The sequence below is a fragment of the Phocoena phocoena genome, chromosome 13 (genome assembly GCF_963924675.1).
Source record: "Phocoena phocoena chromosome 13, mPhoPho1.1, whole genome shotgun sequence".
In the NCBI taxonomy this organism is placed as follows: domain Eukaryota; kingdom Metazoa; phylum Chordata; class Mammalia; order Artiodactyla; family Phocoenidae; genus Phocoena; species Phocoena phocoena.
The window spans coordinates 47,902,241-48,024,136 of NC_089231.1; the positions used below are offsets into that span (position 1 = coordinate 47,902,241).

Consider the following 121,896-nt stretch of genomic DNA (forward strand, 5'->3'; position numbering starts at 1 on the left):
GTGGACTCTCAACCACTGCGCCACCAGAGAAGCCCACAAAATATATTTTTAAAATTTGTCCCAGGCATTTAAAAATAAAAAAACGTAGCCCATGGCCATATAAAACAGACATAAAAAAAGACAGTGGGCTGGGTTTGGCACATGGGCTATAGTTAGCTGATCTCTGCTCTAAGCCAAAAGTGGTAAGAACAATCGTTGTAGTAATAACCATAGTAATAAATCACATCCTCAACCGCAGAAAACAAAGGCCTGTTCCCAGCCACTGTTTCTCCTGCAGTGTTGGTTATCATAGTGTGCCTTGTCCTTACTAAAATGTAGATCTGATTAAATGATTAAGGTGCCAGGTTCATTCCGGAATCACTGCTCATTGAGACCTGTGGCCACAGGGCACCCCAGGGTCCTTCCTTTCCAGAAGCAAGCCCTGCCCACCCCTAGCTGTTTCCCCTCATCTCTATCCACCAACCTTGCTTTGTTTTTGCTTGTTGCAATGAATACAATTGACACCTGACAGTACATTATATATTCACGTGTTTCTTGTTCATCTCCCCCACCAGAAAGAGGGCAGAACTCTGCCTGCCCTATTCGCTGTTGATTCCCAGAACCTAGAACAGGCTTGGCATATGGTGGGTGCTCAGTACTAATTTGTTGACTGAATGAATCACCTCTCCTCGCAAGTCACCCACTTGGCATTGGCCAGGTGGAGCCGGAACTCTTGTAAACACAGAAAGTCTTGCTATAAATGGAACTTATCTGAGAATCATTGAGGACCAAGTTACTGTTGGCAGGTATCTCCAGACAGCCGGATAGAGGAGGAGAGGGAAAAATGGTGGCAGCTCACATTTTCTTTATTGTCCTACACTTCCTCCGTGACTCAAAGGATAGACAACACTCCTCACCTTGTCCAGAGACCTAAGCACCAATGATGAAATAGTTCAGAAATGGCCAAACTAGAGCCTGAGAACAAGAGGTAGGCAACTAAGTGCTTTGTTTTGACTCTTAAGCTTGAAGGAGAAAACCAAAGCAATTTCTCTGGTTGGGCCCCTGCTTAGCTTTTCTCCTTTCAGTTTAATAGTGAAAAACAAAGCACTTCGGTGCCTACCTATTGTGCTCAGGCTCTGGTTTGGCAATTTCTGGACTATTTCATCATTACTGAATGTTTTCACATGATAATAAAGAACTGGAATATGAAGTTTCTTTTGTCTTGCTCACCTATTTTTTTAATTGAAGTATAGTTGATTTACAATGTTGTGTTAGTTTCAGGTGTACAGCAAAGTGATTCAGTATATATATACACACACACATTATATTCAGTATATAATATATATATTCATTTTTCAGATTCTTTTCTATTACAGGTTATTACAAGATATTAGAGTTCCCTGTGCTATACAGTAGGTCCTTGTTGTTTATCTATTTAATATATAGTAGCGTGTATATGTTAATCCTAAACTCCTAATTTATCCTTCTCTCCCCTAGTCTCCTTTGGTAACCATAAGTTTGTTTTTTTGTAAATAAGTTCATTTGTATCATTGGGAATATGAAATTTTGATGATGGGAAATAACTTCTGGGTTTTGCATGTAATTTATGGGAAAATCTCTTTTCCAAAATATTTCTATATAATATTTATATCTTAAGTGGAGCACAACTAAATTTGAAGAAGAAAATTAAGCTTCCTAGAGGAAGCAGTACAGAAAACCCTAAGTAAACTTTATGTAAATCAGGTTGGACACCCCAGACAACAGTTATTGAAGACAAATGTACAGTTTGGTTTTCTCTATAGTCATTTGCAAAACAGTTGTCCAATTTAATTAGTTCCTAAGTTCATGCCAAAAAATAAAACAATTACCTATCACCAAATAGCTTGTGATTGCCAAGTGTGTAAGACATTTTTGGAGACTAACTGGGAGTAAATATAGGTGAGGTCCAGGGCAGATACAAGAGTAATGTTTGATGATGTCTTTGCCTACAGGGTGACTATAGCCAAGTGGAGACTGTAGAGCATAAACCTAGGCAAGGGGCTTTTTGGCCTTGTAGTCACATTGTCACACTGAGCCTTATCCATACCCACTGTGAAATTTGGTGGTGGGGAGGGGAGTAGATTGTTAATCATTAAAGTAATTTCCAACTCTAGGGACTTCCCTGGTGGCTCAGTGGTTAAGAATCTGCCTGCCAATGCAGAGGACACGGGTTCGAGCCCTGGTCCGCGATCCCCACATGCCATGGAGGAACTAAGCCTGTGCCCCACAGCTACTGAGCCTGTGCTCTAGAGCCTGTGATCCACAACTACCAAGCCCGCATGCCTGGAGCCTATGCTCCACAACAAAGAGAAGCTACCGCAATGAGAAGCCTGCACATCGCAACAAAGAGTAGCCCCCGCTCGCCGCAACTAGAGAAAGCCTGCGCACAGCAACGAAGACGCAACGCAGCCAAAAACTAAAATAAATAAATAAATTCATATTTTAAAAAAAGTAATTTCCAACTCTAAAACCTTTTATAAATTTAAATGCCACCCTAGCATATTCAGGCCTTTGGATGCTTTTTTTGTGTGTGTGTGTGATGGCATGAAAAATCATACTGTAAAAAAATTAACTTCCTTTCTACTATATTTCTACTATAGGTATTTAAAAAATCCAATAGTACATTTAGAGCACCTACAGTGTGCATAGCTCGGTGCTGGAGGTACAATGGAATAAGACAAATAAGGAGTTTGTGGTCTAGTATGTTTCTTATTTCCTATTTCTTTGTCTTCCATATGTATTCAGTATTTGGTGGAGTAAAAAAAAAAAAGCAAGTAAGAACAGATCCTGTGGGAGCTATAGGGGACACATAAAATAGCCTGGCTTTGTTGAAAGGCATTCTTATTTCCTATGCAATTGGCATGTGGTAATTATATTTGCTTTCTAATTCCTAATAAGCACTTCTTGAGTAATTGGCACCCTGTTCATGCTCCCCAGAACTAAGAATTACACTGGATAACCTCCACGGAAGTGGTGTGTGTGTAATTTGATGAACTGGAAGGGTAAGGCATCCACTGTAACTGAAATCAGTTTCCCTGTTGCATTTAATATTGGCATACTAAGAAGGGGAAGAGAAGTCATGTATAATTATGATTAAAAGGGAATTTGTCAGTCATTTCAAGGGCTCCTTCATACAGTGACCTAAGGAAGAAATGGGTGAAGTCTTGCTATTTGCATGGCATAGAGGCCAGAAGTCTGCAGTGGAGAATCTACTGAATCAGTTCAATTAAGTTCAACAAACGTAGTCGAACACCAAATACATGGCATGCACTTTGCTAGATTCAAATTAAAAAAAAAATTGGGAATTCCCTGGTAGTCCAGTGGTTTGGACTTTCACTGCTGGGGCCCAGGTTCGACCTCTGGTCAGGGAACTAAGATCCCGCAAGCTGCATGGTGCAGCCCCCTCCCCCAAAATTAATAAGATGCAGCTTCAGAAGTTCTTCGTGGGGGGGGGGAGGGATAAATTAGGAAGCTGGGATTAACATATACACACTACTATATATAGAATAGATAACCAAAAAGGACCTACTGTATAGCACAGGGAACTATACTCAATATTTTGTAATAACTTATGAGGGAAAAGAATCTGAAAAGAAAAACACACACACACACACACACACACACGTATAACTGAATCACTGTGCTGTACACCTGAAACTAACACAATAGTAAATCAACTATACTTCATTAAAAAAATAAAAATAAAGCAACAACCAACAAAAAAAGTTCTTTGTGATTCTTCAAAGAGTTTACTGTCTACCTGGGAAGACAGGACATAAGAAAAACTGGTGACAATAGTTCAGTTCCTTGGTAGAGTTTTTGTTTTGTTTTGTTTTCGTTTTTGTTTGTTTTGTTTTTTGGCTGCACTATGCCAGATCTTAGTTCCCCAACCAGGGATCTAATCTGTGCCCCATGCAGTGGAAGCCTGGAGCCCTAACCACGGGACCACCAGGGAATTCTCAATAGAGTTTTAATTTTAGTGTAACTATGCTTCATTAAAGCCAGTTCAGGTCTTTTATAAACAACATGATGCTATCAAAGTTTGTCCAAGTGATCTATGGAAGAGGAAAAATGCATCATTATTTATAGAAGAGCTTTGCTGTTATTGCTTATTAGGAAGCAAAGTAGACATAAATAGGAGAAGCTGTGGTGAGCACAGTGATGGCATGGAAATAATAATCTTGACTGACATCTTTCCAAATCCTTATATTCTTTCTAACACAATTCAAATCACATACACAATTGTACTTACGGGCAGTTAGAGTTAAGAGATGATAATGAATTTATCTGAAAGAAACAACTGCATTCAAAAGAGCCCAGTTCAAGATGGCAGGCCAAGTATTTATCTCTGCTACCTCTCCGAGCCCCATGAAATAATAAAAAAGATATCCTAAGGGCTTCCCTGGTGGCGGAGTGGTTGAGAGTCCGCCTGCCGATGCAGGGGACGCGGGTTCGTGCTCGGTCTGGGAGGATCCCACATGCCACATGCCACTGAGCGGCTAGGCCTGTGAACCATGGCCATTGAGCCTGCGCGTCCGGAGCCTGTGCTCCGCAACGGGAGAGGCCACAACAGTGAGAGGCCCACGTACCGCAAAAAAAAAAAAAAAAGATATCCCAAAAAGAATTGGTTTTTAACAACTCTAACAACAAGATAGGTGTTATTAACAGATAAAAAGTCCCATTTAATTTCTGGATGCCAAAAGCAGAGTACAGGAGAAATGGAAACCATTAAAGCCCAGATATAAACATCATAGACCTTGACAGCAATGCTGTAGGTGAGAGACATTTGAAGGAGTGGAGGGGGAGGAAAGTACAGATGCTCTAACATCTGCCAAGCACCAGCAGAATACCAGTACTTGCTGTCTAAGGTTCAAGCAGCAAGACAGAATTTTAAGGAGTTTATATAAGGCAATCAATATAACCACTAAAATAACTAAACACAAGGACAGAAAGAAAATCAGGAGGTGGAAGGGGGAATGAGATGGAGTGAAAGCACTAAGTTCCTCAACTTTCTTATCAAGGAGTTGATAGATACTATCTGATGTTGAGAAATCAAGAAGTAATTTGGAGTTGTTGGGATAACCACCAGAAGTAGTAAAACTAAGCACAGTTACAAGTGTTTGCCTCTGAGGTATGGAATGGCCAAAAGGATAAAGACAGTTTTACTTTACATTTTATGCCTCCTGAACTGTGTGACTTTTCAAGCAAGTATACTGAACATTTTTATAATGAACAAATAAGGAGATAAATACCTGAACAAAGAAATAGTCTGAGTTTAAAAATAAACAAGAATGAGATATTTTATATATTAGGTAGAAAAAAAGCAATACACAGAACAATACCTGAAATATAACCCTGTTGTGTTTCTTAAAATATGTTTGTTGTTATATTAAATATATGTTTATAAATGCAAAGAAAAATCTTTAACAGTGGTTTTCACTGGAGGAATGGAGTGGGATCGATGAGAAGACATGAAAGGAGAATCATTTTTTCCTCTTAATATACTTCTGAATTATTTAAAATGGTTATCAGGGGCCTCTGTAACTCTTGAAAGCTCAAAAACAATTTATTAAAATGAATACATTAATCAAGAAAATGGCAAAAATACATTAAAATCTTAATATAGGTCTACACACGTATGTATCCATTCGTCCACTTAACAAATCGTATACTGAATTCCTACCGTGGGCTATGCATTGTACTAACCACAGGTGAAAGGGCAATGAACAATACAATCTCTTGCCTTCAAGGAATTCATAGTCAAATGGCTCAAAGGACAACAAACACACAATTGCAATATGGCGATAAGTGCTTTGATGTAGGTAGAATGCTCAGGAAGGGTATAAAAGGGATATCTACCCTAAAGATAGATGGGGGGAGAGGGGGGAGGGGCAGTGTTAGTAAGGCTTCCTGAAAGTGAGGATGTCCGAAGGGAGGACAGGTGTATGAGAGTCAAGGCACACATGGAGGGTGCACTTCTGTAGCTATTTTATGCGTTAGTATTTTTATGAAGAAAAGCAAGCAAGCCATGCCAACAGCAGGGTGATTCCATATATTGCCACGGCTGACATTAGAGCCTCAACGCTTTGCTCTGTTTTAGGAGCTCCAATGACCCCAAAATAGGTGTGTTCAGTGAGGCTTTGGGGAGGGTCTAAGGGAGAGAAGATAAATTCTCAAATTTCCAAGTGCTCCAAACTCCCTGAGAAATTTGGGGCCCACGAGGAGGTAGGACCAGCACAGCCTAAAAAACGAACAAATGTTTTCTTAATGGTTGAGTCTTCCCTTTGAAGATCCTAAAGCACTTTTACAAATAAAGACTCTCCTCTTACAGATGGTGAGCCTGAGGCTAAAAAATCCATTTCCCCAAGTCACAACAGACGGGCACTTGGAGGAACAAAACAGACCACACCGCTTCCGGCTTCCCTCTGGTGTTGAGATCAGGCCCCTCCCTCCGCCACTGAAGACACGGAGAGGAAAGTAACAAGTGGTCCTGCTCAGGGGGGTGGTCACAGAATTTGGTGTTAACAAGTGTTTCCTGAACCCTGATCGCACGCACACCTAGTTCTTCAGGACACGGCGCGTGTGGTTTCCGAGGAAGGCAGGCCTTGGCAAAGCACTTAGTGTTTCAAGTCTGCGCACGCATCCAAGTCGCCACAATCGGCAAGGCTTTTCCGGCAGGTTAGTTATGCCCTGCAGTACTTTCGGTTGGCTTTTCTGATCTTTAAAGCCACCAAGAAAGTCATTGGGCCTGGAATTCAAAGTTCTGAAACATTTGACTCTGTTGCTGAGATTTCAGTGTTCACACCTGTTTCTTTTTGCAACAGGAGTCTCGGCGTTTAAGACAAGATAAACGTGATAAGACAATGGCAGAGGAAATTGTGCGTTTATGTCTCCAGGTGGGCTAATTTCCAAATTACACTAGGGAAAATTGCTCAGGATAATTTCACAGGTTTCCTCCATGGCTCGCGGTGGCAGGATTGTTGGACCTGCAAAATTTAATTACAGGTTTATTTATTTTTTTCCGCAGCAAAGATATCACTTTAATTGGGAGTTGCTTGCCTTAGCTGAACTTGTTTCCTGTAGGGCCCAGGAGAAATAGTTTTATCCTGGGAATGAAGAAGTGATGACGTGAGGCTGTCTGGCATAATTAATCTGCAGATTTCAGGTTAGTTCGTTTTATCTGCAATGAAATCACTGGCAGAATACCTGCATGAAGAGTTTTGATCTTCATCACAACTGACCCATGTTTGTCTTCACTGACTGTAAGATGATGATGTACTTGAAAGTGAATCGTACATTAAAGTTCCCTCTATCTGGAGGAATTGAAGCTAGGGTGTTTTGATTAATTTCATATTGGTAGTGACTATAAATATCTTACCTGGGCAAATTCTAATCATTTTCATAAATATTTATTGAGTGCCTTCTGGGTTCAAGGCTACATGGGAGGCACTGTGAGAAACAAGAAAATGGAGAAGGCCTGACTGCAGGGCATTTGCATTCTTGAGAATTATGATTTTTTTTTTTAAGTGAAGAGACAACAGTAAAAGTTTGTGTTAACTCAGACCCATTTTGAATTTGAGTTAATCTTCCTTAAATGACTGGAGGTACTTCAGGTCACTGCACTTGCCCAAAGGCCAGTGGTGAGGAGTCCCTTGGCAACGTGCACCAAGAATTAATTTTTAGAACCAATATCTGATATTGGCTTGTTGGTCATCTTTTATAAAAGTAGAAAGGAGAGTGTTTATTTAAGATTCTCTATTATTTGGTTTTCAGCTAATTGGGCAATGCTCTTAAAAGCCATTTTATTACTTATGATCGATAAGAGAAAAGAGAATTAAGAGCTCCAAGAAGGAGGAAATCATAGTGGAATGAGACAACATCAGTGAGAGCATGACTGGGTCTGGGGCACAAAGGATGGTCAGCATTTGTCAGTGGCTGTCCAGAAGAGGCATGATGAAATTTGGGGGGACTTTCGGTTGTCACAATGACTGTACGGCACTACTGGTATTTGGTGAACGGGCCAGGGATGGGAGATGTCCTGCAGTTCTAGGAACAGTCTCAAACCACAAAGACTTATCCTGTGTCCTTCACAACCCAATATGTAAGTGAAAAATCTGCTCATAATTATCCAAGGATCCAACTTGTTTTACATATAAACACAATGTATCTTTGCATGATTCTAAATATGCTGAATATACCCAAAATGCAATTCCCACATACATCGAGAGAAAATTGTGCTTTGTTTTGTAAACTTCCCGAGAGTCCTTCACCACTTGGTAAATGCCATCCTCAGCGTCACTGCTCTGGAAACGCACATATCAGACCGAACCTGTACCACTCACACCATGATGATTCCATGGATAGCCAGCTTCTAACCAACTCCTTATGTTTTCTAACATAGTTGTGGCCAGGCATTAACTTTTTGTTATTTGTATAATTTCAAAATGAATTACTTTCCCTTTATTTCTCTTGTACATTACAAGTAGGTCAACATAATGATATTTTTTTAAATTGTGGTAAAAGACATTTACCATCTTAGCTACGTTTAAGTATACAGTTCAGTGATATTAAATACGCTTACATTATTGTGCAACCATTACCACCATCCATCCATAAAACTCCTTTCGCTTGCAAAACTGAAACTCTATACCCATTAAATAACTCTCCTTTCCCTCCTTCCCCTACCCCTCTGGCAACTACCATTCTACTTTCTGGCTCTATGAATTTGACTACTCTAGTACTCACAGTATAATTTTTTGGAGTCTGTGTGTAGATAAGTTATAGTATCTATGACTTGTGTTGCATCAGGACAGTAAGGAGGAGGTACAAGATATTTGTTACAGAAAGGAGGCATTGAGTCTGATAGGGTTAGAACTACCAGTATCTATGAATCAGCTAACAGTACATTTGCATGGTCCATATCTTAGAAAATCAACCTTTAACTTAGTAACACGTTTAAGATAAAATAAAATCATTTCCTCCAAACCTAAGCTGTTTTGAGGAGGGCCTTTGTTTACTTGAGCTTTTCCAATATTGTTTCAATTCCTACACTAGCTTGATATGATCTGAAATGACAACCATCTTGAAATTGAATTTAATCAGCAAACATGGGAACTCCTGCCTAGACTGTGGTCTACTTTATTTAGTACCTCGGGGTTCTCCAGCATACTGAGCCGTTCCTGAATAAACAATTGCAGTGTGGTTGACTGAAAGATATTTTAAAGAGAAGAAAACTGGAGTGCTTGGCAGCCCTAACCCAAAAGGCTCATCAGTATCAATCCATATCCCACTTCGCAGTTCCCGCCTTCCTTGTGTTGTGACCCCGCATGCGGTTCCCAGACCAGGGATCAAACCCACGCCCCTTGCAATGGGAGTGCTGAGTCTTGACCACTGGACCTCCAGGGAAGTCCCCTGATCAGTTTTAATAGGAGCACCATACTGCCTCAGTCATCCTGATGTGACATCCCTCAGGCCCTCTGTTAACTCTGGCTCTAACAAATTACCACCCAGAACCAATAAAAAGAACTTGGTATAATCTGACTCACGCACTGGTTTGTACCATGCCTGTGACTTCACTCTCTTTGAATTACCTGAGATAATTTTCTCACACAGAGAGAAATCTCATTTGTCATTCTTTAATGGCGCCAGCTAAGAATAAAAAACCTTACCACTAGCATGAGGTTTGCTTTTTTTAAATGGTTGCAGAAGTAAGTACCATCTATTTTGCATTCAGTGTAAACTCACTCAGTGAGTTAATTTGTTCTTCTTGGCAACTACATCAAACATTTCATGCCCTTATAAAAAAAAAAACAATATGGAACATTATATATGTAGGTATGTTTTAGCAAAGCTTACATTTGCTATCCTGTGATTTTTTTTTTTTTTTGGCGGTACGCGGGCCTCTCACTGTTGTGGCCTCTCCCGTCGCGGAGCACAGGCTCCAGACGCGCAGGCTCAGCGGCCATGGCTCACGGGCCCAGCCGCTCCGTGGCATGTGGGATCTTCCCGGACCGGGGCACGAACCCGTGTCCCCTGCATTGGCAGGTGGACTCAACCACTGCGCCACCAGGGAAGCCCCTATCCTGTGATTTTTTTTCTGGGTTATATTATGACTGCCAGTTAATACGCATGATTACCATAAATGATTCCAGAATACCAATATGTATAACGTTAACTTTTTCATTCAGATGTGGGCATTTTTAAAAACTGCAACACGGGGAGTGTTCTTGATTGTGTCTCCTCTTTTTGTTAAGGTTATGCCAGTTTTCCCAAAGTTTGGAATATCAGATCTCTGTCACTCATTTATTTATTCCTCCCTTCAACAACATTCATTCCTGTTACTGCACAAATGAATGGGACTCAGTCCCTGCCCACCAACCAGTGAGAGAAAGAATTTTTGTTTTCATATTCAGTGGTTACTTGAAAATTTACTGTTGAGCCCTTACATTCTGTAAAGGAAAGCCAGGGAATTTTAGATGCAATGGATATTCAACAGTAAAAATAGTTTATGATTAGTAGCAATAGAAGCAAAGAATTTGGAAATTTCATCTGGCAAAAATATCCTTTGAACCATGGTAGTGCCTGGAGCCCACTCAGAGCGTAATGGACTTATACCCAGAGTATGACTGGACATCTTCTCAGGTAATGGAGTTACTCAGAGGATGATTAAGACATCCTGACAGAGGAAGGAGCTACCAGTGACTGGGCCATCCCCACAGAGTAATGGAACGATATGCTCAGAGCCTACAGGCTCTAACAAATTACCACCCAAATTACCATACCCTACAGGGTATCCTCAGAATGTAATTGAGAGTTATAATCTTAGTAAGACTAGAACATTCTTAGACAGACTGGAGTTATACAGTCCCCTTGATGAGAAGCTTTTTTTCGAATTTCCTCATTTCAGTCAAGTGAAGCACCATTTTCCCTGTCTGCAAGGTGTGAATCACCAGAATCATAGAATTCTTTCTTGTTAGAGAAAGAAGGCAACTTAGTCATTTTCAGATGAAGTCCAGAAAGGCTTGATTATTTGCCCGAAGTCAGAGGTCACATCATAAATAGGGAGAAGCGCTCATGCTAGAGCCCAGCTCCCCTGACGAAGATGTCCTCACTGGATTCCTTCTAATCAATCGTCTGTTCTAGAAGCTGCTCCTTGCAATCTTCCTCAGATTTTGCCCTTCCTCATCTCTGCTTCTCCTAAGCATCTTTCTCCTCCAAATTTCTCTGCACATTCCTACAAAATTAATACTCCCGGAACACAGCTTTCTTTGTGTCACTCCCTAGTATGAAATCTACAGTGACCTTAGCAAACACTTCCTGGAAGAGTAACACAAAGCCCTCCCCGCCTCCATGAAGCCCTCCCGGGTTATTCAAAAGTGTATTTAGTTCACCCTATTTGGAACTGAGTTGCTTTGCTACCTAGCATGTGAGTACAGCCTGATTGGTACTGTGGGTCAGTGATTTTACTAATATGTCTTTTCTCAGTATTGTTGTCAAGGATCTTTGGTTTCAGAGAAGTTAAATTCTCACTACACAGGGACTTCCCTGGTGGTCCAGTGGTTAAGACTTCGCCTTCCAATGCAGGGGGTGTGGGTTCAATCCCTGGTTGGGGAGCTACGATCCCACATGCCTTGCGGCCAAAAACCAAAACATGAAACAGAAGCAATATTGTAACAAATTCAATAAAGACTTTTAAAAAATGGTCCGCATCAAAAAAAATCTTGAAAAAAAAAATTCTCACTGCACATGGATTGTCTGTTCTGACTCATGGGCCCTTGGCTTCTCCCATAATTTTAACTTGCATGTGACTTTGGTTGACCTTGGTGCCAAATCTCCATGATCTTTTCCTTAATTGACTGCTAATATCTAATGAATTTAGTTTCTCAGTCAATATATTACTCAGTTATTTGTGAGTGAATAACTTTATAAGCTATGTGTCTTTCTGTCCAAAACGAAGTTCCAATCGGTGATTTCAGGTCTGAGCCAGGAGAGGGTTGAGATCCAGTTAGAGGAATTATTTCATAACCAGAGGTGAGTCGGGAATTTTCTGTTCTTTGTGAATAATCTGTGTCCTTACTTCCCCCTCAACAATGAATGCAAGTTTAGTTGCCATTGCCATGGGAATCAAGGCAAAGTGCCCCCTCCTCCCTGATTGGAGTCCCAAATGCTTTGCAAGAAGAATCTGACAGCCTAAATTGAAGAGAAGACTGCTGTCGGGGGCGGGAGAAAGGCGAGAGGGGTAGGAAGTGTTCCTTCTCCCTGACATTTGAGCTGTGAATTGTCAAGAAGAAAGAGATCTTGAGTGGGTTTTATCACTGAGTGAAGCTCTGCTCAAAGCACTAAGCTTATTTCTCAGAGCCCACGGGATGCTGTAATTTTTTTAGGTGGTAGCTGTAGTAGTGAAGGAATACAGGATTTGGGATCGAAGTACTGGGGCCACTGCATCTTAATACCTGGGTTAAATAATTTGGGGGCAAACTATTTAAATGCTCTCTGCCTCCGTTTTCTTCTATGTCAAGTGGGGAATAACAACAGCACTCCTTGGGATTTCCCTGGCGGTCCAGTGGTTGGAACTCTGTGCTTCCACTGCAGGGGGCACGGGTTCGATCCCTGGTCAGGAAACTAAGATCCCACATGCCCCGGGGCATGGCCCCCCAAAAAACCAAAAAACTAAAAAAAAAAAAAAAAAAAAGCACTCCATTCTTTGTTGTGAAGTTGAGATGAGGAAAAACATATGAAAGTGCTTTGTAAACTCTAACACATCAGACAAAGATCAATGACACATTATTAAAGGTGCCTCAGCTCTGTCTAGTCCATATGATAAAATGCTGTTTATACAATGGAGGTGGGATCAATGAACAGGCTAATTGCCTTTTTTAAATGTTAAACAGTAATTCCTCTCCCTTCCCCCCAACCCAAAGCAAATTTTTATGTCGAAAAGAAAAATAACACTTGTATTTTCACAAAGAAGATACATTTGGAATGCAACTTTTGGTTTTTCAACAGTACCAACAAAGGCCCCTTTAGCACAAGAAGATATCAGGGCCGTTTGCTGGGCTCCCAGGGTTCAGCGTCCATTCTATTGAGCTCAGTCTCAAAAGTATATCAGTGGCAGCAAATTAGTTACAAATTAATAGGGAGCAAACCCAGTGTTGGCCTTGGTTAAACTCTCAATGGATCCTGTTAATTACTCTATTTTTTACTTGTATTATTCTATGGTGTAATGGTTTTAGATGGAATGAGTATACAAATGGACTGCCTTTACACCCTACCTACCTACCTCCTTTTTTTTTTTACTTTGAAGGAAAAAAATCATTTAAAAACGCATGAGCTGGTTCATTTATATTGTTAACTTCTCTACTCTTTCCCCCTTGATAATTCTACTTATATTACTTCTGCTGTCTTTGGGGTTTCATTTAGCACCACCTTTTGGAATCTGTTAATCATGCCTTATTAAGTAGAGAGGAAACAGGTACAGAATGAATTTTCAGGTGGTCAGAGAAGAAAACGATCTAAAATATCCTAACTTAAAATCCTACAAATGTTTAAGAAAGTAAGGCCTTGGTTATCTCGATTTTGATTTCATAAACAATATGTTTCTGAAAAGATATCACTTCATTGTTGGTTTTCTTCTCATGGGGTCGTAACACACACACACACACACACACACACACACACATAGACAACTGCTCTTTTACATAGATTAGACGAAATCTTAATCATTATCTTCAACATGTGTATTCAATTCCTATTTGCTATGATTTAAAAAAAATTATAATTGACACACAATACTATATTAGTTCCAGGTGTACAATATAGTGATTTGGTATTTTCATACATTACAGAATGATCACCATAAGAAGTCTAGTTACCATCTGTCACCATACAAAGTTATGACAACATTATTGACTCTACTCCTTATGCTATACATTACATCCCCGTGACTTATTTATTTTATAACTGGAAGTTTGTACCCCTTCTGCTATGTTGCCCGATATGATGGGTATTTTAAACGGAGAAGTACTAGATCTGTGTCTCTAAAACAACAGCAGTTCCCTCTCATCACCCCTAAGACAAGTCTTCCTTTGGCATTATGACAATGCCTCTGCCCCCTTACTCTCAAGAGAGCACGCTGGAATTGCAAATAGATTCCAGGGTTGTAGTTATGTAACTTGTATGTAAACAAATTTCCAATGTTCACATTTTAGAATTAGTAACTCATTTCTTGAAACAATGAGGAATGCCTGGACATTTCTCATCCTTACACAGGGATGAGCAGAAACCATCCAATTCTAGAGACACTGATGTTTGGATACATCTTTTGTAAAAATAGCTTGTGGACTACTAGGCAACTGGTGTCAAGGGAAACCTCAACAGCATTTGAACTCCACTGGGAGACAGTGGGTTTGCAGGAGACCCTCTGAGTCATTCCCCTTCTTCCCTGGCTCCCAGAGGGCCTCCTGCAGCAGGGAAAACGTTCCCTTGATCTTTTGCCTCAGGAAGTGGCCCTTTGTGGCACCAACCTCTAAGCTGTTGCCTGACCAGCCCGAGGACACAGGGGCACAGATTCCTGGGCGGAAAGGAACAGATGGCTTCGTCACAACCCTACCATCTCCCCTTCAAAATCTTGCTTCCAAAACAGCACTTGGGGATTATTGTCTAAGATTCTGCAAGCCACCACGGGCAATGGCAGCTGTGCGGGCTGTGACTTTGGAAGCAGACCACAGAGCCTGCAGAGTCCAGGTGAACCCCCCCCCCCCCCCCCCCCCCGGTGCCAGCCTTGTGCATCTCGGCACAGAGGCTGCTCCAGCAGAATGTTCCTGCAGACGCTCCACGAACAAGCTCCCTCCCCCAAATGCAAATTCAGACCTCCCCAGCAGATTCGTCGAATTGGAAATCTCTACATATACCCACTGTCACCCTCTGTAGGCAGGAGCAATTTCAGAGCTGTCTTTCTCAGTGAATTGTTAACCAACTCAGAGTCCGGCAGTGCACCCGCAGCGGCAAGCTTTTGTTGGTTTGTTTTGGAACAGCCAGAAGGAGCTCGGTGGAACTGGTCTGGTGCCTCTGTAGTGCAGGTGTGGACCTGGATGGGCGGGGAGGGGGATTGGAAGTGCAGCCAGGGAGAAAACTCAGGGCAAGGAGACTGGGCAGATGCAGCTGTCCTCGTGGAATCCGGCTTCCTAGTTCCCTACCCAGGCCATAGATATAGCGCTGGGATCCTTGGACAGACTATGCAAGCTTGAAAATTGGAATTTCAGGAAGAAAAATAGTTTAAAATGCCAAACTTCTGAGTTGACTTAATGGAAGAGGAAACAACATTTAATTACAGCTATTTGATCACATTTCAAAATGGCAAGTCATTCAGATTCAATTCAGTTCAACCAGTGGTTGTAGGTCCCTACTATGTGCTTGGTTTTATGTTAGGCACTGGGTAGGAAATGAAGAAACAGACTGTATCCCATAGGGTTCATACACTACTAAGATAAAAAGCTATTTTGGGTACAAAATGCAAAGAATACTTGTGAAAGAAACATATTTTTCCTAAATAGAACTTAAGATGTCAGAAATCGGGAGAGGAAATTATTCAGTAATAAAATACTCTTTAAATGGCAAATTCCCACAATAATAACAAAAACAGCAATGACATGTACACTTAGTGCAGATCTAATTTTGCCTTTCATCTAATGATTTCAAAGGGTTTAGCCACCACTGCTGAGTTAATCCTCAGTGCTAAACCTGACTCTTCCATTTTCTTTTGAAAAAAAAAAAAAAAAATTGGCACTAACACTTAACATCCCACAGGGAAGAAGTTCTGGAAACAAAGAACGCTCACCCCCACAAAAGCATCAAGCAGCGAATTAAAGATAGTCTAATTTATTCAAAAAAGTAAGCTGGGACTCAGAAGAATCAAACCAATGCCCACAAAATGAAAGTCACTGGAAAAAGGAGTGCAAATTGTTCCTGCAGATGGAAATGACCAACTTTAATGTACTTTTAGACATTCTTGTTGGGCTTTCTGGATTTCTCAGGGACCTAAGGTCCTGAGTATATTCTGAGAAGTCTTGCTCCATATTCAGAGAGGGAACTGCTTCCTCCCGTTTTAAAAACAGAATGGAAGATAAAGATTTCATTTCCATAACATAATATATAGAGGCAACATGATTCAACATGATCTCCGAGTGCTTTGATGGGTCCCCTTAGAACCATGTTCATATGAAGGGAAAGGTTATGAATGAAAGAGTTCAATTGTCTGCAGAAATAAAGTGAGAGTCTGCCAGAGATGGAGGTGATCTGGAACAGATCTGATGGCTAATTACATAGTAAACCAATACTTAGCACCCTCACCTGGCCGTCTTTATCTTCAAAGGATCGGACCAATATTAATGAATTCTTCACCTCCTTTCCTCTTATCTACTCCCAAAATAGCTACTCTTTCAAGAAAATTGGTCTAACTTTTTTAGCAGACCTGACTCTCATTAGCATATCATTCTAGGATACAGTTTCAAGTATCTCTTTTTCCTTTTGATGTTCTGTGATGTTGCCTTTTGGCTTGTTTTGAATAGATATTATATAGTCTATGACGGTGTTAAGACTGTTCTTAAAAAATACACACACATATAGGCACACTGGAGCCTCTCCGTGGAGATATTATTCTGACAATAAAATAATATGCAAGTATCAGCATAGAACAGAGGTCAGAGATGGCTTCATAAAAGCCTCTAAGACATGAGTTGGGTCAGATAAGTACAGATCAGTGGGAACGTGTCAAGTATGAGGGAAAGGCATCCTAGGCAGAGCGGAGTTGCACAAAGACCCGGAGCTAGGCACAATGCACTGAGCTAGAGCCCAGGCTGTGGATGTGGGTAACGTTCATTGGAATGAGACTGGAAAAGTGAGTTGTTCAAGGTTACACAGCTCGGAAGTGACGCAGCCATGATTTAAAGTGGGCTGTCTAGCTCTGAGTCCACGCTTACTCTAACCTATGCCTCACCGCCCCTCCTTATTCAAAGGGTAAAATGGGTGCAGGGAGCTCACAGACTAATGGGTGATGCAGCCAAGTAAATTCATATTAAGTAAAATTCATTATAATACATGCAACAGACACCTATTGAATATCTTCTATGTGCCATAACTATGCCAAGCAAAGTGAGTTAAAAATAAAAGAATCAAGCTCCTTTCTTTTAATGAAGGCAAGGAGTCTGATTAAGGAGAGAATAGCAATCATAATACATGCAACTGCTAAACCACAGGTCTGTCCAAAATACCAGGAAGCGTAGGGAGTCAGAGAAGGTGCCTGGGAGGACTTGAGTTGGGACTGGAAGGCTCGCCATTCAGTAGACGGGGCCATAGGTCCTGCGCAGGGTCACCATCAACGCTCACATTTATTAAGCACTTACAGTGTACCAGCCACTGTTCTGAGCACTTTGCCCATATAAACTCATTTAAATGTCACAACAACCCTCCACTCTGCAAACAAAGACACAGGCATGGAACGGTGAAGAATTTTGCCCAAGATCACATAACAGGTAAGCAGCAGAGCCAGAATCTGATCCGAGTCGTTTGGCACCAGAGCCCAAGCACTTCACACCCACACTACACCCTCTTGATACGGAGAAAGAAAACCCAAGCCTGCTGAGTCACGGCAGGCTTCCAAGAGGGGGCAGCATGTGAAATCATTACCAAAAGATCTCTGGGAGTTCAGCCACTGGGGGAGGGGATGAAAGAGACGTGAGGCCAAGGGAGGAGGAGCTAAGGTATGCGGGAGAAGAGACAAGCGTGTGTTCAAAAACTTACTTCCTGGGCTTCCCTGGTGGCGCAGTGGTTGAGAGTCCACCTGCCGATGCAGGGGACACGGGTTCGTGCCCCGGTCCGGGAAGATCCCACATGCCGCGGAGCGGCTGTGCCCGTGAGCCATGGCCGCTGAGCCTGCGCGTCTGGAGCCTGTGCTCCGCAATGGGAGAGGCCACAACAGTGAGAGGCCCGCGTACCGCAAAAAAAAAAAAAAAAAAATTACTTCCTGGTAGGTGGAGGGTGGAGGCAGGTATTGGGGAATGGGGGGCCACTCACATTTCTTGGTTTTCAAGGAAGAGAAGCTTACACAAATAAGCCAAGTTAAAGGATATAAAGGTATCCCGTGGACATCTATGGACAAGGCACTAATCCCAGCCTGGACTCCAGTGAAGGCTGCTCCCTCTTCCGTGGTTGGCACTGCCTCAGTCTTGGCTCCTACTCTGTTCCCTAAATCACAGAACTGTGGAGGAGATGCCTGGTTTAGGATGAAGGCATTGGAACTGCAGAGCACGGGCTGAATGAGACGGATAACACGAGGGAACAGTGATGGTGATCGCTAGGTTCCTAGCTTGGGTGCACTGCAGAGACAAGAAATATAAGGAAGAGCAGGTTTGGAAGGTATTATGGACTGAATTGTGTGCCCCCAAAGCCATATGTTGAAGCCCTAATTCCCAGTGTGGCTGTATTTGGAGATAGGGGCTTTAAGGAGGTAGTTAAGTTACATGAGGTCATAAGGGTGGAGCCCTAATCCAATAGGACTGATGTCCCTATAAGAAGAGGGAGAGAGACACCAGAGATTTCCATCTCTCTCTCTCTCCACACATGCACAGAGAAGCAGCCAGCTGAGGACGCAGCGAGAAGGCGGCAGTCTACAAGCCTGGAGGAGAGGTCTCACCAGAAACCAACCCTGATGGCACCTTGATCTTGGACTTCTAGCCTCCAGGACTGTGAGGAAATAAATTTCTGTTGTTTAATCCACACTTGGTCTGTGGTATTTTGTTATGGCAGCCTGAACTGACTGATATAGAGGGAAAGACAATTAATCCACACTTGGATGAAGATGGATTTAAAGCAAATGGTGACTTAGAATTAGCAGGTCTTGGTGCTTCGCCGGAAGTGGAGAGTGAGACAGAGCACAAAGGAGGAAGAGAGGGAAGGGATGTGGTCTAGGTGGCAATCTTGGGTAGGATGAATTGTGGTGACTTTCTGAGTCTGAGGTTTGGGAGCTGGACCTGGGCAGAGGATGAAGGTGTAGATAGGATTTCTTGGTTGTAAGCACGAGAAATTAAGTCAGGGGTGATGAACTGTAGGGATGTAGTGTGCTTGTAATGGAAATGGAAGTTCATTGAAACCCAAGGTCAGGATTCCAGTAGGGTCACCCTCCTGGAGTCTGGAGAAAGAGCAGCTCCGGGCTCTCAGCAGATGCTCACTCCACGACCAGGACTGGGCTGCCTCAATGGTCTGTCTTCTCCCTGCTGGCTGACTTACTCTCATCATAATTCCTAGAGAGATAGAGAGATAGTTTGGCTCAGGAGTTTCAATGCTGGCTTCTAGGTAGCTTAGGGATTGGTTGTATAGGGACCTATCCTTGATCCAATCTGTTAAGGCTGTTGGTCACGTGACAGAATGAATACTTGGCTTGACAAATCTGTCCCTTCATCCGTGGCTGTGAGCAAAGCAGCATCCTTTAGAAAGGTCTGGGGTATGCCAAGCAGTGTCACTGAAACACCTAGAATGTGGGGGGGGGGGGGCGGTGGGTAGTAAGATCATTATTTTGGTTTCAGGCTTGTCAGGTAAATGTGCATATATCATTTGAGTTCAGTTTTTGCAACAAATGAACTCATACTTTACATTAATGTTCTTTACTTGTTTAAGAAAACGTCTTGGAGATTCTTCCACTCAGAACCTACAAATCTATGGAGACATAAGTTTTTTTATTCGCCATCCACCTCTAGAGTTAGATTGTATCTGATGAGTCTTTATTACAAACAATGCTTCAAGAACATCCTTGTGCATTTTTCTTTGTGTGTAGCCTAGATTCCTAGAAATGAATTGCTAGGTTGAAAGGGATGTGCATTTTGCATGCTGATAACTACTGCCAAATTGTCCTCAAAAGACACTGTACCAGTTTATACTTCTAGCAACACAGCATGCATGTGCTTATTTCTCCACATCCATATGAACGTTTCTTCAACTATTTTGAATCATAAACCCCTTTAGATTCTGCTGAAAGCTATGAATCCTTGTTGTAGGAAAATACACAGATGTCCCTATACAGAACATTTTGCATACAATTTCTGTGAGTTCACAGACCACCTGAAGACCACCCAGGAATCCCAAGACTGCATATTAAGGGCCTCCGAATGGACATGTATGAATGGGTCTCCCAGTCTAGGTCAGTGAGTCTCAATCTTAACTGCACATTTGAATCACTTGGAAAGCTTTTTTTTTTTTTTTTTTTATGCGTTACGCGGGCCTCTCACTGTTGTGGCCTCTCCCGTTGCGGAGGACAGGCTCCGGACGCGCAGGCTCAGCGGCCATGGCTCACGGGCCCAGCCGCTCCGCGGCATGTGGGATCTTCCCAGACCGGGGCACGAACCCGTGTCCCCTGCATCGGCAGGCGGACTCTCAACCACTGCGCCACCAGGGAAGCCCCACTTGGAAAGCTTTGAAAATTCCCCATGCCCAGGCCACTTCCCAGACCAAGGCAATCAGATTCTCTAGAAAAAGATCTAGGTACTAGTAAAATTTTTTGCCAGTTTTCTAGGTGATTCTAACACACGCTTAATGGCAAGAACCACCTCCGTTTAGGAGAGGCCTAAAGAAGGATAAAAAGAAGTCGTTTGAAGACAGAAAACCAGAGTCTACAAGGGGCTCTAGGGACCTCAGACCTGACTGCAGGTGTTTTTATTTTCATGGGTCGGTGTGGGGGGCAGGAGGGACGAGGACCTGGCATTGATGCATATGTTTTCACTGAGAAAATGTTCCACGTACACAAAAGTAGAGAACCTGAACACCCACATGACCTAAATTGGACACTTATTAGAATTTTGCACATTTGCTCTGTTCTTGGGAGGGCGGCGGTGGGTGAGGGCTGACCCTTCTCCCTCAAATAATTCAGTGGTGTTGTTACTTTTTAAAAGCTGCCCCTGGTGACTCTAAGGTGTAGCCAACGTTGATAATCACTGTGCATTGTGAAGCCTCCCAAAGAGAAGAAACCCCAAGAAATGAGAGTAGAAGGAAGAAAAGCTAAATGCCACCCTGAGAACTTGCGACTCAGAGCCAACGAGCAGAGCAATACCCGTGTGGGTGGCACTGACAAAAGGGCTCAGCCAGGAGCGTCAAAAGCACGGACAGCTGGCTTCAAGCTGCAAGGGTGAAAGAAGGCTTCATGGGGAAGGAGGATCTGGAGGTGGCCCTTAAAGAATCCAGACAAGTTAGATCAGCAGAGGGGATGAGGAGTTTCCCAGTCGGAAAGGAAGCTAGTAATTAGGGCTGGTTCAAGCCTCCTAACTTGTTTCTCCCATTATAGGCTCAATCATAGGAGTCATACGAGAGGTTCCCTCCCCCCGATCCTGCCCAATCAGCTCAGGGATGCTCACCACGTTCCACGCCTTCAACCTCTAACCCCATCTTTCCTCCCTTCCTGCACCGATTCTTCCCTTTAGAAATGTTGGTCTACCTTCTCCTAGGACGGTGGTTCTCAAAGTGGGGTCCGGGAACCAGCGCATCTGCGCACCCGGGAGCACATTTCTGGGTCCCAGCCTTGACGTGCTCCATCAGACACACGGGAAGGATGGGGGGCGGGGTCAGAAATCTGTCTTGACGAGCCCTCCGGGGGGTTCGGATGCACACTCAACTTTGAGGATCAGTGTCTTGGGGACTCCCAGCCACATCTCCAGCACTGTTCTCTCTGGAGTCCTCCCCAACAGAGGGCTGGACTCACCGTAGGGAGACGCAAGGAAGAACGTTGGGAAATTAGCCTGGGGCAAGACTATGGGGCATTTGGACTTGAAACTAACCTAAGGAAGGAGCCATGAAGACTTTTGACCAGGGGAGGAAAAGTACTCAGATGGTGCTGGAGACCACGCAACAGCGTTTTCTGAATGCAGGTGGCCCCCACCCCCCCGAAATGGTAGGCAGAACTCAGTGTGAATGTGCATCTTCTGAGGAAGAGACTTCCATTCAATTTTCAAATGAATTATGGCCCCCAAATGATTTAGTAATCATTGCTATAGAGAGGAAATTATTTTATTGCTTGCTAAATTATATTAGCTTTTGAGGCCGTGTTTCTCAAAGCATGGTCAGATTAGTATTAGAATTATCTGAGCTGTGTGTTAAAAATATACCTTCTTGGGCTGTATCCTGGACCTAGTAAATCAGAATCTCTGCAGTTGGCACCAAGAATCTGCATTTTAAAAAAAGTTCCCTAGGTGATTCTGGGTGATTCTGATGCATTCTGAGGTTCATGAACTGCTTTAAATTCAAAAGCCAAATACTTCTAGGAAAGCTAAATTAATAATGAGTTTGGAAAGCATGTGAGCCATTAAAGCATGGTGCTAAGGCACAAAAAGTCTTACAGTGCCCACAGTCCCACAGAACTGGGAACAGTAGCCAGAGCAAAGATTTTCCTGGGCTGTTCAGTGATCATTTAAAGCTAGGTTCTATTGGGAGTTTGGGAATGACATATACACACTACTATATTTAAAATAGATAACCAACAAGGACCTACTGTATAGCAAAGGGAACTCTGCTCAATATTCTGTAATAACCTAAATGAAAAAAGAATTTGAAAAAGGATAGATACATGTATATCTATAACTGAATCACTTTGCTGTACACCTGAAACTAACACAACATGGTTAATCAACTATACCCCAATATAAAATAAAAATTTTTAAATAAATAAATTTGAAATAAAAAATACATAAAAATAAAATAAAGCTAGGCTCTATGTGTATTACTATATGGATGGCAAAAAAAGATCTGAAGTGAGATTCTGAGTCCAACTCAACTTCCCACTGTTGGATAAAGAATAAGTTAACGTGTTTTCGGGACTTCCCTGGTGGCGCAGTGGTTAAGAATCCGCCTGCCAATGCAGGGGACAGGGGTTAGAGCCCTGGTCCGGGAAGATCCCACATGCCGTGGAGCAACTAAGCCCATGCTCCACAGCTACTGAGCCTGCGCTCTAGAACCCGCGAGCCACAACTACTGAAGCCCGCGTGCCTAGAGCCTGTGCTCCGCCACAAGAGAAGCCACCGCAATGAGAAGCCCACGCACCGCAATGAAGAGCAGCCCCCGCTCTCTGCAACTAGAGAAAGTCCACACGCAGCAAGGAAGGCCCAATGCAGCCAAAAATGAAAGGGAAGAAAGAAAGAAGTGTTTTTTCTGTGGCAGATAGAAATAAGGCAGAAGGAAAACTCTTGACCACCGGGACCTACTGAAGGTTCACCCCTCCCTGCAGTCAGGCCAGTCGTGTTCCCGGAGGGAATCTTCTGCTTATCCTGCCTTGTAGCATGTACTTGGCAGTTTGCCAAAAACCCACTGATTACGTATTTTGGATTATAGATTTTGAAATATGTAGTACTTAGACAGAAAACCACATAAGATCAAATTCATGGAAATATACTCGAGTAAAAAGAGTGTTTTTTTCTGGGCAATGGAAAACAGAACTGAAGGACCTGTTCTGGTGGATTAAGAAAGTGTGTGTGCTCAAGTCTGACCCTCATAAGCTGTGTGATGTTGGGCAAGTTATTGAAAGTCTCTGGGTTTCTACTCATCTGGAAATTGGGAACAATGCTCACACATATTCATGAGAATGACTTGAGAGTGTTAATATAAAAAACCAGACCTGCAGCGAGCACTGTCTAAACCTCAACAAGAACGAAATAGGGTGCATATACATTTTTCCAGATTTCTAGACTTTCTGAACCTGAAGACCCACTGCTTTTACAATCAGGAAAGAATGATAAACCACAGTTTTGCTGTGTTGTTGTTGTTGTTTACTTGAAAGTAACAATGAGCCGTAAAGAGAGAAAGGATAGTGAAACAAACAGATGCTATCACAGTCAGAGGAGTCTGTTTTTGTTTGGAGTAGTGACAACATGTAACCCCCGGGGTATCCTAATCTAAGCACAGATTGTAGGAAGAGTAAACACCAAGAATGATGAGTTCTGTACTGGTATCTCCCATGCCCTGGCTCTACAAATTTAGATCCCAAAATAGAGGGGTAAAGTCACAATGTTTCCTGTTTCCCCACCCCTCTCCAAGGCAGTCTTCTAACATCAGGTTCAAAGCCTGGATTTCCAGCATCAAATTAAAGAACTAGAACAAACCCATCCCAGGGCTTCTTTAAATATTCAGATAAACCCATGTGCCCCTATCGGTTAAATTAAGCTTTCCTAAGAAAAAGTAAGTCAATTAGTTCAAAATGTGGGTTAGTGCTTCTGGGTATTTAAAAGGGGATTTTTTTTTTTTTTCTTTTTTAGTTCATTTAGAAACAGCCACGGGGCAGGTACATACCTACTCCTCAGCACGTCCTGTGAATTGCCATGACATACCTAGATACTAATTTCTGATATCTAGAGCTTTAAAATCTGGTCCTTAAACTTTCTCCAAGTCATGAAGATACTGAAATATGAGCTTTAAAAATGTATCTTGCTTTGCCCTTTTAGTTCATATACTTTATCTTCACCTTCATTACTGTTATTTGTCAAAGGGTGCTTGGCATTGCTATAGAGCATGAGAAGACAAGATTCTACCCTTGTTGAACTTCTTCCTTCCTTCATTCAACAAATATTCTGTTGAATATTTGTTGTTCATTCAACAAATATTCTAAATGTCTATAAACAAAGGTCAGTGCCCAAGACACAATGAAATGTAGCTCTAGAGCACACTTTATGACGTATACTGCAAAACTCATTTGTCCGAGTGGTCCAGATGCAATAAACCAAACTTTACCAAAACACAATTACATATTTCTTAAGATGAATTTCCAGAAGCAATTTCTGGGTCATAGAATATGAACGTTTTTGTGGCTTTTGAGAGGTTGCCTACTTGCTTTCTTAAAAGGCTATCTTAACTGATACTGACAATAAAAATATATAAGAATAACATTTTCATATCAACATTTGGGGGTAGAGTGACGTTTGACATTTTTGTTGTTTGTTTTGTTTTGCTTCTACAAATTTAATAGGTTACTTTTTTGGCATGTAGCTAATAGTTTCAGGAATATTTTATCTTCTGAGAGAACTGTAAATAGCTCTTCCATTATGTAAAATACATGTATTAGTTACATGACATTAACACATATCTTTATCTCCTTTTCCACCTTAATTAGTATTGTAATGGCATTGAAATAAATGTTATTTAATACTAGGACTAACATCCACTTCAGTCCTACATGGTCTTTAAATATATATGACTAGAAGATAAAGAAAGAAATGACTATCATTATTAATTTTATGTTTGACTTAACTTTGACAGCCTTTAGGTTTGACTTCTTTATGAGCCAAGAGGAGTTTCATTGTCAGAATATTATAACAAAGAGAAATAACAACACACTTTTAAGCTCTACAAAAACACGATTCTCTTATGCAAAGCTGCATTCTTCTCATACGTTATTCGTTTTACAAACAGCGTAGGAGACTGGTAGGTGATTATTAGGTGGAAAGATCAAGAATTATAGTTACCAGGTGGCAATTAGAAACTAAAAATTCTACTCCTGCCAATCTGTGTGGTAAGTTCACTCTGACCTGTTTTCTGACAAAACATCAAAGATAAAAATAGGTAAAGCCCTCCTTACCCCCAGGAGATTTATGCAGGACAGCCCAGGGTGTTTCAACAGAAAACACCTAATTCTAGTCTGATTGAGTTTGTGGGCGTTCCTTTTGCCTCTAAAATCTTCACCATCATTTCTTCTAAGACACAAATGGGTCTCTACCTCCAATAGCCCAGAAAAATAATCCCAGTTTTTTTGGTGCCAAATGACAAAGGTGACAGCGTCTTAGGCTATTTCTGCTGTACTCACAGTCCAAGGATGTGGCTTGGTACTGTTCTAGCTTTCCAAGATTCCCAAATCAAATGACACACAGAAGTATTTTAATGGTAGGAAACTGTTCCCTTGAAGATTTTTATTTTTATTTTTTTTCATCCTTTGGTTTCTAGAAACTGAATGTGGTCCGCTAAGCTTGGGCTACAGAGCCAAACTTCCCTGCCCTAAGGAGGCCTGGGAGACCTTGGGGAAGTGGCTTAACTTTTGTGAGCCTTTCTGGCCTTGGTTTTCTTGTCTTTAATCAAGCCTGGAAAATACTAGAGTCTTAATAACTAAGAGCTAATGGTTGAATGTTTACGATGTTCCAGACACTGTATTATGTTTATTCATATTAACCCATTTAATTCTCACAACAACCCTGTGAGTTAGGGGTCACTATTATTATAATTCAAGATAATAAAATAATGAGGGCAGCTGGTAAGGCCAAATTAGGATTCAAACTCAAAGATGCAATTTTTAAGCACTCTGCTCCGTGACCTTTTGTGGTGGTTAGCTCTCTCCCCACACATAAATATTTGTATGTTTATTGAGTGTCTACTATGTACCTGCCACTCTGCTAAAATATGTGAACGAACTGTACTGGAAATGAACCAGAGTTGAAGTGATAAATAAGACACAGTTTCTGCTCTTATGGAGTTTTCTTCCACCTTGTGGAGTTAGATTACATGGGTTCTATTTTCATCTGAGTTCAAAAAAAAACATTACTCAAGACGATCTTCGATTAAATTCAACAGAATTTAGTAGTAATACTCTGAAACAGACATGTCAAAACAGCCTCAATTTGAATTCATATTTAACCTCCAAAGTTCTTTATGAATCTTTTAGTAATCAAATCAAGAAAGCATGACTTAAAAGTGACGAACTAAAAACAGTGATGAACTAAATCATGACTTAGACGAGGAACTATATGCTTTTTCTGGCCTCTGCCCTCAAGAGCCCACAAAATTTCTTGAATTTATCCATCTAAATCCTCCCCAACTCTCATCTCTTGATACATAGCTACCTCCCTTCCCTGGTCCCTTGCTCCTCCAATAACTGCCTATAATGTGGTCCTCTAGAGAGGGAACTAATGGCAGGAAAATATTAAAGCAGGCATTACATTCATTTTAACTTGTAAACATTATTGCAAACAGTAATGTTGCCTTATGGTTACTTTTCATCCTACGAAATTTTTTTAATATAGAAGTTCAGATGCTTGATATTTCTGATTTTTCCCCTACATGTTTCTTCCTTAAAATAGGGGTTAACTAAACACAGATCCTGTTCACACATTCATTCATGAAAAACAACTGGAGTGTTCACCACGTCCCCGGGCCAGCCTAAACTACACAGGTATATCGGTTTAGGAGAGGAAACATCAAAAGCAACTACATCAATTATGTAACAGATGAGGTCAGAAGGCTGCAATCAAAGAGGAGGAAGAGCTGAATCTGCTTCTTTATGGCGTAACCTTTCATAAAGTGTGAACTGAATGGGAGTAAGTAGGGGGGGTTATAAAATGAGGAAAAAACATTTGGAGTTTTTCCTTCCAGAATAACCATGTCACTACTTTCAAGTAATCTTAGAAATGGAGAAGCACGGATGGTACTTTATAATGATAATGAAAGAGACAAAAAATGTGGAGCATATTGTTGAAGCTGTAAACCTCTCAGAGTTGCTTACAGTAAAGAGTTCTGACAGTTACATCATTGCAATCAGTGTGCCATACAGTACTGGGATCATTTTTATATAAAGAAGATATGTGTTTTATATGTGCAGAAGCTATTCTACACAAGAAATAACTGTCCTTGCAAAGGAGTGAGGGACAGCTGTCAGTTTCAAGTGGTGAGCTAAAGGGACTTCATGATAGGCAAAATCAAAGTGGAGGAATCAGGCTGGGCTGATAGGCAGAAGATAACCAATATTGCCTGTCTACCAAAATAATTAGAAGAAAGCTCTTTTGATTCTGTCAGTTTAGAATTGAGTGCGTGGAACCACAGGATGTTTTTTTTTTTTTTTTTTTTTTTGCCGTACACGGGCCTCTCGCTGTTGTGGCCTCTCCCATTGCTGAGCACAGGCTCCGGACGCGCAGGCTCAGCGGCCATGGCTCACAGGGACGCGCAGGCTCAGCGGCCATGGCTCACAGGCCCAGCCGCTCCACGGCATGTGGGATCCTCCCGGACTGGGGCACGAACCCGTCTCCCCTGCATCGGCAGGTGGACTCTCAACCACTGCGCCACCAGGGAAGCCCCCCACAGGATGTTTTTAAGGAACCATTTATTAAAGCTGGAATTGAACTCCTGTATGAACTCAACTGTAATTCTGTGTTATTGGGTTTTTAAAATTAAGCAACATTTGGGTGGGGAGCGTTGGTGTGTGTGTGTGTGTTTGGGGGGGAGGTGAACAGGTTTATAATTGCTTGGTTTCCCTGGGTGTTCTTCCTGGTAAATATTGTAGGTACTAACTTGAAGAGGTCTTTTCCAATATTTGATGAAGTATCATTACGGGGAAAGAACTCTGGTAGCGTTTCAGGAGCTGGTGCCACGAAGCAGATTCACAGTCGCCCGATAATCAGTCAAGGCGTACTTCCCAAGGTGCGTTTTTTCGTCTCGAACATTAGCGGGGGTCCTGCCCGTTGTTTGCAAAATATCCAGGCAGCATCTGAAGCTGCTGTTTTTCCAACTCCGTTAAAAAGTTATTTGTGCTTGGGGTATTTTGGTTCTGCTTTTCCCCAATCCCGCCCCCTGGCTTTTGCCAGTAGAGACCTGCCCTGAGGGGGAAGGGGGGGAGGTTTGTCCTGGGAGCACAAAACCATTTTCTTTCCTGGAAATAAGTTGACGTCAACTGGGAGCTGTTTTTGGTTGCTTTGTTTCCCGGAGCGTCCAACCCAGCACACTGCCTTCGGCAAATTGCAAGCAATTCAAAGCAGCTCGCCCAGCAGGGAGGGGAATCGGGGAGGAGGGAGCGGGGGACCCCCGCCGCCTGCAGAAGTGGGGAGACCTGGGAAGCGGCTTCGCTCCTGGACTGGAATGTGGGTCCGAGTCCCCAGGCCGAGCCGGGAGCGCAGCCCTGAGCCAACGAGGCCCCTAGGTTCACTGCGTCGGCGGTGAGGGCCGCCGGGGAGCAGCCCCTGGTAGGTAGCTTGCCGGGCGCCCACCTGAATTCTCAGAACCGCTGAAATGCCCCGCCAGAGAGTTCCGGCGGCCCAAAAACCTGGGAAGATCCCGGGACAAAGAGGCTTCCGGAAGTAGCCGGTGCTACTGGTGTGTGCCAACTCGTGTGCGCGGGCCCGCGTATGCGACTAACTTAGCTGCCTACTGCCTTGGGCTCCTTTCTACACATTTCCGGGGGACAATGTATTTTGAACAAAGCGGGCCGCACCTCCGGGACGATTCCCGAGGAATGCCACCTCCGGATTCCTCGCGTCCCGAGACTGTTCTCTGCGGAGAGGAGGACGGATGAGAGCGTGTGTGTGTGTGTGTGTGTGTGTGTGTGTGTGTGTGTGTGTGTGTGTCTTTCCCCGAAGAGCGGGAGAGGGCCCGCGAGGCAGGGACTTGCTCTAACTTGTTCACACCTAGCACGGTTTCCCCAAAGCTCGGCAACGTCCAGGGTTGAGGAGGAACACGGAGAGCGAGGACTCATCGCTGTGGAGACAGTCAACTCCCACTTAGACGCCCATGCGGCCCAGAGACCTAGTCTTCCTCCCTCCCTTCCTCCCTTCCTCCCTCCCTCCCTTCCTCCCTTCCTTCCTTCCTTCCCTCCTTCCTTCCTTCCTTCCTCCCTCCCTCCCTCCCTTCCTTCCTTCCTCCCTTCCTTCTTACAAATGGACAGATGGGTTACTTTTGATGCGCAAAATTATAAACTGCCCTGAAAGCAAGACAGAGGGCCCCGGGGAGAGGGGGTCCTCGGGGGACCGGCAATTGACAAGACTCTCACAGCGGAACGGCTGAGAACTCGGACTCGGAAGGAAATCCGAGGACGCCCTCGAGGAGCTGGCGAGGCAGCCGCACAGGCTGGCCGGCTTGGGCCGCGCGCTGCTGGTACCTGACTCCGTAGGTTCCCCTAGCCCCTGGGACTCGGAGTTGACTAGCGCGCCGGGGGGACACTCAGGCTGCCCGAGGAGGAGAAAGTTAGAATACAGGGCGAAATCCGTAGGTGGCCGTGGCTGTACGTCCAAAGAAATCAGTCGAGGCCTCCGGAGGCTCTGGGGGCGCTGCCCCTGGGAGACCTGGAGGCGGTGACGAGGACGTGCCCGGAGCCTGGGCGCGCCGGGGGCGGGCCTTTGGCTGGAAGTGGGACAGTGTCTCCGATGGGAAAGCGGGACCCGGGCGAGCTCTTTGGCCGCCTTTCCAGTTTCGGAGGTGCCCGCCCCCGCGCGCCGAAGGCAGCGCAGCCCTGAGGGCAAACGAACGGCAGCTGGCAAACTTGGAACTAGAGCACGCTCGGGATCCCAATTGCCGGAATTGTGGCGGCGGCGGGGGCGGCCGAGACCCAAGTTCACTTTTTCCGCCCTCCTGCCCGACGGATCTTAGGGACCGGCATTGCTCGCTCCAACTAGGTGGAGCGCCTCGCCGGAGGGAGTTGTGTCAGTTTGCTCCGAGGCAGGAGGGCGGTGGCCTGGACGAGTGGGGAGGGGTCCCTGGGGTCCCCAGCGCCTCTTCCCGCGTCTCCCCTCCCACCCGCCCCTCTCAGTCTTTCTTCCTCGCTCCTTCCCCAGGCTGACTGGACCGGCGCGGACTTGCCCCAGACCTACGGGGAGCGCCCCCGGTCTTTAATGACAGCTTAAAAGTGGCTGTTGGAAAAGTCGAAAGGGATGAGGCTGACGTGGGGCGTGTTTCGCTCCTTTGCAAGAGTCAGAAAGGGAGCTGGGAGCCTTGCGGCTGGCCGCAGGCCCCCGCGCCTCGCCCGCAGCAAGTAGGTGGGGGAGTCGCCGCTGCCGGCAGCCCCATCCCGCTCCCAAGCCTCGCCCGCTGCGCCCTGGCCGCGGGCGCAGAGAGGGTGCGGGGCCCCGCCGTGCCTCCTCCACCCTACTCATTAACCTGCCTGCTCCGCTCCGCTCCGGGCGGCCCCAGACACAGGCTTCTCGAAGTAGCATCCGCGGCCCACCGGGTGCTGCCGCCTCCCGGAACCCCCGGCTCCGGGGGGCAATGAGGGGGCGGTGGAAGGGGCACTGCTCCTCGGGCATTACTTAGAGAAGCGGCCGCCCCTCCCTCCCGCCGGCCCTCCCTCTCTCTCTCGCCCGGGCCCGCGCGCCACTCAGCCAGAGGGTAAGTTGGGAGTGTTTCACCCCCACCGACAGCTCTCCCTCCCCTTCCTTTTTTTCCCTTCAAAGTTTTCTTCGGAGTGGGGAGAGAGGTGGGGGAGGAAGAGGGTCCAGCCAGCCTCGGTCCTTACGCTCTCCCTGTCTAATTTACCCCCCGCCTCCCTACCCCTCCATCCCCTGCGCGCCGCTGCCCCTCCGGAGCAGCGCTCCGAACTGACAATTGGAGCGCGGCTCCTTTAAGAGCCCGGCTTTGCCTCCCGGTAGCTGAAGGTCATTAAACACAAAAGCTCTCAGCGCTGCGGTCCAATATAGCGCATGCGCCCTGCCCGAGGACTGGCAGAGAGACGGCAATATGGCGAGAATGCCTGGCAGCGGGGACTGTAACACCAGCGCGGGCGGCAGCGCCAGCGCCGCCGCCGCCGCCGCCGAGAACAATGGGGAGCGGGGCGAGGGCGAGCGCGGTGCGGGGGGCCGAGGCCGCCGCCACGGCCGCCCGCACTACTGCAGCGCGGGCGAGGAGGAGGAGGAAGAGGAGGAGGAGGACGAGATCCAGGAGGTGCAGATAACGGGGGACGAGGAGGAGGACGGAGGTGGGGGGCTGGAGGAGGAGGAGGAGGAGGAAGAGGAGGAGGAAGAGATGGGTCTGGACTGGGACGAGCCCCTGGAGCCCGAGGACTCGGCCGGGGAGGAGCTGGAGCCGGAGCCGGTCCATATGATCAATATGGACCAGAGCGCCGCGCTGGAGCCCGAGGCGCCGCCGCGGCTTCTGGCGCCCCGGGCCCGCGGCGGGCCGCCTGGGGACGGCGCCGAGCTGGACCCCGACGTGCTGCAGCGCCCCGAGCGGGCCCGGCTGAGCGAGAACACCCGGCTGGCCACCCGCTACGCCGTGCGCATCTTCCGGGAGTACCTGAGCGAGAAGGCGCAGAGCCCGGACTTCGAGACCATGGACAAGGGGGCGCTGTGCCGCGTGCTGCGCTCCTTCTACGCCGAGGCCCGCTCCAAGAGCGGCCAGCTCTACAGCAAGTCGTCGCTCATAAGCATCCGCAGCTCCCTCAACCGCTACCTCAACGAGCCCCCGTACTGCCGCACGCTCGACCTCACCAAGGACCCGGAGCTGCGCAGCGCTAACCTGACGCTGGCCGCGGTCATCCGCAAGCTTGAGGAGCAGGGCGCCGGGCCGGTGGTGCAGAAGCAAGCCATCACGCGCGCCGACCTGCGCAAGCTCTACACCTCCAGCGTCTTCAGCACCAACACGCCCTTCGGGCTGCTCAACAAGGTCTGGTTCGAGACGTGCATGTACTTCTGCACGCGCGGCCGCGAGAACCAGCGCGAGCTGGAGGAGGACTCCTTCGGGCTGGCCATGGACGAGGACGGCCGCAAGTTCGTCTATTTCAAGTCCCTCGGGCCCTACCACAAGTCGCGCTCGTCGTCGTGGAGCAAGAAGCGCGCCGAGAGCAGCGACGAGGAGAACTTGCCGCGCATGTACGAGACGGGCACTGAGTTCTGCCCCTACGCCAGCTTCGTCAAGTACCTGTCGAAGCGCAACCCCCTCTGCAAGGCGTTCTTCCAGCGGCCCCGGGACCACTGCAGCGAGGGCGATGTGACCTGGTACGAGAACAAAGCCATCGGCAAGAACTTGCTGGGCACCAGGATGCAGATGCTGTCCAAGGCGGCCAAGCTCTCCAAGACCTACACCAACCACTGCATCGGCGCCGTCTCCATCGCCACGCTCAACAGCATCGCGGGCATCGGCACCAAACTGGGCTCGCCCGCCCCGCAGGGCTGCTACGCCGAGGCTCTGAACGGGGCGGCTCGCCACCACTCCCCCCATCCCCCCACCCATCCCTCTCACCACCACCGCCCCCAGCCGCCCTCGCTGGGGAACACCTATATCCTCCCCAGAGACAGCCAGGTCGGGCCCGACGTGAAATCGGAGGCTGCGCCCAAGCGCGCCCTGTACGAGTCCGTGTTCGGGTCGGGGGAAATCTGCGGCCCCTCTTCCCCTAAAAGACTTTGTATCCGCCCCTCCTCGGAGCCTGTGGATGCGGTGGTGGTGGTTTCCGTGAAACACGACCCCCTGCCTCTTCTTCCAGAAGCCAATGGGCACAGAAGCACCAATTCTCCCACAGTAGTTTCACCTGCTATTGTTTCCCCCACCCAGGTAACCAAACCAAACTCTATGCATGAAATGTTTCTCTGGTACCACTTCGAGACTAACTTGTGCTAACTCAGGTCTGGGTTGGGGGGAAGTTTTTCAAAGTAGCAAATATGCTGAGTCGGATTTGATTTCACCCTTAGAAGCTTAACTCTCTTGATGCTTTTCAGGACAGTTTACACCTAACCTTAAAGGCTGTGAGAGGGCAAGCTACCTAACAATCCCTGCTGCGCAGTAACGCTGAAAACGTCAAAGTTCTCAGAACAAAAGGGTCAGCTCAACCCTCGCAGCCTCTCTCCACTGAATGCCTGAGTTTATAAGGCAAAGAGTGCAGGAATACTGTGCATATAAATGAAGCAGTTACTTAAAATATCTTTGAATAAAGTAACCATTAAAATACTGTATTACGTATTCGCCCTAACTTATGCAGGTAGAAAAAGTTATAAATTATTTAAAAAGAAAACATGCCAATCCTACTTACTGTAAAGGGGTGGGTTTTGGAGAGACTGGCGGTTGAGTGCCAGTTTATACCATAAGGTGTAGTTGAACGTAAAGCAACATTTGGGATGTAGTTTTCATAAACGAAAGTCACTTGTTAAAGTTATGGAAAGGTAGTATCTCCACTGCCAGCCAGGCTCCCAACTGGAGTGTGCCCCATGGTGCCCAGCAGAGTGGGCACTGAAACATTGCTGTCTTTCCTGGCACCATGGAGCTCTCTGTCTAGGGGGCAGATAAGTGGTGGGAAGATAGACTACTGAGATAACAACACAATAGAGTGGAAAGTACATCAAAGTAAGAGTGCTAGCCCAGAAGCTGAGCCACCTTGGGCAAGTCAGTTCACCTCTCTGGACTTCAGTATCCTCAACAAAGATAAGGAAACTGTTTTCACACAAAAATTATTTATTTCTAAGCACTTAGAATTCTGGGTGGAGATTGGGGATTCGATTGGATGCTTGTCTTATTATTTTTCCTGGAGGAATATATTCATATTATTAAAACTGTATTCATCTTTTGGGTACTGTGCTGTAGGAGCCAGAAAGCAGAGGTCCTTGGGGACTCTGCTCTATTTTCCAGGCAGGAGTAGCCACAGGGGGTTTTACAGCTTTGCCCTCCCTGCCATCAAGCAGAAGTAGGAATTTCAGCTCTAAGTTTGGAGGTGTAGTGCAGGTCTTTCAAGGAACAGATGTCAGGTACCTCTGTGCTTTTTCCAAAGTGGAAATTCCAGTTCTGGACACACTGACCCTTTCAAACGTTTACTTGCTAATCAGCAAGCCTCAAGGCCAACCGAGAAAGGGGCTGTGAAAGGTACTATAAACACCAAAGTTCTCTGAAATACACGAGACCAGAGGCTTACGTGTCTTTCTGCCCTTGTAGTGTGCACAGTAGTTTCTGACAGACCAGGAGGTGGTTGTAGGGCGTTGTAAGGATGGACAGGAGAGTTCTTTCTCCTCTTTGGAGAATTTGGGTTTGCTTTTTCTTTGAAAGCAGAAGTAAACGATCACATTCTTCTGATAAAGTAAAAACCCTTAAAATGCCCTGGTTTCAAGTAGCACCTGATTAATTTAAGAGTTAAAAGCCTAAGAGAGTTTATTAAAGTATCTATCTGCTTGAATTTAACAATGAAGCAGTTTGTCCCCTGGCATTTGTCTACTGGTTTCTTGACACCAGTGTCACACAGAATAATGACATGAGATCCATGAAAGATTAGGGGGGTTTGTTTAGTTGGTTTGGTTTTGTTCTAAGAATTGCAGTCACTCTGTCACAGTCTTTCATTTTAACTGAGTGAGATCAATCATTTCTGTAAACCTGAACACTGATTCTTTTATTCTTGAGTGATTGTCAGGTAACTCCCAGGTTAAATGTAGATTTGAGGGTCCATATGTTGGTTATGTTATCATTATGCCTCTCAAACAGTATCTTAGCTAAGTCTCTTGCAGTTAAAACACTACAAAAAGTTGCCCTCTTTGCTTTCATTAATGTTAGAGTGAACATTTTTTTTATCAGCCTTAAGAAGTTTAAGGGAACTCTTTAGTAACTCCTGTAGAACTCACTTTATGAAGTCTGAGCATTCTAAGTATGAAACAGGTGTTTAATTTAAGTACAAAGCTGATATTAAACTTTTTCCTCCTGTATTTACTAAAATGACTGTTGAGGTTCAGGGCATTTCCTGGGGATTAAGGACTGGCTGGGGTTACTGGCCGGAGGCTTTGCTTTAGGTCGGCAACTCCTTTGGCTGGTCATTAATCCCCAGGAAATGCCCTGTGTACCTCGAACTTCGGTCATTATCACTGAATTATAAACATAGGCTGTCTAACTTTAATACAGGCTAGACCCTCATCAAGTGGAGTGGCGCTGAATTCCACTAAGGACCACTTGATGCCACAGTCCCCCCCTGATGTTTGATTCTTTTGTAACATTGCAAGTTTCTCAAAAAAATGAAGAACCTGTTACTATCAATGCATTTACTGTTTTTGCTTCTTGAGGGTGTTCATAAGTGTATCACTTATGGGACTGGTTGAAAAATGAATGCACTCAAGGATTAATGAAGATTATGGAATTTGAGATGTTTTCACTCATGTGAAGTGCCTGGTTTTAGTTGGTTTTGGAGTGGGTGGAGGGCTTGGTGGTTGTGTTGGTTACCTTAACTGGTTCATTCATGAATTCTCTTGAAGGTCTGTATTCAAAGTAAGGGATGGTTTTAGTTCCCTCCCCTCCCCACCCAAGGCTGTTGTGATTTAAGATGATCCAGTTACTAGTACTACATCTAGCTCCCAGGTGGAGATAACGTGGTATTTAAAGGCTTAGCGCGTCCCATATCCTACCTGTTCATAGCTGTTCTCTTTGCATGAAAATGCAGCATTTTTCCTGCCTCAGTCAACAGTACTTCAGCCTAGGTGGGATGATAGAGATCTGTAACTTTAGTCTTTATCATTTACAGAAAAAAGAACACTAGTAGGAGTTTAGATTCTAAATATCATAGTTTTGTTGCTAAAGCTTTTATGGACTGTACCTTTCTTGGTACCAAACGAAAATGTGAAAATTAGCTCCCTAAAATATACTTGGCAGCATTTGTAAGCTTGTGACAAAGGTGCCTTCAGTTGGAGCTACTTGACCCTAACCCAGATTACTTCCAGAAATACTTTTAAGGAATTCTGTAAGTAGGAAATCTATTAGTGGAGAGATTCTGGGGTTGGTGGCGCACGTCCAGTGTTTCTGTTTCATCGACTTCACTAGGGGCCAGAGTCTGTCCTTAGAGTCTCCAAGATGAAAATTAGAGCAGCTTCCCTGTGAGGCACGCCCAGTGGTTCATGACCTTGCCTTTGAAGAAGCCGGATACTAATAGCACTTGGGAAACCAGTCTTCATTCAGGTGCTGCCATGTGGGAAGGGAGAAGGAATATTCATTCTGTCTACTTACTAGAAAAAACATGCATTTTCTGTATTATTGAAATTATCACCAAAATCTTATTTTGAATTTGGAGACTAGGCGGGAGGGATACACTTTTTTTTTTTTTTTCTTAAAGATGGAATCAAACTTCTGTAAACGTGACAGAAGAGTGTGTTTAACAGCTATGGCAATTATGGGTTATCTGGAGCAATTAGGATTAACCACCTTGTTTAAAATGGGTATTTTCCTGATTTTTAATAATATTTTGTGGCTGTATTATTTTTTCTGATGCAGGAATGTTTGCTCTCCTTTACAGAAAGTTCAAATTGGTGAAGAAACTAAATGGCATTAACATAAGTGTGGAACTTTTTTCATTCATTCAGGAAACAATTACTGAGCACCTACTATTTTGGTTTGGGTACCAGGAATCTTTATAAACTAAATCATTTTCCACTTGGCAAGTAGTCTCATTGGCAAGATTTTGGCCTCATTAAATATTAAAACGAGATTAAAATAAAGAAGGTTAAAAGGTGACAAAAGAAATCTGTAGTTTTACTCTTGCATATTCCTATTGCAGTGAGTACTCAGGTGTATTATTTTAAATTGATATGAACCTACCTATATGGCAGCTCACTATCTATCATATCTGATCCAGGAAATAGAAAGAGAAGTATTTGCCACCAAAGGAGAAAGTGGATGCCATTCATCTCGAACGTAAACCCTGATTTAAAATCTGGTTCCCCTAACAAATGTCACCTATAAGGGCATCCTCTCGTCATTGTAGATGGATTTCAAGCAAGAAGAGCCCCTTCTTCAAATAGGACTGTGAGTTGTGTGTGAGACCTCTTAGGTTTTCACCTTGATTTAGGCCAAAGCTCCACTTCAGTGATTTAATAAAAAGTTCACTTTCAGGTTATCTTTTGGCATCTCCACTGCTACTTCAGAAGCAGAATCGGTATAGGAGTTGCTTTGTGGTTACGTATGTTGAAAATCTTAGGACCAGACATAAACTAGTAATCTAGAACTTTTATTTCTAGAACCTATTTTACTTCTCATCATTCACTGCATTGTACCAATTAGTCAGGATGCTATTTGAAAGACTTCTTTGGAGGATTTAGATAGGGGATAGGTAGTGGGAATTAATTCGTCCAAAAAGGGAGATTGATTGACTTTGATAAATGAAAATGAAAGAAAATGGAGCTTTAGAATTTGAAATCTTGGGCTGATAAACATTTTTATTTAACACTAGTAATATTCTAAAGAAGCTGAATTTAGCTCAACCATTGTTTTTTGTTGCTGTTTTTCTTGGCCCCACTGCGGGGCATGCAGGATCTTAGTTCCCTGACCAGGGATGGAACCGTGCCCCCTGCAGTGGGAGCAAGGAGTCTTAACCACTGGACTGCCAGGGAAGTCCCTCAGCTCAACCATTGTTACCTGAACCTCTTGCTACCTGCTAAGTAGTGCCAAGAGGAACAGGATTCAGTTTTTGCCCTCGGTCAGGGTTTGCAGAGGACAGGCTTCCAAGCTTGAAGTGATTCTCTGTTTGATGCGTGAACATCACAAGGGAAACAGATGAACTTGTCAAGTTTTAGGCCCTTTGGGTTTCCGGATCTGTGAAAGTTTCTCTTTGCCTTCTCTTTCAAGAGAGGATGGTCTCTGAATGGTGTCAAGTCTTTATAACAGAGATTGAGCTTCTATATGGTCTAGAAATAAATGGGCATTTAAGCCATTCAGGATATCTCGCTAATATCCCCTATGGGCTGAGATTGAACCTGCATGTGAGGGGCTATTACCTAGTGCCCATGGCTGTGAACTAGACACTGGACCCCAGCACATCCTGTCAGACTACAGGAGGCCCAACCTAATTAGATGTGTTTTAGGTTTTCAGTAATTCTGTTCAACACTTTTTTTTTTTACTGTCAGACTTTCTTCCTTTCAGCTTTTGCTATAACAATCTGACGGAGCCTTTTTTTCCTTAAAAAAAAAAAGATCCATTTATATCTGACAGCAAACTTTCCTTTGTGACTGAATTTTTTTTTTTTTTATTCATATCCTATCCTAAATTTGTCCACATCTTGGGTCACAGAATTTTCAAAACAAATGGAAGTGGGAACCATCTTCCAGTATTGGAAGGCCAGAGTGTCTGAGCTTTAATTGTAGTTTTTGTCACAGCAGTTTGCTCTCGGGCAGCTTTGCAAACCCCAGTGGGAACTTCCTTTTTCTGGAAACCCACTACTTTCTGAGATTTGTGATTTGTGTTTAGCAACTGGAAACAGTTCAGCTCTTGTGGGCCCTCCAGGTAGTTAGTTCGATTGTTTTTAATATGAGGGGAGGGGAGCGAAGGGGGAGGGGAGTGGGGGGGGGAGAGGGTGCGGTGGGGGGGAGTACAGGGAAGTCCCACAGGCGTGAAGGAGCGGGGATGGGGGGGGCGGTAAGGGTCTCCTGTGTCGAGTCCATTTCTGGAACCCTGGGAAACTGCGGGAACCTGGGGAGGCCTTGGAGGGAAGCCCCGGGCACCATCCAGGGCCACTCAGTTCTTCCCCCATCACCAGCCCCATCTCCACCTGAGTATAGACATTTGAAACTCATCTTTGTAATGCAAGCCTTTCCTGGGAGTGTCTAGACTCCTTCACACCCTGAATTACTGCTTTCCCCTGATCACCTGGCAGTGAACCCTGGCAGATGAGCGGTTTGATCCGGTCTGTAAGGAAGGAGGCAAAAATGTGCTACCTACAAAGGGCTGACAGATTTAAGAGAGGTTAGGCTGTAGGCTTCTGGGAAGAAAGAGGAATTTGGAAAGGAATGCTGGAGAATGACAGAGATAAGTGTTGCTTCCTTTGTGATAATTGGGTTACCGAATGTCAAGACTAGTTTGGAAGCTTGTAATTATCAATTTCTAGTTTTAACTACATGTCCCCAGTCCAGGGTAACTCACCCGGTTCAGTCCGCGGTCTCACCACTCAGTCCCCATCCTTCCTCTCTTAACACAAGACAAAGGGAACTGTTATTTTTAGCACCGGGTCCCATAAGGGCTCTTTCCACCACGTTTCTTAAGCTCGTGGATTAGTTTTGATACCTGAACTTGCTGTGGCTTTTGCCATGTAGTTTTTGGTTTGGGGGTTTTTTGGCTGCGGCGTGTCAGGCAAGATCTTAGTTCCCCAACCAGGGATCGAACCCGCACCCCCTGCATTGGAAGCGTGGTCTTAACCACTGGACTGCCCGGGAAGGCCCTGCCATGTGGTTGTTAGGGAACTTACACAGGTGAACTGTTTCACCATCCTGGCTTCTTCACTGTTCTGGGTCAGGGAATGGACATTTGGACCAGATCCACGCAGGAGTGAAGGGAGGGATTGTGTGGCCCCGAGGCTTCCACTTTACTGGGCTGCAGTCCAGAGACAAACGTGATTCCCTCCCTGAAGAGTCTGATGTCAACTGTCCCAGCCTCTAACTGACTCTGTAGTTAGGAAGTAGAATGTCATCATGAATAATAGCCAAGACGAACAGAGGGCTTTAAAGTGGTCCCCCGACCGGCAGCCTCTGCATCGCTCAGGAGCAGTGGGCTACTTGGTCTCCTTTAATCCTCACACAGTCCTTCAAGGAGTTACGGTTATTATTTCCATTTTACAAAGGAGGAGTCTGTTAATAGATGTTGACTTAATTTACTGAAGGTCCAACAACTGGTTAGTGACTATGCTGGGATTTGAGTCCAGAACTGTCAGATTTCAGAGTCTGCTTTTAAATCCATGGTCTGTTGATTCCAAACTTCTTAGCTGTTCAAATAAAAGAATCCATTAAAGAGAAGATGATATAACATTAGATTCATATCACTGCCTGAGGTGCTTTCCTGGAGCAACTTAAGAAGAGCGAACTTGTTAAAATACAGCAAAAAAAAAAAAAAAAAAAAATTGGGAACACAGAAGAATATTTTCAGTGCTTACATGCTTCCATTTTGCTGTGTGTGGTCCCAGCCTCTGACGAGTCTGGGGACAGTATCAGCCTCTTTTGAGAAGCCCCATCACATAGAACATGTTAAGAGTAGACTCCAGGGCCTGACTGCCGGGGCCAAAGCTCAGCTCTGCCCAGAACCAACCTGGTCTTCAGTTTCCTCCTGGGTCAGATGGGGACAGTGGTCATACTCACCTCCTAGGGTCATCAGCATTAAATGAATTACTGTTTAAGAAGTGCTTAAAACAGGTGTGCTCGATGAACATTTTCTATCATTTTATTATCTTAGCACAGAACGTTTGACGTATGAAAAACGGCTGATGGTGCTCATAAAGTCCCAGTCTCCGTCTTCAGTGTTTCTCTTGCGAATAGGTCGTCCAGGTGCTGCGCAGGGGCCTTTCTGCCGTGTCTCCTTCTGGGGCGTCTGTTGCCTTGGGCCAGTAGCACCCCCTCTGGGCTCCTAGGAGATGGGCAGTCTCAGGAGGCCTCTGGCAGTGTGGCTCACCCAGGCCCCCTCCCTCTCACTGTCACTTCAGACAGCCCATCCAGGTGGATGCTTTACACCAAAGCTGGTTTTTCTCCCCTCTACTTTCCTTTGATACTCAGCTCCACAGCTTCTCCTAAGTTTGTTCTGCAGACCCTTCCCATTGCTAGAGGAGGTAGGAGGTACTCTCTGAGGGGCATAATTGCTGCCCAAACTCCAGGGGATTCACAAAAGTTGGCTTACAAGGAGACTGACAGCTTTTCACAAGAGTAAATTTTATTTGGAATGGTTTGGGATTAGGGGAGTACTCATAATACTGGGGTTCTTAAAACATCATGAAGGTCATCATGGCAGTGACTTTAAATTTTTTTGGGGGGTGTAATTCAGATTGTACTGCTTACTATGTCATTCCATACAACTTTAAGTAAACAGACGTTGAGAAAATATACTGGAAGTATTAAACAGGTGATGGCAATATCGATGAGAATGTTCAAGTGTTCTACATAAGGTAGTAAGAGGCACCGCTGCCACTGTCACCCCCCCTCCGAAATTTGTACATTTCGTATAAAAAGAGTAAAAATAGTTCAATGGCATTTAACTAGCATTATTCTTTGTAATGACTTTCGTAAATTTTAATTCCAGTATTCTAGAAGTAGGGCCTGTATTTGGCTAGATCTTCTGGTATATTGTTTGCATTTCCCTAATGCATAATGGATTATAATTTTCTAATTCTTGACTTCTGTCTTGGAGACTATATAAAATCAGTAGAAGTTTTACTTGAAGTTGATGTGTACTAATATATGCTTTGAATAGGCTGCAGAATCAGGGTAACTGGATGGTGTTCTGATGCAGCATTGCTGACCAGTTAGTGACCTCTTCTGACTTGTTCTTAGTTTGACAAAGCGAGCACTCGTATAAAATAGAAACGATTGCTGTGATGATGCAGGGATCTGTCACCTCTAATTTAGTTTGCTTTTCAAATAATCACAGGATTCAGCCACCACATCCCCAGTAGTATAAGTTTGTGGGTTTGAGAATTATATTAAATAAACTAATAATAGCTTTAATTAATAATTCTATTAATTTCATTAAGCCAGCTCATCTGGAATGTTGGTTTCTATTTTGTGCCATTTTTTTCTGACAAAGTTATATATAAATAGATTTTAGATACTTTCTTTCCATCTTGAACAAATATCTCATTGTTTTTTTTTTTTTTTGGTACGCGGGCCTCTCACTGTTGTGGCCTCTCCCATTGCGGAGCACAGGCTCCGGATGCGCAGGCTCAGCGGCCGTGGCTCATGGACCCAGCTGCTCCGCAGCATGTGGGATCTTCCCCGGACCGGGGCACGAACCCGTGTCCCCTGCATCGGCAGGCGGACTCTCAACCACTGCGCCACCAGGGAAGCCCTATCTCATTGTTTTTTACTCCAGAAAAAAAGAGACTGGCAGAAAATTTATTTTACAGTGGAAAGCATGTTGCTGTAGAAACACACAGACCTAAATAATAGTGTAACAAGAATATTAGAAAACGGATTATGCTAGCTTCATTCTCTTTTCTTCTCAATGCGGTGTTCATTCACACGTTGAATTTTTATAATTAACAGTAGGATATTCATAATGCTGGTGATTTCACTATTTTCAGGATTATTTTACGGGTGGGGTGGTAAAGTTCAAGGTATGTTTCTCAGGTTTATGTTTTTAAACTTAGGAAGAGGGCTTCCCTGGTGGCGCAGTGGTTGAGAGTCCGCCTGCCTATGCAGGGGATGTGGGTTCGTGCCCGGGTCCGGGAAGATCCCACATGCGCAGAGCGGCTGGGCCCGTGAGCCATGGCCGCTGAGCCTGCGCGTCTGGAGCCAGTGCTCCGCAACGGGAGAGGCCACAGCAGTGAGAGGCCCGTGTACCGCAAAAAAAAAAAGAAGAGGATCGTGGAATCCTAGATCCTATTCATAGCATTTAACTACTATCTCAAGTGATGTATTTTAGAGCCACCTCTCGGGATGTGAGTGGTGATCTGAGAAAAGTCAAGATGAAGGAGACTGCTGCTATACAGAAAAACTCTGAAAATAGGATTCATTTATTGAGCACTTACTGTGTGCAAGGGCAGGAATTTGGAGGTAAAGAATAACTTAGAAATAGTTAAGAGAAGATGCTGGAGAAACGACAGTGGCAATACCTGGGGCAAGTCAGAAGGAGGACCCAGTGGAGGGGATGAGGGTCTTGTACCATCTAATGACTGTTCACAAGTAAAGCCTGGGTAGTAAACAGTGTGTATTACTTTCTAAGAAATGGGACCGAAGGTGGCCCGACCAAACTGAAAGGCTAAACATTTAAGCCTTAAAAGTGTGTGAAGAGAAAATGTAAAAACTCAGAAGAAATAAAATCTTGCCTTGTCAAAATGTAAGCCTTTTCCTTGCTGTGACATTGATCTCTCTTGGGAAGGCCTTAGTATACTATTTTAGATGTCCCAGCATGACGTAGGCTGCCACATCTCTCTCCATATCAGCCCCTCTAAATGTTCACCCTGTGTTAATCCACGTGTTTTAAGACTGAGTATTTATGCAATAACCCAAAGAAATTCAGAACTGGTACTGTGTCCTAGTTTACATTTCAGTTCCAGCTCTTTGAATTACTAAAGCCTGGCTCCTTTGGTACCCGGCAGTATTTCTTTCACATCTTGAGTCCGGGACCATACAGTGAGTAATCAATTACTAAGGTACATGAGAATAGTGCTCAACGATTTGCAAATGGCTTTCTTGTATGTGACTTCATTCTAAGGAAGCTTTGCAGGGCCCTTTGTAGTGTCAGGTACTGGGTTAGGTAGATGGTGCTGACATAGATAAACTCCTTGTCCTTGGAGGACTCAGTCTCGTGGAGGGGGCAGACAAGTAACCTGAAAGATAAACTCCGATGTGTGATAACTCCTGTGATACTCTGTACACACAGTATAAGCAAGCTGAAGGGGGAGGGGAGGCACTGTGATTATACCCATCCTAGGTGAGAAAAACTGACCCTCAGAGAGGTTAGGCAGTTTCTCAAGTTCACCTCACCACTGAGGAGTGAATTTCCAAGTCCAGGTCCAGCTACTTTGGGGGCTGTCATTTATAGCTGAAGTTTTGTTTTGTTGGTTCTTTTGGCTGCACTGTGGGGCTTGTGGGATCCTAGTTCCCCAACCAGGGATTGAACCCGCACCCTCGGCAGTGAGGGCACAGAGCCCTAACCACTGGACCGCCAGGGAATTCCCTAGCTGAAGTTATAAAAGCAGTGCAGTTAGGCATTAAAGAAAGAAAGAAAGAAAAAAAAAGGACCCTGAAGCCCAAGCATGTAGATGGATGTGTCTTTTAAAAACTAAAAGAGGCTTAATGTGATTTTCATGCTTTTGGTATTTTAGGAAAATCCAAGGGAACATTCTGGATTAGGGTGAAATAGAACGGCCCAGCACAGGCTCCAGACGTCAGTGGCTGACTGCTCTAGCCAGACTGACTGGGGGATCTTTCCTTACAGTGAAGCCCAAGCTCCTGGAACCCTTTCTGCAGTGGTTGAGGGCTGGCCCCCACGGGGAGCTGCGCGGTTCCGTCTGAACCCTGACTGGTTGGCAGTTGGAAGACCAGCTCCCCAAGGCCTTCAGTCTTTCCCACTTCAGCCAGAGCACTTAATGAAAACAAAAAGTGGACACAGCTCTGATGCAGGTATAGCTAGTAAAAAGAACCAATAAAAATGACAGTGAAGTGCCCGCCAAATGGAAGATGTTAATGATACTAAGGCGCTTCATGGGGCAAGTCTGTACCTCTTGGCACAGGACGACAGGCTGCCCACGGAGGCTATTCCTCACAGCGGCCCTTGGCCGCCAGCTCCCACCCAGACTGCACAGGCGAGCTGCCCGGGCTCTGCCGGCCTGGGGCCACCCGACTTCTCCCTGCAGGAACATTGCTGGGAAGTGACCACCACTGACATGTAGCCCCTTTCGCTGGTGACAGCAGATAACACAAGGTTTCAAGGATACTTTTGTGACACGGGAGCAAAAAGGAGACAGGGAAAAGGCACAGGATCAGAAAAGTAAAGGGGAGGGAAGTAGCCAAGGTACCTCCAAGCTTACTGGACATTTGGAGCAAACTCAGCATTCTCATCAGTTCTAATTAGACTTACCAAAGGGTAGACCAAGTTAAAGCTAAGAGAATAATAACTTTGAATTACCCTTGGGCAAGTTACTTAGTTTCCCAGCTGTTAGATGGGAAGAATGGGAATCCATTTGTTCCTCGGTATCCTTGGAGAATTGGTTCCAGGACCCCTGCAGATGTTCAAGTCCCGCATGTAAAATGCTGTAGTATTTGCATATAACCTGCACACACCCTCCCTTATACATTAAATCATCTCTGGGTTACTTATAATACATAATACCACGTAAATGCCATGTAAGTAGTTGTAAATACAATGTATTGTTATAGTTATAAACACAAATACTATTATAAATACAGTGTAAATGTTATGTAAATAATTGCTGGTGCATGGCAAATTCAAGTTTTGCCTTTTGGAAGTTTCTGGAATGATTTTCCAGTATTTTCGATCTGCGGTTTGTTGAAACTGGATGTAGAACCCATGGATATGGAGGGCTGACTGCCCTCCAGTTGTGAGTGGAAAAAGCCCATAGTAAGTGCTCAATAACTGAGAGCTTTAAAAAATTTCAGTTGGTTAGAGATTGCTGACAGGCTAGAGGAAAAGCAGAGGGATTGTATACAATTTCCAGCTGATCCTCAATATTCTCTTTTAAAGCTAAGACAGTGGATCCAAAAAAAAAAACCCCACAAAATATTTATAAACACAGGTGAAAGAATGGAAATATGCAAAGAAACCAGCTGGAGGACCCACATCTATGATAAGAACAAAATAACAATAACCAAAAGGCAAATAATAAAAGAGAAAAATGCGTATTAAATTCTAGGTATCCCTGTTTGAGCCAGTGTATAACTCACTGAAGTATAAAAATAAAATTAAATCTGCAAGCTTTTATTCTCTCCTTTATACCATGAAGAGGTTAATTTAAATATATATAAAATGTTTAACAGATTAATTTTGGACTACCTTTTATAGATCTTAGAAAAAAGTTGAAATGACTTACAAGTATTGACAATATGTCTAGAGTGTTCAATAAAATTATCCATCTCATTAAAAAATACACAATTTGATTTCTTTTAATTATAAGCAGTAAATTTATAGAAATTGATCTCTTTTTATTTATAATTTTCATTAGAGTGTCGTGATTCCAGTAAAGTATATTCAAAATTGATTTGAATAAACAAAATACCTTAATCGTATAGAATATGCAACTGAGATCTTTTAAACTTTTATCATTAAAAACAATACATGTGACCAGATGATAAATTGCAGGTTTTGTTTTTTGGTTTTTTTTAATAATAGTTTTAAAAACATTCTCATGGCCACTTTACAACCAGAAAATATCTCATCCAGATACAATAAAGAATATGAAACTTTCTGGCAAGTATTAAATAGAACAGTGGCACTCTTTGTGTCAAAGTGCTAATTTGAGAGAGATTATGTCATGCTTTTAACTCTCTTTTCCGATGTGGCAATAAAGTACTTGCTCAACTGACATAAATCATCAAATATTTCACATTTTAGTCTTAATTTAGTTTATACCAACATGTTTAGAAATGAAGTCAATAAATATTATTTGCACCATGAAGTACGAATTATAATTAGAAGATTAGCCTTCAATGCATTGCCTTTACTAAAGATACACATCTCATTCCTGAAGAATTCATCCCCATGATCCATTCAGGAGCTAACACATATGTGTGGAACTTGTTACCGTACATACTCAGCATACATGATTCGATCCAATCGCATAACAATCTTGTACCCTAGAAAGATTAAGTAGCTTGCCCCAGGAAGTTCAGTTAGTAAATGGCAAAGTCAGGGCATATCCCAGGGCTCTCACTTGACCATTTATTCAACAAATATTAATTTTTTTTTTTTGACTGCGCCACGCAGCTTGTGGGATCTTAGTTCCCCGACCAGGGATTGGACCCGGGCCCTCAGCAGCGAAAGCGCAGAATCCTAACCACTGGACTGGCAGGGGATTCCCATCAACAAATATTGAGTACCTACTATGTGCTAGTCACAGACGACCCAGTAAAGAACAAGACAGGTCTCATTTCTCATAGACTTGACATTCAAGTGGGAGAGACAGACATTAAAACCAACAAAACTATCATCGAAATAGACTGAAGTGACTGAATCAGTTGGGTCCCACCCACAGAGGAGTGGGCCACACACACTGAGCACAGGGGCTCTCCTAATCCCAGAGGAGGCTCTGCACGAGCCCAGAGCAGATGGACCCGTGACTGGTCTTGTCCACTCTTCCAGGTACAGGTGGGCACTTTTAAATCAGACTTACAGTTTCCCGAACTAAAATATTGGGTTGGCCAACACGTGCGTTCGGGTTTTTCCCGAACGCACGTGTTGGCCAACCCAATGTTAGGGGAAGGACGGTAACCTGTATAGAACAGGTCTTAGTGTCGTTTCTTAAGAGCTCAGGGTGGACAGCACATCTGAGCACCTCAGCTTGTTAGGCGGGGAGAGGATACGGAAGGCCAGAGAGATGGGTAGCAGAATCTGATCCAGAGTCAGGAAGCGCTCCTTATTCATAGGCTCAGAATCTTCTTCCTGGTCAACAAAGCCCCCTCTTCTCACTTGCTAGGTTGTGTGTAACCCTTACGACGTGACAGTTTCAGACTTTACTCAGTTGATTCCCATCCCGGGCAAGGTCCTCCCATGCCTTCAAAGGACTGGGGTCTTTCTCTCAGGGACATACTTCCCCACACTGCCTCACTGAGGATATCTGTCAGAAAAATCTGTGCTTTTCTCCCCACTTCTATACTAGAAAGCAGCCAAGGTATTATTGATGGAATCAAAAGAAAATATCAACGTGGGTGGGCACTTGTTTGTCCATATTTGTGATGCTGAAGGATCGTGGGATTAGCATTTGAGAGTGAGATCACCTGGCATGGCTGCTGGTTACTGCTGTCACCTCACTGGGTCTTAGTCTAACTTACCTAAACCAATTTATGAGAAGTCCTTCTTGATGAGACAGGCATTACCGGAATACCTGGTCAGGTGATCTTGAGAATCCCTTCTGCCCTAAGAACCTATGATTCCATCGTGGCAAAAAATGTCTGCAAATCAAAATTTTACAAATCAGATGTTTGTAAATTAGATCGCAGTTGAAAGACACTGAGTGAATTCTTTTTTGGAGCCCTCATTTGTCCTCGATGTGAATTCCGTTATTGGGTCAGGCTGTTTAACCTTAACCATACCTTGGTATACTTTCTAGTGTCTGTTGCCATTTCTGGTTGGGATTTATGTTTCAAGGATGTATGTCTTTTTCTACAATATTCAACTCAATGTGATGTATAAAGTAGTGTATCTGATTTAATGTATCTCAACCTGCGGTTGAAATTTTCTTACTGATTTAGGGTTGTTTTCTCTTTTATTTGCTGTATGCAGAGTAGCCTCTCAAAAACTAATGGTTGAATATTTTTAAAAGTGAGAGTTAACATTTTCATGATTTTTATTCATTGGACCCTTTGCATAAGGACCATTCCTGGGATGTTGCTTCCTTTTCTCACTGCTCTATTCTCAGTGCCTGGCACAGTGGTTGGCACATTTTAGGTGCTCAAAAGTATTTGTAGAAATGAATAAAAATATTTTGTAATAACAATAAAGGTGAGTTTATAATCTTTGCCCTCCTAGCCTTGAGCAGAACGGGTCTAGATATTTTACTCTCATTTGAAAAAATGAAAACTGATTCTTCAGCTGTGAAGGTTAGAAATAAAAAGCTCCTCCAATGGCACATAAGGAAAAAAAGTTTCCTTAAATATGTGTGGCACACCTACTGTGTGCCTGGCACTGTGCTCTGCTCTGAAGGTCAGACGATTAAGACAGTGCCCTGAAGGTTAAGTCGAGTTCTGTCCTGCCTATATTGTAGAAGCAGTTTGTTCCCTTCTGTTGATTTCTTAGCACACGACAGGGATCACATACAGCCAAATAAATCAGCAGCTGGGTTAAATGCGGTAGTGGTAGCTGTGCTGTCCTCGTAGAGGTGCAGGTCTGGTTGGTGAGTTGTGTCCTCCGGGGATGACGGTGGGGCGAGACGAAGATGGACTTGCCCCGAGGTCACCACAGCTGGACTTCAGCCCCTTCTGTGCTTTAGGTCTGGACTAGTGTTCACCTCTCCACCTCAGGCCTACTCAGGTTTTCTTTTCTTTCTTTTTTTTTTTCCCCCAGAGCCCTCATTTCTCCTCTGCCTTTCCCTGGCCCAACCTCCAACCCCGTAACAACTGAGAGAAACCCTTTTACAAAGGAATCCGTTTGATCCAGTAGAATCATCCAGTGTGTAGTATTTGCTCAAATTATAGAGTTGACAGTGCACAACTGCGAAATTCTTAGGGGACTCCAACTTTAGGGGGTCAATGTTGTAATTTGGATTTAGGGAAAAGAGTTCTTTTTGCTTGTCTGTCTGTCCAGTTGTCTACGTTGGGCTTTTGTGGTTATTCTGCCTCTTCTTGCTCTCCTATGTTAATTCTATCAATATTAGGGTGTATCATATACTGTATTAGGAAATATCAATGACTATTGTCACTAATACCATTTTTCTTTTTTTTTTAAATTTTATTTTTGGCTGCGTTGGGTCTTCATTGCTGTGTGCGGGCTTCTCATTGCAGTGGCATCTCTTGTTGCAGAGCATGGGCTTTAGAGTGCACAGACTTCAGTAGTTGCAGCGTGTGTGCTCAGTAGTTGCGGCACGTGGACCCTAGAGCGCAGGGGCTTCAGTAGTTGCGGCACGTGGGCTCAGTAGTTGTGGTGTGTTGGCTCAGTAGTTGTGGCACATGGGCCCCAGTAGTTGCGGCATATGGGCTTAGTAGTTGTGGCACGTGGGCTCAGTAGTTGCGGCACATGGGCCCTAGAGCACAGGGATTTCAGTAGTTGTGGTGCGTGGGCTCAATAGTTGTGGCTCGAGGGCTCTAGAGTGCAGGCTCAGTAGTTGAGGCACATGGGCTTAGCTGCTCTGCGGCGTGTGGGATCTTCCTGGACTGGGGATCGAACCCGAGTCCCCTGGATTGGCAGGTGGATTCTTTTTTTTTTTTTTGCGGTACACGGGCCTCTCACTGTTGCGGCCTCTCCCGTTGCAGAGCACAGGCTCCAGACGCGCAGGCTCAGCGACCATGGCTCACAGGCCCAGCCGCTCCACGGCATGTGGGATCTTCTCGGGCCGGGGCACGAACCTGTGTCCCCTGCATCGGCAGGCGGACTCTCAACCACAGCGCCACCAGGGAAGCCCCAGCAGGCGAATTCTTAACCACTGTGCCACCAGGGAAGTCCCATTTATCGTTTATGAGATTTGATCGTGGACTCCAGATACCTTTTGATTGATCATAGTTACAGAAAATAAAATCAGTGCCCTCACAGTTATTTAATTCCGTTTGAGAACTTATATCTGTTCTGGTTTAGGCACAACCTCCTTGGGTTACGTTTTCTTTTAAACTTAAAGAATACTGTCTGAGAGGGCAAAGTACAGTTAATAAAGGGATATAAACCAAACTGTCTGTTTTTCCTTCTTGGTGCTTTTTTTCAACTTACCTATTTCTCTTGGTTCTTATTCTCCCTTGGGCTTTACTCTGTTTTCACTTCAAGGGGGTGTAGAGAGAACAGAGAAGGGAAGAAGGAGTTTGATCTGAGCGACGTGGTAGACACAGGGAGGTGTGTGAGCAAACACCCCTGATGGGAAAGAGCATGGTTCATTCCAGAATATTCCAGAACAGAAAGGAAGTCTGTGGGCTTTGTGCATAGAGTGATGGGGAAGGGGTGAAAGAGAAAGCTGAAGGGTTCGGCTCCAGCGCTGTGACATCTAGACTGTGTTAAAGGTTTCAAACCTCATCTGTGGTCTGGGCAGTTGTGGAAGGGCTGTAAGCAGTTGTGGAAGGGCTATAAGCAGGACAGGATTCAACTTATTTGCCTTGTTGAGAATAAAAGAGAGCCCTAAGAAACTTGAATATTGGGTAGAAGGGGCTTGCTGGCATAAAGCCAGGGGGGCGGAGGGCACTGGGGGGTTGTAGTGTATTGGGACCAGAGGGAGTAGTGGGCTTTGTTAATGCGGCTAAGATTGCCGGTAAGACGAGACCACGGCTCTGGCTTCTCTGCAGAGCAGTTCTGTGAGGTGGTGGGCAGTGGGCAGAGGCCATATGGAGGGGCCCGAGGGAGGGAAGAGAGGTGAGGAAAGGGGAACAGCTGGGCTGTTTTCAGGTTTGACTGTCCAGGAGAGGGGTCAGGAGAGCGGGAGCTGGAGGGAGCGAGTTTGTGGGGGATTTTATATATTTTTAACATGGGAGACACATGAGCATGTTTACATGCTGATGGGGAGGAGAGTCGATAGCAGGAAGGAGGGGGCGGGGGGGTCCCCGAGGACAGATGAGGTGGCTGGTTTGGGGTGGTCTTGTTAATATTTTATGTACTTTTCTAAAATCACAGAAGGAAAACACTGACCCAGGTTAGACGCAGATGACACTGCGACCTCAGCTCCCCTGCCGGCCCTCAAAGCCCCTCCTCCTTCATCTGGCCCAGCGTGCTCCCCAGGGAGTCTGGGATCCGGGTCGTAAAAGATCCTGGCTCCCACTTCAAGGGCGTTCCTCATTCAACCGGAGAACATCCTTTGTGTTTTAATTGAGTCAGTGACAAAGTGGAGGATCACATTCAAGGTAGGGGCCCATTTTATCGAAAGGAAAGCTAGATAAAATAGGAACACTCGGGCTTCCCCGTTGGCGCAGTGGTTGAGAGTCTGCCTGCCGATGCAGGGGACACGGGTTCGTGCCCCGGTCCGGGAAGATCCCACATGCCACGGAGCGGCTGGGCCCGTGAGCCATGGCCGCTGTGCCTGCACGTCCGGAGCCTGTGCTCCGCAACGGGAGAGGCCACAGCAGTGAGAGGCCCGCGTACCGCAAAAAAACAAAAAAGGAACACTCTCCGAAAATGTGTCTCAGCCAGGGAGGGAACAAACAAGTTGCACGGGAATGAACATGCTGGGTCTCAAGTTTCATAGCATGAAGATGGGCGCTTTTTGGCATCACTTGAACTGATGTCGAGTATTGTGTCTGTGCAGAGAGACTTTCTAGATTTCAGGCTTCCATTCGCTGGCTTTTTTCTGGGGGAAAAATTACTGTGACTTGCAGCAAGTGTAATTTTTTAAATTTGTTTTTTTTAATTGATAAACTTTATTTTTTAGAGCAGTTTTAGTTGCCCAAGGAAACAGAGCAGAAAATTCAGAGAGTGCCCATGGATACCATGTCCCACACAGTACAGCCTGCCCCACTATTGATGGTACGTTGTTATAATTGCCCTCCACTGGCACCTCCTGAGCACCCAAACTCCATAGTGTACATTAGGGCTCATTCCTGGTGTTGTACATTTTATGGGATTTGGCAAATGTCCAATGACATGTATCCACCAGGGAGTATCACACAGAGTAGTTTCACTGCCCTAAAAATCCTCTGTGTTCTGCCTGTTCATCCCACCCTCCCCTCTATTTATTTCCATGTGTGTTTGGCTTGTTTGCAGCCTTCTTCCGTGTAAGCATAGCAATTAGATTTTCAGTCTCTCCTTCTGAAGATCTTGATAGAACCTTAATAACAGCTTTGTTTGGGTTTTGAGTACTTTTGTACCTAAAAGAAAAATTCAGTCCTTGACCTGGAATTATGATTTTAAAGCAATGACATCTAATTCCGGCTTTATTCTCCTCTCTGCAAGTATTCCCTGCCCTACTTTTTAAGCTCTCTGTAGTTAACATTTCAAGGAGACTTTTTTTCCCCCTGTTTCTTTGCGGGGTGGCCAGGAGGGCAGAGAGATTCGCCCTTGACCCTCCCAAACCACCACAGGGCAGCCAGCTGAGGAAGTGTTGTGGGCCTCTCCTGAGTCTTGCAGAGTAGATTTCTGTTCCTAAAGGGCCAGAGGAGAAGCAGAGAAGCAGCACTTCTTAAAGGTACTGGCAACAATGTTGGCAGCAGGGGCCTTAAGAAATGGAGAAAGGTAGTTTGGGGATTAGGGAGTTAAAGCATTAGCATTCAGCGTCCTGCTTTCTACTCATTGCTACTTTGTGCAGAAAATATGTTGCTTTAAAGCCTAGGGAAACTGGTCATTGTAAATTAAGCGGTTTGAAAACTGTTGGGAAAAAAAATCCCAAAATGTGCAGGGAGAATTGGACTGAAAATACCAATGCTTCAGAGAAGAGCCCCCTGGGCGTTAAGCTTCTTGATCCTCGCATTGTGTTTCCATTACCAAGGCTTTACCCAGGTCACCTCAGTTTCCAACATCCCTCTGGATGCCTTGGAGGAGACGGGGTGGGGCTGTAAAGTGGGGATGGCTTCTCCGACGTCGCAATGCAAGGACGTTGTGACTTTTGATGTTTCTCGTTTCGCCAGTGTTCATGTTTACCTGGCATTTTCTCTTGACTATCTCACACTCATCCCAAGTGACAGTAGCCATGAAATCACAGGTTTGATGTGCGAGCTGTGTATTCTAATACTCACTAAAACACCCAGAACTATTTAGAAGCAAGAAGATGCACGGTGCCCTGTTCGGGAACACCGGTGTCGACCACAGCCTCATAGAGCTGGAAGGTCCCCCCCCGGATTTCCTGAAGCCCACGAATCGAGGCCCCCCCGGAGGTTCATCGTGCACGTGAGGCACGGTCCCCCTTGTCCAGTCACTCCCCGGTGCCCATAAGTGTCAAGGAAGGGCTGCTTCCTTGCTGGTCTCTCCTCACGTTTGGCTAACTCGCAATTATGTGCATTCTTGGATTTTTTTTCTTCCCACCCAGAGGAAAATGCTCTCAAAGACTGGTCTCCAGCATCCAGGATTGTGTAAACGGAGGGCCCCACCCTGGGGGGGGGTGGAGGTTAGAGATACCTAAATTGTTTGCATATTTCTCAACTACACTTAAACACCTATCCGCAGGTGCTGCGTGGGCCCTGGAAAGGACAACTGTCCGTCAGACTGACAAGGACGCTGCCTCTCCTGAGCTTATATAGTCTAGGGGGTGAGACAGACAAAAAGGGGAAATAGGTAACAACAAGAAAATGGGATATAGTAGCAATATAGTAGCATATAGTCGGATATGTTCTACAGAACATGAAACCCTGGGGACATGACAGGTGGTTATAGGCACGTGGGCCTACTTAGATGGGGCACAAAGAGACCCACCCTGGGAAGAGTGTTTCAGGCAGAGGGAACAGCGTGCGCAAAAGTTTTGGAAAATCTTTGGGAAGTGCAGGTTAGTTTAGTTTAATTCTGGGTTGCCAAGAAGGGAATGAGGTGGACAGTAGGTTGGGCCTTACTGGAGGCAGTGGGGAGATAGGGGCACCGGCTTATACGGGGTAATCATGTCCCAGAATTTAGCACGGGACGAAGCAGATTGCAAAGCGGACCAGCGCACGTGCGTTGGTGCAGTGTCTGCGGCCTGAAGCAGGTTATTGACCTCTAAACTGCGTGTGATCTGTCCGGGATGCTTACTAGCAGCGCTGCCTCATGCAGGGGTGTCTGTACCCCGCTTGGCACAAGGCCTGGCACACTGAAGTACCCAGCTGCAAAGGTTTTGCTAGCCCAATCTTCCTCTCAACCCCGAGGCCTTGTGGAAAGTCCTTATGGGTAGAAAGAGATGCCTGGTGAGAAATAAGCCAAGATTTAAAAGTTGTTTGGGTAATTCTGCTCTTTGCCAGCCTCATCAAAGGAAGGCTCTGGAGAAGCGTGGCTGGTATTGGCTGGGTCTTATAGGAGAGGGATTTTTTTTAGGGAAATGAACTCTTTTGATATTCAGCATTCTTTCCAGAGGACCTTTCTGGGCAGAGTTTATCCAGGCAGTACGTATAAACAGTGAGATCAAGGCATTTTGTTTGGGGAAGAGTAAAAGCCGTGGCTCTAACAAATAAGTCTGGAAGGGCATATGTGGTTTTGTGTCTTTAGATTCTTTTCTTAATTTAAAGAATGTTTTATAGTTTAACACATGCGCATATTAAATTTTTTAAATATGCCATGGAAAATGGCCGTGCCTCCTACTCCTGACTTCCGGTTCCCCACTTTCCTCCCTAGAGGCAGCCACTGTTACATTTTCTTACAAATTCTTACGATTCAGCCATTTGATATGCATATTCCAATATATTGCATGCATCATCCCATATGTGTTTTGAAAGGTAGTGCTTTCTTAAACGTTTGGGTGCATGGCAGCTACTTAAAGGTTTGGGGAAAAATCAGACGACATAGAAAGAAGATGGAATAATGTCATTGGGATATTGATTCCTGAGCATGAGTGAATTGGGGGGTTCACATAAGTAATACAAATCATTGCTAAGGGAAAAAATTAAAATCATATGTACAGTACAATGGAGCTCATTCTATCTGTAGAGACAGATTGTTCTGGAAAGAAAACAGAACCTTGAATATTCTGGTTATGTATACTCTTGGGGAGTCTTTTGGAGTCTTTTGTTCTCTCTCTCACCAAAACCTGAAAGTGTTTGAGCTGCTTGTGAGTGCCTTCTTGTTAGCGCCTATAGCAGGCAAATGTGGTCCACGAGAAAGTGGAGGGGTGGGCCTGGGAGCTGTCCTCAGGCCCCCTGCTGGAAAGCAGGCAGTCTATGCAGGTGAGGACCAGCGTCCTCATACAGGTGTTAGGGTGAGCGCCTCATCTCCTGGTAGCCCCTAGGGGCATTAGAAGCCACCAGGGTAACAGCTGGGAAGCTCGTGAGTTAATGCCTCCCTGCCCCCCAGCGTTGTGTCCAGTGCAGCTCCTGAAGCTCTCAAATCCTGTTCGGCCGAGGTGTTCCAGGACTGCAGCTTCCACTCTGTTCCCCGCTTGGAACTACCCTGCTACAGCTGGGTTCCAGTGAGAGTGGGCAGACCCCAGAGCCCGGCAGTGGTTCTGAATGGGGCCAGCCACAGTTCCATCACCTAAACCTTTATCCTTCTTCCACAAATGGCCTTTGCCAGTCTGCCGGCAGCTTTTCTTAAATTAGCAAAGAAGAATCAGCAGTAGGTAAAGGAAGATCTCCCCGCCACGTTTTTTCCAAACTCAAAATCTGGGTTAAATGCAGGTAAGTAAGATTTTTCACAAAACCACTCAAGGCTTGCCTTAAGTTTATGATTTTTCAGATTTTAATGTCCTTGCATGTATATTATATAATTTGACCCCGACAACAACCCGTTGTGACCGTAAAACATTATTATCCTCCTTTGATAGATGGAAAAATCGAGTCTTGTAATAGCCAAATCCCATAGCAAGTTCGAACAAAAGTAAGACATTGTACACAGTGGACTTTCCCCAGAGGAAATGAAGGGAAACACTGGTTCTACAATAGGTTCCTAAAAAGTAAGGTTTCCAGGTCAGGTGCGTTTGGGGGAACATTGCCATCATCTTGAAACCCTATGTAAGGACACCTATTTAATTCAGTGTTTTCTGGATTTATTTGAATTAACTCGTCATCTTCGCCCACCTGGGATAACTAGCACTACTACTTTTTATAACATTTTGGGAAACACAAGTCTACGTCACCAGGGAAGATATAATTTTTTTGCAACTTAAAAAAAATGCATCTCTGTAAATTTATTTGTACTATTTAAAATAATTTTAACTTTAACAATTTAGAAACTGCAAAAGATACCCACATGGCTATCAGCCACCACTAGTATTTTCTGATTCAAGGAGCAGTGGACAAGCTGTGGGAGATGCTTGAAATCTCCTTTAGTTCTCAGCCACTTACTGGCTTTGTGACTTGGCCAAATTACTGAACTTGTCTAAACCTCAGTTTCTCTGTCCGAAAATGGTGTTATATTAATTCTTACTTTAGGGTCATTGCAGAGATTCAATGAGTTGACTCACGTAGAGCACGTGGCATATAGTAAGTGCTCAGAAAACACTAACCTTTATTATTCCTGAGATCCACACAGATTGCTGTTCAGCAGAGTCTGGTAGACTCTTGTCGGGGATAGATGCCATCAAGATTTGATTAAGCTTGAGAAAATTACAGTTGAGTTTCCTAGGGCTGTCCTAGCAAAGTACCATAAACTAAATGACTTAAACAGCAGAAATATATTATCTCACAGTTCTGGAGGCCAGAAGTCCGAGATAAGGTGGGTATCGGCAGGTCTGGTTCCTTCTGAGGGCTACTGGCTTCTGGTGGTTTGTTGGCAATCTTTGGTGTTCCTTGGCTGTATAGTCACATCACCCCGATCTCTGCTTTCGTGTTCTCATGGGGTTCTCCCTGTGTGCTTGCCTGTGTCCAAGTTTCCCCTTTTTCTAAGGATACCAGTCATACTGGATTAGGGCCCACCCCACTGCAGTTTGACCTCATCTAAACTCATTACACCTTCAATGACCCTATTTCCAAATAAGGTCACCTTCTGAGGCACCATTCTGAAGTTAGGCCTTCAACATATGAATATTTGGGGGACACAATTCAACCCTCAACACCAACATAGTAGGTCAGTCCCACTGAGAACGTGCAAGAGGAGAGAGATCTGGTTAAATATTTGGTTGTGAAATTTTGTACTTGCTCTCTTTTTTTCTTGGAACGACTTTTTTTCAATCACCTTCATTTTTTTTGTCTTTATTGAATTTGTTACAATATTTCTTCTGTTTTTTGTTTTGGTTTTTTGGCCACTGAGGCATGTGGGATCTTAGCTCCCCAACCAGGGATCGAACCTGCACCCCCTGCATTGGAAGGCGAAGTCTTAATCACTGGACCACCAGGGAAGTCCCTCAATCACCTTTATTAAGGTGGGATTACATACAACAACATGCATCCAGTTTAAGTTCAGTGAGTTTTGACAAGCGTATACACCTATGTAACCACCACCCCGGTCAAGATATAGATCATTTCCAACATCCTAGAAAGGTTCCTCTGGTCCCTCCCCAGTCAGCCCCCTGCCATAGCCCAGCCCCTAGGCAATTGATCCCTGGTCTGCTTCCTGCCACTGTGGATTAGTTATAGTTGTATCTTTTCTAGTCTTTCACATAAATGAAATTTTACAGTATATATATTCTTCTGTGCTGGCTTTTTTGCTTATGTCTGCTTTTGAAGTGAACCATTAATCCACAGGAATCTAGTGTAGAAGTTTTTAATAACTATAAATCCAGCCCTTAGAATTCTGTAGCTAGATGGAGCACAATTTTGATAGATCTTTTTAAAAAAACATTATTTCCTTACTATGCCTGTGGTTCTTTATTAGAGACCTTATACGCTCATTAAATCCTTAGATCAGTCTTGTGAGGTAAGTATTCCTTTCTTCATTTATAAAAGAGGTAGTTTCTTGGTGCTTTTCTTTTTGTCTTTGATTACTGCTACCTGGAAAATGTGTTTAGTTGAGGGAAGTCGAACGTCAGAATATTGGAATATGGCTGTCATGGCATTTTAATTAATTTATTATTTTTTTTACAAGGAGAATTTTTTTTAATCTTATTTATTTATTTTTGGCTACGTTGGGTCTTCGTTTCTGTGCGAGGGCTTTCTCTAGTTGCGGCGACGGGGGGGCCACTCTTCATTGCGGTGCACAGGCCTCTCACTGTCGCGGCCTCTCTTGTTGTGGAGCACAAGCTCCAGACGCGCAGGCTCAGCAGTTGTGGCTCACGGGCCTACTTGCTCCGTGGCACGTGGGATCCTCTCAGACCAGGGCTCAAACCCGTGTCCCCTGCATTGGCAGGCAGACTGTCAACCACTGCGCCACCAGGGAAGCCCTGTCATGGCAATTTTAGTGAAATGTCACAAGGTCATTATAAAGATTAAGTGAGATAGTACGTGTCACGTGTTGGGTATAGTGCTTGGCACACAGTGAGGGTCCCCAAGCGCTGCTTGTCGCTATGGTTATTAGTGGGCTCAGGGGCTGTCACAGCTGGAGCCCCTCTATGATAATCCAGGCCCAAGCTTTTTACCCTTCAGGGCCCAGGGAGGGGTTGGGCCTGGTGGACACAAGGTGGTCCTGTGCCCCTCCCTCTCCCCCCTCCCCCAGCAGCACTGCCTTTTTCTGCTTTTCAACTGCAACTCAATTGTAAGCTCTCTTCTGAAAAGTAAAGGTTCCACGTGAACAAATGTGGGTGCTCCCCTGAAGTTCAGCCTCCTCATTTTACGGCAGGAGCACTTGAACTGAGCTCTCCAAACTTCCAGCCTTTAGGAAATTAAAACAGGGGCAATGCCAACCCAACACTGAGATTGTAACATTGTGCCACTTCAAAACGAGGACTGTTCTTACCCATGTCAGCATTTCCCGTGCCAGCCAGGCTGGAGTAAACATTGATAGGCATACATATTGAAGTTACTCACCTCACAGTTTCTTGTTTGGCACGTATTAAACATTTTAGAGCTAAAATATGGAACTGGCTGGGGCTTCCCTGGTGGCGCAGTGGTTGAGAGTCCGCTTGCCAATGCAGGGGACCCGGGTTCGTGCCCCGGTCCGGGAGGATCCCACATGCCGCGGAGCGGCTGGGTCTGTAAGCCATGGCTGCTGAGCCTGCGCGTCTGGAGTCTGTGCTCTGCAACGGGAGAGACCAAGGCAGTGAGAGGCCCGCGTACCACCAAAAAGAAAAAAAAATATATGGAACTGGCTGACACCATCTTTTTAGCAGTCATTTTCATTTTGTTTTTTTAGTTCTAATTTGTCATATTTTCCTCACCCCTTACCCTTCGTATCACTTTTGAAATACGTGTGAACTAAGGTCAATTAGCATGTGTGTTGACACCCACCTCCAACTAAATCTCCGAATTATCTTCGTATCCATCTTGAAGAGGTGGTAATTTCAGCTTAAGTGGCAATTAAAAAGCAAAGAATTACACTTAATAACCTCCGCGGGGGTACCGGAGGTCTTCTGTTGTGGCGTCTCAACAAATGCTATTGGTCATCGATAATTTAGGCGGGATAGCCTGTGACTTCCACGTAGTTTTACAAAGTTACCAAGGGTGCCACTTCTCTCTGGGGAGATGGCAGAGAGAAAAGAGCCGTGTTGAAGCCCTGCTCATCAGATGCTTCTTAGCTGTGGGCCTGGAGCAAGTCTCCAAGTGTCCCTGAGCCTCAGTTTCCCTTTTTGGGGAAAACAATCACATACCAGCTCTTTTCCAGCCCTGAGGTCATTTACTATTTATTATCAAAGTAGTAATGTACAAATTCTGTTTTAGAGCTGCTACCTCAAATATGATCCCATGTTATGAGATTAACAGTAATTTAGTTAAGCGTACTGTCAGAGTTGACAGTGAGGATATAGTCATGCTAATTAGAACAGGTACAGTGAATAGGATCTTGCTAGAGCTGTCTCATTAAGAGAGAGAATTGAATTGATTTTTATGCTTTTTTACAGATTTTTAAATTAACAGTAACAAATGACAGCTCCAAGTATATAGACTTTTATCTAGAACAGCCATAGTCCCTCTCCACAACGGTTATTTTTTTTACATTTCAAGGATGCTAATTTCTTACCTCCTATCTCCTTTTTTATCATCCAACTAAATTTATTATTATTTATCTAGAGAGAGACGTGGTAGTCACTGCTTAATTTAACGTTTTAATTTCCGTAGTCCAACTACATGCGACAGATATATCAAGTACATTATAAGCAGATAAAATAATTCCACTGATGAAATTTATTTTGAGTATTATTTTATATAAATGGTTGAGTGAATATTAATACTGAGATCATCTTCCCCATTATTACTAACTTCCTTTGGTTACCTTTTAGTTTGGGATTTCCATTAGAAGGCCAGCACGTCTTTAAATGTAAAGATTTAGAATATTTATTTGTTTCAACATAACACTTTCCCGTACAATACTGGACTGACTTACGAACAAGTAATTACTATTTTAGCATCACTCTCATACCAGACTCTCATCTTTCGCTTGTTTGTCATACATACAAGCTGCAGAAGGAGGCATGTTATCTATGTTTGAGGGCACTTAATTCACATGGGAATTCTTTAGGTCGTGGCTAACTAAGCCCCTCATCAGAGTGAGGAGTTTCTGAAGACATGTGAAAAGCAATCTTGTGGGATTTAAATAACATAATTGTGAAAGTCGGGCAAGTTTTCATTAACCAAGTGTCTTCGTTGAGCTAGAAGTTGTACTTAAACAGATTTGAGAATAAAGTAATAAAAGTGATAAAGTAATGAAAAATAAACTAAAAGCAGGAAAAAAATGAATTTTTACTGCTTACTATTCTTGTCAGTTAATAATATCAGAAGTTCATCAATATACACTATGTGTAATCAGAGTATATTCACTTTTCTTATCAGAAAAGATAATACTTGTAAAGTTTAAGTTTCTGGGTATTTGGATAGTACTGCATACTATACAGTATAATGTAAGCTGGGACCTCACAGCAAGTTCAGAACCACTAAGCAGAGGGAATGAGAAAGGTTGTATGAGCGACATATGTGTAGACAGGTATTTTGTAAGAATCTCTTAAAATAATCATTAAATCCTTTAGAAATAACATCATTTGTAAAATCTTTAAAACCATCATAAAAAATAATAGCTTACTTGTGGACTTCCCTGGCGGTCCGGTGGTTAGGACTCCACGCTTCCACTGCAGGGGACACAGGTTTGAACTGTGGTCAGGGAACTAAGATCCCACAAGCTGCAAGGTGCTGCCACAAAAAGAAAAAAAAAAAAAGCTTACTTTTGTTAAAGGTTATATTCCAGGCACTAGGTAAGTGCTTTTCATAACTGTCTACTCTTATACATGAATTATTGATTTTTCACAATAATCATAAAAAGCATTATTATTGCCTTGTTAAAGATGGCGAAACTGAGGCAAGAGTGGTTAAATCGCACAGCAGGCACGTGATGGAACTAGGATGGAAGCCCAGCGCTCTGGCCCTGGAGCCCTCCATTCCATTCTGCCTCTGTGCACCATTGCTGATGTGTTAGTAATATTTTTCTAAATAGAATTTAGAAAGAATAGCTGTCAATTCATAAGATTATACTGTAAAATATTTTACTTCATTTGAAAATGTTATTCTATTACCGAATAAACGTTCACCTAAGTTATTCGTAACATTTCTCATAGTGTCTGTGTTTAAATAACGTGCGGCTCTATGTTGCTCTATTATGTTGCTTGAAGCGTTCTGCCTGTTCCAGCCCCAGGTTCATTTTTTGTTTCTCCTTCTGCCTCTATTCTCTATACTAAAGTGGTTTCCAGTCCCTTCAATGGTTAGTGCAGCCACGGTGCTCCCACATTTCCCAGCCCCTCCTGGAATTCAGTATTAAATTATTCATCAAATGGTTATTAGTGCCTGGTAAATGCCGGGCTGTGTGCTGGAGACTGTCAACAAAACACTGTTCCGGTCCCCACGGAACCTGTAGCCTGGTTGATTTCCAGGGGTGACTTTGAGTACATCTCATTTGTGAAACGCTTCACCCTGGACTGGGAATTGGTGGCGTTTGACTCTCCACTCTTGTCCAGCCTTACCCCACCGACCCTAAGTCTGTACGTCGGAGCTGCAGGAACCCAGAATCACCCCCACAGAGCTGGCCACCTTGTCATTTTATGTAAACCTCAGCAAAACCAAGACTCCTCATGCCCTGCTTCTCCGAATGTGGACTGCTAACCCCCGAGGTTCCTCCCGGCGCCGGTGTTTTTATTGTGCAGTATGGCAGCATCGAGCTTCTGTCTTGGGAAGTATGCGTTTATTTTATTTCCACAAAATCCCTATCGCCTCATTAGTGTTTAATTTTTCCTTAATTGACATTTATGCCTATTAACACCATGGGATGGTGGGTTTTGTCTTTTCTTTTTTATTTGATGAATGGGATGGGTAAATAACAAATCCAAAAGTGTTTGGGGCCCCGGCCCAAAGGGAGAAATCACTGAGGTCATTTACCGGAAGGCGAGCAGAGCCCTCAATTATGGAGCCTTATAGACTTGCTTTATCATCATCAGTACTGTTTATTCATTTTCTACTGTGTGCAAAAATAAAAAAGTATTTCATTAAGTACTGTGGGGGGTTGGTAGGAAAAGTAACTGGGCAGTGCTTACCACCCTCATTTCGCTCTTATTCTGGCTGTAAGCTTTCGTTTGATGCCTGTGGTCTTCCATCCTGCGGGCTGGAGCCGTTGATCTGCAAGCTTATATATGGGGCCAGCTTTCCATCAGGGTCAAGGATCTATCTGCTTGGTTCTCTAAAAATTAGGCTTCATCTCCACAATCTTCATTAGGAAGCAGTACATAGTGGGATCATTCAGACTGGTTAGGAAAGAGACCAATGCAAACTGTAGGACCTAGAGAACGCTTCAAACCCTCCCCGCAAACCTCTCTCGCTGCTCCCCACTTAGAGGGATCAAGTAAGATCTGTGGAATAAATAAGAGGACCTGTGGGCCAGCAGCCGGGCGTTAGAAACTGACCTCCTGAATAGAAAAGTGAACAGGTGGTTGGCAAATGAGGAGGTGAAACTAGTCCGATTCACCCCACTCTCCAAACACACACACTTTTCTTCCTGTCTCTATGGCATTTCCCTTTTCATCAATTTCTCTTCCCGCCTCCCTCCCACGTCACTGGCCTTTTCTCCCTTCCCGCCCCTCCTCCATCCTTGTCTCCTCATTTCTTCTTGGCTTCTGCTCTTGGGCTATTTTCTGTTCTTTTCCTGCGGCCCTAATGGCGACCGCTTTTCCCCTTCGACGACATTTCGTTACCCACCTCCTCACTCCGCCACCCCCTCCGTTGCCGTGGCATTATATAGCATCTTGTGGTTAAATAACCATCTAATATACAAAATTAAACCGGGGCTTTTAAGACTACCAAAGGCACTCTGCTGTACGTTGCAGTTCCTTAAGTGGAAATGCTCCAGTGCAGTGCTCTCTGCTGCTTGCAGGCAAACGAGGGCAAGAAAGGATGGAGGAGGGGCAGGAAGGGAGAGAAGGCCAGTGACGTGGGAGGGAGACGGGAAGAGAAATTGATGAAAAGGGAAATGCCACAGAGACAGGAAGAAGAGTGTGTGTGTTCGGAGAGTGGGGTGAGTCGGACTAGTTTCATCTCCTCATTTCCCAACCACCTGAGTCTGATCCAAGTCCTAGTGGGTCAGGAGCTACCAGATTGCCCCAGACCGAGGCAGCACATTTGAGAGGGGAAAATGCAAGCTTAGATGCTGGAATGTTTTGCTTCTGACTTTTTAATCAACTAACTCTTTATGACCTCGGGCAACCATTGGGCCATCTGAATATTCCTGCTTCAGTTTCTCTTCTTTGCAAAAGACAGTATCGGCTTTCCTTCCTTCCTCTCTGGACCTTTTGGAAGGCTTATGGGTTGTGATTGTTCATAAGGTCTTTGGAATTCTGAGATCTCATAAGTTAACTGCTTCATGGGCATAAGGCATTATGTAAATTCCAGGTATGATTTTTTTTTCTAATGCATTTCCATTTTTGTACCATACTTTTCTTGCCAATCAGGTTGATCTTTAAAAAGTTAGTTTTTTTTTACTCTTGTTGGTATTTATTTTAAGATACTTCTCCAAGAACACAGACGTCTCCTCCTTTATCGTGTGAAAACTGTAAGGAATAGCTTGTTGCAATAAAATCCGGAGGAGGGTGGCTGCCTTGCTGCTGCCTTTACTGCTCATTCGCTTTCTTCTTAGTCTGTGCTTTCGGTGCTATCTCCTCATCCATCTGCTCCTAAGCAGGAGGTTTCATCAATGTCCTCTCTAAAATTTCCCGAGAAACAACTCTCATACCAGGACCAGCAGTTCAGCTGCAGGCACTGCTGTGCCTCCCAGGGTGACTGGCCACAGCTGGCTGCTGCCAGATCCGGCTTCAACCACGTCATCAGGGGCAGAGCCAGAGCATCCAGAGTCACCTCCACTCTTAACTTCATACCAGGGACTCATGGAACTAAGAATCAGGATGACCCAAACAGCCAGAATCCGTCTCCATCTTCTGAGGACAAATATTCCACCTGGCACGAGATGTCACCTGGGAGAAGCATTTTTGGCAAGCCACTCGCCCTCTGGCGTGCCTGTCAATATGACACGCCACCCATTGGTTCTAGTGTGGAAACATCGAGACTGTTACTCTCAATTGCCCCGATTTTTAAAAATTATTCAGTATGGCTTTTTGAAAAGATGACACTGATTCTGCTTATAAGAGATTCTTACTTTATTAAAAAGCGTTTGTTTTCTATCACTCAAATAAATGTTTTCTATTCTATAAGGGAATCTCAGATAAGCTGCTTTCAGACCACTCTAGTATTTTAGAACAGTATTGTTTATAAATATATAAACAACACTGCAGTAAAATATTGCACCAAGGAAAGAATATCTCTGAAGTAGGCATTCTGCTCATTAAGTACCATATTTTATTGGCCATTTCCTCCTGTCAGTGAAGGCAAATAAAAAGCAGTAGTGATTAAAATTTAATCTTCCTAATCAGCTAGAGAAAATGCTATGATTGTTAAGAAATCTCTCTGTGTTGGCTTCTTCTTCTTCTTCTTCTTTTTTTTTTTTTTTGCCCTCATAGTTTTGGAATGCCTTTCATTTCATGACCAGTTCTTCTTTCTTTCAAAAGAATTTTGAATTCCAATTCTGACCTCCTAAAATGCTAACTTTCTTAAAACATTTGAATCTCTATGGTTTATATTTTTTAAAATCAGAGAATTATTTTTAAAAAATCAGGATTGAAAAAAGCACTGTAGACCAGCTGGTTCAATTGCATCTATTACAAATGAGAAAACTGAAGTGAGAAATGAAATAATTTGCCAAGGCCACATAACTCATCAGTAACACAGCTCAGACTAAAACTTGGGCCTCCGCTCTGTCACATCCTCAGGAAAACATCTCTGAGTTTAGAAACTTCAGTCGATGTCAACACTGTTAGAAACACTGTGACTGGTTTCCTTTTTAAAAGGTAATTGGGTCGAAAATTAGGAGTATGGTCCTTGTAATGTGGAATTACTAAATAACAGGTGTGTCTTATTTAAAAATAATGTACTCTGGACTCATAAAACCAAGAGGGATTCATTCCTTACTGTACCAAAGTATTGTTTGCCCTCCAAATGATTCGCTTAAGTAGTTCTCGGGACATTTAAAATATAATTTGATTTTTTTTTTTTTTTTACATGGGGCTCTCTTGTCATCAGGAATTCCTTGTGTGTATGGCTTATTCCTAAATCAGACTCTCACTCCCTGAATTGTTCACTTCCACAGTACCCTAGCCCGGCACAAAACAGGTTAGTGAGCCAACGTTTTCTCAGCGAATGAACAAGTGAGCAAATGAACTTTTTGAACACACCTATTATGTAAATGAGAGTAAGTCAGCATACTTACAAATTTGTGTATCTTAATTTTTTATTTTTTAATGCATAAAGGTCGAGCAAGGCTTCCCTGGTGGTCCAATGGTTAAGACTCTGCGCTTCTAATGCGGGGGACACGGGCTCCATCCCTGGTCAAGGAAGTTCTGCATGCTACCAGGCATGGCCAAAAACAAAAGAAAAAGTGTTTCTCATAAAGGTCAAGCAAATAGGCATCTTAAGAGGAGATTTCTAAGGACTCAGTTAAGGTTAGAAGGCACCCATTTAGCTTTTGACACTCTGCCGGACAAGGAATTTTTATGACCACATGGAAGAGGACAGTAAGTCAAGCTTATTGTTTATTTAGAGGCAGATGTGTCCTGTAGGTAACGTCTAGGACTAGCAGTTAGAGCAATCAATGAAATGCCAATTTTCTGTGCCGGGGAAACAGAGTCAGGAGCTGGGGGGAAGGTGTCCACTTCCTAGACCAGCTGGCTCCTGCCTGTGCCTGACCACTAACCATCCATCCTTCAAACTCCCCAGCCAGTTGTCTTCATCCCAAAACAGACCAAGTGGAAAAATGTGGATGGAGCAACACAAATCTCTCCCTTCTCTTGTGAAAACCAGGGCATGGATCGTGTCGTAGTAGAGAGTGGTAACGGTATCCTGGTACACAATGGCTAGCGTGTAAAATATCACAGTAAATTCACTACTAGATAATTATAGGCTAAGCCACTTGACCTCAGAGTCAACTTCCTTCTCTGTGAAACGGTGATAATACTTAACATTGTGCAGAGGTTTCTGGTTTCAGACTAGGCCCTCTCTGAGTGTCAGGCACTGCTTCACTGTCAACCTTTGCTGCCATCTGCATCTTCCTTCCAGGAAAGCAGGTGCAGAACCGACTTCTGGAAACACAGGAGGTGTGCGCGTGCGGCTTTTATCATCTTGCTGGCTTTTAGATCTGGGAATGGAGGGGACCTAGGGGAGGGCACAGATGACCAGATAGCTCCCAAGAGTGTGGAAATCATAGGCCCCTGCCCCTTTCTTTCAGGATCAAACTAAATAGACTTGTGTCAGCTAAATATGGGCTTACCGTGACCTGAGGCCCATTTAATTTTCTGTTCCGCACATTTCCTCCCTGGCAAGAAAATAAAGGGAAGGGAAGCATTACCCCTAAGTTCTGTTCCATTTCTGTATTGCTTCATTCAGTCCTTCATTTAAAAACGTCCAAAAAAAGCTGATTATGAAAGTAAGATATAAGAGTGTGCCAAGAGTATGTACTAATGGATCTGATTGAGCAAACGAGTGCTGTTTTTCTCCTTGTTTAAAATAATATTTTTTTAATTTCAAAAGTAATAAATGTTCAACACCATAAAGCACCAGAGAAAAAAACAAAAACAAAATTTTCTTGTAACATCATCCCCCACTCCTGCCCCCTACTAATATTTTGGTGCATTTAATTTCAAATTTTTTCATGGTACATACACATATTTTTGCAAAAAGTGGCCTTTCCCTATAGAACTGTGACAGAGCCTGCTTTCGCTTTAATGCTATGTTTTAATTTTTAAAAAGCAGTAATATCCATAGTTGAGCTACAATGTCTATTTTAAAATACTCCGTGATGTTTTAAGTACATTTAAAAATATCTAAGAAATCTAATTTAAAAATTAATCCGGCTATAATAAACACAGCAAAATTCTATCAAAATGTTCCCTTTTTACAAATTCGCTTTGCTTTTGGGAAAAAAAAAAACAGAGAAATCTTGGCAAATAGTTGTTCTTTTCATGGTCCCAGCTTGATAATCTAATACAGGAACTTCTTGGATGTGTATTTCATTACTGGAGGGGAAAAAGGCACATTGAGGGCACTCACTCCATATCTGGCAAAGATTGTGCATTAAAATAGATAAACAATAGTAACCCCCACTCCTGGCCCAAGGCAAGAAGAGTAACATTTTGCTTTTTCAGATTAGGAAGTAATTGCAGATTAATTTAATACAGTTGCTAGTCATTTTGAAACAACTTTGAAGTCTCCTATTTTTTATTTCTGTTTTATTTTAATCTGTGAAATTAAGATTTGATCTGAAAAAAATTAATACAGCTCAAGTGCCATTTCATTTACGAACCTACTGGGATGATCTCATTCTCTACTTCCTTTTATAGGCTTTGTCCAAAGCACGTAACTCACATGTTGTTATGCTCTGTCCTATTTTGTTTTTATTTATCTGTATCCCACTATGTAGTACTTTATCAGTGTAAAACGCTGTCTTTCTCACCCATGGGTCTTACCTCCTCAACTGCTTTAAAACTTCTCTATACTTCTCACTGGATCCATAGACATCTTCTCTGTACATCGGGTATACTGGTGTATTAAATTCCATTTTTCACTGCAGATGGAAAGAAACTTCCTTTGTCTTTCTCTGTGCCATGTACTGTATTGTATGCCTTCACAAACATCTCACCCACTGCCAGCTTTATCTCTCTGTGGGGTGGGAAGATTCATCCTGTCTTACAGATGAGGAAACTAGAGAGTTCCATAGGTTTGGTAACTTCTCCAAGATGACACAAAGGCTGAACCTGAACTCACACCAGGTCTTCAGATTCCCAAAACCAGGGCTCTTTCTCCTGTACACTTGAGGTGTTCTGTGTAGGTGATTTTTTCCCAGCTATATAAACTTTTGAAATTTGTCTCACCTTTAAAAAAAGTTTATCATATTTGGGCAGAAAATTTTCTTCAATATATTATATACTTTCCAATCTAAGTTAGTCTGGGGTTTGACCTGGGGATGACTTAATTTTGGATGATTCTTGTATAGGCTAGAAAACCAATGACCACACTTGTTATGCGTCTCTGAATTAAGAGTAAGCAGGATCTATGAGTTTGAAGGGAGTTCCTGTGAATAAAGTGAATGGAAGATTTGATATCAAATTTGGATGTTCAGAAGAGCCTAATTCTCTGCTGACTTCAGAGATTGACAGAAACAATCTTCAATTTTGAAATAATGCTAGGGCTTGGTTGTTGTTTTTTTTTTAAACCTATATGAAATCATAAGAAAAGATTTCTTTTTCTCTCTCTCTCCAGGGTCATTCTGCTATTTAAAGTCAGAAGAGACCATAAAGTTTGACACATAGTAGGAGCCCAATCAATACTACTTGAATGAAGGAACAGTGAGGGCCCTTACAAAATATGTTGGCATTATGGTTGAGAGTCTTACTACCCGATTGAATAACTATGGTCAGTGAAGGGATGTTTCTCTCTAAAAAACCTTTACTGTGAGTCCAACAGGATTGTGTCAGCTCTAAACTAACCCTCCCAAGGTAATCACAGATTTCCATCCTAGGAGTCAGGATCCTGGTCTAAGACACTTTGATTACAGGCTCATGGCCTAAATGGTTGGCCATCTATCAGAAAACAGAATCAATCAGAACACTCCATTCTCCATGCATTCCATATAATTTAGAAGCTACTTGAGTATGTGTGTGAGAGTGTGTGTGATATAAATACATGTATTTTAAACCCAGGCTGAAATATGTGGAACAGTTATGATTTGTGTTGAATTCCTTCGCTGCTCTATTGAATGTTATGAATTATAATATCAAATAATATAGGTAAATATTTTACTATAGACATGCTTTTCTGGAAGTATCCCTAAGAAACCTGTTTCTTTTCCCAGTGATAGAGGTAATATAGTCCTACTTGATAGTGAAACGTGACATGAGACAGGGGCATACATTCTTAACAAATAAAGTCATTAAAACTTTCAGTTTAAACTTTAGCTCATTTGTTCTAGGCGGTGCCCCTGGGGCTCCTGTTTGAACAGCACACAGCAAGGTTAGATTTAGGAGGCAAAGTTTTCATTAGCTTCTTTTGAAAGATGCCTGAAGTCAAATCCCTCCCCCAAAATCATTGCCGCTCTGTTGGATAGGTGAGATAGATGATGAAGCTACAAGGAAGCCGCAGACTGAAAGCAGCTGGGAAATGGAAATTTTAAAGATAAACTGATCGACATGCCTGGAAAATCTCTACAGGATAGAAACGAGGGAAAGAAGAATTAGAACTAGAATTTCAGGTGCTGTTTCATGTCAGGGTATTAGAGTCAGATTTGGTGAATCCTACGAGAGGGAATAATAAACGTCTTTCTGGCTTTTAAAAGAAGACTGTATTTCACAGAAATTTAAATGAGTAACCGTCTGAACAGAAAGTGTTTTGATTGGAGGAGTTTCTTCCAAGACTATTTTTGGTTTATTTTCCTTTTAAGTATAATGTAAGAGTCAAGTGAATAGGGGACTTCCCTGGCGGTCCAGTGGTTAAGACTTCGCCTTCCAATGCAGGGGGTATGGGTTTGATCCCTGGTCAGGAAGCTAAGATCCCACATGCCTCCTGACCAAAAAACCAAACACATAAAACAGAAGCAATATTGTAACAAACTCAATAAAGACTTTAAGAATGGTCCACATCGGAAAAAAAAAAAAGTCAGGTGAATAAATCTTAGGCATACATACGTGTACAGCTGTTTAACCTCCCAGATTAAGATTCAGGACTTTTCTAGCTCTCCAGAAGGCTTGTTCTTATCCCCTCCTAGCCAGCTACCCCCCACCCCCCAGAAAAGGTGGCCAGTGTTCTGAGCTTTGTCATCACAGATTCCTTTTGCTGTCTGTCACCTCAGGGGAAGGGAGTCATTCGGGATGTGCTTTTATGTCTCAGGACTGGCTCTCTGAGATCCAGAGGTGTGTGTGCAGCATCCCCGCTGTGTGGTTACTGATCTCTTTAATTTTCATAAAATCAGTAAAATAGGGAGAAATACTGTTAGAAGGGGAGAGGGAAATGCATGTTTTGGGTGGGGGGGCAGTCATAGACCATTTGTACTCACTTGAAAATGTCCCTGCTTCTCCCTGAGTGGTAAGTTCAAGTTTATCATGATTTGGGCGTCCATAGATTAAGAAAAGTTCAAGCAGGGTTTACTCTGCTGTCCAATATGACAGCCACGAGCCACACTTGGCCTACCTACCTTAAAATTTAAATTGATTAAAATAACTTAAAATTACAAATTTCGTTCCTCAGTCGCCCTAGCCCCACTTCAGGGGCTCAGATAGCCACATGAGGTTGTGGCCACCCTACTAAATGGTGCAAATATGGAACGTTGTTTCCATTCCTGCAGAAAGTTCTGTTGGACAGCGCTGTTTAGAAAGCTGGCTATGAGCTTCCTTGCTCTTCCTCTTCCCCTTTTCCCTTCATAAGGATGTTATGGTGGGTTTACTTATGTGTTCATTGTAAGTTACCATTTAATTCTGTGGTCCTCAGACCATTGTCTTACAAGCTTCCGTTTCCTGCACCTTCCCTCCATACTTGGGAAGAAAACAAGTGGAAGAATTCTCACAGTGTACTGAAATTTTAATTTCTAGAATATACCATGTGCTCTCCTTCCTGCCTCCCACTGTGAGTTGACTTCTCATCCATCAGATCTCAGCTTAGACTGTCCCCAGGGAGCCTTCCACATCCCACCTCCCAGCCCCCAAGACTGGGTTATGTATCCCTGCAGTTAAGCTGCCACAGTAAACTCCTGGCCTTCCCCTACCTGTTTCCTGGCTTCTCTCTCCCACTGAACAGGACCAGCCTGTCCCGTTCACTGGTGTATGTCCATCCCCGGGGACACTGCCTGGGACTGTGGAGGGCTGCACAAGGAAGGGGCAATAACCAAGTAACTTAATGTTAGAGTGGGGTTCCTTCCGCCAGCCCACCACCCGGATGAGGAGTCTGTTCCAGAAGGGGGATTATCAGAAACACATTTCTGTCTGGCCACCCTTCCGAATACACCTCAGTGCTCTGAGCTGTTTCTCCAGCAGTGATGATGGCACATCCAAGACGCTTGCACTCTCTCTGGTTAAAGTTCATGGTTTTCGTCTCATCAAAAGTGAGATGCTAAAAGACATATACAAACTGAGATGGTGCTGGGCGAGCAATTAAAAATGGGAAAGTGTAGTTGAAGAATGGTGATAATATGATAGAAAATTCTGCTGCATCTGGCAGCAGGCAGCTGTTCTTGGCATCACAGGCCAAGTCTCACCAAGCCGAATGACCTCTTGGGGAGGTGGCTGTATCCAGGAGGGGTAGGAATCAGGATCAGTAGCAGAAATCCCAACTCAGACCAGCTTTAAAGATGAACTTATTTTCCCAAGTATCAGGAAATCAAGAGATTGGAGGCTGAGAGTTGGTTGATTTGGTGTCTCAGCAGTGCCAGGGAGGACCCAGATCAGCCATCCTGGGCATTGGCTTCATCCTTAGGCTGGTAGGGAAGTGGCTTCTGTAGGCTCAGGCATCCCATCCGGGACCTCAGCATCTATAGATAAAAAAGAGAAAGTCTCAGTTCCGGTCACTGGTGGGGGGAGAAGGTGGCCAGAGTTGTGTTGCTGAAGCATCTGGAGTTGACGCAATAGATCCGAGGGTCTCCTACAAGTGCCAAGACCACCGGCCCAAGTATGCTCCCCCACCCCAGCCTATGCATTCTTTCAGCCTGCATCAGTGCAGAAAATACTGAGTGGAAACCCTTAACTCCATTAGCTAATAGTAGTTAATGCTTTAGAAATGATCTAACTAACGGGACAAATACGGAACACAGAAAGCTCACAGGATGGGAAGAGAGAGCCTCGGAGAAGAGGTAGGAAGGCTCACCAAGGACCAATTATAACACGACAAGTCTTACTAGAACCAACAAGGACCTACTGTATAGCACAGGGAACTATACTTAATAGTTTGTAATAACCTATAAGGGAAAAGAATCTGAAAAAGTGTGTGTGTGTGTGTGTGTATACATATAAATAACCAAATCACTTTGCTGTACACCTGAAACTAGCACAACATTGTAAATCAACTATACTTCAATTTAAAAAAAAAGTCTTACTAGTCTGCCTGAGCCAAGCCATTAGGAAACTTCCTCCTTGCCCTTAAAGGTTAATCCCCCCACTACCCCTCACCCCCCAACTGAGGAAACACTGGTTTAACTTTAAATTTAGTAATATCTATACGTACACGATTTTCAGCATACATGGTATATATTCTGAGAAATCAGGAATCCTTCAACCGATCAGTTATGCTTTCACTTTTTCTTCTTCTCCGTAGACCTCACAGAGTTAGAGCTGTGCTGAGTGAGGTCACAGTCTAACTACAGTATTAACCCTGCAAAACTGTTCATTTTTGCCCGAGCACCCAGAGGCAGGATATAGAATGTGTCCAACTGAAAAACTGTTACAGAAGATGCAGTGCTGTGATGGACTGAATTGTAACCGAGATGGGGATGTGTGTGTGTGTGTGTGTGTCTTTAGCCAAGAAATCATTTTCTAAAAGGAAGTCAGGTAGTACGTAGCTCTTAAAAGTCGAGGTTATATGATTGTATTTTTAAAGGAAAAATTCATTTTCTGACACCCAAATTTTAAAATGCTACTTTGAATATTTCCCAGCCTTAACTGTTTTATATTTCCTACCAACTGTGTCCTTGTTTTTCAGTTTTTTCCCCTATCCAGTACCTCTTTCACTTTTCTCTCTGTGTTACAAACATCCCTCGTGTTTTCTAATATCTATTTTGCATTGTTAAAAATATACAGGAATGTATAAAGGATAACACAGTGAACATCCACGAACCCACCACCCAATTTAAGAAATAAAACATTAGCTTTTTTTTCTGTGACTGTTCCTGAGCTCTGTTTAATTCAGCCTGGAGAAAAGCACCACACAGGTGGTCAATATTTCGTGTAAAGGCCCAATCACCACCCCATCCACAGTAGATGCGGAGTTTCAGGAAGCACGTGCATTCCCAGTCTTGCCTGGACGTGTGGTTAATGCTAACTAGTCTAACAGTTGTGCCCCAGGTAACTCCTAAAGCTGTTTCGGATCATAAAATCTAGGATTTTGCAAATTTATATTTCATCATGCTGGGCTGTATGCACAAAAACTAGATGACTTCCCGTTTGTAATCTCCATCAAAGGCATTTCTCAAAATCCCTTTATTATGCCTTATCACTGGCGCTACCGCACATTGTTTGCATGTTTGCAAACAATCTCTGGCTAAGTTATAAATCTGCGAGTATCCTTGTGGCGTTCGCCTAGCGGAGTTCAGGCATAAGTGCTATTTTAGCTTATTCCTCAATCGTAGATTCTAAATACTTGACCCCCTTCGTTGAGTACCAGAGACCTGACTTGACTTGTCTGTGGTTTGGGCTCTAATTTAAAAGCAATCAACCATGTCTGAATAGTGTTTGAAATATTTATATTGTATCCATGGAAAGGATGTCATCTTTTATTTTCTCAAGGGTACAGTTTCTTTAGCACGCTCTCGCTGCCATCACGTGATGCTCCGTTTGCTCCCGTGGTACCGTTGCCTGTGGGGCAGTACATTGTACACGAACATCTGCCTCAGCCCAACCTTGGGGACTTGATCTCTTCCAGGAGCCCAGCATGCAGAAGAGCGGCTTGCTCGTGGCTCCCAAGCACATACTTGATCACTGGAGGGGACATTCTTTTCAAAGTGTCCTCAGCTCCATAGTCTTATAGGGAGAGAAACAGGAACCAGATGGGTAGAGTGTGGGTTGATTTTTTTTTTTTTCATCTGTTGACTGATGAACTTCTGGTGCCTATTTGCAAGGTTGCTTTGAGTACGTGAGCTGGTGGCTAGACCAAGTCATATCCTCTTTTTCCTGATTTGGAACATAGAAATTGAAGAAAGCATTCTGCAGAACCCAAGTGCCGAAGGTCTGAATTTGTCCCGAGCCCACAGCAGTAAGGACGTTTTCCAAGAGAAGGATAAAGCATATGTATTTTATTTAGAGTGGACTGTTTTAAGTGTTATCTTTTCATTTGGAATGAATAGTAGTTCTCCACATGCCATTAACCAGTTGTTAGATGTGAGAATTCATTAGTTAAATAAGCCATCACGGTGTGTGGGATGGATGATGTGAAATGAACGTTAGCTCAGCTCCTTGATTCTGAGCATGGGAAGTTTTCCTTTTCTTTGTTACAGATTTGGGGGGCTTTTTGATATTCATTACAACAAAAGCGAGAGCTTGCTGATCTTCCAGATTTTATTGCCAAACGAATATCAACACTAGTCACTGGCTTCTTCTGTAGGATGTATGGGTTTCCTTTCTCTCCACAAAAGAAGACATGTCTAAACTTGCTTATCTCTCTATAGGACAGTCGGCCCAATATGTCAAGACCTCTGATCACTAGATCTCCTGCATCTCCACTGAACAACCAAGGCATTCCTACTCCAGCACAACTCACAAAATCCAACGCACCCGTCCACATCGACGTGGGCGGCCACATGTACACCAGCAGCCTGGCCACCCTCACCAAATACCCCGAATCAAGGTAATCCGAAAAGCCGCAAAGTCACGCTCCAGAGTGCATGTATTTGATGATCTAACTGTTTTTCCTTTGACCAGCTTAGCAGTGCAGCCTCGCCAGGGCCAGGGGTAGGACATGAAAGCATCGTGTGGGCCACCTGTTATGGAGGCAGCTCTGGGACATGACTGTAAATCTCCTACGAGTCAGGGTTTGATCCAGAGATTAGCCGAGTACGTGTGAAAGTATCACTGAGAATGGGGTTCTGTGATATTTCACCCTCTGAGAGCTTCACGTTTCTCAGCGTAGTAAGCAAAGGATGATGATTTCTACCCCTGACCTTTCTTCTGTCCTCTTCTTCTAAAACACGCTTTCTTATCGAGTCTTAGAATTTTATAGTTGGCCCAACTTGTGAACTGGAGAAAAAAAAGAAAAGAGAGACTCTTATCAGTAGGGCAGTATATTTAGAACAGTTGGCAGAAGTAGAGAAAGATAGCCTTGTTTGAAAAAAAAATGAAGGGCAGTGGAAGTTATGAACGCTCGAGGCAGATAAGCAAATAGGAAAAGGGTATGAAGGGGGAGAGTGGTTTATAAATGGGCGTGTACACCACACTGATGCGAACTCCCCTCCCACGCCCCCCTCACCCATTTCTTTTTCTTTTTTTAAAAGTTTATTTATTTATTTGGTTGGGCTGGGTCTTAGCTGCGGCAGGTGGGCTCCTTAGTTGCGGCAAGTGGGCTCCTTAGTTGCGGCATATGAACTCTTAGTTGCAGCATATGAACTCTTAGTGGCGGCACGCGTGTGGGATCTAGTTCCCTGACCAGGGATCGAACCCGGGCCCCCTGCACTGGGAATGTGGAGTCTTAACCGCTGCACCACCAGGGAAGTCCCGCCACCCAGCCTTTTCTAAAGGAGTTTCCAAGGAAACAATTTACTTTGTGCCCCAGGACACCCCTCCTGGCTCCACCTAGATCTGGGGGCTGAGGCAGATCCTATTAGGGAATTTATCTTCGGGCCACTCGGCTGGTGGGTAGAGGAAGAGGCATGAGCTCACGTAGGCTGATGTCAGGAGAAAGGGTGTTTCTCTGCTTGTTTCTGCTCAAATGGAATGGAAACACAGCACTTGGGCTTCAGAAAAGCACTCATTGCATTTCTGAGAACCTCCTACAATATGACAGGTACCAGGTAACTTACAGCCTAAGAAGAGAGCACTGACATACGAATCACTGTCATAACTGCACAAAGACTGCTTTTGTGGTTTTTGTTAGTCTCACTTCACTATCTGATATTTTATGAAGGAATGTGAAGGTTGAGAAAAGATGAAATATTTTCCCTCTCAATTTCCAGATTTCATTTCTACAATAGACATGAAATGATTTTTAAAAAGCAGATGTTATAAATTCAGTTACCCAAAACACTTGTATATTGGGAATTCCCTGGCGTTCCAATGGTTAGGGCTCCATGCTCCTACTGCAGGGGGCATGGGTTCTATCCCTGCTCAGGGAACTAAGATCCTGCAAGCTGTGCAGCATGGCCAAAAAAATAAAAATTTTTTTTTAAAATGTATATTTTAAAATGAAATGATCATATCAGTCAGTTGTTAGTATTACTGAGTCTCCACCCTCCCCAAATGCATTGTTATTGGATGCTACAAAATTGTTACATGTTGGTTGTATTTCTTAAGAGTGTCATTATATAAGGAGGTTCTTTTTTTAAAAAAAATTCTATTTCCATTCCTTCTAACCTTCTAACACCAACATCGACAGTAGAAAATCACTGTGCCTCTTCAGATGAACACTTAATTCTAGGGGGCACGTCACCAAACAAACATAAGTCAAAAAGCAAGTTTCGACGATAGCAGAATGCACTGGTCTGATCTGGCGGCCTTTTCCTTCAGTCTGATTATTAGACTGTGATACAGGAGGAAAGTTAGTCATTACACTGTTTGCATGTGGTTGTAAACGGTAGGTTTTCTCGTGCTCATTGCAGCTGGGTGGGTCTCTTCCCACTGCCTAAGGCCCACCAGGGTTTTGGCTTTTGTGAAGCTCACCGGTGTCACTTGGCGTATTGGCAGTGATATAAGATAGACGGTGAGGGACTCTGTAAATTCAGTTCCTCTCTCTCAAGTCATTTGCCATTTCAATCGTGTCGGTGCTTGGCAGTATGAAAGACCTCTGATAGTGTCTCATTTGGAGAGCCTTCCTCAGGCCAACTTTCCATGGGTATTTCTAAGAGTCCCCTTTTTGTCCCTTATTATTTTCCCCCTGAGACGTGCGTCACGTTTCATGGATCTCAGTACGGATTCAGAACTCTTGGTATCTGTACTGTCTCATATGGGAACCACTAACCACGTGCAGCTTTGAGCACTTGACGTGTGGCTGGTCCAAACTGAAATGTCCTTTAAGTGTAAAATATACACTGGATTCTAAAGACTTAGTGTCCCCCAAATGTGAACTATCTCAAAAATTTTATATTGATTTCATGTTGGAGTGATACTATGATAATATATTGAGTCGTACAGATAATAATAGAGTTAAATAAAATATATTAAAATTAATTTCACCTGTTTCTTTTTACGCTCTTTTTTTTTTTTTTTGTGGTACGCGGGCCTCTCACTGTTGTGGCCTCTCCCGTTGCGGAGCACAGGCTCTGGACGCACAGGCTCAGTGGCCATGGCTCACGGGCCCAGCCGCTCCGCGGCATGTGGGACCTTCCCGGACTGGGGCACGAACCCGCGTCCCCTGCATCGGCAGGCGGACTCTCAACCACTGCGCCGCCAGGGAAGCCCCTCTTTTTACTCTTTTAATGTGGCTACCAGAAAACACAAAATTACAGACATGTCTCACTATTGCTGTTGCACAGCACTGAACTATATATATGCACAGATTTTTAAAAAAATCTCATTAAACCTCCCCCTCCCGAAACCTGATTCTTACATGCATCATAAATTGAATTTCTCTTTCACCAACTTAATTAGAAAAGATAAAATTGTTCATCTTTCTTTCTTGACCTTTCTCTATGCTTCGCTGTCACCTCTATGCTCCCAGTGTCCTGGGAGCAACATCAAAAATAATATGTGGTTCATTAGTCCCAGGTTTGAACGCTGACGCTCCCATTTAATAGTTGTTTGGCCATGGATAGGTTCAATTTCTAAGTGCCTGTCTTCTGTCTTGTAAAATAGACACAAATACGTCTTCTTCCAAGGTTATTGGGAGGATTAAATGTGATTATGGAAAGCACGACATGGCCCTGTGCCCAACACGTTGTATTGCCTTTATACTTAATCTTCTGCCAAACCCAGCAATTGTTTCTTTTCCAACTGCCTTCCAAACTCCAAATATATCCCATTCCTTCATTTCCTAGACCACAGAAACAGCCTCACTTCTGGATACTTGCCTGGATTTATAAAGGCTCAAGGGCCTCCTTGCCTGCACCTTCTGGTCCTTTATCTTTTTTTTTTTTTTTTTTTTTTTTTGCGGTACGCGGGCCTCTCACTGTTGTGGCCTCTCCCGTTGCGGAGCACAGGCTCCGGACGCGCAGGATCAGCGGCCATGGCGCACGGGCCCAAACGCTCCGCGGCATGTGGGATCCTCCCGGACCAGGGCACGAACCCGTGTCGCCTGCATCGGCAGGCGGACTCACAACCACTGTGCCACCAGGGAAGCCCTTGTCCTTTATCTTTAACATCCCCACCTGTCTTGGAACTGCCGAGCTATTCCAAGATCATCTTTTTTTGTTAGGAGATATTTTTAAGCCTATGTCCAAACTTTTGGAAACAAGCCCTACAAGTAATTTATGTTTCTGTTGCTTACACCTAAAACTGATGACACTGGCTGGAAAACAATGCTGTGGATGTTGAATGGACCACTGTGTGTTGCTTTGCTTCCTCTTGGATTTGGGAAGGGGCGGGGGGGTGCTTGGAAAGAAATTAAATGCTCATTTCAAAGCAGCAGTCAGTTTAATGGGACCCATCCGCAACTTTTAGTAGTCAAAGATATAGGGAAGAAATAGTTTTTCGTGCTTTTTCCGCAGATGTCAGATGCTCCTTCCAACTTCTGGGAAAATCTCTCACATATATCAACCTTTTGGGGATAAATTGTAGGACATTAGGTTGCCCCTGACCATAGAATTACAAGTAATTCCAAGTTGAGCTCTCTAGCTTCTGGGTGTCTTGAATACGTCTCATCCTACTGGATGAGGGATCCTACGCTCCCTCTTAGAGCACCCTGGTTCCTCTCTCGCTCACACTTTCCTTGGTGTAGCCCAGTGGGGAAAAGGGCCTTTTCCTTGGTTTTCTTTTCTAGGATTTCAGGGGGAGATTTGTAGTGTAAAAGTACTAAGTTGTTTGTAACAAGTGATCCTAAAAGTGTCCTTCTATAATTTCAAAGGTCCTGCAAAGGGCCTTTACTCCACTTTGAAATATTGTGGGTGATTTTTTATTCTGTTTCTATTTCTTGTCCTCTGGGCTAAATGCTACCTTTAGAACATTGTCCCCAGAAAGTGGTACATTGGACCACACAGCTAAACATTAGAAGCACCTGCAAAGCATCAAAAGGCCATGAAAGGCCATGCCCCAGACCAGTGAAACGGGAAACTCTGCGATTTTCCTAAGAGATCCTGATTTTAACCATATGGCTTTGTATGGTCCCTCCAACTGAACATAGGCCTCTTACTTAATGAATCTCCCATGCTATATCATAATGGCCATTCCACCAAAGAAATTACATTTTGATCTTCATTTCTTTAATTAGCAAGGTTACCTGGTTCCACTGTCTGTGCACCCACATGCCCTATTTTTTTCTTTTTTTTTGGCTTGTACACCCTGAGTACGGATTCAATATGCAAGTTGACGTTTATATTTTACAACAAGGTTAATTACTTATGTTGTTATTCATTTCCATTACTGGGTGGTTTTTATTTTTTTTATTTTTTATAAATTTATTTATTATTTCATTTATTTTTTTGGCTGTGTTCATTGCTGCGCGTGGGCTTTCTCTAGTTGCGGCGAGCGGGGGCTACTCTTCGTTGCAGTGCACGAGCTTCTTATTGCGGTAGCTTCTCTTGCTGCGGAGCATGGACTGTAGGCGAGCGGGCTTCAGTAGTTGCAGCACGTGGGCTCAGTAGTTGTGGTGTATGGGCTTAGTTGCTCCATGGCATGTGGGATCTTCTCGGACCGGGGCTTGAATCCGTGTCCCCTGCCTTGGCAGGCAGATTCTTAACCACTGCGCCACCAGGGAAGCCTATTGAGTTGTTTTTAGCTAACAGGACTGGACATAAAGGCTTCAAATTAACTGAAGTACTGCATACATTCGTGGTGTGGTCTGTCTTTACCAACATTTCGTGTGAGATGCAAAACAGTTCTTTGGAAGTGTTTATGAGACAGAGGCTGAGCCACACCACCTCAGTGAAAAACACTGTTCCCTTTCAGGGGAGCCTACAAGTCTCCAATTTTCGTTGCTATTTTGAATTGCAGTCACCAAGAAAAACACCCAGTTCAGACCTGCAATAATTTTACATCAAATAAGTAAAACCAAAAAAAATATATATATTTTAAATAGATATACAAAGAAGATAGAAGATATTTAACAATTTGTTACCCTGATTTCTAAGTTGTAAATATCTAGGCATATGGGAGGTGGACCTCACTTGTACTCTTGCCCTGAGCCCCCCAGGTTTTAAGGACAGACCTGATCATATCTGACTCAGAAATCCAAGGTACCCACTAACATCATTGGTAACAAAAAATCTAGGTATCTAATTTGTCATAAATAAATAATATTGGTACCAAAGTACATGGCCTCTTTAAAATCTCCTACTGTTGATAGTGAAATATCTTCTTAGCCACACGTGTGTGTGATATTAAAGAAATGTTCTATGCTTTAAAAGAAGACGTAAGTCTGAGTTCAAAGTTAGGTCTGTGTCATCATTTACTGTCACCTCGAACGAAAACAATATTAACAGCAGTTATATTGATGGTTATTCAGATGTGGACTTTTTAAAACCAAGAAGTGGGCAGATACTGCTGGTTAACCACACCTATGGGGTGGCAGTGAGGCAGAGATCTTAGCTAAAAGAGCTACTAACCTAGAGGTGAAAGACACAGTCTCCTGTTACAACCCCCTGAGCCATCCGATCTGCCTGCTTGACAGAGCTTTTGTATATTTTAGACCAAGTATATGAGTTAACTCCGACACAAGGAGATTATGCTGAATTGGTCTCTCCTAAATTGCAGCGGTTACCAAGCACACTGGCATATGTAGGTAATTGCAAAACTCAAGAGACTCAGCTTTCAACGTTGCAGTCGACACCCGTGGCCACCCAAGGGGTGTGTGTATCTGGAGCTTCAGCATGGCGATGCCAGGCATGTGTGCCTTGCCAGTAGAGATCTGGTTTTGGCAGGCTTCACCCCCGATGTGCCGGCCATTCCAGGGTGGTTCCGTGGAGCTGCACTGAAGGAAAAGTGGGGCACTTGCAACGTTAAGGGGTTGGTCCGCACTCTCAGGACAATTAAATTCTAATGTCTGGATTTCCGAGTAACTGCTGTGCACCAGCCCCGGGGGTTTTCTGTAATCCCGTGTCAGGGCTGGGGGTTCTGTGCTCTGGCTTTGACTTCACAGTTCCAGGTCACGCTACGGTCCCTAGACACACGTGGTGTGTCCCACGTTGTCATCACACAGGCTCACACTTCAGGATCTCAACAAAAATGCCCCCAAGTTAATGCATCCTGTTTGTTTGCCAAACAGTTCCCTGAACTTTCTTTCAGAATGATTGCGTGGCACTGAATACAAAGCTTTTTATTATGACCTGCTCTTTAGATCAGCATGATTTATGGTTCAGTATCTATCTCAAGTTGTTTTAAAAAATCACAGAATAGGTTATTGGGGGTTTTTAGGTGAGTGGACATCAACCTGGCATATATAGTCAGTCTCAGCAAAAATGGAAAAAGAGAACGTATCCCTGCTGCTGGGAAAACGCCTGTGGAAATGCATACAATGAGGACAGTCTAGTGGTGAGCAGTTCTGACTGGTTGATCTTAAAACAAAAAAAAAAGAATATTAGTTTACGGAGGGATTAAAAGGAGGAAAAGCACTTGGCCAATGAAAAATGGAAAGTTTTCTCCAGGATTATAGGGACAAGTTTTCCTCTGCTCTGTTTCTTCTTTTCATCTTACAACAATGCTTTTCCAAAACTGCTCCTCACTTATATAGGCAAAGAGTAAATGAAACCAGCTTCAAAAGACTTTTTTTTTTTCCTTCAAAACGATGAAACTGGATTTTCTGTTTAGTGTTGAAAGTCCAGCTTCAGTAACTTAGGCTGCATTGCTGGCAGATTCAGCAAACTTTCTTTGCCACTTGGGCACAACATGGGCCTAGCTTTTAAAGTAATCTAGCTCATCAAGTCTTATCTTTGACAATCATTTAAAGAAAAATGCAGCCATATTACAGGTACTGGCCTGTAGTTTTCCCTGTCATGTTCTTTTTTTTCATTCTACAGATTTATTCTGTGTTCCTTGTCAACCAGGGCATATACTGGCCAACAAAAGTCCTTGCTCTCTTGTCGTTTACTTGGGGGCAGGAGAGGACAGACAATAAACAAGTAAACAATCAATTAACAATATTTGAGTTGGTAGTAAGTAAAGTAGGAAGAAAAATAAAACAGGATGAATAGCCTTGGGATGTAGTTTGCTTCCTATGTTAAGTCTAAAGATAATTTTATTCTGTGGTTTGTTTCTTCAGGATACATTTTCATTAGTTGGTCTACATTTTCAAGACAAAATCTAGTTTACATTTTAGAGTCGATGTAGAAACAGGTTGTTGTTGCTTCAGTATCACAGGTCACACCTTATCAACGGCCTCTTCTGAGTTCTGTGATTCACCTCCTGTTATCTGATGTGTGGCAAATACATATGTTCACCCTTCATCTCAGCAGGAGGGAAGTACAGGGTGAAGTCTACTGTCTGGGCTATGGGTGTGGAACAGCTCCAGGCCAGACCATCATCTTCAGATCACCTTGCTAGTTATATTAACCATGATTTTTTTTTATATTAACTCAGTTCAAATGTCACTTCTTTTTATTTTATTTATTTCTTTATTTGGCTGCATTGGGTCTTCATTGCTGCGAGCAGGGGCTACTCTTCGTTGCGGTGCGCAGGCTTCTCATTGCAGTGGCTTCTCTTGTTGTGGAGCACGGGCTCTAGGCCCGCGGGCTGCAGTAGTTGCAGCACGCGGGCTCAGTAGTTGTGGCTCGCGGGCTTAGTTGCTCCGCGGCATGTGGGATCTTCCTGGACCGGGGATCGAACCCGTGTCCCCTGCATTGACAGGTGGATTCTTAGCCATTGCGCCGCCAGGGAAGTCCCAACCGTGATATTGTTTCTGGTACATTTTCTGTAATTTTGCTGTTGGTGGTGACTGAAGTTAGATTTGGTGTTGACCAAAGTAGAGAGTTAACAGATGTTAAAATAAATGTGGGCAGGAGCCCCTTGGAGGTAAACAGTAACAAGGCCAGCGGCTCCCTTAGCCTGATCCTTAGACCAGGAAGGTGAGGGCCGCCTTGCGCCCCCCACATGGTGCTGGTGCCTTTGATGGCAGAGCAGTAACACTGGGTATTCAGCATGAAACAACTCAGGACAGGACTGTAGGTCACGTTCTCGATTCTTATTAACTTCTCACTTGCCGAGAACTCAGCCTCAGCTTAGCTAGAAACCCTCTTCCTGAAAAACTCTTTCTTCCTTAGTTCTCATCCTTGTGTTCTTGGTACCTAGTATCGGGCCTGGCACAGGGGACATTCACAAGTTTGCTTGATATATGAATTAATTACTGGGTAAGATTCTGTACCCAGAGGCCAGATCCTCAAAACAATGAAGGTCAAGTAATTGAATAAAGCTATTCAAAATAGAAAGTTACGTTTAAAGCTGGACTGGGCTCGTTACCTATATCATTCCGTGTGCCGCCATAAGCTATTTATAGGAGGGGCTGTTGCAGATAAGAACACGCAGCTCTACGAGGCTCAGCAACGTGTTCAGTCTTATTCAGCAAATGGGGAAGAGCCAGGATTCCAACTCCCACTCTGACTCCAGGGCCTTGGTTTTTTAATTCTTCTATAGCCATGCTTCTCAATCCTGAGGGCATGTTAGAATCATCTGGGATTCAAAAAACAACCTGGTCCTTCCCACAAAGTTTCTGATTTCATTGGTCTGGACCTGGGCATGGGATTTGCTAACGCTTCCCGTGTTCAGCTATGCAGTCCATCTTCCCACCTTCTGGAACTGTGTTCTAAAGGTGAGCTTTAGCCAAGGGGACAGCTCATCTACAATATCTCAAGCTATTTTATTCTCAAGGTGGCCTTCACCTAACTCTGGGTCAGCGCTGGGGCGTGTGTGAGCCCTGCCGCCCTTGTGGTACCGGAGCTCCCGGCCTGGTCTCCTGCCGTCCAGTGTCATACAAATACAGTGCTATCATTTTCTATGTGTGTCATGACTTTAAAAAGTCTGCAAAGCACCGCCTTAGACTGGGCAATGGGATAAATGAATCTTGTTCTTATTTGCCTGTGGGTTTCAGGAAGCTCTTTTATTCATGCCCCCATGTCCAGTGCACACAGTCGTCCCACAGCAAGGGACAGAGTTGGCCTTGGACCAGTGATCTTGCCACCTGCTGATGGCCACTGGGTTGACCTGTGAAGAGAAAATCATTAGCACAACATTCAGGGACCAGCTTCGGCCCCAGCACGCTGTGCCCACGGGAAAGAGTGGTCTACTGGATGCCAGGATAGGTAGGGCTGCTAATCAGGTTAGGGGTGTCTAGGTCCACTGATGTGTTAGTCACCGCCTCTCTGCTGGCCTCCTCCCTTTCCCGTTGCTACTGGAGCAGTGGACCTGAGTGCCCCGCGATGTAGGAAACTATCGCAGGTTCACACCACTGCACAAAACGCACGTGCCTGCACCAATCAGAAAAATTGTTTTAAAAAATTTTTTAATTTATTTCTAAAACATGCCCTCTAAGCTTACTTAAGTTTTAGAACAAATAATACATCTACCAGTAGTCATCAGTGCTTTGAACTGTGCCTGGCAACGCTTGATAAATATATGTCGAATGTTGAATGAGTTTTGCTTAGTTGAGTTGAGTGAGTTTTGTTCTGACCTGGAGCAGCTCAGCCATCACAGGGCTGCTGCAGTGAGAAGGTCAAACATTTTGAATCATCAGGTGCTAACAGTGATGTCAGATCGTAACGGCAAGCCTAGTCCAATCTGGGCAGCAAAGATTAACATCCTTTTTCCTTCAAGGCAGAGACCAGAAAGGAATTTTCTAGGTTAATTACGCTGAAGGGAAAAGGTAAGGAGAAGGGAATAAATCAATCCAGTCACAACCCAGAGACCAATGAGCCAGATTAACAGAAGGGTGACACCTGCCTTCAGAATGTTTTCCTCCAACTGATAATCTCCTCCCTGAGCCCCTCGGATCATCTCCAGATGCTTGAAAGAATGCAGATTCCTTGTCTCCGGCCGCCATCTGTATCCCAGGATGTGAGGGAAATGAGCAGTTTTCATTGGCATCCAGGCAATCCACCTGCATCTCTGAGTTTGGGCCACAGATCTGCAGAGAAGGGCAGTGAAACAGCAATGCATCCCCCTGCAGCATGGTGGGGACAGCGGTGGTGTGGCTAGAGACACAGTGTGAGAGCGAGGCTTTTCTTAGTGCTTCTGGCTTGATTCTCAGCACTTGGGACAATAATACGGACTGTGCTCATTTCGATCTGTCGTGATAAATGGTGTCATTGGGCGACGCCAGCGTTGTTTTTGTCCTGTGTTCGTTATTGTACTTTCATGTTTCCTGCCTCATCATACAAGAAGTACTTTGATAATAAACTATATGTCCTATTTACTTGTTCGAAAAAGTTAATTCATAGGTATTTCGTAGAAGATTCTGGTAATTTCCTACAAGGTTAATATGTGAAAAATATGTTCCACTTTACTGTGTTCTCGAGAACAGTTCCAGTAGAAGGGCTTAAAATTGACAATGTTATTCTCCACAACCCGGCTCACATATCTCCTATGACTTTGGTTCCTTAAATCCTGTAGTTTCTGTTGGTCACATAACTCTGATTCTGGTTGAGTGCTTCGTTTGAGAGCTTTTTTATGGCAAATGAGAACCGACATTAATTTTAGGTGAATTTCCAAAAGACAAACCGCATTTTGGCTCCGTAGAGAGCTTTGTGGGCCGAATATCACACCCCAGAGCTTGTGTCTACCATATAGCTCTTAATTCCGTCTTCCCAGACCGCTATGGTCTACTTTGCAGAGAGATGAAATCTCTCCGTATCTCTCTGTGCAGGATACAGCGAGGTGTCTATGCTGTGTGTATTCTTGCCTGGAATAAAACAATGCACAAGTTATTCTCAAGTTGGGGGAGTCTTTTTTATTAAGCCAATGCAGAAAATAAACTTCCCCTCCTTTAATTTCTGCAGAGAAGCATTTATTCAAAACAAAATCACATGATGTTATAATTTGCATGTAAACTCTGAGGACTTAAAACTCTGGAAGTCACACTGAAGGATCCCTTATGGGTCCACTGAACACCCAGATGCCCTCTGCTGAAACTTGAGCTGTGGTCTTAGAAGAGTCCGTTTCACTGCATCTGCCATGTCTGCCAGTTTGTTCTATTATCAGTATATAAATAACCCATTAAAATGCCATTTCTTTTCATTAGAAATGCAGGATTTATTGACTCAGGTTGATGAATTATCAATATTATGCTTCTGAATGGTTACTCTCATGGTGCCTGGAGATAGAAAGTAGCAACAATTTGTCTCCAAAATAGCAAGCTGAAGTAGGTGCATAATGCTTGACGTGTGGATTCTGAATGTGCCCAGGGTGGTCCCGGTGGGAGGATGAGGGATGTGAGAGGTGGTGAGGGATGAGAAGTCAGTTGTGCTCTTACAAGGCGTATGCATTTCATGTGGTCATACTCCAAAGGCAGACACCCAGAAGTTCCAATTGGGTGGCAGTTCCATTTACAAAAAAAAAAAAAAGTTTAAAAAAACCCCAAAACTTTCTTCAGTCCCACAATTATACAGTTTTTTTGCTGGACTGTCTGAATCTAATCAAGATTCAGTGTCAGTAGAAATGACACAGTCACTTGGATAATGGCTTCCTGCTGCCACATAAACGCCATGTGTCGGTTTGCTTAGTAATGACCTTGCTGTTTATCTTTTTTGGTGGTAATGATTATTTTTACTCCTGTGCAACTTTTCTTATTGTGTTCCCCATATTCAGAAGATAAATTACAACTGTGCATCACAGCTAACCACCACTTTCAAACAGTGGCGGAACTCACCAGGTTCAGAGGGCTTCGTAACCGAGAGGTGAATCTGAACTCACCCAGACCTGTTTCCATGATTTGAGCTGAACGTGCTCCATAACTCCCACCCAGCCTCATTAGGGCTTGGCTAGGTGCCTGCCACCCCTCCAAAAATTGATTTTTTTTTTTTTTAAAAAAACAGCTTAGAAGGTCCTGAGGGCTTCAGAGCTTACCTAAAAAATGAAAACCTTTCTAGTCTCAAAGCGGTGCAAGAGAGTTAATGTCAAAGAAAAAAAGAAGGATCTTTTAAGTGTATCCTGCCGATCCATAATCTTAGTGGTACTTAAGGTACTTCATCACGACATCACCATTTTGATGATACGTTACAGAAGGAATAAGGTGGCATGAAGGGTGGAATTCAGAGAAGATTGTTGGACACGTTAAAATGGGCTGGAATAAAGGTTATAACAGTGAAGCAAACCTGGGGAGCCATGATCAGTGTGAATGAAGCTCTGGTCTCCACTCTGGCAGACATCTGTGACGATCACAAAAACCCAACAGTGACGACACAGTCTGTATTTCCAAACACACGTCCTGACAGGCTCTTGAAGAACCCATTTGTAATCCTTTATGGAGATTTAAAAGCTTCGAGAAAGTAGTTATTTGTAAAAGAAGATTTGGCTTTAGTGTACTTTCACTCAGGACTCGCAAATGAAAAGTTATGTGAACAAAAGATAGGGGAAGCAAATGGTTATCAAATGACTCCTGCAGTCTGTCCCGTTCTCTATATGATCACAGAAAGGAAGAAGAAACATGAGAAATTTTTGTCATTAGCTGGGATACTTTTGTTTCTTCAAATGTTTTGCAGGTCAGGGCTTGTTTCTGGTTTTTGTTGGAAGGGACAGAAAGAAACATCGATAGATACACCTACCGCCCAGCGAGTGTATGGACCGGCTTGATGCCTTTGGGTAAATTCTTAAACTGTGGTAAACCAAGCCTGAGCCCCAGAAGGGCGTGGACGGTTACACAAGACACGCACCTGTGACAGCACATCGTTGACCGTGGTACAGCCAAAGGCAGGTGCTGTGAACAGCCACTTTCCTTATTTCTCAACCCCACACACCCGAGAATGTTGTCTTTGAATCACGAGCTGATACAAACTTCATGTTTTTCACATGTCACTTTTGATTTGGTGACTATGTAAATAATCTTGCGACATCAATTCGAAATCTTAAGCTTCTGAGAGTACAACGCCAACCAGGTACATCATGAAGAGGCAATTAGACGGTGTTTCCAACAGAAGGGTAGGTGGACATTTTTTATATTCTTTCAAATGTGTAGATCCTTCTGAAGCTCTGTAAACATGACTCTTGTCCAATTAGCAACTTTCTTTCCTTCTTCTAAGGAGGTATAACTCACAGTCCTGGGGCTAAATCTCCTCCCTTTGTCTTTGTCACCTCAAACTCAAAAGCCTAGTTTCTGAAAGTGTTTTTAAGCCTCCTAGTCACTCTGAAGTCATACAGTGACAGAATAATTCATTTTCATTCATCCAACCACCTTTCAATACTCCTGAGTATTTGAATGATACTCATAAGACTCTTGAACGGTGTCGGTAATGACGTGTGTGTGTGTGTGTGTGTGTGTCTGTGTAGCAGGATAGGGGTACAAAGGAGACAGTATAGATTCACTTACTTTCTTCCATACATCTTCTGTTAGGTTTTCAAAAAGCATTTACCTCGCCTTTAAGTAAATTATATTTTTCTTATTCTTTCTTTTTATATTAAGCGCTGTGTGAAGCCTCTGGTTTTTTCACTTCTAGATACTAAGCAAAGTACCTAGAAGTATTTACTTAGTATTTACTAAGTATGTAAATACTTCCCTGTAAACTTCTGTTTTGCTGGCTCCATTACAAGTAGGAAAAAAATTGTTAAATTGAAAACAGAAACAGCTGGCTCGCCCTAGCCCTCTCCTAGTGTCATATAGTTAACTGGATGCTTTTATGTGAAAGGACTGCTGTGACGTACTGTAAGCCGGTCCCAACAGCCTGGGCTAGTGAGATACCAGAGGAAATAGGGACGGGCTCCGTTCCACATCCTGTTTTTACTGATAGCCTCAAAGTATGGTGGAGAGTGTGGGGCCGCTGGGAGAGCACAGCCACACGGGGATGGGCTGAGTTCATGCCATTTATGAGGGAGATGGAGGGCACAAATGGAAGAGGCAGGAATGTTTCATCATATAGGAAGGCACTCCTTCAACAGCTGGGGCTGCTAACACTCAGAATCCCAGGAATAAGAACAGTCACTCAAAAATAAGTTCAATTCGACGGGAACACATGCAAAAGGGTTTGCTTATGTAACAAGACACTGGAAACGAGAAAACTGGAGTGCCCCTGCAAGATGCAGAAAGGTTGGCGGGAGGTGTCTGAGTGGGAAAGGAGCAAGTGTTCTGGGACAGACGGACACTGAGAGTCGGAGACAGTGTGGAGGCTGGGCTGGCCCTCCCTCTTCCAGGACGGGAGGCTGCATAGTTCAGCAGTGACCTGGTGGCTCTGCGCCTCAGTTTCTCCATCAGTAACGTCGAAGCATCACCTGTAAATACTCTGCCGTTGCTGTGAGGATTAAAGCAGATAATCCATAGAGTTTTTAGCAGAGCGCCTAACACAAACTCAAAAAATGTTTCATAACATTTTTTCTCTGAATAGTAATTATTGCTGTAAAATGGAAAACATACTCTAGAGTTTTAAGTCAAGAGAAAAAAGAAGTGTGTCACAAATACCTCCAAATATAGAACAGCCCGTTGGGAGCGGTGGGGGTGACCTGGGGGGCTGACTGGTGCACACGTGCGGGCTTGCCTGCCCACAGAGAAAGCAAGGGGAAGCCTAAACAGAAACCGCTGGAGCCGAAAATACCAAAGTGGGCTCCCATGGGACACCATGATGCTCTGATCCAGGACTGACCTTAAAAAGTAGCCCTTTGCCCTAGAAATCATCTTAAAACAGACACTTGCTCAAACCAAAGAGCAGGACCAGGTGATGTAAAAAGTTGTCTTCCGGGACTTCCCTGGTGGTCCAGTGGTTAAGACTCTGTGCTTCCACCACAGGGGGCGCAAGTTCCCTGGGCTGGGAACTAAGATCCCGAATGCCCGGGGGCACAGCCAAAGAAATAAAAAGTCTTCCGATTTAAGATGCACAACAGGATTTTATATACCATCGGATTCTGTTTGGGCATTGCATGTCATCTCCAAAGGATGAAAATTTGTCAACATTTACGGAGCCCAGGCTTAACCGAGAGGCAGAGCGACCACTGGGCAGTAAGGGAGTGGCCCTGAGCTGGGCTCTGCAGTCCCACTGCCTCTGCGCTGGTGGACTGGCTGCAGTGTCTTCACCTGTAAAATGAGGGTGATGGTGTCTACCTAGCAGAGTTGTTGTGAAGGCTCAGTACTGTGCCCTGCATGTGGTGGACACTCGGTAAATGTAGCTCGTATTAGACATCCATTTATTCCTCGTAAAAATTCTTTGGACAGGGTATTATCCCATTCCTCAAATGAAGAAATCAAAACTCAAACCGATTTGGTCCTGAAGATGGTAAAGCCAGGATTCCAACCCAGGCCTGTGAGTCAGAGCTGAACATCCAGGGGCTTCCGAGATATTACTGAAGGCACCACGGCCAAGCTCTTGTGCCCTCACATGCTCTGCTCAGGTTGACCCTTTGAGAGAGATGCTTCTCACTTGTTGGTGTTGCCCACCTCACCCAACAGGCTCTTTCTTGCCTGAAATCCCTTCTCCAAGGCCCTGTGCCCTTCCCCTTACACCTGGTGATCCTGAAGACCCAGCACAGGGTTGCCTCCCGTAGGAAGCCTTCCCTCCCTGCCCTGGGCTGGCTAGGTCCCTGTCCTCTGTCCTTCCATAGCACCCAGCAGGAGTGTATCATGTTCATTTGAAGAGGCCTGGCAGAGCACCAGGAACATGGTCGGCATTCAATAAATGTAGGAATAAAAAGGCTACTTTTGTAAATTCTGGTGTTTTTTAAAAAATCAAGTTAATTATAATACATTTTTCATAGTAAGCAGTTAATGTAATTTCTCCTAATTTAAACAACTTTCCCCATGAGTCAGGGGAGGAGCCTTGAGATTCTTGGAGGGTCAGCAGCCCCCTGCGTGGCTCTGGGCTCCCTCTGAGTCATCAGTATTGCCGTCAGCGATCAATTCTCCAAAACGCCGGGTTCCGCGATTGTTGGCGCTCTCATACATTTTCTTATATTTTAAACTTGCTTTTCCTTTCTCCCCTACTTTCTTCAGCTCTGTGTATCATTAAAGAAAATGATGTTGCCATGGGGAACAGGTACTGGAAACGCTACTTCCCCATAAGTAGATATAATTTGTTCTGTTTGCTTTTACTTAGAAGGTATTTTCTTCCTTCTCTTAAATTACTTCCATCCATTTCTATAACAAGCTCTGAATTCATTTTTATCTGTGTTCATGAGATATAGATGAACTTCCCAAGTCTGGAAACTATAAAGAACTATTTCTAGAATTTTGTTAACAGTTATAAATGAATTAAATGCTGTGTGATAAGTAAGGTTTCAATAACAGTAAGTTAACTGGTGATTTTTTTTTAACATTATAATAATACCCAGCGTAGCAATCTCCCCCCCCCCCCCTTTTTTTTTTTTTGCTGTATGCGGGCCTCTCACTGTTGTGGCCTCTCCCGTTGCGGAGCACAGGCTCCAGACGCGCAGACTCTGCGGCCATGGCTCACGGGCCTAGACGCTCAGCGGCACGTGGGATCTTCCCGGACCGGGGCACGAACCCGTGTCCCCTGCATCGGCAGGCGGACTCTCAACCACTGCGCCACCTGGGAAGCCCCAATCTCCCCCTTTTTTTAAGAAAAACTTTTTATTATGGACATTTAAAAATATATGCTTGGACTTCCCTGGTGGCACAGTGGTTAGGAATCCACCTGCCAATGCAGCAGACACGGGCTCGATCCCTGGTCCGGGAAGATCCCACATGCCACGGAGCAACTTAGCCTGTGCGCCACGACTACTGAGCCTGCGTGCTGCAACTACGCGGCATGTGCCTAGAGCGTGCGCTCCTAGAGCCCATGCTCTGCAACAAGAGAAGACCCCGCTCGCCGCAACTAGAGAAATGCCCGCGCTCAGCAACGAAGACCCAACGCAGCCAAAAATATAAATAAATTTATTGAACCCTCACATTTCAAAAAGTTTGAGATATCAACCTAGCACTTCTCTTCCCTTCCACCCATTTTGTATCCTTCCTCTCCCATATCAGCCGAAAGGAGGGAAGGGGACCCACTGGTTGCAATGCTGACTTTTCTGTCCCCATCTCCTTCCTTCCCTGCTGTTCCGAGTCCAGGTTCCACTGCAGTGACAGCTCCCCACACACCTCTCGTTTGTGTACCCACACCTACAAACACACACACACACACACGCACACGCAACTGCACAACACAAACACACACACCTTCACCCAGCCCTCTACCTCATTCACCATCTTCCTTAGGTATAATATATTAGGACAGAAACTTGGTTGGCAATCTACTAACTTGAGTTAGTAGACATGAAAAAGTATGAAGCCACAAGTGCTTCTGAAAACAAAATTATTCAATAGAAAAGTACTCTGTAAATCAGATTTAAAAAAAAAGTAACATCCTACTGATTAGTGGACTCGTGGGAGGGTGTCCTCCATGGCCTTCAATGTGACCGTCTTCTGCCCATCCCCCCAGGGGCAGCATGGAGGGTTTACAGCCAGCTCTCTGTCTAGTCAGCTCTCTGTCTAGCCAGCTGTGCATCCTAGAGCGTTACATTCTCCATTTGTAAAACGGGACGTTGATTTAGGCCATCCTGGAGATTGTCACCTCTAAAAGTGTGGTTGGCTATTTAAGAAAAAGTGCTGTGACAGTTCAGAGTGACAGAATGACTGACTGAGAGCATCTCCAGTCGACGATGTCGACTTGCTCCTCTCTAGTGTCTCTGCTCATCCGCCTTTGCACTGGTTCTCAACTCAGGTGTTCATTAGACTTCCTTGGGGAGCTTTTTAAGAGATGCAGATGCTTGGGTCCCAAGCCCGACCAATAATTACATCAGAATATGTGGCACTGGGCATCTGTATTTTTTAAAAGGTCCCCAGGTGATTCCATTGTGCAGCCAGGGTTAAGAAGCACTGCTCTATACAGATGACACAGTAGAAAGCAAAGCAAAGGAGGCAGGACTTGGATAAGTTACAAGCTGCATCTGTGAGGAGCTGTGATTTCAGATAAAGTGTTTTGATTGTCTCACTTCTAAAGGAGCTCTTCTCCTTAATATCGCTGAGAGCATAGCCTGACATCAGTCCCCATCGCCCTCAGAACCAAATCCAAACTCCTTGACCTGGCTTACACAGCTCTTTGTGATCTGACTTAAGCTGATTTCTGCTGCCCCAGCCTCATTTTTCAGTTGGCCCCAGTGGAGAGTAATCACATGTCTGTTTTTTTCCAGCTTCAAGCGTTTGTATCTTCCCTACTCCTCTCCTTTCTTATCTAACCTTACCTCCCACCCCTGTACTTGGCCAACTTCTGCGTATCATTCAGGTTCTCCAGTGGACTTTCTTTTTCTTCCCTGTGTACTCCCATAGCCCACTCTGCCTACCCACTGGTGCACTCAATCACACTGCACTTGACCTGCAATTCCCAGCCCCACAGACTGTTAAATTCCACAAAAGTCAAGAGTGCAGTTATTCTCCACTGCGTCCCCTGTATTTCACATGGCCAGGTTGAGTGAATATTGGTGGAAAGAATGGATGAATAACTGAATGACTACACAATAGAAAAGGAAAGAGCAATTCTTAAGGAACTGAGTCACGGTAAATTAGAGAAACCAGGTCCTCTAAATGAATGACTACACAAGAAAAAATTCTCAGTGATTGATTCACATTAAGCCAGGTAAGTCAGGTCCTATCCCTATATTCTCTTTTATTTAAGACCATTCTTTAATGCCAGGGAGAGGGGGAGCCACAGTGAGGAAGCAGACTAACTTTCCACCAAAAGGAGCTTAATTTCCTTGGAGATTTGGGCTGCATTATTTCCACCATAAACAAAAGTAGTCAACAGAGTTAATACTAAAAAGCAAAAAAGAGGAATGTATTTTAATATCTGTTAATGCATTTTTTAGTGAACCTTTATAATTCTTTTAATTAATGAAATATTTGCAGATAAAAATGATAGTATGGGGGCTTCCCTGGTGGTGCAGTGGTTGAGAGTCCGCCTGCCGATGCAGGGGACGCGGATTCGTGCCCCGGTCCGGGAAGATCCCACATGCCGCAGAGCGGCTGGGCCCGTGAGCCATGGCCGCTGAGCCTGTGCGTCCGGAGCCTGTGCTCCGCAACGGGAGAGGCCACAACAGTGAGAGGCCCGCGTACCGCAAAAAAAAAAAAAGATAGTATGTTTGCAATTTACTTAGAAACTCCAGAGGGGGAGAGGGAGGCATAGAGGTACAGGTGAAACAAGACTGGACAAGAATTGATAGCTTTAGAAGCTGGGTGGACACATGGGGGTTCATTATATTATTTTCTCTGCTTTGGCATAAAGTTTGAAACTGTCCAAAGTAGAATGTTAAAAAATAAATGTCAAAAGAAAAAACTTGTGGAAGGAAGGTTCAATGAGTGTTAAAAAAAAAACAAACAGCTGTACATCATCCGGAGCAAGCTTGGTCTTGGTCAGTTGAAAAACAGGAATGTTCTCAAAGGTTAGCAAACTGTAATCAGTTCCACATAGTTTTCAGGCACCAGAGTTTACAAGTCACTGCAGTTGATTTGTAACTCCATTCATATGTCCACAAGAAATACAGCCTGTGTCGATGTTCCCCTCTATTTGCTTAGCCAAACAATGCTTTTCCACAGCACATTCAATCTCGAAACCGACCCAGGACCCCACTTTACGATCACTGGCACCACCCGGTCTTTCCGCATTGTTTTCACAAATTCAAAACCTCCTCCTTTTAAAGTTAGCAAAAATCTGCAGCAGTGTCTCTTTTTTATTACATCAAACATTTGTTGACCCAAACGCAGGGACTCTTTCTTCTCCCAGGGGCCTTTCACTGCAGCCAGGAATGTGCATTCATGTGCCCACGGGTTCTTCCTTCCCGATCCCGCCGTCCTCCTCCTCTCCAGCTCCTTCCGCCCCGCGCAGAAGGCGGGAGGGTTTTCCCACCAATTTCAGGCCACGCCCTTCCCACCTTCTGGTCCGCAGAGCGCGCCCTCCCCAGCCTGGCGCGAGCTCGAAGCGGAGGTTCCGGGCCAACGCAGGTTCCGGGGCTTCGGTGGGTTTCTCATCTAACGCGGGGAGTCCAGTCCTTCCAGCTTCTCACCCCCTTTCGTCTTGAATGATTACACCTACAGACTCCATTTTTCTCACTGCCTCGCCCAGAGGTCGCAGTCACCTCCCTGCCCCCCCCCCACCCCACCCCCTACCCCACCCGCGCTGGGTCTCCTTTCAGATTTCCCTCCTCTTTCCTTTGCCTCTTTTCCTATGTCATCCAAGTCAGATCTGAAGGCGCTTCTGATTGCAACTATGCGCAATTTCCCGTGTCTGCTGGAGGTGGGTTTTGTTTGTTTTGTTTTGATGGTATCCTAAAAGCCGCTTACACAACGTTTCTCCTGTCTTGGAAAGGTCTGTATCAGTACACTTAAGCCAAGATTCTTCCTTTTACTCCTTCAGTTCTGTTCCCTACAGTGGCCGCAGGCTTCTAAGAACTGTTTTCGTAGACATTGTAGTTTTCGTTTGCTCCTTTGGGGTACCTTCTTTTGCTGTGTTCTTTTTGAGCGTGCCATGACTCTTTTTGTATTTTTCATCAACTCTGAGAAAAAGGGTACCTTTATAAAAGAAATGGAGACGCAGAGAAGTTGATTTACCCAGATTACAGCTAGTAACTGGCGGAGCCTCATTCCCCTCCTCACTCAGTCACTGCTTTACCCATTCACTCCGTGAAGATTTATTTATTTTATTTAATTAATTAATTTATTTTTTGCGGTACGCGGGCCTCTCACTGTTGTGGCCTCTCCCGTTGCGGAGCACAGGCTCCGGACGCGCAGGCCCAGCGGCCATGGCTCACGGGCCCAGCCGCTCCGCGGCATGTGGGATCTTCCCGGACCGGGGCACAAGCCCGTGTCCCCCTGCATCGGCAGGCAGACTTCCAACCACTGCGCCACCGGGGAAGCCCGTGAAGATTTATTTAATCACTCATTCTGTGCTGGCGACCTTCCAAGTCTAGATTTTGAAATTGAGTATTTAAAAATTAAAAGCCTGGGATTTATTTAAGAATAAAATATTTACTTTTCATCTCATTAGTGAAGTGACTTGTAATCTTTGATATTAATTTACATCAGGCCACAAAAATAATCAGTGTACACGCTTGGATTTCATTATAAAACTCTTGCTGAACAAATGTAAGGCAGAAATGAAAACTCTAGATGGAAAGCTTTCATTCAGCAGTGGTAATTCTTTTCATTCCAATCATTGTAGGGAGGCCCCTTTAAGATCAAACAGACTGTGCCCAAATCCCCCAATGCTACTTAACTAGTTGGGCAAGTTACTCATCATTTTGAGCCTATTTCTTCATCTTTAAAAGGAGGATAATGGATTTGTTGCATACATAAAGTGCTTAGGTGAGTGTAAGTTATCTGGAAAACAATAAATATAGTTCCCTTTTCTTCCCCTATCAACTGTAAATTTATCATTAACAGTGAAGAGTAGAATGTTTTCATAATAGGCAAAGAAGTCTTATTCTTTCCCATCCTGCACCAAACTGTCCTGGAAACCGTATAAATGCGTGACAAAATGTGTTTTAGTTTCGCTGCCTCTTCTTTCTATAGTCTACCATTTGATTGATGTGTTTATGAGAAATGAATGACAAGGTAGCATGTGGTGCAAGAGTCCCAGGATGGTTGTAACCTACACCCTGGATGATCACCCACAATTCGTGGGAAGTTGGATGAAAATAGTAGTTGAGAAAAATACATTGAGTTTTAAAAATATGATCTGACTAATTAGTTGCTTTCTTCTTTGCGCTTATTACCTTCAGGTAGGACGTGAGTTTTCTAATTATCTTTAAAAGATTTTTATTGAAACAGATTCACAAGTCTTTCTTTTTGGGGAGGGAGGGGAGCAGCTTTCCTATTTGTTGATTGGTTTGTTGTATTTTAAGAGGGATGGAATTGTCGATTTGCCATTACATCTGTCCCATTTCAACAATAAGATTAGAAAATTTCAAAATCATCTTCAAATCAAAATCATCATCAAAGCAATAAAGTGGTGTTCCAAATCAGAGAGAGACTTGTTATGAGTTCTACAAAATCTTTTCTTAAAAAATGGAACCATGGGCTTCCCTGGTGGCACAGTGGTTGAGAGTCCGCCTGCCGATGCAGGGGACCCGGGTTCGTGCCCCGGTCCGGGAAGATCCCACATGCCGCGGAGCGGCTGGGCCCGTGAGCCACGGCCGCTGAGCCTGCGCGTCCGGAGCCTGTGCTCCACAACGGGAGAGGCCACAACAGTGAGAGGCCCGCGTACCGAAAAAAAAAAAAAAAAAAAAGGAACCATTTTCCTGCCTACACTGTTCATGAAAATCAAATGCACCTCTTGGCAAAGGAAGAGATTTCAAGTGTGTAAATTCTATTTTCTGATACAGGATATTTATTTGTCATTAGCCAACACTCTACCTGTTCATACTATAGATGTGACTGCTTTCTATTAACTGAGTATATACTGAAGTGTATAGTTTCAGCCTTCCTTAAAGAGATAAATGATAATGGATACAAAATGCTTTAACTGTAGCACGCTTTTCAAATGTTAACTGTAAAGACGAAAAACATATTATAGATTCCTGTTTTTTAAAATTACCCATAGCCACTTAATGTTTCAGCACTAGGTCATACTTTTTGGGTGGTCAAATGTTTATATTTTATAACGATTCTTGGCTGTTACAGATGGTTTTTGCTGAGACCTAGGAAACTAGACTGCATATTGTTAATGGAAAACATATTCTCTTAGATGAGTGATATTCTCAATTATTGTTTTTTATAATTAAATGTAGATGTTAGCATATAGGCATTGCTTTATTTTTAGAAAATTTGGGAGTTATGGGTAGGGAAAGCTCAGAAAACAGATTTCTTAAAAACAAAATTGCTTTTTTTGTAGAATCTGTTTAAAAGACACTTTGGAGCAATTATATATATACATATATATGTATATATATGTGTGTGTGTGTGTATATATATATATATATATATATATATGTATGTATTATAATGGCAGAGAGGGTTGTTTTAAGTAACACAGAGGGAAAGAAATGATCTTCCATTACAGTGAAAGCACTTAGCCATAATCACCATGTCAGGACATCTTCTTTACAGGTAAAAGACATTGAATAATAGAATTTACTTGAGAAAGGCTGAGACTGTTTTGAATTGTCTGGTCTTGAGATATTTATCAAGCAGGGGCCAGTATTTCTCAGAGAGCCATAACTACTTAGTGGGTGATTTTCCCGGACTGCCATCTTCAAAAGTGCTACCTTTGACAGTGACACAAAACAGTAGCTCTCAGTCTTAGCGGCCGAACAATTGATTCTAATTGTCTTCACTGTTCCCTCTTTCCTATCACAGAATCGGAAGACTTTTTGATGGTACAGAGCCCATTGTTTTGGACAGTCTCAAACAGCACTATTTCATTGACAGAGATGGACAGATGTTCAGATATATCTTGAATTTTCTACGAACATCAAAACTCCTCATTCCTGATGATTTCAAGGTGAGGGATTCATATTAAATTACCAACAGCATAAATATGTGCTTTGTTTTGATATGCTCCAAAAAATATTTCCAGTTCTACGTTTTTAACATACACCAACTCTAATGGCATCAGGTTTCTGACATGGTTATACTGTCTTAATGAAATAGCGTATATGGTCATTAAAGTTTTACATGGCCAAAAGAGGACAGCTTTTATGTGAAGAATAGAATTACAACTCATTTTAATAGATTGAAAATAAGTTGGTTAAATTCAAAGCTTATTTCTGACAAGTCTTAGGTAGAGAATAAAAGGAAACCTCCTTAGCTTAATAAAGACTTTTTCTCCCAGAAATTTAAAGGAAGAATTATACTTACCAGTAAAATTTTAGAAGCGTTCCCTTTTAAAGTTACTAACAAGTGTTAAAGTTAGTCCTACATGGTGCTGGCAACTCTAGGCAATGAAATTAGACATGAACGAATAGAAAATGTTAATATTAGAAGGGTGTATACAAAAATGTTATCTTTGCAACTGTTAATACTTCTCTAAATAGAAGATTCTAAAGGATCAATTAAATACTATTACAACTAATAAAGAACTCATTAAAGCATCCACATTCAGGGTCAATACATTAAAATCAACAGCTTACCAATAGAAGAGCAAAAGCCAATTATAAAATGTAATGGGAAAATGTACCACTAACAGTAACAACAAAAATTATAACACCCAGGAATAAACTTAAGAAATATGCAAAGCCTGATTAAGAAAACTGCAAATCTCTACATACAAGTTTAAAACAAGAATTGAATAGATGAAGAGACATTCTCTGTTCCTGGTTGGGAAGCTTCAATATTGTAAAGATGTCAGCTATGCCCAAATTAACTTATACATTCAGTGCAAACCCATTTAAGTCACAATTTTTTTAAAGGAAATATGACCCATTTATAAAGTTTTTGTAGAAGAAAAGAATGCTTAAGAAGAGCTAAAAAATATTTGGTGGTGATAGTAATGGTGGGCAATAGTGGAAGTGTCCTACCAGACATCACAACATACTATAGCGCTACAGTGGTTAGAAAGTGTGATCCTGACAGGGCTAAATTATACACATAGATCAATGGAGAAAAACAGGGTTTGGAGACAGATGTGTGTGTATGTAGGAATTTGATATATTATAAAGGTGGTATTTCAAATCGGTGGGAAAAGAAAGGAATAGTCTGTAATTGGCAGTGAGACAATTGGCACTAAGACCTTTGGAAAAAATGTAAAGCCAGAGCCCTATCTCTGTCATAAGGTCACCAAAATTCCAGGAATAAACATAAAAATTAAAGCTATAAAAAGTATTGGAAGAAAATAAAAAGGAATTTCCAAAAGTATAATTTTCAGGCACTGAGGGCCTACTTAAGCAAGACTTACTACCCAGAAGCCATCCTTAAAAAAAGAAAAAAATTGTTGAACTAAAGATACCATATACAAATAAAAGACAAGTGTCGGACTAGTTGAAATATTTGCAACAAAAAATTAATATCCATCATAAAAGAGCTCCTAAAAATCTGTAGGAAACATGCAAACAACCCAATGGAAAACATTTTAAAATGTAAACAAAAGTTTCTCAAAGAAAAGAATAGAAATTGCCAATAAACATTTGAAAAGATATTCAAACTCTCTAGTATCAAAGAAACAAAACTTAAATGAGATACCCCCTTTTATCCATCAGATTGGCAAAGATTAAAAAATTGGTAATATATAGTATTGGGGAACATACAGTGTGGTTGGGAGTGAAAACTAGTAAACATTTTTGGAGGACAATTTAGTGGTAGTTTTAATTTAGTTTTCATTTAGCAATTCCATGTCTATTAATTTATCTTCTAGAAGTAACACATAAATATGCAAAAGTAAATGTACACAGAATGTTTATTATAATTATATTTGTAATAGTAAAAATTGGACACAATTAAAAAATGTTCAACAATGGCAGATGGTTACAAATATCACACACTATTCATACTATGGATTAGTTGATGTATGGGGGGAAAAATCACCAAGATTTTTTTCAGTGAAAGCATTAAGTTGCAGAATATGTATAGTATGTTTCTATTTATGTAAAAACTTATGGGTATGTATGTGTAAGTAGATAGAAAAAGATCTAGAAGAATAGATCCCAAATTAATAGGGGTTCGGGGGGGCTCTCATCCATCCTCTCCTTCAGGGCTTTGACCTGTAGGGTATGGGCCAAGGATGACTAGCCACATGGAAAAGAGAGTGTAGAAGGGTCATATCATGTACGCATTTCTCTTACATGAAAACAATATACATTTGGCAGAAAAATAAGAGAATAATAACTGTAACGAGTGTGTGCAGTTCCCCGCAGCCCTGGAATGAATCGGAGGAACTCTTGTGACTCTGTTGCGCCCCAGCCAGTTGGGGGTTCCCGGGGGCCTCTCAGAGCGGGCCTCTCACGGTGCTGAGCAGGATTCCAGGGTTTACGGACATTGGAAGGTGGTTTGTGCAACGTGGCTCCTAAATGCAAAAGTCGGCAACTTTACCAAGGATGGTCTCTTCCAACTCAGGAAGGAAAACGTATTGCGAGTCTCTAATACGGCGCCTTCCTAGACGGTGTTCAAGGATGCTCTTCAACGTATACACTCTTCTCTCTACTTGCCCCTTCCTGCCTTCCCCTCGTGCCACGCCATTCATCTGCGAGCATCGTCCGCAGCGGCCGCAGGGGACTCTCCGGGCTCCAGCCCTCAGTCTAGGGCTGGGGACCCACCTGCTTAGACACGAGGGCAGAGCGAGCCGACGGGTTTAGACAGCGGGGCCCTCGCTGCAGGGACCCCCGGCTGCAGAGTTGACAGCCGGCCGCTTGGCACACCAGCTGCAGCGGACGGGAGCTCGGAGGGAAGTCTTCTAGAAAGCAGGCAGAAGCCCTACGTGGAGATGCGAAGCGGGGCTGAGTCCTGCACTGGGCACAGAAGGGAAGGAAGGAGTGGGGGAGGGGGAGAGGCCTGCTGCGCGCGGGCGGGTCTTCGGCAGGGACCCCAGCCTCTCATCAGACCCGGGCGCCGCGGGTGGCAGGCGTTGGCTCCCAGGTTAGGGCTGGGAGAGCAATCGGCGAGTAGAGAAAGGGCTGAAAGAATGAGAGCCAAGGGTTCCTTCCTCTCTGGTGTTTTCCTAGAAGGAAGGCACTAGGAGTGGGAAAGTGGGTGGAGGAGAGAAATTTCACCTTTAGTCCTATTTGAAGGTGATTGCATTTCCAGACGCCCACTCAGAACAGTGACCTGGATAGTTCACTGGCTCCTTAAACGAGCTGCCCACCCAGGGGCTGGGGGGGTGGGGCACCGCCTCCTCCCCGCCGCCAGCACCGTGAAACCCGCTCCTCTCCCCTTGCGTCCTATCCATCTCAGTGAAAATGCCAGAATCCACCGTCCTGCTCCAGGCCCTACCCTCCCACATCCATCCATCGGTGGCTCTGCCTAGAGTACCCTCCGGATACTTCTCGAATCAATTCACCCCTCTCATCCCCCCTCCCTAGTCCAAGGCCCGGCAACTCTCTGGATGACTCAGGGTCCCTTCATAATTGGTGTCCCGTCTCCCACCCTTACCCCTTCTCATCCACTCTCCATGTTGAAACCAGGAGACACTTTTTTCCATTAAACTTTTTTTTTTTTTTTGGTATGCGGGCCTCTCACTGTCGTGGCTTCTCCCGTTGCGGAGCACAGGCTCCGGACGCACAGGCTCAACGGCCATGGCTCACGGGCCCAGCCGCTCCGCGGCATGTGGGATCTTCCCAGACCGGGGCACGAACCCGTGTCCCCTGCATCGGCAGGCGGACTCTCAAACACTGCACCACCAGGGGAGCCCTCCATTAAACTTTTTATTTTGAGATCATGGTCGATTCTCATGCAGCTGTAAGAAATAATGGAGAGATCCTGTGTTACCCACTTCCCCCCCAGTGTAACATCTTGCAAAATTATACTACAACCTCACAACGGGGATGTCAGCATTGTCACAGTCAAGGTACAGAACATTTCCATCATGGCCAGGATCCCTCCTGTTGCCCTTTTATAGTTATGCCCTCCTCTCCCTCCCACTCCTCCATCTCCCACCCCATCCCTCACCAAGGGACACTTTTGAAAAAAAGTCGTGACTTGCTCCTGCTTCAAACTCTGCAGGAGTTTCCCATGCCTTGTTCATGGAGCAAAGCAGCACATCCCCGTCAGAGTGCCCAAGGCCCCTGCCTACCTCACCCGGCTCTTAACCTACACATGTACCACACCATCTTCTTGTTCACTTCAGAGCAGCCCACTCTGTCTGCTGCTCTTTCCCTGGCCTTAATTTGTCACTTAGGGCTCATCATATTCATCACTAAGCCATCATGTGCCTACTCTAGCTTAGATTTGCCTGTATCCCCGCTTCTCCGTGGTCACACACAGTGTATTTGTAATGATTTGTCTCTGTTGTTTAGTGCTGTGTACCCAGCTGTGTGTTAGCAAATGCTTTCAGCTGCAAGTGTTGAAATAGCCAATCAACAGCACCTTAAACTAATGGAGATTTATTTTTCTCACATAAGAAATCAGAGGTCCATGGCTGTTGGCAGTGGTATCTGCTCAGTGATGGTATCAAGGACAGGACTCTCTCTTTTTGTTTTGTCATCCTCAGTGCTGACGTTCTGGCCTCATGCTTGTCACCTCAGGGTCTTAAGGTGACTGCCACAGCTCCAGGCATCACATCCTCATTCAAGGCAGGAAAAGGGGACAGAAGGCTTATAACTCACAAGACTTCGTCCTTGTCAGAAGATTCCCAGGTTCTCTTTATATCTCATTGGCTAGAACTGAGCCTCCCCTAGCTGCAAAGGAGGCTGAAAAAGTGAATTTTTTTCTTTTTCAACCTCTACAGTGAGAGAAATGGGCAAAGGCTAAAGGGTTGGGCATAGCTATTGGGGAAGCTAGCCAGCGGTGTCTGTCACACTAGCTCAGCCCTGCACATAGTAACATGTAAATATCTGTGGCATAAGTGAATGAATACACGGATGGATGAGTAAATGAATGAAGTGAGTCTCACATTCAAACCAGATTCTCATTCATACCTGGTCATATACTTCCTTATATTTGAACTTTGGATATTTTGTATGTATATCCTGACTCTTTAACTACTTTGTAAGAGTCTCACAAACAGGATCATTTTTAGGTTTTTCTAGAGGACATTGTGTGCTGGACACGGAATAATTACTTAGTATTAATTAATTTAAACACAGCCGAAAAAGGTCAAAAGAATCATAGGCGACCAGAAGCTAACTATAAGTAGGCACTACACTTCCATTTAAAATCATATAGGACTAAATGGAAATTATAAAACATGTATGTATGTAATATCATCATCCTAAACTACTTGTCAGGGTAATATATTAACTTATAATTTCCGTGATTAAAAGAGATGCAGGGCTTCCCTGGTGGCGCAGTGGTTGAGAGTCTGCCTGCTGATGTAGGGGACATGGGTTCGTGACCGGGTCCGGGAAGATCCCACGTGCCGCGGAGCGGCTGCGCCCATGAGCCATGGCCGCTGAGCCTGCGCGTCCGGAGCCTGTGCTCCACAACGGGAGAGGCCACAACAGTGAGAGGCCCGCGTACTGCAAAAAAAAAAAAAAAAAAAGAGATGCAGACTCCAGGGAATATAAAACAATTTATGGGGAATTACAGTCAGAAAATGATAATAGCCATTTTTTTTTAGTTGCAGTATGTTCCAGAAACAGAGCTAGGTGTTTTAAACACATTTAAATGTGGCAGGCATTATTTTTCCTCCAAGAATATTCAGGTTAGATGCTGGGGAGAGAAAAACTGCATGGGAGATAAGCTGTGGCCCATTCCAGAGGACAGTCCCTTGAGGACTCACCCAGTCACCACCCCCAGCCCCCTGCCCCTGGCTAGGATTGGGATGGGTGCTTCTCTGTACCTTTGGTGCTCCCTTGGGATTCCAGAGCTCTGAAAGACCTGCTGTTCATCAACTCCAAGCACAGAACACACCCTTTAATTGCCTCAGGTTTTAACTGTAGCCCACACTTGGGGAAAAAGACAAAAAGCATGTCAAATGAAACTCACGTATCCCAGGGCCCTGCAATGTTTCCCACAGAACCTCTGGGTGACAGACAGGCTGTAAATTACAGAGAGTCTGGAACCTGGCAGAGCAGCCAAAGAACAGGTGATGATGGAGGTACATCCATCGCAGTCTGTGCGAATCACAAACGTGGGCGCACACAGATGGGCTCTGTCTGCCCGTCCCTGAGCAGTACTATAGTGCTTTCTTCCTTGGCAGAGTTTATCTCCTGACCTTGGAAAAGGGACACGGCATTTGGCTTGTGGAGAGAATCTCTCTTACTGGGTTTGCAGGGAAGCAAGCATTCCTTGATGACCTGCTCCCCTCTCCAGCTATTTAATGCTGGCTTGAGCAAATGCATGAAATCTTGAAATCACAGCATCCTACGACCCTGAAAATCTCGTTCTGCAAATGTGCTGTCTGAGCTAGATACCCATTTAACAATTTAGATAATTTCATACTTCAGAACACCACTTAAGTGGCCGCTGCTTGTGCGCTGCTCCCACTGAAAGGCGTTGGAATCTGTTCTCTAGATAAGTGATTGTAGAACTTCTCTGCCGTGTTTTATTATGGATAATAATAAAACTTCCCTTCATTTCCCCTCACCCCTAATTATACTGATTTGTTCACTGTTGCTCTATTTTCTGCTCACTCCCAGGCATGCATGGGCGTGTGTGTGTGCACACACCCATATACACACGCATGCACACAGTTGGAATTCCCAGCACATCAGGAGTCCAGAGCTTTGGTTCCTTTTTTGATGGGGAACCACAAAATTACCCCTCTCTAGGCTTCTATTCTGAACCCCTTTGGTAAGTGCCCGCATGTTGCTAACATCTTTTGTGGTCTCTGGATAGATGTCTCCCCTTCTTAGATAAAGAAAAATTTGCTAGCAGACAGCTTCCAGCTTACCTCTCCCTGGCTTAAGTTCAAAAGTCTATTAGTTATTTCTAATAACCTTTTAATACTGTAGAAGAAGTATATCTACGTTGTAGGAAACCTGGAAAAATAGACAAGCAAAAAGAAAAGTTTCAACAGTATATTCCCACCACTCAGAGATTGCCGATGTTAAAACTTTAGTGCATAGGCTTCTGGGTCTTTTGCTATGCTTATTAGACAATATCTCTACCTTTCCATTTTAATAAAATTTTATTTCCTCTAATACTGCGACCATATTCAGATTTCCCTGGTAGACCCCCAGAATGTCCTTTCTATGTGGTTTTTTTTTTTTTTGATCCAGGGATTCTTTATTTTTTATTTTATTTTTGGCTGCATTGGGTGTTTACTGCTGCACGCGGGCTTTCTCTAGTGCTGAGCGGGGGCTACTCTTCATTGCAGTGCGCAGGCTTCTCATTGTGGTGGTTTCTCTTGTTGAGCACAGGCTCTAGGCGTGCGGACTGCAGTAGTTGTGACACGCGGGCTCAGTAGTTGCGGCTCACAGGCTCAGAGCACAGGCTCAGTAGTTGCAGTGCACGGGCTTAGTTGCTCTGCGGCATGGGGGTTCTTCCCGGACCAGGGATTGAACCCCTGTGCCCTGCATTGGCAGGCAGATTCTTATCCACTGAGCCACCAGGAAAGTCCCTTCTGTGTGGTTTTTCCAAGCTGGTATCTGATCCGAGACCTCGATGAACCTAGTTATTTTATGTCCCTTCCTTTTATTATCTAGCATAGTCCCTTTTTATATGATGCTGACTTGCTGAAGAGACCGGGCCACTTGCCCTACACAATGTCCCACCATCTGGATTTGTCTGGTTGCTTTGTCCTGTGAGCTCATTACGCTAAGCTCTCATTTCCTGTAAACTGCAACTTGTATCTAAAGACTTGACAGGGTTAAGTTAAATATTCTGGTGAGAATACATCTCCAGTGATGTTGGGAACTTCGTATTACGTCACATTAGCAAACACATGTGGTTGAGTCACCACTAATGATACTAGGAGTGACCATTCAATCAGGGTTCGTTCTGTGTTCCTGTAGTTGCAACAGAAATGATTCCTGTCTAGCTCAGAGTTTCTCAGCTCACAGTATTAACATTTCGAGCCACATGACTGTTGTGGTAGGGCTGTCCCATGCATTGTCGGATGTTGAGTAGCATCCCTGGCCTCTACCCACTACATGCCGGTAGCACCCAACCCCTCCCAGTTATAGAACCAACAATGTCTCCAGACATTGCAAAATGTCCTAGCTTAAGGAAAAGAGGAAGGAAGGATTTATGGGAAGGATTCTCGTTTATCTCACAGAATCAGTGGGAACATTCTCTCAGGGGTGGAAACACCAGGGCAGCTCTGAGGACCTTGGTTGTGGGAGTCTGTGGGCTTCTAGACTGCTGCCCTTAACCTGGCTCTGCCCCAGCAACGCCAGGGTCTCTCTCCCCTTTTTTGGTTCCACAGAGAGACCATCTGATTGGCTCCACTTGGCTCCGATGCTGGTGCTTTAGCCAATCAGCTGCGGCAACACAGACATGGCTTCTAGGTACTCATTCCTGAGGAACGAACTTTCTCAGAGGAGGCAGAGTGCCGAGCTGGGGAGACCTTCCCCCCCACCCCGCCGGAAGTTTCTTCTTCCCTAGCACCTGAGAGAGTGCCCACTCAGGATGTCGGCCCCCGCCTACGGTCTCAGCTCTGCCACCTAGAGTTTGCGTCCCTGCTGAGGGACTGTTGCTCCTGGTACGCCGGCCGAGGCCCACTTCTCTCCCTCTCCCCAGGACGCTCCCTCCGAGGCAGGACAAGCTGCAGTAACCAGAGGTAGCAAACAGCGCCAGCGCCCTGTCAGATAGCATCCCAGCCCTGGCCACACGCCAGGGTGTGGCTTCCAGATGCTCATGGATCTGCCTTGGGCTCTGCCCTCGGCACCCTGTCAGATAGCATCCCAGCCCTGGCCCTCGCCACACCTGCACAGCAGCCCTAACTCCTGCAGCCTCGTGACCCGGTGACTTGCCGCGCCAGGGTGTGGCTTCCAGATGCACATGGATCTGCCATTGGCACCCTGTCACTGTCACCTGTGGACACTTTAGCTTTTCTCTGGGAGAGTCAGAGAGGTGGGGTGTGGAGACAGTGGCCGGGTAGAGAAGGGACCTTGCCACCTCTCACGTTACCTTCAGTAGCTATCAGGGCTGGGCATCCTTGGCCCAGGAAAAGGAGTGGTCGGGAGGGGCTGGAAGATGGTGTTCAGATGGTGCTGAACAGGGAAGAAGACTCCTGGCCGGAAGTACCAAGTGGTAGCAGGGCAAAAGGAGTGAGTGGGCCAGTCCTCCTGGGCTTTGAAGAAAAGGAAGGGGTTTGGGGGCGGGGAAAGCAGACCAGGTGGAGCACAGAGGAGTTTTAGGGCAGTGAAACTACCTTGTATGATATTATAATGCTGGATACATGTCATCAGACAGTTGTCCAAACCCACACAGTGTTCAACAGCGAGAGTGAACCCTAACGTGAGGACTTCGGGTATGATGTGTCAGTGTAAGTTCATAGATTGTAACAAATGGACCAGTCTGGTGGAGGCTATGGATAGCCAGGGAGGCTGTGCATGGGTGGGGGGAGCGGGCATATGGGAAACCTCTCTACCTTCTGCTCAGTTTTGCTGTGAACAAAACTGCTCTAAAAAAAGAAAATTGAAAGGAAGGAAAAAAGGAAGGAAAGGAGGGAGGAAAGGAGGGTTACAGAGCCAGGGAAATTAAGAACCTTAGAGGTCCCAAACCTCAAACACTGAAAAAACTGTGATGGCCCACCTCCCCCTAAAAAACACATGTTTTTAAAGCCAAGTTTTCTAAGGATCTGTTTTTGTTTATGATTACTACATGGATGCTATTGTTGAAATGTAAAATATAAAATCCTTTCATTCCCCCTCGTTTTCTTGGCGCCTCCTCTTTGCAGGTGCCCAGATACATACATACCCTGCCTTCTGGGGAACCAAGCACGGCCCGAGAGACCCGGGAGCAGGACCCCCTGTCCCGAGCGCGGGTGGGAGAAGAGCTTCTAGAGCTCCGGGGAGGAGTTGGATGCATTCCTCGTAGAAAAACCCTCTTTGTGCCCACGGTACCTAGTATGGCCGCTGCACATAAACAGGTCTTAAAATGAATGAGTGAGTGGCTGAGTTGCCTTTTGAGTGGAAGGACCTGTGAAACTTCAAGTACATTAGGTGTGAAATAAGACTTTCAATGGTTTTGTGGAACTAGAAGCCGTGTGTGGTAGGCTGAGTAATGGCCCCCAAAGGTGTCCACATCCCAATCCCCAGGAACCTGTGAATGTCACCTTACGTGACAAAAGGGACCTTGCAGATGTGATGAAGTTTAAGGGTTTGGAGATGGGGAGATTATCCAGGATAACCCAGGTGGACCCAATAGAACCACGGGAGTCCTTAGAAGTGAAAGAGGAAGGCTGGAGGGTCAGAGTCGGAGAAGGTATCAGGAAGGAAGTGGTGTGATGGTTAGCCATGAGCCAAGGAATGTGTGGGCAGCCCCTGGAAGCTGGAAAACACGAGGAACCTGATTCCCGCCATGAACCTCCAGAAAAAGAGGCAGCTCTGCCAATACCCCGTCTTTGTTCTGTGAGACCCGTTTCAGACTTCTTACCTCCAGAACTGTAAGAGAGTAAATTTGTGCTGTTTTACACCACCAAACTTGTGGTAATTTCTGACAGCAGCAGTAGGAAACCAAGACACTGTGTTTATCACTTTCCTCCCTGTATGGAAAGTGTCTTCTGAATTCAAATATTTAATCAAGAAATAAGCTTTGGGAAAACGGCCCATCTGCCTTTTGGAGTCCACGCACATTTACTTTCCTGTTCCGTGTACTTCTCTCCAAGGTCTCAGGGAAGCCCAATGTATTCACCTGTAAAATGAGATCTTCATCTTTCTGCCTCTCAGAATTATTGCAAATCTCAAAAAAAAATTCTTTTTTATTTTAAAAATATGTATTCTAGGATGTTAAATTATTTAAACAGGATAATACGTCTGTGAATAACCTATCTTTTACTGAATATGAGGCTAAGCAAGAGATGGGGTGGATGCTGTCTTAACGAGAGAAGGTAAAGTCAGCGTGGGAGCAGAGAAGAGTAATGGCTACTAGAACATTCTGGACTTGCTTTGCTGAAAGCAGACACGGATGCTTTGGATTCACTTCCTTCAAAAGAAGAACTGGGGCCAAACCTGCTTCAGCCCCGTAAACGCCTGCCCATTTCCACCTCGTCCCTTGGGAACAAGAGGCTGGGTCGTCTAGAGTTTGTAAAAAGCCAATGAAAGGAAGGCGGGCGTCTTCAGATAGGAACTGAGTCTTCAGGGAAAAAGACTTCAAAAGATTGAGATACCAGAAGAGATGAGCACAAGGCCAGAAAATCTAAAAGGAAACAGGATAAACCCTAAACAACGTGAAATGTAGACGGTAAAATTATATGATCCTGACTGAGGAAGGAAAGGAGGATGAGGCTTCTGGAGAGAGTGGCCGTGGAGACTGAGTCTGTTCTGCAGGGAGTTCTCGGATGAGACGGGAGGCGGGCGTTAGGAAGCAGAGAAGGACGGATGTAAAGGAGCCTACCGTGAAAAGAACAGCCAGCGTGAGCTTAGCTGTGCAGAAAATGGTTACAGGGTGACCCTTCTGGTGCTCGGGCTGGTGGAGGACGATGCTGGGAGGCGAGTCAGAGTGGGGAGCCAATGGCCACGCCAAGTGCACGCGCTCAGCTGTTCTCCAGCCCTCCCTCCCTAGCGCAGAGGGCGGCCCCGTCCTGCAGACCAGATGGTGCGGCGGTAAAGGAAGAAGTGGAGCCAGGATAGTCAAGAGACAGTAAAAGAACACCTGGCAGCTTGAGGTAGTTCAAGGCTAGGCCTGTGAGATGACGTCCCAGGTGCAGGATGACCTTCGGGAGAGCCCTTTTAATCCTTCACTTTACCGACCCCTAACTAGCAGGGTCCTTGAGCCGCCCTGAGCAGGGCCAGAGGGCTGATAAGGCCAGTGTTCCCCTCATCTTCCAAGAGCAGCTAATGATAGCTGTGAACAACATTATGTAGGGAGGGGCTCAGTCCCTGGCGGACTTCAGAGTGGATTATTACACACTTGCTTTGTGAACTCAGAGGAAAGAAGGAGAAGGTCAGAGTCAGCGTAGGGGGGACTTGTAACCCAGGCCCTGTTAGTCTCATTACTTCGGGGTTATGGTAGACAAACTGGTAGATCAGGGTGTTTGCACGGACACAGGCTCATACCGTAGCGGGGCTGGAAGCAACTTGAATGCGATTGATTCCACTCGCTTGACAGGTAAGTACACTGGAGCCCTAAACAGTTAAGGGGACTAGCTGGCAGTATGGTGACTTGGAGCCCCTCCCAGACCTCCAGCCTTTCCCCTGGAGTCCCACCCAAACACACAGTATTTCAACAAGAATCTAACAAATGCCACAGTTATGGGCTGGATTACAGATTGTATAACCAGGTGGCAGCCAGAATCCAGAGACTTAATTTATTAGCTGTCAGCCTGAACAAAGCCCTGTATGTAGCCCTGTCCTCTCAGTACTTTTAGAAATGATTCACACATAGAAACAGGACACCCAGTTCAAAATGACACAAAAACGAGAGGGAGACCGAGAACATGGGTGAAAGAATTTGAATTTTCTCAGTACCTTGGAACAAACTCAGAACCTACAGTATGTAATTTAAAGAGGGATACATAATGGAGGACTTAAAATTTTTCACAAAAGCGGAATGGGGAAGACCTAGCTCCATAGCAGCTTTGTGGAAAAGGCGTAGGGATTTCACTGCGAGCCGAATAAGCAGAATGTGAAGAGAGTAATGGGACTGTGGGGAAGGCAGGAAAGCTGATATGACCGTATGCCGTGTGGTGGGCAGAGTAATGCCCCCCAAAGACGTCCATGTCCTAACTCCTGAAAGCTATAACTGTGTCACCTCACACAGCAAAAGGGACTTTGCAGATGTGACTAGATGAAGGGTCTTGAGATGCGGGGATTATCCTGGATAATCCAGGTGGACCCAACATACTCAAAGGATCCTTACAAGTGAAAGAAGGAGGGGAAAGGGTCAGAGTAAGAGGAGGAGATGTGACAACGGTAGCAGAGCGGGGAGCGAGGCAGGACCAGAAGCCAAGTGGTGCAGGCAGCCTCTGGAAGCTGGAAAAGGCAATGAAATGGATTCTCCCCTAGAGCTTCCAGAATAAACAGCCTTAGTGATTCATCTTGGACTTCTGATTCCCAGAACTATAGGAGAATAAGTTCATGTTGTTTTAAGCTACTAAACCTGTGCTCATTATTACAGCAGCCACAGAGAACTAATACAGACTGCATTCATAGCAGTTACAGTGTCCAGCCAAGCAAAGGTGGTGCAGTGCACTCATGAGATCACATCTGAAATGTTAGGTTCCATTCTGGTTTGGGTTTTAGGCAGCATGTTGACAGATTCAAGTACAGTTGACCCATGAACAATGCAAGGATTGGGGGGGCAACCCTCCTCGCAGTTGAAAATCTGCATGTGATTTAATCGGCCCTCTGTGTCTGCAGTTACACATCTGCGGATCCAACCAACTGCAGATCATGTCACACTGTGGTACCTATGTAGTGAAAGAAGTCCACATGTAAGTGGACCCGTGTAGTTCAAACCCGTGTTGTTTAAGGGTCAGCTGTACATACTAGATGTTGAAGAACTTCGAAGTCATAACAAATGAAAGGGAGCTGAAACGATTGGGTATTTTCAGCCTGAATAATATTTAGACATAACAGTTGTCTTCAAATGTTTGAAGGGTTAACACGTCAAAGATTAAGATCACTGAAACCCCAGAGTGCGGAATTAAGAACAAATAAGTTGAAGTTACAGGAAATTCAGGTCATTCTAACAAAGACATTTACAACAATCACAGCTTCAAACAAAGTAAATACTGTGCCTTGTTAAATAGTAAGCTTCCCACCTCTGGAAGCATTCGGTCAGAGGCTGAATGATCACTACTCAGTGACATTAGAAAGGATTCCTCCATGACTCCAAGGGTCAAGGTTGGTCAAGACTGCTGTGAGCAGTTTTAAGATCTGAAGACTTGATGGCATGTTTTTCACTGGAGTCCGGATTCTTTTTCATGCTGAAATTTGTAATTAAATCTCACAGGAGAATAAAAAGCAGTAGCATTGTGTAACTCTCAATACTGTTTAAATCTCCTTGAGAGCTGTCATCTTGATGAGTAAGATATTAAGGTCAGTATGTCACGGTTGGTGGACTTCAAAGATGACCAGGGCACGGTAGTGGGGTCCCCAGGTTGACCAGGAGGAACCTGCAGTTCCCTCACTCCTACCCTCAGGCTGGGCTGGTCTGGGGGCTCGGTTCTGCCCTCAGAGCGACCACACTGCAGCTTGGTTCTCAACACCTCAAACCGAGCAGTATCTCCTGTGAGATAGGAGGCGAAGTAGGTGAAATGAGATGATTGGAGCAGTGGGCTGCTCTCCTGCAGGGAGCCAGGCTCCTGTAGTGATGGGGTTGCTAGGAGACGACAGAGTAAAGCAGCAGCCCCTTCTGCTGATCAGCGTCCAGGTCATGTCTTACACCTGGCCCGAGTTAATCAGCATGGAAGGTAGACGATCCAGCTAGGGACCCACTCATACTTTCTTGCCCTTCCAACTCTGTTTTCTGTGGAAGCCTTGAATAATGCTCCAGCTGTTGATTTGCAAGAAAAAGCAAAGTGCCAAATAAAGCAGCTCTCCTGAAGTCGTGCCCTCCTATGCTCCGTCCCAAGGCCTCTGGCGGCCCTCGAGCCCTGGGCTCAGGCATTGGCTCTCCTGCAGGCACGGGGCACCGCCTGCCAGCTCCAGCCCGTGGAAGGAAGGAGAAATGCGTGTCGGTTGATTAAAATGTTCTCAACCAGCGTGTCTGGACAAGTGTCCACGTACCTCACAGCCAGAGATGATTGTGGCCATAGCTACGTTTAGACATAATATTGACCTGCTTGATAACATTCTTCCTGAGCTGCTGCCTCTCCGTCATCCTCTTTTGTCCTCCCATTCAGTGGCTTGTGTGTGTTTTAATAGATTTTTTTTTTAAGACGAGAAAAAGAAACCACGCCTGAAGACTGGGTGACTGCATTTTCAGAAGTGGACTAGTTTCCTTTCCTGTACATCTGTCTTTCAGCAGCCCAGGCCTGAGGCTCTCTCACTTTGTTTGCCTCTCTCACTTTGTGATGGGGGCACCGAGGGCTGGTGGAGGGCAGTGCGTCCTCCATCAGCCTCCCCCAAACCATCACCCATCCCGCAAGTTTAGGTAAAAACAGCATGCGTGCCCTCCAGGTGCCCATCCACCCGCTTTCCAGCCCCACCTCCACCATGGCCCTGCCCCTCCCCCTCCTGTGAGACGTTCTGGAGCTGCCACTGAAGGTGACAAGGAGCATAGGCTCCTGGTGAATGGTGCACAGCTCTGCCTCCCCCGCCTCGACCCATATAGGCGTTCCATCCAGCGGCCATAAAGTGGATTCTCATGGACACAAACTGTAAACACCCAAAGGCATTTTTCTACAAAAAGAGAAAAGTCTTGGTGAATCCTTTCACATCTTAGTTTTCTCATCTGCAAAATGGGAATAAAACATGGTTCCCAAGTCACTGGGCAATTATGGGGATTTCATGAAAGCACTTAGAACGGTCCCACCTGCCCCTTAATACCCTTAGCTCCTATTATAATCACTGAATGAATGAATGCAAACTGAGTCTGTACAAAAGTGTTATATAAGTGAAAAATTTACACCCAGATTTGATTATTGAAGTAACAGGGGTGAAAAATTCACCTCTCATATGTGGACATTTTTGGCACCTTAAGTTTGCATTTTACACTGTGAAATACCTTTTTTTTTTTTCAGGACTACACTTTGTTATATGAAGAGGCAAAATATTTTCAGCTTCAGCCCATGTTGTTGGAGATGGAAAGATGGAAACAGGACAGAGAAACCGGTCGCTTTTCTAGGCCCTGTGAGTGCCTCGTGGTACGTGTTGCCCCAGACCTCGGAGAAAGGATCACGCTCAGCGGTGACAAATCCTTGATAGAAGAAGTGTTTCCAGAGATCGGCGACGTGATGTGTAACTCCGTCAATGCAGGCTGGAATCACGACTCAACACACGTCATCAGATTTCCACTGAATGGCTACTGTCACCTCAACTCAGTCCAGGTATAGTGTCGTCACACACTGTGTGGCATCGAATGTTGCTCTTAATGCTGTTATCTTGCCTTCATGTGGTACCTTTCCTCCAGAGAGCTGGAGAACCCTCACATGGTTGGGGGGCGTAAACTGTTCACCCCTCTCTCTGCAGCAGTCATTCAGTCATTCCACAAACGTTTATTGAACATCTACTGTGTGCCGGGTGCTGGTATGAACACTGGTGATACAGAAGGGAAGAAAACAGACAACAGCCCTCTTTTCATGGAAAAGAGGGAATTATATTATGGGAATGGGGGTGGGAGGGTGCAAACAATAACCAACCTAAATGATGGGCAGGTAGTGAGAAGAGGATGCCTAGGGCAGGGTATCCTGGCAGGGGGAGCAGCAGTTCTGAAGCCCCCAGTGTAGGAGCACGTGCTTGACATAATGAGGAGTATCAGGAAAGCCAGCATGGCTTTAAGCGAGTAAAGGTGGGGTGGGTAGTGCAGAGCCCCCCCAGGGACAGATGGTGGAGTGCCCCACAGAGGGTGGGAAGAGCTCTGGGATTCTTTGTTTTGGTTTCTTTGGGGTTTGGTTCCCTTGCTTGTATGAGTCAAATGGAAAGCCATTTGAGGATTTTGAGTGAGCAAGAGACTGACATGTTGTAACTCGTATTTGAAAGTGAATATTCCAGCAACAGGTGGAAACCAGGGGGAGCAAGGGGACCAGTTAGAAAGCTGGTCCAAGCAATAACTGAGAAGTTTCCGACTCTGAATATCTTTTTTTTTTTTTTTTGGCTGCACTATGCGGCATGCGGGATTTTAGTTCCCCGACCAGGGATTGAACCCGTGCCCCCTGCAGTGGAAGCACGGAGTCTTAGCCACTGGACTGGCAGGGAAGTTCCAAAGTAATTTTGTTTGTTTGTTTTTCGTTTTGGAGGCACCGCACAGCTTGGGGGACCTTAGTTCCCTGTCCAGGGATTGAACCCCGGGCCCTCGGCAGTGAGAACGCAGAGTCCTAACCACTGGACTGCCCTGAATATCTTGAATGTAGAGCTGACAAGGTTTTCTGACAATGGCTCTGGGTTGTGGGACAGAAGCAAAGATGACTGAGATTTGTGATGGAGGAACTGGGTGAATGGAATTAGTATTTTCTGAGATACAGAAGTTTATGGGAGAAGAAGACTTAAGGGCAGAATTCAGAAGTTTGGTTGACAAGGTGTGAGGGGCCACGTGCCTTAGATGATGGTGACTGTGGTCACCGTCGTAACTGACGCGTGCCAGCCCTGGGCCAAGCGTTGTCCGTGCTTGTCTTCTTACACCAACCCTAACAGGTAAGCACTGTAAATTCCCTGTCTTGCTGATGAGAAAAAGGAAGCACACCTGGGTCTTGACTCCAGGTCTGTGGGATTCAAAACGATTTGAAGTCAATGGAGTCAGGGTTTGGGGGCTTTTCTCTGTCTTTTTAGTTGGAACGGGTCCATGGCTTTATTCAGTATTGAGCCAACAAAGCCTCTCCCCAAACTCCAAGACTAGAAGCACCCACTCTACCATTCTGCCTCTTGAGGATGGTTTCACAGCTATTTATCATTTTAAAGTTTTGTGATCAGGTGTCTGAGAGCAGAGTAGCAGGAAACTGGCAGACACTGAGCCCTGGGCATGCCAGAGGGAGGCACACACCCCAGCAGGCAGCGGGTGGCGCCTGGGCTGTGCAGGCCTGGAGTTGCACCCTGGACCGCCCTGTGCAGTTCCTGAGCGGGGCCTCAGCGATTTAGAAAAGCCTCTAGAGCCCTGAAAGCCTTTGCCCTCCTCCCCGTGCCCTGCCCCGCCCCCCTCCCCCAGCTCTCTCTAGACAGCATTTCATTGCTTCTCTAGGGCCCCATCCCTAGGGCCACTGAATAACTATCAGAAATTCACAAGCCTGACACTTTTCCCAGTCATTCGAGTCTGATCAGATGTGGATTTCCACCTGGATTAACTTCGTCATGTGACATGGCCATGCAAGCTCCTGCCCCATCTAGAGGGCAGGCACCGTCCTCTAGGCGTTCAGAGGCTTTGGGATAAGGCACAGGAGCCCTGAGAGCTACCCAAGTGATTTTAATATTCCCAAATGATCACTAACTTTAAGGAACTTTGCTATTAACGAGTTGTGGCTTAAAAAGGAACAGTCAAGAAGCATACATAAGCTATCTGCATTACACTGGAATAAGCTTTACCACCTTCAGGGTAACATTGGATCATATTGAATAATTATCATATGCATATTAGACCCTCTGGGGAGGAAGCTTAGGGACTTCCTTATATTAGCAATTTAGCGACCTAACAACACTGAAAGACAAACGGTATGAGTTAAGTTCTTTATTCTTCAGCTTTCTCTACCTTTGTAATTTCTCTCCTGATCAAGGCAAAAAAAATCCTTTCCAAGGCAGTGGTTTGGCCAAGCAGGCTAGGGTGCTTCTTGCTGACAAGCTACATTCCTGCCTCTACTGGGCAAATCTCCTGAGAGTGAGCTGTTCACCTTTTTACTCACCTGCCACCAAAGCACATCTTAATGTGCTTGATTCTGAACTTAGAGATTGTTTTCTTCATAGCGTCCTTCTGCCGCCTGGTGTGCATATGCATTGTGAATTTATGTATAGAAGTAGACAACTGCAGGGAAGAGTGTTCATTTTGTTCCCATAAGGACTTTTTTTTTTTAATTTGCCACCATTTGAGGTTTTAATTTTTAGAATGCATACTCTTGCTTTCCCATCTCATCTAGTTAGCTCTTTTGCAAAATAGCAGATTATATTACATGCAAAAGTAGCCAACCAAAAAATAATTCAAAAAAAGACATAGTAAGGATTCACTGTAATTACATTTTGAGAGTTATTTGGTAACATTTCACTTTGTTCCAAAAATTTTAAAAATTTGAGCCAGGCATTTTTTCTAAAGTTATGATTGAGTCATCTTGCCTTTAGAGTGGTGTAGATATAATTTAATTACATCCAGAATCCTGGCAGGGAACATTTACAAATCTAATATTTGTTGGATTCCTAAATAAACAGAATGCTGTAGATCAGTTTCCTGTATTTCTGCGTATCTAAGAGTTGCAGGAAATGTTTCCTGCATTCAAGTGTGTCAGACAAGTAGTGACAAACCCAGGGATCTTTCTGGCATTAGGTATTTGATTTCAAAATCAGAGATAATATGGGTTATGTTTGTATGAGAAGTTTAGAACATCTTTATTTTTGGATATATTTTCTAATACAGATCATATACAACCATTGCATTTATTCTTGCCTCCCTGGATACACTCAAGGCAATAGAACTATTTCAAAAGCCACAAACTTGAAAGCTGTAGATAAACCTCCACTGTCTTTAATAGTCCATTTCTTCTGCTGTTGAAATTGCATCAGTCTTTCAAGCTGAAATATATTAACTCAGTTTCAGGAAATTTGAACAATGGCCCAGTCAAGAGTGAATGAGTTGAGGCTGAATCACCGATGGAGTAAATTCAGATAATATCACTGTCTCTCCATAGTCTTTATCATCTCATCGAATATATGTTAGTGGTAAATGAGCTTTGAAATGTGAACCCTCTCTTTCTGCAGAGAAGGTGGAGTTGCACCTTCTCTGCAGAATTCCCAATTGGAAACCCAATTCCATCACTTACTAGGAGTGAGCCTCAGTTTTCTCATCTGTCAAATGGACTAACTCCACCCATTACGCAAGGTGGTTGTAATGAGTAAATGAACTTGGCATGTGTAAAGCTAGCGTGCGAAGGAACATTTTAGGTATTAAAAACGTTTGCTCGCTCCCTCCTGCCCTGTAATCCAGAGTTTTGTTTGAAAGCAGAGAAACAGAGATTTAAGGGTTGGATAAGATGAACCAGAGCTGCACATGATCTCAAACTTGGGGACAGTCTTTGGGCTGTTTATGTGGCCAAAGGACCTAGCTCACCCCTAACTGCCTGCTTGTATCGGTCCCTCACAGGTCCTTGAGAGGTTGCAGCAAAGAGGATTTGAAATCGTGGGCTCCTGTGGGGGAGGAGTGGACTCATCTCAGTTCAGCGAATACGTCCTGCGGCGGGAACTGAGGCGGACGCCCCGTGGACCCTCTGTCATCCGGATAAAGCAAGAGCCTCTGGACTAAGTGGACATGTTTCTTATGCAAAAAGGAGAAAACATACACAACAAATAATGCAAACAAGAAAGGGACATTTATGTGCAGTTGGGACAGCAAACCAAGTCCTGGACCTAAAATTGAATAAAAGACACATTTATATCCAATAGAGACCACACCTGTATTCATATGGGAACAATTGGAATAGTGATATCCTCAAGGTGTAAAAATATATATAAATATATATATATATGTCAAAAGGTAGGAAATGCAAAAAAAGAAAAAAAGGTGGTAGCTACAGTTGGTGCTGTGATGGCCGTGAAGTGTCCTGGGCCTCCCAAGGCCTCTGACCAATAAACAAGCCACGAGCAGTGAGGACGCATCTCCTTACAGTTTCCATTGCCAACAGCCATCCATTCTTTCTTTTTCCTTTGTTCTTCTTTTTCCTTTTTTAAAAAAACAAGAACACTTAGAATCGCATTTCTTTGCATATGGAAGTTTCATGTCTCTCTTTAGACGGGGGACTGGGCAGGACTTCAAAAACAACTCTCACGTGCACACTGCATTCGAAAGACGTTAGACATGAAATTTTAAACGTAGTTTGTACAGAAGTCACACTTTTTTGTCCGCCTCACAGATGTGAACATGACTTTGTTTTTAAACCGATCAGTTTTGCAAAGGGGCCAGAATTATTACTTGTTAGAGTTGCTCCAGTTTGAGTCTGCTGCTTTCCTACAGTTTTTCAAATTTTATAATGTATTAAATACAATAAACTCTGTTTAAAAAATAAGGTCTGTGTGAAACACACGTGTTGGGGCGAGGCGGTATTAAAACGAAATTTTTCTATTTTAAAATTTTCTGTGTCGAACATTAAAAAGAGGCCTAAAAGCTGAGGCCATTGTTGAGACCCAAACCCACTAAAGGATAAGGATGTCGACCCTCCTTCTGAACAGTTCTATTACTGCTCAGTGTTAGGGCGGGTGCTTTGTTATTCTGCATTGGTTAGCAAGATAAACCTTCCTTCCTGTGAGTTTACAAATTTCAGTTCTCTCTTGCTGCAGAGCGAACCACACCCAAACTTAGCAGCTTACAACATTTTCTTCTCTCTCTTGATTCTGTGATCCTCTTGTGTGGATTGGCCTGCGTGTGATGTCATCTGGGGCGTGGCTGGGGTGCCAATCCCCACTGGCCATGGGCCTCTTCATGTGGTTTGGGCATCTCCCAGCATGGGAGCTAGGTTCCAAGAGGAAGGAAGGAAGACACGGTCCCCTGGAAGGCCAGGCCTGGAGCTACTCAATGCACTTCTGCAGGAATCTGTTAGTTCAGCAGATACAGAGCCAGCCCAGATTCAAGGAGGGGCAGGGGATAAAAACACACCTCCTGTAGGGGAGAGTGCCAAAGAAGTTGTAGCCAAATTGAATCTACCATAACACCTGTCCAAAAAAATCCAAAAAGTAAGGCATTAATGGCTTTGGAAGAAGTAGGGGAAAATCTCAGGGCCAGAATGATGACTTTCTTATTAGCCAAGGAGGCGAGAAACAGGAGATGTCAGTACCAGTTTGGAATCAGGTCCTCAGCTTTTCCAGGGTATTAGTGATTCTGAAGACTCCTCTGTCAGTGCTGCCACCACCTTTCTTCCTTACTTCCTCTTCCTCATTCCAGACACTCAAAATAAACCTGGCATGATGATAAGATTGACAGGTAAACTATAATGTGTTTCTGAGGCAGAGATGTTCCTGTGGTGATATACTATTTCCTTCCTGAACTTTCTTTTTTTAAATTAAAAAGTCTATGCCTGAGGACACTAGTAATAAAAATATTTGGGGCTTC

General features: G+C 44.3%; 1 protein-coding gene across 2 annotated transcripts; it reads left to right on the forward strand.

The window, feature by feature from the left end:
- Nucleotides 1-30,686: 30,686 nt before the first annotated feature.
- Nucleotides 30,687-120,856, forward strand: KCTD1 (potassium channel tetramerization domain containing 1). 2 transcript variants are annotated; one of them, XM_065889753.1, is made up of 5 exons: nucleotides 30,687-31,110; nucleotides 75,569-75,747; nucleotides 99,664-99,808; nucleotides 115,688-115,993; nucleotides 119,938-120,353. In XM_065889753.1, the coding sequence occupies exons 2-5, from the start codon at nucleotides 75,584-75,586 to the stop codon at nucleotides 120,094-120,096; spliced, it is 774 nt and encodes a 257-aa protein (XP_065745825.1). In that variant the 5' UTR covers nucleotides 30,687-31,110; nucleotides 75,569-75,583; the 3' UTR covers nucleotides 120,097-120,353. The 2 variants fall into 2 exon arrangements, with proteins under 2 accessions (XP_065745825.1, XP_065745824.1); XM_065889752.1 differs by lacking the exon at nucleotides 30,687-31,110 and adding an exon at nucleotides 31,190-33,267 and having other exon boundaries at nucleotides 119,938-120,856.
- Nucleotides 120,857-121,896: the final 1,040 nt, after the last annotated feature.

Coding starts and splice junctions, on each gene's coding strand:
- KCTD1 (XM_065889752.1), top strand. CDS start 31,459: ATGGCGAGAATGCCTGGCAGCGGGGACTGTAACACCAGCGCGGGCGGC. Junction 75,748..99,663: donor ACCAAATACCCCGAATCAAG/GTAATCCGAAAA, acceptor TTCCTATCACAG/AATCGGAAGACTTTTTGATG. Junction 115,994..119,937: donor GTCACCTCAACTCAGTCCAG/GTATAGTGTCGT, acceptor GGTCCCTCACAG/GTCCTTGAGAGGTTGCAGCA.